General features: G+C 45.1%; 2 protein-coding genes across 4 annotated transcripts in view; one reads left to right on the top strand and one right to left on the bottom strand.

The window, feature by feature from the left end:
• Positions 1-5479, top strand: part of LOC308486351 (perilipin-3-like) — a 6385-nt gene extending 906 nt beyond the window's left edge. Inside the window, exons 2-7 of the mRNA XM_081023133.1 lie at positions 36-231; positions 2055-2137; positions 2377-2575; positions 3332-3519; positions 4537-4599; positions 4836-5479. Coding sequence (XP_080879259.1) covers positions 36-231; positions 2055-2137; positions 2377-2575; positions 3332-3519; positions 4537-4599; positions 4836-5234 — 1128 coding nt within the window. The 3' untranslated portion in view covers positions 5235-5479. The remainder of the gene's footprint in view (positions 1-35; positions 232-2054; positions 2138-2376; positions 2576-3331; positions 3520-4536; positions 4600-4835) is intronic.
• Positions 5480-39584: 34105 nt separating this feature from the next.
• Positions 39585-127621, bottom strand: RERG (RAS like estrogen regulated growth inhibitor). Of its 3 annotated transcripts, none has more exons than XM_081023278.1 (5): positions 127352-127616; positions 116913-117091; positions 48641-48697; positions 42280-42353; positions 39585-40274 (listed from the first exon to the last, which is right to left on the bottom strand). In XM_081023278.1, exons 2-5 carry the CDS (start codon positions 116971-116973, stop codon positions 39867-39869), a joined length of 600 nt encoding a protein of 199 aa, XP_080879404.1. In that variant the 5' UTR covers positions 116974-117091; positions 127352-127616; the 3' UTR covers positions 39585-39866. The 3 variants fall into 3 exon arrangements, with proteins under 3 accessions (XP_080879404.1, XP_080879405.1, XP_080879406.1); XM_081023279.1 differs by lacking the exon at positions 127352-127616 and adding an exon at positions 127211-127320; XM_081023280.1 differs by lacking the exon at positions 48641-48697 and having other exon boundaries at positions 127352-127621.
• Between the last annotated feature and the right edge of the window lie 16558 nt (positions 127622-144179).

Raw genomic sequence — 144179 nt, 5'->3', positions numbered from 1 at the left:
GATACTTTACTGATGTTCTCTTATCACACCTCTAGGATGTCCTCAAGAGAGCTACCAGTCTGCCTCTGGTAAGCTCCACCTATGATTTGGCTGCCTCTGCTTATGCCTCAACCAAAGAGAACCATCCCTATGTGAAAGTTGTTCTGGATTTGGCTGAGAAAGGTGTGAAGCATGTCTCTGATATTGCTGTGAGCGGTGCCCAGCCTCTTCTCAGTAAGCTTGAACCACAGGGTAAGTAGGCTGCACTGGAAATGTTCTGATCTTTTTCTTTTTAAATACCTTATTCCACCATATGTACGAAATTAAACACAAATGAAAACCAGTGTAAAAAAGCATAAAAATATCAGAGATGACAAAGGGACCCATTTATCCATTCTTTGTCAAGAAAATTGGAGGCACCTATTACTAGAAACAGTAAAATGTCTATTTTCCCCACACTGGCAGTGCCAAAGAGCCCTGGAGGTTAGTTGTGTTGGTATAAATGATAAATGTCCCACCACACAATATAATAATGTTCTGGATCTTCTAAGCTTCTGGAAATTTATATAGTGTGGGTTATCTTTCCTGTGATTGTAAAGTTCCATACATTTTTATACCACAGATAAATTATTCCATTTTTGTGTGCCATGCATAGCCTAGCTGCTGCCAGCAGCCATAGTACAAATTCTTTAGTACAAATAGTACAAATAGTGCAATAGTACAAATTCGCAATCTTTGAAGATGACCATCCCATATATATGTGATGCCACCTATGTGAAATACTCTGTTCTCTTTTTTTTTATAAGATATTTATTGAAAATTTTCAAAATGTTACAATATAAAAAATGAAAAAGAAAAAGAAAATAGAAAATAAAAATGATTAAAAACCACTCATTTTTTCCATTACTTATTTTTACTTAGCTTGTTTCCCGGACCTCCTCATACCTCCCTTTTTTGTATTCCAGTTCAATTTGTTGGTTCAGCAAATCCTTACCCTCTTTGTTTATCCTAATCTTTGATCTTAAAATAATAACGTTAGATTTTTACCTATTAATAACCCATTTTTCATATTCCCTTATAGCATTACAGCTGGAAACCACTTAATTTCTATCCAACATCTTTCTAACATTCATTAATTTTACAATATTTCTGTAGATAGTCTTTGAATTTCTTCCAGTCTTCTTCCACCGACTCTTCTTCCTGGTCTCGGATTCTGCCAGTCATTTCTGCCAGTTCCATATAGTCCATCACCTTCATCTGCCATTCTTCCAAAGTGGGTAGATCTTGTGTCTTCCAATACTTTGCAATGAGTATTCTTGCTGCTGTTGTAGCATACATAAAAAAAGTTCTGTCCTTCTTTGGCACCAATTGGCCGACAATGCCCAGGAGAAAGGCCTCTGGTTTCTTCAGGAAGGTATATTTAAATACCTTTTTCATTTCATTATAGATCATTTCCCAGAATGCCTTAATCCTTGGGCGTGTCCACCAAAGGTGAAAGAATGTACCTTCAGTTTCTTTACATTTCCAACATTTATTATCGGGCAAATGATAGATTTTTGCAAGCTTGACTGGGGTCATGTACCACCTGTATATCATTTTCATAATATTCTCTCTTAGGGCATTGCATGCCGTAAACTTCATACCTGTGGTCCATAACTGTTCCCAGTCAGCCATCATTATGTTATGTCCAACATCTTGTGCCCATTTAATCATAACAGATTTCACTGTTTCATCCTGAGTGTTCCATTTCAACAGCAAGTTATACATCTCTGACAAAATCTTAGTTTTGGGTTCTAACAGTTCTATTTCTAATTTTGATTTTTCCACCTGGAAGCCAATTTTCTTGTCCAAATTATATGCCTCCATTATCTGGTAATAATGAAGCCAGTCTCGCACTTTGTTTTTTAGTTTCTCAAAACTCTGCAATTTCAGTCTATCTCCATCTGAAATACTCTGTTCTCAATGTCCTCATTAGTATGTGGTGCTAGATCAAACAATGACAAGTGTGTAGACTACAATAATTTCCTCTTCCACAATTCATGTGTGCACCGCAACTGAAGGAATCCTCTCTGTAGTTGCAGCAGCAAGCCACTATGCCTCCAAGGGCTTGGACAAGCTAGAGGAGAAGCTCCCCATCCTTCATCAGACAGCTGACCAGGTAGATTGCAACCTGCTCACTATCTTTTCTTATGTCCCAAGCATTTATTTAATTCTACTGTTGGAATATTGCTCTTCATGCTTTCCTGAACTTTGGGGAACAAATTCACAGCAACTTGGATAAGAGGTTGCTTGCCTAGTCACAACAATTCTGGTGGGTGGAGAGTGGTCATGGCAGTAAAATGTAATGCGTGGTAGGGGGTGATGAATAAAGCTGCTTGTTTGATGATCTGGCTTTAGGTTATTTCTGATACGCAAGAACTGGTGTCATCGAAAGTAGCAGATGCAAAAGAAGCAGTAGCCAAGGCTGTGCAGGATGGCAAAGAGATGGTGGTAGAAACGAGAATGGGCAAGATGGCCCTCAGTGGAGCAGAAGCAGTGCTGGAGAAATCTGAAGAGCTGCTGGACCACTACCTTCCAATGACTGAAGAAGAACTGGGTAAGCAAAGAATAGCAACCTGATCTATTGTGATCCATGTTATCAGGGCTGTCTTTAGCATATGCGGCATCGGGGTGCAAAGATCCACCCGGCACCCCCCCGGTTGCCCAGTCCCAGGCGCACAGGAGGGCGGAGTCGGCCGGCTGCCTCAGCGTCTCGCTGGCTTGGTTGCCCCCGAACTCGCGGTGCAGAGCTGCCCGCAGGAAAGCTGCAGTGCTCCAACCACTGGGCGGGCTCTTCCCCGAACTCAACTCTCAGGCCTCAGACTCTCGACTTGGCGCCCCTGAGAGCCCGGTGCCCAGGTGCCCCACACCCCTAGCGCCTATGGGTAAAACGGCCTTGCATGCTATGCTCACAGCTTCTTTGGTGTCTACTTTATCCTTAAGATCATGAGCCTACTGGGAAACAAACATACCTTTGTTTGAACTGCAGGACAACCATGTTTATTTGGATAGTCTTCAGGACTCTACTCCAGGTGTGAGCACCTTCTGAAACTTAAGCAGGTAGCGACTAGACATGAGAGGCTGCCCTGAGAGTAGTGCCTGATTTTTGTCGCATTCATCCTAGATGGGTGCAACATATTTCAAAGGCCTTGCTTTGAGTAAAAAACTACTTCATACTTCATGAATCTTCCTTCTGATTATGGGATTTTGAAAGTTGGTATGCTGTGATCTTTCCTGGGGTGTGGGTGGGTGTTTGAAGTTAGCTAGAGTAGAAACCTTTTAAAAAGTAACAATATTTAAATGTGCTCTTTAGCAAAAGTTGCAGAAACTACACCAGAAGGAGTGGGCACACCCCTTGAGACTCAGGGGTACTTTGTGCGTCTTGGTTCTCTGTCAACCAAGATCCAACATCGTGCTTATCAGCATGCTGTAGCCAGGATGAAAGCTGCCAGAGAGAACATCAGAGAGACTTTCATTCAGCTGCGTCAAGCCATTGGGCAGGTAGGGTCTTCACTTCTGCGGTGTGTACTCTTTGTTAACCACAGGGAAAAGATGCCTGCTTCCTTTTTAAGCTACTGTAAATATCTGCGTTCCTTGTTAACCAGTTATGACTGGCAACTGAAAAAACGTGATGGCATGGGAATCTAAGCATTTGGTCTCCATAGGCTGTTTTGAGTGGGGGGCATGGGGTGGGACGGGGGGCTTAGGATCATGACGCAAATTTGCATATGGAGATTTGTGCCATGGGCCTTTCCCCGTCCCCTTGCCCCAACACCTCAGGCAGTCAACACTGTAACTGAAAAGACTCCTGCCCCAACACTGCATAAACGTTATACACAGAATGTGCCCCAGAATCTTCTGGAAATTTTCAGGGTTTTCTGGGCAGACAAATATAGTGGTCTTTGCTCATTGGGAAAACTGGAAAACCTGGAGATGGAGCATGATTTGCATAATTTCAAGATGTTGAACTGTTGAGGATATAGCAATGGCTGGTGGCAATTGATCCTCGAGTCACAGGATGCTTTGATCTCTGGACCCACACAGCAGCAAGATGCGAAACTGCAGTATAGCAAATACTCCGCTTTAAGAGCGAGATGACCCTGATTCATAAGAAGTGTGTAAAAGTGTCACATTTAGACAGTCAAAGCAAATTGCTGGCACTAGTTAAACACTGATGGTTGCTTATGAGCACCAGTGGAAAACTAAGAGTGTAATTGTATGGTCGTGTAAAATCAGATATCAGTGTGTGAGGATGAACAATGTTGATACCAACATGGCAAGCTACGAGAGAGGGAAATCTTATTTGCACAAGAAGCTCAACATCTGCATGTGCTTGCTTATGAAAACTTGTATCTAATTGAGCGAGATCTTGCCCATCTCTGTCAATGCACTGGGGCCTCAAAGAGGTTAGTAGTTATCTGACAGGTATGGTAACAAAATGTGTAGCAATTGCAAGGTTTGTCTTGGCTTTAGTTTATTCCAAGCTGCTCTGTTGATTTTTGTTTGTTTCCTCTCTAGATAGAGGATACAAAGGAAAGTGTTCAGCAGAAACTCCAGGAAAGCCAGGAGAGGCTTCGTCAGGTATGGTTATACTACTGATTTAATGGTGATAGAATCAGAGTTGGGAAGGACCCCATGGATTATCTAGTCCACACCCCTGCAGTGCAGGAATATGCACCCAGACAAACCCGTGACTTTGGCATTATCAGCACCATGTTCTAACCAACGGAGCTAACCGTTGGTGGCTTGACATGGCTTGACCCATGCATGTAGAACCCTGGTTGAGGGATCTGTTGACTTCTTCCTTCTAATTGCAGCTAGAATCTCAGACCTTGGCCATGTCCCACCACATCACCCAGCAGTTGCAAGCAGCCTACAAGAACCTGATTGCCAGCATCCAAGGCCTGCCAGCTAACTTCCAGCAGAACATCCAGCTGGCCTACCGCAACATAGAAGAGCTTCACACCTACTTCACCAGTGCTCACTCTTTCAAAGACCTCCCCATCAGCATTCTAAGCCAAAGCCAAGAGAAGGCCCTCAAAGCCCAGGAGTATGTGGATGACATCTTGGACTATGTCTTACATAATGCTCCAATGTCTTGGCTGGTGGGTCCATTCTCCCCTTCACCTCGGAAACCCAGTGATGTGAAGCCCACGAAGCCTGATGATCAGAACAAGGGAGACCTGAAAGCGGCAGTGCCAAAGGAGAGTTTGTGACCTGTAGCTCATTCTAGAGGCTGGAATTCTGTGTCTTTGGGCACTTGATGGAGCTTGAAAGAGCACTTGAGCCTGCTGTTGAATTTGTTGGAAGAGCTGAAATGAATGTGACTAAGCTAACATGACAGAACTATGGCCCTGGAACTTTTGGTAGAATGGGAGACTTGACCATTATTGGAAAAATCAGTTGCTAACTCCCAGGGGCTTCAGACTCTACAAGTAAAACAAAAACAAAAAACCTGACTTGTATTTATTCATTGGCTGTGAATGAATGTATGCAGCTGATAATCTCTGCAACCTGGCTTTGAAATATGATTGGAATAAATTGTTGCACTCGGTTACTTGTCTGTGTGAAGTCTTAAGCAGTAACTCGGCCTAAGCATGTTTCAGCTGATAGTGGAAGCACTCCATGATACCAGGGAAAAGCCTTTCCCAGAACAAACTAGCATAATTTATGGTGTTAAAAGGTTGCCTAGATGATGGGTTCACCATGCTGGGAAGCAGAGTTGCAGCATAAAGTGATGAGGAAAAAAGGCTGTAGTGTGGAACTCAAACTCTGCATGCAAAAGGTTCCATGTTTCCCCTGGCAAGGTCCTAGGTTCAATCTTTGGCTTTGGTAATGTACCACCCAGTCGATTGGCCTTTGGACTGACCCAGCAGGGTTTTGACCACTCCAGCATCAGAAGCAGTCTTTCTGAATACCAGCTGTTGGGGTGCTATTGTGCTCCATCTTGCTTGGGGGCTTTCCAGAGGCAGCTGACTGCTGAGGACAAAATGCTGGAGACCAACCTTTGGTCTCATCGAACAGAATGCCTGCCGCAAAACAAAGCACACTACCATGGGGTAGTGGGCCTTCTTAAAATGACTAATGACCTAATTATAAAGTTGGAGGGAAAATTAAAAAACCCAACCAAAAAGCGTCACCCCTATAGCTGTGCAAGGTTCTTAACCATAAAGAAACAAGGTGAGAATTGCAGAAGGAACTTGAGTGAAGGCCAGTCATGGTAGATGTACTGAGTTTGGGTAATGGAAAGTCTTAATCTGACCATCTAACATGAGCTCTAGTTGCTGCATCTTGGCCTCAGTAGTCTTTACCTAGCCTGCTTATGAGGCAAGACCTTCAAGTTGGTGAGGCCTTTTCAAACTGAGGTGTACATCAATGACAAGATTTCATTAGGACCCTCCCTATGAAGAAGACAGAGATCCATTCTGAACCAAATTGGAGAGCATATGAAATGCTTCAGATTCCAATTCTGGATCCTGTTTTGGGGAAATCAAGCTTCATGTCCCTCATGTCTGGAATCTTGGAAGAGCGATAACAAAGGCTTTTGGTGACCCGTTTCCTGTCAAGGTGGGAAGTGATGACCCAGACTAAGCCTGGCAGGGCAGTTTACTCTCTGGTGTAACACCTTCATGCACTAATCGGATTCATATTTGCAGAATATTATTTCTCTGGATGTGAGTGACATTAAATAGGCCCATTTGTGTGTACACGCTGGGCACTATTCAAATTTGATGTCCCCCCACCCTTTCCCTCAAAGGATGAAATTTTCAGGCAAGGTATAGCCCCTTCTGAGAGAATGAGAATTTCTGGACATAAGCTGCAGAGGGTTTTTTCCTGCAAGGAAATCCTTTACAGTTGTGTGTGTGTGTGTTGAAAAGGATTTACTTAATCTGTTTTATATGCAATGTGAATGAATATTGCATGTATAAGAGACCTGTCAAATTGCAGCAAATATGCCTTGGGGCCTTTGTGCTAAGTGACTTTTACATTGACCTTTTTGCAGGAGGGGATGAAAATGGGATTTTATTCCTTCACGGTGGTTTTTTTGGGTGACTATTCTACAAATGGCATACAGCCATATATAATAGAAGTGCCCCTAGCAAGGTAACCTGCAAAATTTCAGAAGGCTGGAGATACAGGATATGTGTGTCATTTGTTTAAAGGGTTTTTGCTGCCTGCAGATCCAGTATAATGATCTATCAGGACGTGAAGTTCAATGACAGGTCTATGTCCCCCAGTGCTTACTTTTCCTGTACTCTCCCCACCTTATCCACAGAGCCATCTCTTGAGAGTAGCATGCATCTCATGCAAGAAAATTATTCACAATTAGAAACAGCATGCTAAAAAGACATCTGGCCTCAGACGCATCCGCCCCCAGGATGGTTACGACAGACAAAAGGCATAGATAGAGAAGATGGGGGAAATGTGAGTCACACTGTCAGACAAATTATAATGAGCTGAGAAAACTGTTCTCACATAATACTATAGCTGGTCACAATGTTTTCTGTAGTAAGTTCCCAGGCTGTTTTGGAGAAGCTTCGGGATCTTCAGAAGGTGGTCAGTGTTTCTAACAGAGAAGTTTTATTTATACTGATATTATATTATATTATATTATATCATATTATATTATAATTTAACTAATATAATATAATATACTGATATTTATACTGATATATGATTTATACCTTTCTTACAAGGAGTTCCTTGGTTCTTCTCCTGTCGCCTCCAACAGTCTTGTGAGATAGACCAGGACGAGAGTGAGTGGCTGGCCCAAGGCCACCCAAGTGAACTTAATGCCTGGGTTGCCTTAGTTGTAGTCCAATAGTCAAATATAGTCAATATTACGAATGGTAACTAAGCTTTCTTGAAAGAGTGCCTGATACCAGGTGAGTCCAATGGCCTGGCTTATGTATGATTGGTAGCCTGATACCTGGTGTTGCTTGGAATTCTAAAAAACAAGAACATCCGTTTTGAAAGGTAGTCTGCCATCTTGATTCAAAATGGTGGCCAGCTGGGGCCAAACCTAGAGGAAAACCTCTTCCTTGATATTGGGAACCTCTTCATTACACAAATGTATATATTAGGAGAAACTAGCATTAAAGTGCTGACAAATTTCCCCGAGGACTTCGCTTGCCATTAAAAACATGTGGAACGGTGGAGAGCAGAACTTAAGAATGGAAAAATGTGACACCCAAACTGACAGATTTACTCATCCGCAGGCACACATAGTTCTGTTAGCCAACAGAGGGAAGCTTGTCTGTTGGGCCTCAGGGAGAGCAACTGTAGGGGCTACATCTTCTCCCTGAGGTGACTGTCTCACTAAGACTAATGGTCAGCTCTCCTTGCAGCAGCCTTTCAGTTGCTCACTTTGCACCAGGATTTGGGGCCAGTGGGGAGAGATGGAGAAGAGGGGCTGCTGTGGGGCAAAGGAGTGGAACCCTCACACCTTAGATGGCTCAGGTCTCCCCTGGAGGCAGTACCCTTCCATGGCAGCTGGTCATGGTTTGGTAGTCCAACCATCAGAATAAGGCCTTGGTAGCCACCCACACTGTCCCTGTTTTTGACCTTTGCAAGCTAGGCAATGCAGGCAGAAATTCAATAGGTGAGTGTCATGAAACTGCCTCCACAAGGAAAGTTATCTTTGCCGCTTTTGTCTGGAAAGTCACTGGGGGTCTTTGACAGGTGACAAATCTATCTACACTCTTCCCCAAAGAGTCTCCCTGAAGATCACGGAAATCTTGTTTATTTCCTCAAGATGCAGTTCTGGATGTTCTGAACTTGCTTATTAGAAGAACCTTTCCCTAACCGCACGAAAGCTAAACAGATTTGAGGAAATGTAACCCAGCCAGCTGTGGGTTGCTGCTGCTTATCCAATAGTAAATGAAATAGCTTTCAAAATACATCTACATCTTGATATTGGAAACGGCACTTTCTTGGCAAGAAGAGCTGCTCCGGGGAGGCAGTGTGACAGAAATGTCTCTCCCAATGTGCTTATGTCAGCAATTTGCCAAACTGTGTGCCAGTTCGCAATAGTAGGCCGCAGCCTAACTATTAGTAGACCATAAGAAATCATTAAATGTTCCTGTGAGCCTAAAGCACCTACTCGCAGAGGGGCCTTGCCTGCTGGGCTGCTCTGTGTGATGATGGATGGCTCTGTTCTGTTTCTCTGCCCATAAATGTAATAAATCAGGAACTGTGTTGCACAAGGTGTGATTGTGATGGAGAAACAACGTTCTTGTTTTCATTTAGCACCTCAGTGTATATTGCAGGGATGGGGAATTTGTGGCCCACCAAATGACTCCAGCTTCCATCAACCCCAGCCAGTGTGGACAATGGACCACAGTTTCCCTGCTTCTTACAGAATTCCATAAGCAAAGGATTGGGGTCTTTGCCCTGAGGTGCTTACAGTCCAAATTTTGACTGGAAAAAGGAAGGCAAGAGAAATAAGGGGGTGGGTATTATCAAATGCAGCTGCATTGGTGTCAGCTGGGGATGAGGGTTGAGGGCTTCCATTCAGGAGAAACATTGGGGAAGGAAAAATGGCATACGTCAGGAGAGATGTCTCTTTCCACCAGCTCCCTGTGTTCTGAAATATTTCTGAAATGAATTCTGACAACACCAGAACTGGAAGAAGTAAAAATGTGAGACAGAGCCTGCCATTTCAAGACAAAATAGAAACAATCCCAACAACTGAGCACAATATATTAGATATTGTGGATCTCTCTGGATCTTCTACTGCTAGTGTTTGTCTGTAGCAAAATACTTTAAGTTGTCACTATGATTTGATGAACAACATATCCTTATGGTCAAGCTATCAATTCCAATAATTGTTTTGTGAATATTTGGTGGCTGTTTTCTTCACTTTCCTCCTTTTTTTGGGGGGGGGGTAAGGAGGAAAAATTCTCTTGCAATTCCTTGTTGGTCTGTGAAAAAAAATCATCTGTATTTTTCATCTGCTGGTTTGCAAAACTTGTTGATTTTTATTATTATTTTTTTGAGGGAAGGAAGGGGAGGGGAAGCCAGCCAAGCTGAATATCTTACTATATTATACGGAGTATAAGCCTGGTGCCCCAGGCTGCCAAAAATTTTGAGCTGGCACCTTTCTGAAATAACAAACTGTTAATATCAGACGGTTTGCTCTCAAAGTGTCTGCACTCTAGGAGAACCGCAAACTGTTACCATATGTATGCCTATTGTCACAAAATCCTGCCAAACAGTGCAATCATTGCAAACACACACACACACACACACACACACACACACACACACACACCTCCCTTCTTAGGCCCTGTGTAGCTGTGCTGCTTGTTTGCCATGGCAAAGAAACACTGATACAGGCTTTGTCCTTTGCAGTTCAAAGACTCATAAGCCAGATTCGGAACTTATTACATTTATATCCCACCTTTTCTCTGAGGGGCTCAAGACAGAATACGTGAACCTGCCTCTTTTATCCTCACAAAAACCCCGTGAGCTGGGTCAGGCAGCAAAATGTTCCAAGGTCACCAAGTGAGGGACATGGCTGTGTGGGAATTTGATCCTGGATTTCTTCAGCACTAGTGTGATGCTTTTTAGCATCTTAAAAAGCAGAGACATCATCTCGCCAACAAAGGTCCGTATAGTTAAAGCTATGGTTTTCCCAGTAGTGATGTGTGGAAGTGAGAGCTGGACCATAAAGAAGGCTGATCGCCGAAGAATTGATGCTTTTGAGTTATGGTGCTGGAGGAGACTCTTGAGAGTCCCATGGACTGCAGGAAGATCAAACCTATCCATTCTGAAGGAAATCAGCCCTGAGTGCTCACTGGAAGGACAGATCCTGAAGCTGAGACTCCAATACTTTGGCCACCTCATGAGAAGAGAAGACTCCTTGGAAAAGACCCTGATGTTGGAAAAGATGGAGGGCACAAGGAGAAGAGGACGACAGAGGATGAGATGGTTGGACAGTGCTCTCGAAGCTACGAGCATGAGTTTGACCAAACTGTGGGAGGCAGTGGAAGACAGGAGTGCCTGGCGTGCTCTGGTCCATGGGGTCACGAAGAGTCGGACACAACTAAACGACTAAACAACAAAGTGTGATGCTTTTAAGTGCTGTACTACGCTGGCTACCATTCTTACAACAGGATGTTGTGTGCACAGAAACCCTGTATGAGCAAAATTTCCTCATTCATTGCAAAGGAAGGTGACAGATTCTTAAGAACACAATAAGAACCTGTTGGATCAGGCCTATGGCTGATCCTTTTCTCACAGTAGTCAAACAGATGCCTGTGGGAAGCCCACAAGCAGAATTTGAGTGCAAGAGCACTCTCCCCACCTGTGGTTTCCATTCAGAAGATGCCTGGAACTGTGGAGGCAAAGAACAACCCTCATGGCTAGTGGCCATTGATAGCCCTCTCCTCCAGCAATCCCTAGCAGACAATAGGAAACCCTTAAACTGGCCAAGCCTGGTATAAATTCTAGGAGTAGGGTGGACACATGTTCTTGTGAGGAAAAATATGAGGGAAGATTTAGATGTAAAAACACTGTTCTGTTGCATAAACTGTTTGGTGTGTAAATAATTAATAAGGGAGAAAAGGCCTAGGAATTGTCCACACTTCCTAGAAAGCATGAGTCTGAGAGGTTTTCCCCTTGTCTAGGCATGGTTCCGAACAGTTTTGTGTTTGACTGGCAGCTTTCTCCTGGAAAACACACAATTTACTGCTGAATCGGGAAAAATAGCAATCTGCAGAAAACGCGCTTGCTATTTGTTTTGATTCAGTGCTTAAATGCAGGTTTTCCCGGCCGAAAGCAGCGGGGCAAACAGAAGTGTAGATGAGCCCAAACTGATTCAGGAAGGCACAATGTATGAGGGTTTTTGAGTTGGCAGTTTGCGAAGAAGCAGCTAGGCCGAAGCAGTTGCTAAACCGTGAGCTTTTAGGTTTTCCGTTATGGCAGTTGACAGCAGAATGTGGCTTTTATAAGCATTGGTGTAATCCTAAAGCTGCGATAGGTCCTTTAGTGAGCATTCCGTTTGAACTCATTGGTCCTTAGAAATAGTCCAATGGGCCACAGGATTTTCAGGGGGAACTTTGTGATTGGTTACAGGACTCTGGCTGAAGAGAATAAAAGGGCAGGTGCAGGCATTGTCGGGTAACTGCAGGCAGCAGTTCCATCAGGGCAGGACTTTTGGGATGAAATCCAGAGCCCCCCTCAACAGAATGAGCAGGGTGTCCCTCCCCGAAGCGCAACAGGGCTAGCTTACCACTTTTAAAAAAATAGCTAAAGTAACACACGTTACCCTCCAGAGTACTCCCCCCACAGCTGTGACATCATTAGGTCCAGAGTCTAAAATTTCCTTATCACTGAATATATGGGGGTCAAAACCAGTCAGGGTTTCCGTTCTGCACACTGATAGGCTTTCTAAACGCTACTGGCCGCCGTGGGATTATAGCAGCCTCCAGGCCTGTGGGATTTACTTGAAATTAAAACTCAAAAGAATGCCCCGTGCACCATATTTCAAACCTTGTTTCCCCATTCCAGAATAATAGTGGGCAAGAGATTGATGGCAGTTTGCTTGATCAATATTACCTCCCACGTTGCCAGCTCTCCCTCTGAGATTTTTTAAGTGGAAGCAAGTTTGACTACCCTTCTTGTTGAATTTAACAGGCCAGCGGTGAAACGAAACCACAATCAATGTGCTGCGTGGGAAGGTATCAAGAGGATATGAATCCTGCTCAAGCAAAGCAATATTTGCAGAATAATGTTGAGGATTTCTTATCAGCTGTCAAAGCTTGTTGGGAAATGCACTTGAGTCAACAGCAAATAACAAATATGAATTATTCTTCCTGTTACACACAAACATATAAACACACCTTTCAATGAACTGCATTATTACATTACAGGCAATTCTCAACTTGGTGTCTTGCCAAGGGAAATGTTTGAAACTTCTGTACCTGGTCTGTGGATTGTTACCTGCAAACACCCAATCCTTCTGGTGCATGGTGGGGCAGGCTATGTAACTGGAACATTAAAGCCTCTCCCAAAGGCAGATTCTCAACCGCTGCCTAATAGATCAAAAACTTAATGTTCAGTGCAGGCTGCTTTAAAAGGAAGCCTCTGATCATCAAATCAAAATGAGAACGGGAACATGCATGGCAGGGGGAGGGAAGAATTGGGTACATGCCACACACACAGGCTTCAAGGGGAGAATTGTCCTGCCAAGTCTCAGAATTAAAGATTCGCCAGAGATGGGGAAAAGTTTGGCATTGAGAGAATCCCCAAATACTTTCCAGATTCTCTTCTTATTGCATATAGTCTAGGACAGGAGGTCGGGCAGCAGAGAGTTGGGGGGAGGGGGAGGAGGAGGAGGAGGAGGAGGAGGAGGAGAAGAAGAAGAAGAAGAAGAAGAAGAAGAAGAAGAAGAGGAGGAGGAGAGTTGCTTTTATATAAATGCAAAGTGCTCTCCTTGGAATATGTTGGATGTCAGTTACCTTGTTCAGTACCTCTGTAAATAATCGAAAACAAAATATTGCACGTAAAATAAATTGAATTGTGAGAGTGCGGCTCACGTGCAAATAAATGCAAATGACCCATTGAATTTGAACAAGAGCTGGATATCATGCAGAGTTTCAGGGGGGTTGTTGTCAGTCTTAATCTGCAAAGCAGCAGAAGGGTTTGTTTGTTTGTTTTTTTAGCATTTGCAGCAGAAAGAACAACTAAGGAATGAACTGGCATCAGTTTGCACATAATAGGCAAGTTATATTGTTTGTATGTGTGTCTCCTACCAGTTTTTTCCCCCTTCAAGAAAATGTTGGGCTCAATCCTGCTAAAGTGAGGCAATTTTAAATGCCAGGAATTTCAAAGGAAGGGAGCAGTAAGCTGTTGACTAACCCCTTGTGACTTAAAAACACATGCTTAATTTTGGACGGACCATAGCCTGTAAAAGCAGTGATGGCTGGCAAAAAAAAAAGCATAATAGAAAAGTGATAAAACACAGGGCAGAGTTACAGCACAATCTTCACCAGATCTATTCAGAAGTAAGTCCATTTGAATTCAGTAGGGTTTACTCCCAGCCAGGTAAGTGGGGTTAGAACTGCTGTCTTAGGTGTTTTCAAATCCTATGGATTTCAAGAAGCAAAAGTTAGGCATGAATTTAGTTCTCTTACAAAGGAATCAGCAGGGCGTCAAAGTGCTTAACTTTGGCTGGATAATTTTGTTTATTTGTTGAGCAGATGCATTGCCCTTTTATAGACAAAAGATCCAGCTTTTCTCATCTCATTGTGGTGGGCGGGGGTGTGATATCCTTTGAAAAGATTGTTCTTTTATTTTTGTATCAGTGGTAGCCCCAAATGATCTTCATTTCCTTACAGTCAGTCCTTAAAAGGTCAAATAAGGCTGCAGTCCTCTGTACATTTACACGGGAGTAAATGCCATTCAATTCAATGGGGCATTGTACCACATTCCAATTATTGCATAAATACAACACTGGGAACTTTGGCTGACAATTCACAGAGTTCTCCAAGAAGAGAGATTGATTGTTAAACCACTCTGGGAATTGTAGTTTTGTGAAGGGGATAGGGGTCTCCTAACAACTCTCGGTACCTTTAACAAACTACAGGTAAATTCCCCACCACACCTACTATTTTGTACTATATTAGGGGAAATGGCTTGTAAAAATATGACTATTAGACAAAATGTGTATGGAATTTTCTTTTTTAATCACAAAGTGATCTTAAGACTGGGGAAAGTGAGAAACTGAAATCGAGAGATTTCATCCACCCCTACCAGTGTTGCATTTCTCAGTTCCTACCACGAGGGGAAAGCGAGCATGAAAGAATATTTTTGAAGTGGGGTGGGTTTGTATCAGGTTGCTGCAAAAGCCGGTCTTTTCAGGCTGAAGAGTTTTATTCCGAAAGCATAACCCCTTTTCGATTCTTGTTCTGTTCTAGTCTCAATAGGTAACTCATTAGACAGCTTGTCTACAGAAATCAGAAATGTGTCCATGCTCATTAAACCCCAGTGGGGACCTTCACTGCTGAGTTACACTCACGGCAACATCTTTGGCTTCTGTGATGCCACAGCTTCACTGCAATTTGAGCATTTGCTTACATAAAAAAGCACACCGCTGGCTTCCTACCCTTTCCTCTCTTATGAATGCTAATGACAACAACCTTGAAGCTGTTTCCTATGGAGAACAGAATCCATCTACTATGTGCTTTGCATTCTATATGCCAGGAATGACTAATGGTCAGAGATTTGTGTGTGTGTGTGTGTGTGTGTGAGAGAGAGAGAGAGAGAGATGGAGACTGAGAGTTCTGTTGCAGTAGCCACTCCTATAACTACCTACCATCTGGGAAGAGAGAGCGTAGGAACCAAAGTGGAACCTTTGCAGATCAAACCAAAGGTCCATCTAACCCTGCTTCCCACTTCTGGTCTTCCATTCCAGTCAGCAAGCATCCAGTGTCCAGTAAGCATGCTTATTCCTTACTGGGCTGTGTTTGTGACCCCCCCCCCATCCCTTTTAAAGACGTCTTGGGGTTTCCCCAAGACTGCTGATATTCCAACTTTGTGTGGGTGGTGCCGTTTTAGCTCCACAAGAATGTCCCTATTTCCATCGGAGAAATGTTGGATGGTTTGCAAAAGTGACAGCTCTCTCCCCTGGAGATTGGAAATAAAGGGAATGGTTTTTAAAACTGCTGTTTTGTGCCGCATCGTTTTCCCTGTAATTTTGGTGGGATTGATGATCTGTGACTTTAGAAATAATGAGGCATCGGGGTTCCCTTTTAACCAAGCACATAACAAATGATAATTGTGGGAAGCTGGGTAGAGCACGCAGCGTCTCTCGTGTTGGTTTTATTTGGAACATTTCTGAAGGCCCTTTTTTGTACAGAATCCCATCCGTAAACAAGAGCACCAGCCAGCACTAACAAAACCAGCCTATTTTAAGAATGTGGAAATTGTACTTGGTAAATCACGGTGGGGTGACTTGCAGTCTAATCAAGCAGGTAGGAGAACTAATTGGTCCAGGAGCTGAAGGTGCCACAACATCGAGGCAAAGAATGTGTGCTGCCGAAATGTGAATATCTTAGTTCACATTTTGCTCTAGGCAGGCTGCTATTTTCTCAGCCTGATACGGAGTTAACTATTTTTGCCTACCTCACAGGGCTATAGTAAGGATTGTGAAAAGATATTTGAACACACAAAAGGGTCTGCAGAAATGCTCAGTACATAAAAACTAAGCCTGGGGCAGCCCCATTCTGACATCCACACTTGGGTCCTTGCACACAGGTTGGATCCTTGGCATGGTCCCATTCCCTCCTCCTCACAATTCTTAAACTCTTATGCGGCCTAGGATCCACGTACCTATGGGACCGCCTCTCCTGGTATGCCCCGTGGAAGAAGAAGAAGAGTTTGGATTTGATATCCCGCCTTTCACTCCCTTTAAGGAGTCTCAAAGCGGCTAACATTCTCCTTTCCCTTCCTCCTCCACAACAAACACTCTGTGAGATGAGTGGGGCTGAGAGACTTCAGAGAAGTGTGACTAGCCCAAGGTCACCCAGCAGCTGCATGTGGAGGAGTGGAGACGCGAACCTGGTTCCCCAGATTACGAGTCTACCGCTCTTAACCACTACACCACACTGGCGCTCTCAGTGGAAGACCTTAAGGTCCACAAATAACAACACTTTGGAGGTCCTGAGCCTCAAGGAGGTTAGATTGGTTTCAACTAGGGCCAGGGCCTTTTCAGCACAGGCTCCGACTTGGTGGAATGCTCTGTCACAAGAGACTAGGGCCCTGTGGGATTTGGCATCTTTCTGCAGGGCCTACAAGACAGAGCTGTTCTGCCTAGCCCTGAGCCCGGCTCTGGCTGGGGAGGGTGGGGTATAAATATTATTATTATTATTATTATTATTATTATTATTATTAGTTGCAGAAGTGCCACCTTCTTTTGAACCTGCCCATGCAACTGCTGTCCCATGTCTTCGACTGCTGCTGCCATATGATATGGCTGCTGCTTGATAACTACAGGACAGTGATGCAATAGGGTCCTTCCTTCCATCTGTCAAGTGTCTGAGCTTGAGCTTTACCCAAGTTCTCCAGTAAGACGTGTGGTTTAGCTGGAATTCAATAGCACATCTCCTGGGTCTTAGCCTGCATGCTTTATCTGCTGGTGTTAAAATGTTTTTGTTTTTTTTGTTGGCTGTGGTGGGGAGGAGATCCTGCTGCTGTTGGGTGACACAATGTACCAGTACAGAAACTTGGCCTGGACAGCCAGGCTGACACACTTTCCTTGCAAAATGGGTGTAATAAATTCAAAAGTGACAAGCCGGCATGAAAAGTACCCTGTGCTTCATCTTTTGCAAGAGAGAGAAAAATTACAAATAAGAGAGGTACAAAACAGGTCGAGGGAGACAATTTGTTATGTTAACTACCCGTTGTGCAAAGGCCGTGTGCCCGTTGTCAGTGGAAGGGAGCGTGGGATGAACACAGAAATGCAGCCGGCCTTAGGAAACAGCTTGTTTAAAAACGTTCCAAAGCCATTCATCTCTAATCGCTTGCACAACGGGTAGTTAACATATAGAAGCACTATTTCTGGGTTAGCGGATTCTGTAACCTGAAGCGTATGTAACCTGAAGCGTATGTAACCTGAGGTACCACTGTATCAGGAACTGTCTCAAGCAATAGCATTATAAAGAGTTGCCAACTCTTGAACCAGACCATGTAGTCATCCCTTCAACATCATTTGGATCTCCAGCAATTAGTGGCTGGGGATGTTTAGATACCTGCAAGGAGAAGCTTAAGTTGCCTGATTTCTCTTTAACAAGCCTCTGTTAAAGGCAGTGGCGAAGCTGCATGCTCCGGTACTGGGGGCGAAGAGCAGGCAGGGGCATGGTGTCTGGCGCGGTGAGGGGTGTGTGGCGCGTGTCTGGGGGCGGCCATGATGTTACCCCCCCCCCGATGGTGCTGGGGCCAGTTCGCTGCCCCCACCCCTCCCTTCCTCCGCCAGTAGTTAAAGGCAGTGGAGCAGAGCAGCCTCTATTTGTGGGGTTGGGGTGGCGGATGTTGTTTTTTATGGAACCATGTTGCAGAAGGAAATGGTTAACCCCCTCTAGTGCTGGTCCTGTTTATATATTTACAGTGGTACCTCGGGTTACATATGCTTCAGGTTACATACGCTTCAGGTTACAGACTCCGCTAACCCAGAAATAGTGCTTCGGGTTAAGAACTTTGCTTCAGGATGAGAACAGAAATTGTGCCCTGGCGGCGCGGCGGCAGCGGGAGGCCCCATTAGCTAAAGTGGCGCTTCAGATTAAGAACAGTTTCAGGTTAAGAATGGACCTCCGGAATGAATTAAGTACTTAACCTGAGGTACCACTGTATTTATATTTCACAACATTTATTATACAGTGGAACCTTGGTTCTTGAACGGCTTAGTTGTCGAACAAATCGGCTCCTGAATGCCACAAACTCAGACGTGAGTGTTCCGGTTTGCGAACGTTTTTCAGAAGCTGAACATCCAACGGGGCTTCCACGGCTTCTGCTGGAGTGCAGGAAGCTCCTGCAGCCAATCGGAAGCCGCGCCTTGGTTTTTGAATGGTTTTGAGATTCGAACGGACTCCCGGAATGGATTACGTTTGACAACCAAGGTACCACTGTATACCATCTGACTGCAAATAAAACCCAAAGCGATTTGCAGGAAGAATTGAATGATGACCGTTATCAGGGGTTTTTTTAATTAAAAAAAGGGAGAGTTAATAACGAGTATTTAAAATGTTCCAAAAATAATAATCTAAATCAACAACCGGCTGAAACTAGATTAAAACACATGACGGTGTTTACATGCCCTGTTTACCCTGTCTCCTGTAGCTGCTATTATTAATGGGAAATGACGCATTAAGTGCAGTCCCATTTAATGCCATGCCTGTTATGGTCCTTTATTCCTCTCATCTGCTGTCAGGATCTATTACTTATAATGCATCTTCCCTCCCCCTCCCCCGCATATTCTCATGATTGTTAATGTGGGAATGCGCTCATTGACCTTGGGGTTGTGATGGCTCACAGTGAATTAATGCTTGCGCAACAGACAGCTTCAAAGTTCTGGGCTCTCACTTAACCTTTCTACATGTAAACCACGATGTGCTCTTTGAGGGCATTTTGAAAATTTCTAAACTTTTTGTGCATATGGTCTTCCAATTCTAAGCCTTAAATGCTTCTCAAACAGCAAGGTTGAAACAACGCCCCCCCCCCCCCATATCTCTCAGCTGCCTCTGGAGCAAATGAGACCCAGCAGTGTGGAACTGACTTGGCTAACTAGGATGTGCTATGTACCAGTGCTTGGAATGAACTAGTTTTGTTCAACAATGTTCACTGAATTAGTTCAAAACTTTATGAACTGCACCTGAAAGTAGTTCCCATAACTGCTAGGTGAACTAAGTTCATTTCAGGATAAAACTTTGATTTCCACTTCAAATTCATACTCTTGTTGGGTTTGTTTTCCCCCTCCTCCTGTTTATTTATTTTGTTGAGGATCATTTGGATGAACTTGAACTGAACGTGAACCATACTAGTTCATTTTATAAAGGGACAAATGTGAACTAGAATTGGTTCCTTTCGGGACATGTTGAACTAGAATGTAAAGCTAGCTTCGTTTAAAACTGAATTTTCCAAGACTTATACTATATGATTTATTTTTTGTTAAAAAAATATTCCTTGCAAAATATTAACACAAAAAATGATATTAATGATCATGAGCATTTCTGTTTGTCATTCATATCGACTGTAGCATTTCCCTGCTCCTCAGAGCTTTGCCACACAGAGAACAACCTTGTCTATTGTGCCAAACTATTATTGAACAACGCATTCTCCACTCCCGTAGAGACCACACATTGATCTCATTTCTTTTCTAGAACCAGGTGACATTTACAGCCAATGGGGACTCTTCTAATCATCATTCTTCTGTCACCCACACATGTTTGGAGAGCAGTTCCTATGGTGATGCATTTTGCATATCTTCCCCTTTTTGCTTTATGCAATCCACGTTTGGAGCTAATGGTTATAATACTGTAAGTTTGTGTTTTTGTAGCATCCATCTTCATTCCAAATTCATGGGGAAAGCTGGAACCCTTCCTTATTCTCAATTATCAGCAAATTGCTTTCCCAGCTTGCTTTGATGAGCACTATCTCTTATGAGGCATCACCCACATTGTAATATAATAAGAGCCCAATGAAGCAATGTTTGGGATGACAGCATGTACCAGTGGAGCATGTACAAGAACACAGAATGAAATTGAATCCGGGTAAGACAGAGACTCTGTGGGTGGGTGGATCCAAGGTCTGGGAGCTGGGGTATTTACTTTTATTTACCTTGTACTCCCTCTGAAGGAACAGGTATGTAACTTGGGGATGCTCCTAGAACAGGGGTCAGCAAACTTTTTCAGCAGGGGGCTGGTCCACTGTCCCTCACACCTTGTGGGGGGCTGGACTACATATTGTTGTTGTTTAGTCATTTAGTCGTGTCCGACTCTTTGTGACCCCCTGGACCAGAGCACGCCAGGCACTCCTGTCTTCCACTGCCTCCCGCAGTTTGGTCAAAGTCATGTTGGTAGCTGCGAGAACTCTGTCCAACCATCTCGTCCTCTGTCGTCCCCTTCTCCTTGTGCCCTCCATCTTTCCCAACATCAGGGTCTTTTCCAGGGAGTCTTCTCTTTTCGTGAGGTGGCGAAAATACTGGAGTCTCAGCTTCAGGATCTGTCCTTCCAGTGAGCACTCAGGGCTGATTTCCTTCAGAATGGATAGGTTTGATCTTCTTGCAGTGCATGGGAATATATATATATATATATATATATATATATATATATATATGATCACCACGAGGCCTGGTGGCTGCTTACCTGTGTCTTGTGAGCGGCAGGGGCTGGCAGCGGCGGCGGCAGTGGGACGATGAGTGGCACGCGAAACAGCTCCGGAGAGGAGCTGCTTAAAATGGCGTCCACTCAAGCGCTGCTGCTGCTGGCACCAACAAAGCCCAGCCCCCTTCCTCCTCTAGGCAGGGTGGGGTGAAGCCAGGAGGGAGGAGGTGCCGGTGCTGCCATGTGAGGGAGAGGGAAAGGGAATTGGGCCTGATCTGGCCCATGGACCTTAGTTTGCCAACCCATGTCCTAGAACTTCCTTTGTCCTTAGAAGCTCAAGGAACTTCCATGGATAGGAAAGTCTACTGCCAACTTCAGCTGGTACACTGGCTACACCCTTCACTGAATATGGATAAATTTATCGATTATATATATATAATATATACATATACACACACCATTCTATACCCAGAGGTCTCAGGGCAGTTCACAGAATAAAATCAAAATATAAAACCACAAAATACACCATCAAAATAAAAACAACAGCCTAATAACCCCCTCCCCACCCCCACCCCCCGCATTTTAAAAGGGCATAGGATTAATAGAAGTGCAAGTCTCAAAGGATGGCTGTGTTTTGGTCTGTGCATTGTTTCAGGGTAAATCAGCTAAGTTTGCTTTTAAATGAGAATTGAATTGAATTCATCTCCCGTGCCTGAGGAGACTGCAGAGGAGCTTCTTAAAACAGTGATGGAATTTGAAGAGCACATCCCCCTTTTGTACTGCTTCTCGCTCTTCCTCACCCCCCCATTCTTTCCATTCTTTCTTATCAATGTTATTATACCACTAGCATTTTGCTTATTAACTTCAGAATCCGCCTGACTCCATAATAACCACAGGAGAGCGATTGTTGTTTAAAACGAAAGCGCATGGTGGATCTTGTCAGGCGACATCCGCTGTGATTATTTCAAATATTAGAAAAATGAAAAGGAAGAGGAAGGCGCATGTCTCGCTATTAAGGAACCTCATATATATGTTAATATTGGCAGAACGCCTGCATCCGCCAATTTACTCAGTCCCATTCAAGGAACCTCGTCTCCTTGGTGTTTCCAGAGTTGGGGGAGGGAAGAAATGGCATGGTGTAAAACTGTACTCATCTCATATTGATCAAAACATCTGCTGCTTTCAGATTTCAGCCTTGGAATGCTGCTGTGCACGAACACTTCAGGGCACACCTGCTGCCACTCTAAGGAGGAATGGAAGGGCTTGAAGGGAAGCTCATTACACCTTCAAAATGGGAAACAAACGCAGAGCTTCCTCTTCCCCTGGCTGAGCAGTGCTGTCCTGAATTGATCCTAGGCCTGCAGACACATTCTAGGACATGAATGTGGCTCTCAAGGCTCCTCCATCCGGCCCTCGGGTCTCTCTCCACCAAGCCACACCCCCTCTCTGTAGGCCACTCTTCTCACTGTGCAAAGGTTATATTTACTTTCATCACTCTGCCCACTTTTGCCTTATGCCCCCCCCAACGCTGGTATGTGGCCCCCAGAAAGTTGCCCAGAAGGAATACGGCCCTTGGAGTGGCAAATGTTCTCCATCCCTGTTCTATAGCTTGGCTTTGACTTATTCTTGTTGTGATGATATTGATAAAGGTAAAGGTGAAGGTATCCCTGACCATTAGGTCCAGTTGCGGACAACTCTATAGGCCGAGGTAGCCAATGTTTGTCTGCAGACAGTTTTTCTGGGTCATGTGGCCAGCATGACTAAGCCGCTTCTGGCGAACCAGAGCAGCACATGAAAACACTGTTTACCTTCCCGCTGGAGTGGTACCTACCGGTATTTATCTACTTGCACTTTGACGTACTTTTGAACTGTTAGGTTAGCAGGAGCAGGGACTGAGCAACAGGAGCTCACTCCATCGTGGGGATTCGAACCGCCGACCTTCTGATTGGCAAGTCCTAGGCTCTGTGGTTTAGACCACAGCGCCACCCATGTCCCGTGATGATATAGATAAGGCACGCCAACTCTAGGGGGAAGAGGCGTCATCAGCACCCTCAGTGTTCCTTAGCAGGGGGCTCAGCCCCCCAATATTGAGGGGGCGGAGCATCAAAGCCAGGCTCTTCCTGATGGTGAGAGAGGAGGAGCAGCGGCCATTGAAGCTGGGCAAGGCTTTCTCCCAACAATGACATATTTTGAAGAGCAAAAAAGAGGACCCGTTTGCCGACTTAAACGTCTAACTATGGATCGCTGTGACGACTCCACCCAAGAAAAAGAGGATGTGTGCTGGAAAAAGAGGACACATGGCAACCCTAATTGTAACATATGACTTGTTAACTGATTGGGACACTTTCAGAGGGCCCTGTGAAGAGGGAGTGGTTGTTAAACCACTCTGGGAATTGTAGGGCCATGAACAGAATGGAGGTCTCCTAACAACTCTGAACAACCTTAATAAACCACAGTTCCTTGTATTTTTTTGGGGGGGGAGGAGCCATAACTCTGACAACTCTGAGCAACCCTAATAAACCACAGTTCCTTGTATTTTGGGGGGAGGGGAGCCATGACTGTTTAACGTGGTATCGTGCTTTAAATATATGGTGTGAATGTGACCCTACTCTTCTTTCATCCAGTTCTTCTTCTTTAACTTTAAACCTGACTCAGGCCTGACAGCCCTTAATATAGAGATAGCCTCCTAGTTTAGATTGGACATCAAATGCTACTTTAGCCTGAGAGAACTTCTGCTTTGGGCTGGTCTTGGAATAGTGTTTGGTCCTAAGAGTAAAACCAAGTATTCCTTACATGAGCAAAGCTGTCTACCGTGTGAATTGTAAGTCCATGTAATTCAGTTTTAGAAAAAATTATCAGCTACAAACAATGTTGAGTTATAACCCTGGGAATCTGCCCAGAAAATCAATTAAAAGAGAAAACTAAACCACAAAGCCATCAAGCCACGGGATATGCAAATATTATTGCTAAGGCTAGTCACACGGGGTTGAGATTTGTAATTCAAAACCTGGTTGATGGTGTCCAAGTCTGGATTTCAGTAGGGCATTTAATTTATTGACTATTTAGTCTCCCAAGATTAGTTTCCAGTACATCATGAAGTGTTGTCATCTAAGCAATCGTCAAGGCTGTAATGGCAACTGGCTTATCCTAATGCCATATCATGCTTAATTAGTTCTCTGTGTCTAACAGGGGTTACGACAGAGGAATGGTATGCAACTTGCCCTACAAACTTAAGGATTTAGTCGAGCTAGACACATATATCGCAGATGACACTGTGCATTATGCTTTGGACCAAAACGAGGTTTCTTGGGCTTGAAAGCTCTGTGATGCTAATGCAAAAGTTTTCTCTCTCTTTGGGAAGAAACATTCAGCCCATTCTGCAGCTTCTCCCAGGCTGACTCTGCTGCACATCTCACATATTGCATTTTAAGGCCTCTGGCAATGGAACCCCAATGTCCGATGGTTGCAGCACCCTGCTAGACCCAGCAGAAGAAAAAGTGTTTGCACTCCACGTGTCTTTTCTCTCTGTAACCCTCTGAATGCTTTTGGCCCCTACCCTGAAAACCATCCATTTTGCAAATGTGGGTGGTAGTTCATCCAGTCCTAGGTACATGGAATAAAATATAGCAACAGGAATTAAGAAATTACCCCAGTCCTGATGGTGCCAGACCACTGTTGTCCCGATGCGAGCATTGATAAAACACTCCAAGAAAGCAACCTCAATGTGATTGTAACCTGTGGCCTTGTGGTGGCTTAAGATAGAGATGGCTGTGTGGTGCTTTACCTACTGATCAAGAGTGCATGCATGCAGTCATTGAAACATTTCACAAAAGGAATCTTGCTGCAACGGCACGTAATGTCGAGATTGCTGTTTTGCAGTGTTTAATCAATGCACGTATGGGCATCGGCGGGAACTCCTGACTGGGGCACCCCTCTCATTCCATCTTCTCAGTCTGACTGGGGCACCCTCTCATTCCATCTTCTCAGTCTGACTGGGGCACCCCTCTCATTCCATCTTCTCAGTCTGAGCATCTTTTAAATCAGGCACAGATTGAGCTGCCTGCTCCCGCCCCTGGGCAATGATCTTAAATCCGGCTTAATTGGAAGACACAAGAATTGGAAGACACAAGAACTTCCCACGCTGGAGGAATGGCAGATGAAACTTATGGACTATATGGAATTGGCGGAAATGACTGGCAGAATCCGTGACCAGGGAGAAGAGTCGATGGAGGAAGACTGGAAGAAATTCAAAGACTATCTTCAGAAACACTGCAAAATTAAGGAATGTTAGAGTGATGTTGGATCGAAAATAAGTGGTTTCCAGCTGTACAGGTTAAAGATAAGGATAGATTAAGATTAAAGATTAAGATTAAAGATGTTTAAAGAAATGGAAATTTGATAATAAAAGGGAAAAATTTAAAGCTATATGACATTAAGAGTAAGGATTAGGTTTAAAAAAGTTGAAGTTATATATTTTAACATTTTATTAAATTAAAGATTGGGATTAAAAAAGTGGAAAAGAAACTGCTGGATAAATAATGTGGATTGGAATACAAAAGAGGGAGGTATGAGGAAGTCCAGAAAATAAGTAATTTAAAATTGGAAATGGAAAAGAGAGTTTGTTTTTAATTGTTATGTTTTGTGTTTTTATTGTTGAGTTTTGTATTGTTTTTGTGTGTGTTGTTTTTCTTTTTTCTTTGTTTAAAACCTTAATAAAAAATTATTAAAAAAATAAAAATAAATAAATAAATAAATCCGGCTTCTACCTATATGGTAACAGCACTGGAAGACTCCACTTGGAGTCTGCTTTACAGATTGCATGGCTTCCAGAATGCAGCTGTATTGGACAATCCAGGACCATTAGGGCAAGCATGGGTGTGATGGGACGATGAGCTGCTTGTGTGTAAAATCCTAGTCCCTCAGAGTTTGGTCAAGTTTGCAAACCTCTGTCTGTAACGGAGCCCCTTAAACATGGCTCCGTCAGTCGCTGGCAGATTCCGACAGTGGTTGCTTTCGGAATCGCTTCCAACATAAAAGCTCCTTAACGGAAACACGTCTTCTGGACTCTCTGCGTGACAGTTTCCGGCGAGGAGTGGGTGTCCCTACAGGAGGTCCTGAAACCTCCCCACTGTTTTCGCTGGAAGTGTCTCTGAGCCATCCCTCCAGCTCCCTTTCCCTCAGCTCAGCTCCTCTCCCCCTACTGGTTCCCTCTTCAGCTGCTGAGTCTCTCCCAACCTGTGTGAGCCCTTTCACTTCCCTTCCTTCCGATGGCAGTTCCCTGACATCCACCTCCCCTCCAGGGCCCCCTTCATCCCCTCTCGCCCCCTCCTCTACGGGCGGTGAGGAGGCAAAACCCCGGAATGAACTTCCTTCATCTTCCAATGTCCCGAACACTTCTCTCCACCTGTTGCGGTTCCTGGTCTCGAAGTACTCCTCCTCCTCAGAGTCCATCTCCCCTTCCCCTTCCGATTCCGAGAATCCTTCCAACTCCTCCTCCTCATCGGTGGTCCCAAAGTATTCCCTCCAGAACCTCTCCACAGGCTGAGGTTTCCTTGGGAACCTTTGATGGAACGTTTCTATCAATACCTCGTCATTGATATCTTCTGCCATTACCCAAGTGTTTTCTGACTCCGGTTCTCCTTCCCACGCTACCAAATACTCCACCTGATCCCCCTTCCATCTGGCGTCGAGGATTTCTGCCACATGGCTGCTGCATTCCCTTTCTTCTATGACCGGTCCCCGAGTGGCCATCCCTTCTCGTCCCCCCTCATACGGTGACAGTAACGACCTGTGAAATACTGGGTGCAGTTTCATGTGGTTGGGTAACCGGAGCCTGAAAGCCACTGGGTTGACCTGTTGAATGACCTCAAAGGGACCCAATCTCCTGGGTCTTAATTTCTTACAACCTCCTTTGAACGGCAACCCTTGGGTTGACAGCCACACCCTATCTCCCACCCTTATGGTTTCACCTTCCCTTCGGTTCTTGTCTGCCTGCCTCTTGTATTCTTCCTTCGCCCTTTCTAAGTTGAGTTGGAGCTGACGATGGATTGCTTCCATTTCTTCTACAAAATGCTCGGCTGCCGGGACACCCCATCTCTCCCCTTCTCCCCCTGGGAAAGCCCTGGGATGACACCCATAATTAGCCAAGAAGGGGCTCATCCCTGTGGACACATTCTCGGCATTGTTGTAGGCAAATTCCGCCAGCGCCAACTTTTCTACCCAGTCATTCTCTCTGTCATTGACATAACACCTCAGGTATTGCTGGAGGACCCCGTTTGCTCTTTCCGCCTGCCCGTTGGTTTCAGGGTGCCGGGCAGTCGAAAAGTTGACCTCCACCTGCAGTAAGCTCATGAGCTTCCTCCAGAACCTGGAAGTAAATTGTTTTCCTCGGTCTGAGACCACCCTCAATGGCACCCCGTGCAACCTAAAAATGTGTTCTACAAATAACTTCGCTGTCTCTTCCGCCGTGACTGCATGCGAGCAGGCTACAAAGTGGCACATCTTTGTTAGTAGGTCTACCACCACCATGATGGCTGTTTTCCCCTTGGACTTCGGCAGATCAGTCATAAAATCTATCGACACTGCCTCCCAAGGTCGTTCTGGGGTTGGTAAGGGTTCTAATAGCCCCGCCGGTGCCCGCCTCTCCCCTTTGGCTCGCTGGCATTGCTCACACCCTCTTACATACTCCCGTACATCTTCCCTCACCTTAGGCCACCAAAATTCCCTGGTGACCAACCACATGGTTTTGTGTTGTCCAAAATGCCCCGCCGTGGGGCTGTCGTGCAACTGCTTGAGTACCCTCCCCCTTAAGTCTCCTTCAGGGATATACAGTGCCCCTTTGTAATACAAAGCTCCATTTCTTTCCTCGAAACCCCCTGGTTCCTCTCCCTCACCCCTAAGACCTCTGAGCTTATTCTGGGCGTATTCATCATTCTCTGTTTCCTCTACCAGTTCTCTTTGTCCCACCAATGCCGCCCCACACACCCAGCGGTCCTCTGGAATGACATGTCTCTCTTCGGGTGCTCCCTCCCCCTCCAAATATTCAGGTTTGCGTGAGAGAGCGTCCGCCCTAATGTTCTCTGGGCCTGGCACGTAACAAATCTCAAAGTTAAATTTGGAGAACTCCTGGGCCCATCTCACTTGCCGTTGGTTGAGCACTCGTGCCATCCTCCAATACTCTAGGTTCTTGTGGTCAGTGCACACTTGCACCTTATGTTGTGCGCCAATTAGCAGGTGCCTCCATCTCCGGAACGCCTCATGAATGGCTAGTAGTTCTCGGTCATACACCGTGTAGTTCCTCTCGGATTTGTTCAGCTTTCGCGAAAAAAAGGCACACGGTCTCCACTCTGACTCCTCCTTCCCTGGCTGCAGAAGCACCGCCCCAATAGCTCTGTCTGATGCGTCAGTTTCCACTCTCATCGGTTTTTGTAAATCCACATGCAGGAGTTGTTGTTCCGAGGCGAAGGCCCTTTTTAGTTCCTCAAATGCTCGCTCCGCCTCCTCAGTCCAAACGAACTTCTTCTTACTGCTGAGACAGTCCATAATGGGCGCCGTCAGGTGGGCAAAGTTTCGGATGAACTTACGATAGAAGTTCCCAAATCCTAGGAACCTCTGCACATCCTTCCTTGTTTTGGGTTTTTTCCATTCCAGCACCGCCTGGACCTTGCCGGGATCCATGGCCAATCCCTTGTCTGACAGGCGATACCCCAGGAATTCCACCTCCTTGGTATGAAACTGACACTTCTCCAGTTTCACCCACAGCTGGTTGGCTTGCAGCCTGCTCAACACTTCTCTGACGTCTCTCACATGCTGCTCCTCATTCTCAGAATACACCAACACGTCGTCTAAGAAGGCCACACAATTCTTGTAAAGCAAAGGCCCCAGGACGTGGTTCATAAACGATTGAAAGCACGCGGAGCCTCCTTGTAGGCCGAAGGGCATAACTAAATATTCAAATGCCCCCAAAGGGGTGAACATGGTGGTTTTCCATTCATCCCCCTTCCTTATTCGTATCAGGTTGTACGCCCCCCTTAGGTCCAGTTTAGTAAAAATCTTTCCCTTCCTGACCCTTGTCAAAATGTCGTCAATCCTGGGCATAGGGAAAGCCACTGGTTCTGACACTGCATTTAAGGCCCTGAAGTCACACACAAGCCTCGGCTTGTTCGTGTTTTTTTTATCCACAAAAAACACTGGGCTGCCCCCCACCGCCCTGGACTCTCTGATGAACCCTCTCTTCAGGTTCTTGTCAATGAACTCTCTTAGCTCCTGCATCTCTCTGTCTGACATGGCGTACAGCTTGCCTACAGGGAGCTGTGCCCCAGGGAGTAAATTGATTTGACAGTCAAAGGGTCTATGCGGGGGTAGTTGGTCAGCTTCCCTTTCGCTGAAGACGTCGCGGAGATCTGCGTATTGTCGTGGTACCTTCACGTTCTCCGTTACTTCAGTCCCTGCTAGGGTGGCTTGGGCCCCTGCCAAACCCTTTCCCTCTTTGCAGTGTTCTAAGCAATGTGCTGAACCAAAAGAAACCACTCTCTGATGCCAGCCCACCAGCGGATCATGTAACGCTAGCCAGCTCATCCCCAATATAATGGGAGCTCCTCCCAAGGTGGCCACATTAAACGCTATCAGTTCGGTGTGCCTTGCCACCTTCATTATCATTGGGACGGTCTGCAAGCTGACTTCTCCTCCCAACAGCTCCCTGCCATCGATCGTGGTCACCTGCAGGGGGTTGCTTAAAGGGATCGTCTGTATCTGGTGTTCAGCTGCAAACTCTTTGCTCATGAAATTGCAGGAGCTGCCTGAGTCCAACAGCGCCTTTATCTTTAGAGGGTGTCCGTTTGGCAGCTCTAGCGCCACTTCTATCACTAGGGCGGGTTTAGGAGGTTCTGGCGTGGGCACTTTCACTGCTCTTTGGCCTGGCTGCTGTGCCCCGACGGTGGCAGCCAGGCGTTGGCTTTTACTTGCTTCGGTATTTCTTCCTCTCTTCCCTCCACAGCTCCTACCATCCCTTGCCATTCCTTCCTCTGGGGGCAGACTCTGGCAAAGTGACCTGGCTGTTGGCAGAGATAGCATTTCCGGGCGCCTTTTCCCTCCTTCTTTCCCCCCTCACTGGGCTTTGAAACTGCGCGCGCGCGCGCTGTTCCGATTTCCATCGGCTCTGCCGGCGGGAAAGTTGGCTCTGGAATGTCTGGAATGCGGAACTCCTTCCAACGTTCCCCCTTCCCTTCCCGCCTCTCCAATGCTCTCGCCTCCTGGCGCGCTCCTATGGTCAGCGCTGATTTGGTCAGCTGGTCCATAGACTCCGCCCTGGGCGCCCGGGAAAGTTCGTCTTTCACAGCCGAAGAAAGCCCTTCTTCAAAGAGCATTTGAATGGGTTCCGCCGATAGATCCCACCCCAATTTATGGATCAACATGGTGAACTCAGTCCAGTACTCACGGACAGATCGGCTCCCCTGTTTGCAAGCCATTAACTGTCTGCGGACCACTCCCTGTTCAATATCGCTGGAAAACATCAGATCCATGGCGCGAAAGAACTTCATCGTGTCCTTTAGGACGTCACTATTCGCTGCCATCAGGGGTCTAACCCAGTCTCTCGCCCCCTTTTCAAGATGCCCAATCACGAAAGCCACTCGTGATTCCTCGTCAGGGAATTCATCAAACTGCAGATTGAGGGCATATTGCATCTCTGTCCGAAAGCCATGATAGTCTTTGGGCTCCCCCCCAAACTTCTGCACCAATCCTGGTACCTTTCTGACGAGCTGGGTGTCTTTCCCCTTTTTGTCTGCATCCTGAGCCCTCCTCTCCTCAAGCCTCGCCGTCTGCAGCGCTAGCTGGACCTCCAACACCCGGTACCTTTCTTCCAGGCTTGGACCCGCTCCAGCTCCTGCTTCTCCGGTTCCGGCTGGGTTGCTCATGATGCCTTCTCCTGCACAAGCTGCTCACGAAGACTGTCGGAATGCTGTGATGGGACGATGAGCTGCTTGTGTGTAAAATCCTAGTCCCTCAGAGTTTGGTCAAGTTTGCAAACCTCTGTCTGTAACGGAGCCCCTTAAACATGGCTCCGTCAGTCGCTGGCAGATTCCGACAGTGGTTGCTTTCGGAATCGCTTCCAACATAAAAGCTCCTTAACGGAAACACGTCTTCTGGACTCTCTGCGTGACAGTTTCCGGCGAGGAGTGGGTGTCCCTACAGGAGGTCCTGAAACCTCCCCACTGTTTTCGCTGGAAGTGTCTCTGAGCCATCCCTCCAGCTCCCTTTCCCTCAGCTCAGCTCCTCTCCCCCTACTGGTTCCCTCTTCAGCTGCTGAGTCTCTCCCAACCTGTGTGAGCCCTTTCACTTCCCTTCCTTCCGATGGCAGTTCCCTGACAATGGGGAACCTCAGTTCTGGGACCCAACTATGACCCTCCTGGTCTATCTAGCTCTTCAAACTTTCTGCAGGCCACATCCTTCATCAGCTTTGCTTTGCACCCCCACCTCTGAGCGCTTTTCAAGGAATGTGTCCTTGAATTCTGATTGTGCTTTCGCTCGCCTAGATAGAGGACAGAGAGATGTGTGAATGTCTAGAGGTTTCCAGACAGTATACAAAGGTAAAGTTTATATTTGTTGCTCTGTCCTCATTTGCCTCTGACCTTACTCAGCTCTGCCATATGGCCTCCAGAAAGTTGCCATGACGGGAATGTGGCCCTCTGTCAGAAAAACCAAGGAGTGTTTAGACTGTGATTCCAGTGGGAAGTAGATAAACACTACGAGGATGCGGGTGGTGCTGTGGGTTAAACCACAGAGCCTAGGACTTGCCAATCAGAAGGTCAGCGGTTCGAATCCCTGCAACTGGGTGAGCTCCCGTTGTTCGGTCCCTGCTCCTGCCAACCTAGCAGTTCAAAAGCACACAGTGCAAGTAGATAAATAGGTCGAGAAGGTAAACGGTGTTTCCGTGCGCTGCTCTGGTTCGCCAGAAGCAGCTTAGTCATGCTGGCCACATGACCCGGAAGCTGTACGCCAGCTCCCTCGGCCAATAAAGCAAGATGAGCTCCACAACCCCAGAGTCGGTCACTACTGGACCTAATGGTCAGGGGTCCCTTTACTTTACTAGATAAACACTGCTTGTTTGTACTCTTCAGCCCGAGTTGAAGATCATCCCAAGAGCTCATGGCAGGCTGGCAATGACCTTCTGTCTCCTTTCCTGTAGATCTTGTACTTTAGTGGAAATTGTCTGGAACAGTGATGATGCATCTTCCATGCTCTACGAATGGAGTTGTGACTAGGATGTGAAAGGAGGCTGGGGAGAATTCCCCCACAGCCGTTATGCAAGCTCGATCTGTCTTTGTCTCCACCAATGTACTTTGTGTTAATGGGTTCATTTAAATGAGCCAGACTGAAATGCGGGGGAAGAATTGCTACCAGAGGGAGGCTGATTCATGAAGTGATGCTCTCGAAACTATTTCAGGTCCCCACAGGACAAGCCTGCTGCATCAGGCCAATGGCCCACTGAGTCCAGCATCCTGTTCTCACAACAGCCAACCAGATATCTTTTGGGAAGCTTGCAAGCAGGACATGGATGCAGCAACACTCTGCCCACCTGAGATCCCCAGCATCCTTTGGTGGTGCCCCTGCTGGTGTCAGCCCACAGCCTGTTCATGCTGACCCTCAGCACAAGCTTGACCAAGGAGGGATAAGGGAGAAACAGGCTGACCTCATGCCGCAGTGATTGGTAGGTACTACTCCCAAACTAAAGGGATGTGGGTGGCGCTGTGGTCTAAACCACAGAGCCTAGGCCTTGCTGATCAGAAGGTCAGCAGTTTGAATCCCTGCGACGGGGTGAGCTCCCATTGTTTGGTCCCAGCTCCTGCCAACCTAGCAGTTCGAAAGTGTTATGTACTGAAGTTCTCACCCTGGGTCAGCAGGGGTATACTGTAGATAGTTTTCACTCAGGTCCACATATGCAAATAAGGGTTCAGTGATTGGATAGTTACAGAAAGTGGTTACTGTTGCGTTGTAGTGGAGCTCTATATAAGCAGGCTGGATGAACCCTCCTGTTCTGTTCTGGCCTGTGAATAAACAAGAGCTGTTTGAAGAATCACTGTGTCGTCTGATATGTTCACCCACAACTTAACAGAAAGCATGTCGAGTGCAAGTAGATAAATAGGTATCACTCCGATGGGAAGGTAAACGGCGTTTTCATGCGCTGCTCTGGTTCGCCAGAAGTGGCTTAGTCATGCTGGCCACATGACCCGGAAGCTGTCTGTGGACAAACGCCTGGCTCCCTTGGTCAGTAAAGCGAGATGAGCGCCGCAACCCCAGAGTCATCCGCGACTGGACCTAACGGTCAGGAGTACCTTTACCTTTACCTTTTACTCCCAAACTAAGCCACAGCTCTTTGGATTTATTTCCACTCAGGTACTAGGGTAAATTGAGAGATGGTGGCAGCAGTAAGTGAGAAGTGTCACAGGTTAGTGTTGTCTTAAGACCACTGGCTTCATAGTGTGAATATCCAAGGTGAGGGTTCACTTTATTTAGGTGTGTGGTGGTAGGCCTCAATTCTGCTGCAGGTGGTCATGACAAAGTCCCAAGTAGATAAGTCATTATACTAAGTTCCAAGTCTTAGTCAGGGCCAGCCCTAGAATTAGGCAGTATGAAATGGCTTCCTCAGGCACTCATGCTGGGGAACGGCAGGCAGCAGGATGTTGGAGGGCAGGGTGTCTGTGCACCACACAGCTTGCCCTCAGGTGACAGGAAACTGTCAGCAGCCAGTCTGGTCAAGCTGGGTATATGGAATAGTAGGGGGTGCTATTTTGGAATGGAATGAGGGACACTATCTTGTCCTTCATCTCAGTCAGCATAATGTCTTGGGGTGGTCTTAGTCTTGGGCTGCTTACACATTACAAATTTAAAGCACATAACTTCCTGCAAATCATCCCAAGAATTGCATCTTACCCCTCACTCGGCTACAATTCCCAGCTTCCTTAACAAAGGAGTTCCCAAACTGAAGTTCCCAGGATTCTTTGGAGGAAGTTATGTGCTTTAAATGTACGGCGCATACACAGCCATCCTCACAGTTAACTGTTGGGCCTATAATCTTCCATCTCCGTCATCACGGAACAAGATGACTGAAATGTTACATTTAACTTCTGGCACAGAAGGTGGAAACAGCATCCAAAAGCCGAAAGCTTTTAAAATGACACTTTTATTATAGATTAATGTTTTCAAGGAAAATAAAGTCAGCTATGCCAAATAGCCAAGAAATATTGTTCAGTTAAAGCCTCTATATTTCACAAAAGCCTCTATATTTCGTTTCCTTTCTGAAAAGATATGCGAATACCTCAAGCCATTAAAAACAAAATAATTGAGGTTGGGGACAAAAACCAGCCAAACTCAATGTCCATCTGGCAAAAATCACTTAGGTCCCTTCTCCTCCAGTACAAAGTATTACAGAAAATGCATGTTGAAATGATGCCCACCCCGCCGTCAAATCAAGAAAAGAAAAGATTGGAGTTGAGGCTAACCATTGATAGAACAAAATATGAATAATAGGGGTTTCAAAGACATTTCCTTTCTGGCTGCCTTCCACAAGTTTTGTGTAATGCCAAACCGTTGAAAATATGACCGATTGTGTATTGACTTGGAACAGAACCAAATGGTGAGCAGAGCACAAGGTACCATCTGCACCACTTCAAATAAATTTCTGCCTGCAGTTTGCTTGTTTGAAAAAGCCCTCATGCCACTATTAGTTACAAAGTCAGCACATCATGTTGCAGGCAGGCCCAGGAACCTCCCTGAAGTGCTGGTTTGGGAATCTGAGTACAAAGGGTACATTCAGACCTGGAATGTTCCCGCCTGGAAAAAGTGAGATGATACACTCCTGTCTCCCTCCTGCAACATCTCCATCAGCATGGCCTCCAACAGGTCCAGGCCAAAAACCAGGACACACGTCGGAAGCAGTCTTCTACCAATTTAGACCATTCATCTGTGTTAAGACGGGGACTTTCCCAGAGCTACCTGGAGATACTTGGGGTCGAATCTGGGACTTTTTCCACGTAGATGCTCTATTACACAGCTACAGCTACTACACATAAGAGGGTCTCAAAATACGGCATGCAGACCTCTAGCAGTCCGCTACCTCCATTCAGATTCAGCTGGTCTGCAGAAATGTTGCAGAACACTTGAGAACATCTGTGCTTGGCCCTGCACTTTTTCTTGTTGGTAATGATGTTTTTTCTCTCTTCCAACCAAGGCCAAGTAATCAAACAGGGTCACAACAACTGGGCCTGTGGTTTTCTTAATACAGTATTGTACTGGTGCAGTCTACCAAATTCTCCCAAAAACAATTACCAGTTTAAGGGGATCTTCCCAAGGCACCTAGGCTAGAGCCCACGATTAACATAATACAATGCTGGCTCTTGCGATGCTGCCACTGGAGGAAAGATGTTATTAAAATATGAGTTATGCCTGTGCTGTGAAAGTTCTTTAAGTGGTCTGCTGAGGCCGCCAGTCATTTTCAAGCGGTCTGTGAACAAACGTTGAGAATCGCTGCCTTAGCCGGGCAACCTCCTTAACCTGCTCTGGGTTGTACCTCCTGGATTCAAGAACCAGACTTTTTTAAACTTCAAGATTTGGCACCCATTTATAAATAAATGTGCGTAAGATCGAGCTGTTGCTGCTGCATATCCTTCCCATTAGCTAATGCAACCCTGGCAGAACTCCAGACCCTCCAGGTGTCTCTATTTTCCAGGAACAGTCCCAGATTTACAGAAGCCATCCCAGTTTCTGGTTTCACACCACTTTTCATTAGGACATCACTATTTTCATTCAAGAAACATTGGAGGGTATGGAGTTATCTGACCCCTGAGCCACCTGAAAGCAGCATCGTATAGGGAAATTTTTCAATGTTTAATGTTTAGTTATGTTGGAAGCCACCCAGGATGGCTGGGGCAACCTAGTCAGATGGGTGGAGTATAATAATAATAATAATAATAATAATAATAATAGCCCTATTTTCATTGAAGATATGTTGGAGAGCATGGAACTCTGTGTTTAATGGAATCCACGTTCCCTGACTTGACAACCTCTCACCAATTTTAGCCAAACAATGCCCACTGTAGGCCTCTGTACAACTCAACCACAGATGCTACTACACTCACTGCCTCCACTTAGTGCAGCAAAACATGCATATGTCAATCAGATGGCTAATATGGTAAACGGCATCAGCTTTGGATTTTGAGGGGCTCTGTGCAAGCTGCCCTCAGTCCCCTCTCAGGACTGACTGGGACCCCAGTAGTGGTGGTTCTTCAGCCTTTAGCATGCTCACCACCTCCACCACATGCTTCTGAGCTCAACTAGCTCCATGTTTGCTCGTGGACTTACCTGGCGGTGGTCCTTTCATGGGCCAGGAGCCATTCAGCATACGGAAGCTGTTAGATAAGCAGCAGTAGGTTGTTGGGAGTAGCTGTCAGCCTTCCTTTTGCACGTGCAAGCGGGCTTACATTATTTTATATACCACTGATATTTTTTAAAATAGTTCACGGCAGTGAATGGCATAAAATCAACAATAAAATTATGTCAGTGGAACAAGCTCATTGTTGCCAGGTAAGCACGCTTGACCCACATGACCCGGAAGCTGTACGCCACCTCCCTCAGCCAATAAAGCGAGATGAGCGCCGCAACCCCAGAGTCGGATATGACTGGACCTAATGGTCAGGGGTCCCTTTACCTTTAAGGATGCTTGAAAACAGGGTGGGAAGGTGGTGGCAGCACAACCACCAGGGGGCAGCAGGTGAGGGGGCACAGAGGTGAGTCAGCCAGGCAAGGGGTCAGCCCAGGATGTTGGGTGCAGGCTCCAGGCCTGAAACTAAGGGCTGTCCCAGCAGAATATGGCAGAAAGCATGAGAGCAAAGCTGGGGAATTGGAGCAGTGGTGATGGAAGAAAGAACTCAATATAAGGGAAGTAATAGGGGCTATTTCAACCCTGCTACTTTCTGCTGCTGGAAACCCAGTTGAAAGCGGGTCATGTTACATTGGCTCCTTTTAACACAGCTGCCAAAACTGAAAGACTTCTGGAAGCAAAGCTTTAATATACTTCAACACTTTTCGAAAGCGGTACTCTGGGCTCTAGGCAGGAGCACATTGCAATAAAAGAGTCGGCTGTAACACTTTTGACAACTGAATCGCCAGGCTAAAGGGAACAAAACCCATCTTTTCAGATTATTATTATTTTAATAGCACAGTGGGAAATAACCTCCTGAAATCTTGACCATTTATGATAGCAATAGCCAGACTTGTTGGGGAGCTCAAGTGTGCCGATTCCTATAGAGGCCTCTGTGTTGGTCACACCATAAACTTCTTGGGTACCTAATAAACTTGGGAGAGATACAGGGTGGGGGGGGGGGATCAGAGCTTTCAGAACTTCCTCTACATCACAGACAGGGAGCTTTTTTAATGTAAAGGACTTTATCCCCCCTTTTCTCTTGCTGACACCCCTTTCTCTCTTCCCCCCGCCCCGCCCTCATGCAGCTGATCTGAACTGTTTGCTTGGAGACAGCTTTTCCCTGCTCCTTCTCCCTTCACTACATCAACTTCTGCTTTTCCCCACTGAAGGTGGGTGCAAAGCCAGGCTGGTAAGAGGGGCAGCTGGAAAGGGTGTGCGTGACCTTGTGAGAACCCCAAGGGCCAGATGAAGGGGCCTGAAGGGCCACATTTGACCTCCAGGCCTGAGATTCCCCATATCTGAGGCAGTTGCCTCAAGGCAGCTGATTTGGGGTGCCCCACGAAAGGACAGCATACTTTTATTCATTTAATTGGTTATTGTTGTGCTTTTATTGTCAGGGACAGGGACAGGCACTTGGGATATTTTCTGCCTCAGGCACCAAAGCAACTTGACCACCCTTGGGTACTTGGTGCCTCGACTAGCCAGCAGAAAAATGTATTGGAACCGTTCTAGAAGGAAATTCAGATGCTCGTATATGCACAAATCAAGCTCCACCCAATCTGGAATCAGCTCCAGTACCAAGCTCATATTGTAGACAAATACAGCTTTTGATCAGCACAAATGGGGCTTGTCAATAAGTAATAATAAGTAATAAGTAGGAGCTAAGGTGCGCCACTATCAGTTGTGACCTGCCAAAGAGATTTCTTTATAGCCCGTTCCAATTAAAGTAGAAATGGATCCACCAGTTAGGAAGCAGAACAAGAAAAAAGCCAAACCTTTGTGAAAGAAATGAGTATTATTTCCTGTCTAACTCTGCAGGGCTTACAAACATAGATACACAGCCAAGCGTATAGTGTGTCATTTTCATACAATCTCTTGGTAACTGATATTTTATTTTTTGCATTTTCACTTTTCTGTACTACTTTGGGGAGGCTTTAGGAACCGAAAAGCGGCATAAAAATAAACTTTTAACATAACGTAACAAATCCAGTTGAGCCTACCAACTCGTTGAAGAGTTTCCACTAGCTGAGTTTACAAAGATATCCTACTAAAATGTAGGCATTATAAAGGTTCAGGAAAAGTGACACAAGGAAAGAGGCAGTTTTGTTCTTAAGAAAAATTGACCATGCATTAATATAGTGCCGTGAAACATGTGAAATCCATCTCAGACCCTCCATAGGTTGACAGCCAGATACATAGTGTTCGCCTAACCCAGAGACTGCCTTCTGTGTTATGTAGGCCACTTTGCCCACAGGCCACTTTGCCCACAGGCCACTTTGCCCACAATGAGCAAGTTAGACCACCTTCTCCAACCAGGTACTGTTTGGGGCTGCTGAGAGTTGTGATCCAAAACATCCTGATGGTGGGAAGGCTGATGCAGTCACTTGCTAAGCTGCCCACTTGCAATAGGCCAGTAAGTACACGGAGGAATTAGGTGACAATTCCTCTGCTTTCTTAGATTATGGATGGGGTTTAGACATCTGGCAGAAAGGGTGGATGTTCTTGATCAATGCTATATGAATCAGCAACATGCAGATTAACTCTGTGTACACACTAACCAGGCCTGGCCCACCCATGAGATGAGGTGAAGTCCTACCGTCTCTGCCCCTGGTGGAGAAGCTCTGGCCTCAATGCCAATTTCCAGCAAGGTATTGCGAGACCTGATCAAAATCTCATGAGATCTTGCCAGACTTCAGCAAGATCTTGCTGGAAATCAGCATTGATGTTGTCTCCACTTCTCATTCTTGCTCATCCTCAATATGCTCAAATTCTCGCTCATTCTCAACATGCCTTCAAACTAGACTGATTCTAGAGCCTGCTGTCCACAAGAGTGGGTGTGGTTACTCAGTACAGATTTGAAAAACCCTCCCTTCGATTAGGTTAGCCACACCTTTTCCTCCCTGCACATCCACCAAGGTGAATGAAGGAGGAAGGGATGATTCCCTTCTCATTATACATCCTTCATCAAAGCCATTGAGTAGGTGTGGATGCAACCCCCACTGTTGGGACCACCTACATCTGCTTTCAAATGGGGGCAATGCAGAATCAACTTGCAAGGAGCTTTTATTTTCTGAATGAAACAGTTTCTCAAGAAGCACTTTTGAGGGGCCATAAAATAAATAAAAATGCACTAGATCTAGCCTGTGTGTGTGGACTACGTAGGAAAAAAACCAAATACTGCATTCATACTCCTTTGATTCTAGAATAAAATGTTGTGTGTACACAGCCTAAGTTGCCAGTGGTAAAAGACCCAATAAAAGAATATATCACCCAGTAAAACTGGACTGGAGACTCATTTACCTATTGGTCAGTGATAAGTCATCAAATAATAGTGAGAGGTGAACATGCTGTATTGTAGGGGAAGCAGTAACCGATCTGGTACATTCTCTAAGTGACCCTGTGAATTTATTATTTAAAAAAATATTCAATTTGGTAATTGCTCCAACTCCAGAAACCTGCTTTGCGTCTCTTAATTTCAGGAAGAGTAATGTGATGGTTTGGGGGGTTTAGGGAAGAGCAAAGCTTTCACCATATTGTTGATTGCCTACAATCCGGCCTTCTCACCCCACCTCAGTTGAGATGTTCTATATTAACGAAACAAGCGAAATATTTTAGCTGCTGATTTTGGTGAGCATCTTGTTGATTGCTTGCTTGACGTGAGTGGTGGAGCTCCGTCTCCGGGTCTTGCCCTGGACCATCTTACGACGCCGCACTTCCCGGCAAAGCTCATAAAAGGCCTCCATGATGTTGCCTTCCCCTGTACAAGCAGAGCACTCGTAAAATGCACAGGCTAGATCGGTGGCCAGCTTTTCCCCTTCTTCGGTGCTGACCTGCCTCGAGTGGTCCAGGTCTGCTTTGTTTCCAACTAGGATCAAGGTAACATTCTTGGGTTTCTTAACTTCGTCTAGCAAGTTCTTAAGTGGCAGGACTTCTTCAAAGCTCCCTCTGTCGGTGATGTCATAGACCAGCACAAAGCCCTCGCCCCATCGCACATGGCCTTCCTTCTGAATGGCATCCTCCTGTTTTGAAAGAAAGAGGCAGGAGGAACGGGTATGGTCAAAAGACACAAATAGGTATCAAGGGGGTGTCCGTATTTTCGACCGCAGAGGACTCTGTTCTGATTTAGTGTTGCTGTGCTATGGCTTTTGTTTACGATCTATAAAAAGTGTCCATTCTCCAGGGCCAGGCACGAAATGTGCAAGCACTAGCGCAGCAACACTAGCAGAAAGCATTATTACCCTGCATTCCTTCAGTGGTTTTATGGTACCTTGATGCTACGTTCAAATGGACAAGGCAGCATGAAAAATAGGAGCAGTAGTAAAACAGGGACTTCTAACCCTGTGTGTCCAGATTTCTGGTCCATTTGGATCACTCTAAATGCCCTGTTATGCAATGGGGACCTTTCTTTAAGCTTTAGTATGATGACATTGAGGGGACACGAGTGGCGCTGTGGTCTAAACCACTAAGTCTCTTGGGCTTCCCGATCAGGAGGGTGGCGATTCAAATCCCCACGATGGGGTGAGCTCCCGTTGCCCGGTCCCAGCTCCTGTCAACCTAGCAATTTGAAAGCACCCCAAAAAGTGCAAGTAGATAAATAGGTACCGCTCTGGCCGGAAGGTAAACAACATTTCCGTGCGCTGCTCTGGTTTACCAGAAGTGGCTTAGTCATGCTGGTCACATGACCCGGAAAAACTGTGGAGCAGACAAACGCCAGCTCCCTTGGCCAGTAAAGCGAGATGAGCACCGCAACTCCAGAGTCGTTCGCGACTGGACTCAACTTCAGGGGTCCTTTACCTTTACCTTATGATTGCATTGATCTCAGATGATGCTAAGGAGAACCAGTGTGGCAAAGACACACAGATTCAACTCACCAACCCAGCCATAAAGCTCACAGGGTATTCTTGGGCCAATTGCTGTCTCTCAGCCTAACCTACATCACAAGGTCATTGTGGACAAAATGGGGAGCAGGAGAGCCATGTCTGCCACCTTGTACAGACTGGAGGAAAAGTGGGATATAAATGTAACAACCATAGGCACCAGGAACATAAACCTCGCCCGCCCCTTTGTAACCAAGGTGCTTGGTTCAGCTAGGACTCTGCGCATGCCTCAAAACTCATGGACTCTGTTAGCTTTGTTCAGCAAGTTGCTGTGTAATAAGCACAGGTTTTTTTCTTCTTTGTTTGATAGAGGAAAATAAGTTATGTTGGGTGTTGTAGGAACGAGATGCTCTTGGGTAGAGAGAAAAAGGGAGAGAAGGATGGGGGGGGGGTTCTCCACTACAAAAGAAGCCAGGGGTGCAGATGAGAAGAGGGGCTTGGATTGCAAAAGGTTCTGACCTCTTCTGACCAAAACAACAACAACAACAACAACACACCCAGTGAAATATGAACTGTGCTGGATGCTGCGATCATCAGCTGTGGCCCTTCTTCATGTGCCTCCTCCAGGAGAGGTACAGAGGGTGGTAAGACAAGAATGGACCTTTTCTGTGGTGGTTCCCTGTTTGTGGAATGCTCTCCCCATTGAGACTCACCAGGCACCTTCATTACATATCTTTAGGCACCAGGCAAAAACATTTCTCTTCAACCAGGCCTTTTTGTCTGATGAATGTTCTACGTCCTTTAAATATGTTTGTGGGAGTAGGGTTATTGGTTTGTTCTTGTTTTTATTATGTATTTTGTGTTTTCATTTTGCAATTTTATGTTGTGAACTGCCCTGTGATCATCAGAGGAAGGGCAGTATACAAATTTAATAATAATAATAATAATAATAATAATAATAATAATAAATAATAATAATAATAAAATAATAATAATAATAATAATAATACAATTACAGGCAAGGAAAATAAGATGTCACCTCCCTACCCATTTGGCCCACTGTCTTTTGGCATGTCCCCTTTTGCCTCTTGAATGCTTTTAACGTCTATCGTTCAGCTTAGCAATGCTTCACAACCTTCCTCTGAAGTTACTTACAGTTCTCTGGCATTTGGTTTCTATTGTAGGGATCTGTAGAGTTCTGACTCACCTGCCCAGCTGTGTCTAGTATTTCCATAGAAACAACTTCATCGTCAATTGTGGCCTGATGACGGTAAGTGGACTCTTAAAAGAAACATGAGAGAGAGAGAGAATGAAAATTAAATTAAAACTCAAAAGGCAAACAGTTTTGGGTGCAGCCGCTCACAACACATCTCTATATATCTGTTTGGGCCTCAGGACCCCTCCTCCCCCTCTCTATTCCAACAGAACATGTGCTATGATCCTAACCAGTGTGAGACAGTGTGGTGTACTGGCTAGATTGTTGAAGTAAGAATGGTCACCTTCTCTCAGCCTAATCTACCTTGTGAGGATAACATGAGGAGGGGAGAACCATATATGCCCCTTTTTGCTCCTTGGAGGAAAGGTGAACTAGAGATCTAATAATAACTACGAAAGCTGGATCAAGAAGTCATGGATGCTCTGAACCCAGACTCTGGCTCTAAACCTGAGCTGGAGTCTGTCGGTCGAATCCCCTTGAGCCAGAGACCCCCAAACTGGGTTTCAGAAGACGGCAACCCTCCCCTCCCCCCGAGTCAGGTTCTCCTGACAAACCATCCTGCTTTATACCAGGGGTCTCACTGCTCCCAACATCTGTTCACCAACACAGGCAATGCATAAAGTGGGGAGCTGATGGGGTGTTATGCTCCAGGCAACTGGTCTACCCCTTTAAGAGTCTCCACTCTTCAGAAAGAGGGTGGAGCTTGGGAGGGATGGCCTGGCTCAAGAAGGATAAAAGGTCTCAGCTGAGTACCAGACCTTTCCACCATTTTGAGAATTCAGATCTGTCAGGAAACTGCCATCAGCTCAGAGGTGAGAGCTGGAAGGGCAGTTGTGTTACAGGGAGCCTCCGAAGATCTTGCGAAGTAGTTCTTCCTCTGGCGAGGAGGGAAGCCACACCTCCAGTGGGGAGGGGGTGCAAGGATCAGAAGATGCTAGGGAGAGCCTCAACACTGAGCCTGAGCAAAGCGGAGGGGAGGCAAGTCCCCCTTTGCCAGCGCCCACTCTGCGCAGTAGGTTTGGGCGCAGAGAGGGGAGGAGAAGGATGGGGGTCACACGACTGTTATGCTGGGGGAGGTATAAGGACCGCCCACTCCCAGATTCTGCTAGCGACTGAGCAGACATGGATTTGTGACGCTCTGCACTGTAAATAGTTTGTACAGATAATAAAGCCTGGAAAATACAGGTTGGAGTCTTGCCTGTTTGCTCCCGAGCAACCACATTGGCACCTGACAAGATCCTTCACACGATTGGAGGAGGAGAGCAGAGGACCAGCACGCTAGCTCTGTCTTTTGTCTCCCTGCCCTCATGGCTCCTCCGTGAGCTGGGAGACTGAATGTCTGCCATGTTTAAGAGCAACAGACTTAAGGCTAGGGCAACCCATATTTTAAGTCCACACTCAGCCATGAGAAGTTCACCAGGTAACTTCGGTCCAGGTACAATCTCTTCATGTAACCTCCCTCACAGGGATGTTGTAAGGTTAAAAGGAAGGAGCAAGAGGAATGTAACATCACCCAATGCCTGGGAGAAAGGGCAGAATATAGATGTAAAAATTCATAGCCACAAAACATGATGTTAATCCATTTTACATGCTACTGGCATAACCTTGGATCCTTTCCCACCGTCATTAATCCGATGGCTGGTTTGTTATTTGGCTCTCCCTCCTGTCATGTTCTGTTCCCTGACCGGATCGAAAGCCAAGATTTTGAGATATGTAAAACTCACGCTTTAAATATTTAGATCCATGCCTGAGATATTAGTTTGGTTCAGCTTTCATTTAAAAACAACAACAATGGGGTCTACGGAATATTGGCAGAGCCAGGCACTTTCATTCCTTCCCACCCCACGTTGCTCAATTCAATTTACTTTTAAATTGCCAGAGACACAAAGTTCTTATAAAGGAGATGTAGCGGGAAGGAAAAAAAAGAGAAAGCAGATTGGGGGGAAAACTCCCCTGGGCTGATTTGTGCCACAGAGTTACTGAGTACGCTAGAAAACATGGAATCAGAATGTAGAGTCTCTGGTGTTAGGTGGAACTCATATACCCACTACACAAACTCCTAACTCAGGAATGGGAAAAGCTTGGGGGGCCAAAGGCTTTTCTGACTGGCCCTCAGGACTCTTCCCAGACCACACCCCTTCTCCCCAGGCCATATCCCTCACCAGCCTTGCTTTGCACCTCCCTGAGTGTTTTTATCGCACTGTGATGTGTCCTTGAACTCTGTTGGTGCCTCTTGCTTGCCTGGGTGGAGGACAGAGAGGGACGTGTGAGATGTGTGTGTAGAAACTAAGCCTACTTTTCAGAAGTAAAATTTACATACTGTCGTGGACTGGCTGGATGCAGAGGAATGCGGGGGCACCAGCTGGGGAACCCCCAAGTGAAGAAGGCTCAGGGTCCGGGAATTGGTGGTGGGATGGCGATGTGGGGTCAGAGGGAGAAAACTGGGGGGGAAGTGTCAGAAGCTGTGGAGGTAAAAGAGCTTAGCGAGCTGGGGGAGTCTGTGGGAAAGAGAAGTCCAGAATCAGAATCAGAAATCCAGAATCAGAAAGAAGGCCAAGAAGCAGAGATGAATCAGGCTGGTGAAGAAGCCATGGTTTCTCCCCCTCCTGCTGCAACAATCTCCCCTCCCCTGGATCTCCTATGACCAGGAGAGGTATGAAGAAGGAGAAGCAAAAGCAGGTGTGTCGGCTTACCCTCAGATTGCTTGGGAATGACCCAGAATAATAAGAGACTTAGGCATCTGCGGGAAGGCAGGGACCTTCAGTCTCAGCAACTGCTTCCTAAGACCAAAACCTACCACAGGACAGTTGCTTTGCTCATTAAGCCAGGGACTCTTGAGCAGACCTTGTTTCTTCTAATAAAGAGTTAACTTCACTTACCCCGTGTGATTTATTGCTGGCTCACTCCTGACACATACATTACTCTGCCCACTGTTGCCTCTGGCCCTACCCACCACTTTCATGTGGCCCCCAAAAGGTTGCCCAGGAGGAAAAGGTACACTATCCTACCTAACACTTTGGTGGTGGAGTCTCCTATGGGGGCTTGCTAGAGGTGGGCAGAGCTGTGGGAGAGAACAAGGGAGAGGGAGAAGTGGTAGTTCTGCCCACATGGGTTGTGGCTCCACCCACCATTGGCTCCGCCCCTTCACTGACTTTTCCTGAGAGTCACTGGCCCTCCCTAGGAAAGAAGTTTCCTCCACACCCCTGTAGGAAACCATGTACTGTGGACACCACTCACTGGAAATTTCAGACAAAAAAGAGCAGGAAACCCCCTGCCCCACAATAAAATTCATTTTTATTTAATTGCTTGGGGCGCAAACCATGGCTCAACATATTGCAGTGCACTGCCTTGCATTATTTAGTCCTGCATGGCACTTGGGGATATAGGATGGATGGGAAAATCTATCTGGGAGCCCAAGTTTTAGTTCTGCTGCACAAATGATGTGGAAGAAGAGCCCAAAGCCCAGTCCATCCACGTCAGTGGAGAGGAGAGAAGGGAACTGGCAACAGAAGGTGTATTAAATTTGTATGAAGTTGAGCAACTTGAATATTCCACTCTCCGTTTTGGCAACTGGAAATAATGTCTTTGCGGGGCAGGTACCTGTCAAGGTAGCCTTGAGAATGGTAACACACTATGATGCTCTTTAGCTGTGAAAATCTGGATAAGAAAACAGCTCCCCAAACAAGGCATGCCACTAATTAAACAGGGGACAGACTACAGAACTCTGATACAGAATCCAGTGCCACCTTCTCCTTGGGAGAATAGCAACGCCACCTTTCCCCCTCAAAGAGCATCAGCAAGTTTTGATGAGCTCATTTTGCACAAGGCGCTATTTTGCAGGTGGGAATCAACTGCAGACCAGCAAATGCAATTTGTGCAGTTGAAGAAGTGGATCAGGCACTCTTGCACAACAAACTTTCATTATAAAAACAATACCCCACTCCCCAAAAAACCTTGTGGACTTAGTTCAGTAAGGAAATTGAAAGGGGAAAATGCACTGGAAAGAGCAGGATAAGGATTGCTTGGGATAATATATAACCTCTCCACGAACTAATCGCAATGAAAGCTCAGTAAACAGCACCTTCCTCACAAACAGAGCTTGGGAAATGGCATTAACTGTTAAACCACTCTAGGATTTGTAGTTCTGTGAGGGGAATAGGGGTCTCCTAACAACTTTCAGCATGCTTAATGAACTACAGCTCCCAGGATTCTTTGGGGCAGGGGGGCAGGAGACATGGCTGTTTAAATTGGTATGATGCTACTTTAAACACATAGTGCGTGTAAGAGCCATTAATGTTCATGTGACCTATCTATTTTTGAAAGGTCATTGAGCTAAGCATTATGGCAAGTAACTCCATACTTACTCCATACTTACACACTGGCGTAAAAGAGTTTTGAGAACTATCCTATGTTTAAAAGCCAGACCACCTATTCCTTTCCCCTCCAGTGGTTTTTAGAAATAAAATGTCCAAGTCATCTGCGCTGGCAAGAGCCCCAAACATATTTTCCCCCCAACACCACAAGTCATACCCATTCTGTGTATCTCATTGCCTCACATAACTGCTCAAAGGCCACAAGGGAGCATTTAGAAGGTAGTAGTGGTGGGGAGAAAGATGTTCCAAAAGCACTGTTAAGAATGAACAGCTTCATTGGCAAGAGAGCCATTTATTTGATTTTGCACGGGTTTGTTTTTAGAGGACCTGGCAGCCGTCCACAGATCATTTAAATTGTCCTTGGTCTGCAGAGTATGCGACTGCAATGCCATATGCTCAAGTCGAAACGGGTTGCCAGAAAAGGGATCGCACAAATTCTGACTTTGCATGAATGCTCCACATTTGGAGCACACCACAATGGGAAGGCCAGATCACTTGGGTTTTTTTAGAATAGCTTGGAGAATTTGAATCATCAAGAAAAGACCTTTCAAGAAGCCAAGATTCTCCCCAACCCCCAAAAAACCTTGGGAATGCTTAATGGACTGGTTTTGTATCGTGCTCCAAATCTAACTTTAATTGCCTTGTTGGGGGTTGAATCAGATCCAAGTCTTATTGCCTGGTGAATTGGCAGAGAAGAGTGCTCTTAACAGCGCATGGCTTGGCTATTCTGCACAGCTATCAGAGCGGTTTTCATTACACCTTCAGCCTGAGGTACTGCTGGTGTCGTGACCTTTGGACGTTTGTATACTCTACTCTTTAGGGGGGAAATGAGCAAAACCCTGTGCCAAGCCAACTCGAAAACCACGTCAACAAATGCCGAATTCTTCACAATTTATATAAACACATCCACGTTTGCATAAACTAGGGGTGGGCTGAATCTCCCACTCCATTTTTGTAGGACCATTCTGCCACCACCTGCAAAAATAGAGAGGGAATTGCTTTTTTGGGGGGGGGGGCTGTTCAAATTCCTAAAAGAAGGCTTTTATTTATCTTTTACTTCATTTAGCGAAATATGTATATCGCTTGCTTGCAGTAGAACTTCCAAGGGGCTTGCGAGAAATATCAAAATCGTCAATAAAAACATTTTTAATTACAGTGGTACCTCGAGTTACAAACGCTTCAGGTTACCAACTCTGCTAACCTGGAAGAGTTACCTCAAGTTGAGAACTTTGCCCCAGGATGAGAACGGAAATCGTGTGCCGGCGGCGCAGCGGCAGCAAGAGGCCCCATTAGCGAAAGCAACGCCTCTAGTTAAGAACAGTTTCAGGTTAAGAATGGACCTCTGGAACAAATTAAGTTCGTAACTAGAGGTACCACTGTAATAGTGAAATGCATAGACATTGATGGGTCTGGATAAACCTGCCTAAGCAAAAATGTTTCAGGTGCTGAAAAACTTGCAGTGAAGGAACCTGCCTGATGTCAATAGGCAGAAAGTTCCAGTTCAAACTTTACCAAAAATGGTCTGACCATGACAAGGGAATGTATTGCACCCCCAAAAACTTGGCTTCAGCCCTCATATCACTAAGGGTAAAGATTACATCAAGAGTATGCCCTACCTGGTGCATTGGATCAATGACCATTGGGGGTTTTTTTGGAGGGGGGGTTATCACTGCAGTAACAATGCTAGGATTGTTCCCTTACTGATCTTGAAAGTGACTGGACGTTAGAAGGTTGTGGCGTGGGAGAGGTACTATAAATCAGTCAAGTACTATAAATCGTCTTTCCAACCGGCTCTGCGGCATTCCATAGTTACAGGCAACAGAATAGAACAGGCATAGGCAAACTCGGCCCTCCAGATGTTTGGGGACTACAACTCCCATCATCCCTAGCTTACAGGACCAGTCATCAGGGATGATGGGAGTTGTAGTCCCAAAAACATCGGGAGTGCCGAGTTTGCCCATGCCTGGAATAGAACTTACCAAGAGTAGGATCGTACTCCCATATGAACCGTTTGGTCAGAAAACGCACCACAAGAGCTATGGAGAAAGAAACAAATGAAGTTAGATTCAGAGGAGTACAAATCTTTTGTTCAGGGACATTCTCTAGGTGAAGAGCCGGCCCCTTCTGGGTGCTACTGGGCTACAACTTCCATCGTCCTTCACCACTGACAATATTTGGAAAAGGCCACAGGTTCCTCATCCATATTTGAGACAGCTGCTGTTTTTGAGGGCTGTATGGCACAATAAAAACCTTATTGACCTGGGCAGTCTCTCTTGCAAGGCAGAGCAGATTCACACAACCAAACTAGCATGTTGAGAATTTGGCATGAATGGATTCCACACTGAATTCAGCATATAAGGGGGCCTCAGTCTCTTAGCTACAACACTGCAGCTCTGTACAAGAGACTCGTAGGATGGGGACATTCAAGCAGGAATTCTTCATTATTTACTGTCATGTAACATCAGGTGCCCTAGGTACAGATAGTGCTCAAATACTGATCTTTGACTGCAGCATGTGTCTGCAGTGAGTGTAATCTGGGGAAATAAATTCAGTCATTCTGAGGGCCACATTGCATCATGGGGATCCATTCAGGGGCCGCACCCCAGTGGTGTGGTCAGAGGCAAAAGTCAGGGTTTTTTTTATACACACATACACACTTCTACTACACAACAAATCTGCATTTTTTTCCAACCACGCTCCATCAATTAATGAAAAGAGAAATGGAATACAGAAAAAAAATGTCCAAAGGGAGAAGAAAAATAAAATTAGTGATATTCTCATGGGTATGGCGCAGTGTTTTGTTGTATTAACTTTGCATTCAAGGGGGGTCAAGGGATGTGCCATTTTTTGCATTCAGCAAATCATTTCTCTGGAGGGCTGCACTCTGCAACCATCCTGGTGCTTGTCTTTCCTGAAATATGCATGTCATTCCCATCTGAGCGTTCCTGCAAGTCCAAGAAGGTGGGGAGGTTGTCTGCTGTCTGCCTAGCTGAACAGCTGTTCAGAGTTATTTATTTAAGTGAAGTCTTTAAAAAAAAAGCTTTTAAAGAAATCAGTGTAGCAATGTATTTTTTAATTCAATTAACAACCAAGAGTTTTTTTTATTTAACATGCTGCTTTTTGAGTTTTCTATGTTCACCCAAGCTTCAAAATGTTGAAAGACCAGCAACATTTGGATCCTCCTCTGCCTGTTCAGCATACAAGGAAGAACGATAGTTCATAGCCACACCTGTACCATATGTTTAAAGCACTCTTATACCACTAACAGTCATGGTTTCCCCAAAGAATCCTGGGAACTGTAGTTTGTTCAGGATGCTGAGAATTATGAGCCCCCTGTTCCCCTAACAAAGCTACAATTCCCAGAGTTATCTGGGCTGAGGGATTGCTAAAGTTTGGAAGAATCCTTAGTTATTTTCTGCAATGTATTTCCATAAAAACCAATTTGATTTACACGGTGCCATGGAGTACACATGAAAGGTTTTATGAAACAAAGGCTAACATAACTTTTTATTAGCTATTTGCAATGGTTCATCATTATCGTTGTCGTTTTTTTAAAGGCACATATTTGCTTTCTGGGCTTGGCTAGAATCAGAGGCACAACCACAAAACTCTTAAGAAAAATGTTTTTCCTTGTGGTATAAACTACCCATCCATTAGCAGGATGGGCTGTTAAATCTTGTGAGAACATCTGCTTCGCTGAATGGATCGGAAGTCTGGAGAAGTTCCGGTAAACACCCTTGACGTTATAATTCGGTGTACATCAAACCTCCCAACATGCTGTGGTTTCTGTAGCGCTCCAGCTAAACGCCATGGCAATAAGGAGATGGACAAAATGTTAAGTTTAGGATCCACATTTTATTCTGTATTGTGACCTTTCCATTCCTCTGATCTCCAAATGGGGGCACTTGGCAAGTCCTTCTCTCTCTTCCTTAATAGTGTATATGGAAGATACATTTAAAAAGCATTTTGGAAACCGGCTGCATCTAGCTGCATGCTTGGGCCATTTCCTCTTACACTTCCTTAGTTAACAGGAATATGGATGGAGGTTATATAAACATGTGCTGGACATATGGCTTTCTGAAAATGTCCTCAAAGGCATTTTTGAAGTACAGTGGTACCTCGGGTTACAGACGCTTCAGGTTACAGATGTTTCAGGTTACAGACTCCGCTAACCCAGAAATAGTACTTCAGGTTAACTTTGCTTCAGGATGAGAACAGAAATCATGTGGTGGCAGTGGGAGGCCCCATTAGTTAAAGTGGTGCTTCAGGTTAAGAACAGTTTCAGGTTAAGAACAGATCTCCAGAATGAATTAAGTTCTTAACCCGAGGTACCACTGTAGAGGCTGCCTTCTTTCTCCTCAATCGCAAGATGTAAAATGGGCCCAGGCAACTGCCTTCATAGCAGGCATCCCCAACCTTTGGCCCTCCAGATGTTTTGGGCTACAATTCCCACAATCCCTGACCACTGGTCCTGTTAGCTAGGGATCATGGGAGTTGTAGGCCAAAACATCTGGAGGGCCGCAGGTTGGGGATGCCTGCTTTAAAGCCAGGGCGGCACATCCTGTTTTGCCGCCTGAGGCGAAAGGGGAATGTGCCACCGTGCTGCCTTGCTCTCCCCGCCCCCCTGCCCTGCCCTTACCTGGGGAGCCAAAGAGGCAGTGCCCCTGTGGGTGGAAAGTGGAACCGCAGCTCTGCCAGTGGGGCAGGTGGGGTGCCAACTTTTTGGCTTCTGCCACTTGAGGTGCCTATTTAACCCCACCTCACAGGCAGGGTTACTTATAGCTAGAGATGAGAGAATATGTCAATTTTGGTTTCTCTCAGTTTCTAATCCTTTTTCTAAACTTAAGTTTAGTTCTCCGCGTTTACTCAGCAGTTTGTGATTTTTTTAAAAAAAGGAATTCACATGAAAATTCACCAGTATTTTTATGTGAATTTCTCGTAAGACATCCATGGTGCGTGCAACTTTGTCAAATATAAACCTTTTGGCAAAGCAACTTTCCCTAAAACAATGCAAGTTTGTACATTATCTTCACTAATATACACACAATTTAGTATAGTACGTATAGGCATTTTTGTACACAGTGCTTTGCTGGAGATCTGCACTGCAAAATTTTGGTTAAATGCAGATTTTAAGGATGGCTGTATTTCAGCTCATGCACTGTATCAAAACGTGTGATAAAAGTAACTTTGCCTTTGGTGCAAACTGAATCAAATTTCTCCCTCATTGCTATTTACAGTAGGTATAGCCAACACGGTGCTCTGCAGATGCTGTTGGACGCTGGCTCCCATCAGTCTCTGCTAGCATGGCGAATGGTCAGGAATGATGGGAGATTAGTCAGGGGTGGTTAGGAAGTACCCAGGAAGCCTGAGTCCCAGGTCCTTTTCGCAAGGCTCCAGATCTCCACCCACTTCCTCCCTTCTTGAACAATTTTCAAAAATGAATCTTTGCCTGTTGTTCCGCAATTTCCTAAACGTGCATACTTATTGCCTTACTACATGGGAGTCCTTTTTTGAGGCATACAAAGATAAGAAGAACCTGCTAGTCCATCTAGTTCTGCTTTTTTCTTACAGCTGCCAACTAGAGGTCCATGCAAAACCCATAAGCAGAACCTGAGTAATCATCCATCTCCGCATCTATAATTCACTGAGGTTCGCAACCTGATGAATATCTGTTGCTGTAATTCAGACAATGGGTTATATTACACAGTGCTTGGTCTCAAGTCTTGAGAAGCACATCCGCCAGGTCTGGATGTTCTGAGATAAGAGATAAGTGCTCTGGGTTACCACAGCAACACCAGCAAGGCCTATGACTTGCTGAGTTATTCCTCCTCCCACTGGTCCAGGAACGTAGAGATGGATATTGCCTTCATTAAGCCCTGCTGCAAATTCTGATGCTGCACTCTCTGTGGGACAGGGTCTGACTCTGAATCTGTGAGAATCAGGGGAAGACAGTGTCGGTTTTATGCGTTAGCTAGCATGGCGACCGTGTTAATGGACCTTTCTGTACTTATGTATCTTTAGTTCAGAGACCCTGAACATCTCTGTATTTTCTTTTAAATAATGGAGGGCATTTGAATCCCCCTTTTCTGTAAGGATGATGAAATATACTTGGAGTCAAGTGTGGATTTCATGCTCTTTATTCAGCTCATAGTAGTGAGGAGGAATGGAAGTTCCCCCAAAATGTCTGCTTTATATACATTATTTACACAATGGGCCCCACGTGATTGGCTAATTCCAGGATTCTCCTGTAGGCCAATCAAGTTGCAGATTCACTTCCACCTGGAGTTGGATTGGGTGGCTCCTGTGGACCAATCAGGCTGCTGCATTCCGGATCCTATTGTTCTAGGACCAATCAGACTGCTGCAATTTGGATCCTATTCAACTCAGTACATAACAGATGACATTACTGAAGCTGTGATGGGACAGAAGGTCAGAACAGGGAAGGTGACGAAAGCATCACAAAAGGAAGGAATAAAGCTCTAAATAGCAGTAATCATTGCTGATAAATATACTCATCAGTGCATTAGGTTAAATCCTGATAAAACTTTTTTTTTTCTAAAACAATGCACATTGTGCCTAAATCTCCCATCTTTTGCATATATGTTTACTCATGTTTATAATCAAGACATCTGTTTGTTTATCACCTAGCGTCTGAAAATCTGCTGTCTATAAAATAGCTATTTCTACAGTAAACATATTTTATTGTCACACATACACACAGAGAGCCTATTTTGCAACCCCATTAAATCACAACCCTTCAGATTAGTCCCACTGAAATAAATAAAATAAAAATCTAGAATAGATGCAACCCTGATAGGCCGACGCCAGATCTTTTTCACTAAGCAGAGTGGATGGCATTCCTAAAGGAACATGGCTTCTGGCCTTTGAAGACCACCAAGGGATACAACAGGGCTTTCCAGCTTCTCCCCATCAGCTGTTGAACACCACACTCCTTAGCGATGCTTAAAGAACACAACCAAATCCCACTTGAAATATAGTCCACAAATTTTATTACTATTTAGATATTGCCATCTGTGTACATGGTATGCTGCGGACTAACATAAGCACAGGAAAGGCTCTGCCCCCAGATGTTAATCTCCATTTAGGCCTAGTTCTCAGTGTGGTGGTAAATCTGTGTCTGGGTGATGTCAATTCAAACAGCAGGTAATGATGCGCAAAACAGAACGTTCCTTCCTAAAAACAATACACCAGAGCAAAGCACTAGCCCAGAAGTCTCCCCCTGGATATCTAGGGTGGAATTCAACTTCACACTAAGGTGATCCCTCTGTCAGCACAAGCGTTTCTGCACAAGGATGATCTCCCTTCTCCTCCTCCTGTGTGGTTCTCCCAACTCTCCTAAACAGATTTGGGGAGGACGTGGGGTATGCGGCAGAGAGTGGGGGAAAGTCCCATGGTGCTAGTGGGACTCATTTTGCCGGCTTCTGTTAGTTCAATGACTTAGTTGAATGTGGCCCCTAGTTTTCTATGTGAAGGGATATTCTTTTTGGAACGATGAAACATTCAGTCGCATGAGAACCCCTCTCTGAAGGCAGCACACCCCAGATACAGGTTGAACACCCCAATGAAGTTAAGGCTCATGCATTCAGGGAATACGTGCTAAAGGTATTCTGAACCACTCTCCACTGTGGGAGGGCCATTTGTCTGCAGGAAAAGCAGATTTTCAGCTGCTTTCAAGGGGCCATGGGTGAAGTTCATAGGAATCTTTGAGTGTGTTGGGTGGGAGGCATGGGTTATTTTCATTCGGGGTGACCAGTGTAGTGCCTTCCAGATATTGCTTAACTGCAGCTCCCATAATCCATGACCATTGGTTATACGAGCTGGGGCAGATGGAAGTTGGAATCTAGCAACCTCTGGTAGGTCCCATTATAGCAACCCCTGCCTGAATATGATGAGATGGCCAAGGTGACTTTTGTTAAATGCCACACAGTTCCTGGAAGGGGTGTGAGGCTCTCTGCAGCCTACCAGCCACATCTCCAGATCTGGAATGTAACCTGGACAAGACACTATGTAGGACTTACTTTTAAGTAATGCCTACCACCTTTAAGATGTTTTGGACTACAACTCACGTTTGTCAGGCTTCAGGGAATCAGCTTCTTCCCCCTTTGGCAGGAGATAAGCAGAACAAAGGAAAAGGAGTCTTCTTACCAGCTAGAAACTTTAATGATCACAGTGAGAGAACAAAGAATCCATTTCCTAGGAATGGCGGTGCTCCCAATTAAGGGTTCCACCCACTTCCTCCCTAGTCACCCACGTCACTACTGTGTCTTGTAACTTGATCTCGCAACCACTGTGCTTTTTGTGCTGCCACCTTATCAGCTCTTCTTGACCTTGGGCTGAGCAGATGAAGGCTTTCCAGAGACAGTGAATCTGTTAACACTCTCTCTCCCAGTGCTTCTTCTCCACCCAGTATTTCCCAGCTTCTGCCTTCTAAACTATGTCCCTCTGCAAACCACTGTTCCAAATCTATACTGTCCTCCTGCTCCTGGGAAGATTCAGGATCTTGATCGGGAGCAGGGGGAGGGGGAGGCTCCCACCTTTCCTCCTCAGTGCAGCCCTCCCTGACATCGCCAGTCCCAGGCAGAATGGTCAATGGTCAGGGGTAATGAGAGTTGTAGTCTATCAAAAAGCATGGAGGGATTACCTGAAAAACCACCAGCCTTCCACAACTGGACCCAATGGTTGAAAGAGCAAGGTTCTCAAAGTGTGTAAGTGTGGGTGGTCATATAACAGCCAATACAACTGCTTTCTTAAAAAATAAACTGCAAATACAACTGAAATAAAGTGCACACAATAAAGTTTCTGTAACATGTTATCCTATCACCAATATTCTCTTTATCCAACGTCTCAGATTTCCTTTCTATAATCTTCATACAGAGATTTCTGATTCCAGCATCAGCAGTTTACACTGTTGTTCCCTTTTCCAAATCCTATTTTGCAGGATATTGTGCATCAATATTCTTTGGCATATATCTATTTTATCACTCTCCCAGAGACAAAAGTTATTCCCCACTCCATCAATTTATTGTCACTAAAATTCCAGAAACCAATATATTCTCAAGTAAGTTTTAAATACTCAACTGGAACCGAACCAAATCGGAATCAAACATCCAATCTATAAAGGGAAAAGCACCATAAAATCTATTGGCCAAGGCAAAAGTTAGCTGGGGTGGAGAAATCTCCATTGAATTCCCTCCCTTGTTTTGTGTGCATATCGATGGGGTAAAGAAGTACAGTTTTCTCATTAGATAGCTGGCTGCCATTTTGATTGCTGCCTGATGGGTCTGAAGCCAATGCAATGAGTTCTTTTTCCCCAGCGAACTGATTTTTTGTTTTGTTTTGTTACAACTGGTGAAGCTCAGAGCATTTCTTTCTTGACCCTGGAGAGGATCAGTGGGGCAAAATTTGAAATCTACCAGCCTTGCTCTTTTTAACCCTTTTCCTGAAGTTTCTTCTCATGTACCTTGAATTCTGCTTTCATCTTGCAAGGCCAGTTAAGTGAAAGATTATTTTTTATCTAGGTGCAATATTTTGATTAATATAGCAAAATGTTGCTTGGAGGATTATTGTTTGTGTCCCTCCCCCCTCATAAATTTCAGTGCTGTTGAATAAAACCTACAGCTATACATAATGGATGTTGTAAAACCAACAGCTTATTGGGAGTTTTAGGATCAGGGAGAATTAATACAACATAAAGGTTTTTAAGCTCTTGACAGCCAAGAGGATTCTTCTATCCTGGGCCTGCACAACTTTATTTAATTTTATCTCTATCTCACTTTTTGATGTAAGAAGTTTTCCAAGTAAAACTTGTGTTAGACACTAAATTATAATTATCCCGGGGCTGGGAATGGGCAAGTCTGACAATTGTGGTTCCTCTCAGTCTTTCACTTTCCTGCTCTTAGGCTCTGTCCTCCACATTTCCACGTCAGCCGTGCTTTTCTTAGAAACTAGTCCTCATGAAAATTCATTAGTATTTTAGTGCTAATTTCTCCTTGTACACATACAGTGATACCTCAGGTTACAGACGCTTCAGGTTACAGACTCCGCTAACCTAGAAATAGTACCTCAGGTCAAGAACTTTGCTTCAGGATGAGAACAGAAATCGTGCAGCAGTGGCAGCGGGAGGCCCCATTAACTAAAGTGGTGCTTCAGGTTAAGAAGAGTTTCAGGTTAAGAACGGACCTCTGGAATGAATTAAGTACTTAACCCGAGGTACCACTGTATTTTTGTATGCAGTTTTGCTTACTATACACATTTCTGCAAACAATTTCGCCTTGTATAATGCATTTTTGTACTCTATTATTCACCAACAGATTGCTCTGTGAAATGTAAACAATTGCCAGTTGCAAAGGATGGCTGTTTTGGGATCAGAAAATGCTAAATATTGTTGCTGTGTTGCTTTTGAGCAACATACCTCTAGGAAATATACAACCTTGCACATGATTTGGTTCATAGTAAGGTATGCTATTTTGTCTTAGTTTATTATTTACTGAACGTTCAAGGTGCAAAATAAAGATCTTTAAAAAGAAAGTAGGTAGGTTCATCAATCAAGGCAATCTGGATCAAATAGCAACCCCCAGCACTAACTATGGCAGTTTTGACCCCTTCTGGTACATAACATTGCTCTGGGATCTTACTACACAAATCAACACCTTAGATAATTGTCCCATCTTTCTCTCCTAACTGCTGTGCTGCTTTTATGCTGCAAAAGAGAGAAATGAAAAGAGGGCAACTTCATGACTTCTGCCAGCTGTCTTTGGCATACCCTTAAAGAATCTAAGTGTCCTCCAATTGCAGGGTGACTTAATGATTTAAATGCAGGGTGACTTAATGACTTCTGAATTGTTTGTCAATTATCTGCTCAGGCAGAAAGTGCTCTGATGTGTATTGCACCAAGGCAACAGACACTCTGTATTCTCTAGCCTCTTTTGATCCAGTCCATCACCTATAAACACACAGGGCTGCATCCCACTCAGAATCGACCCAGTTATGGTATTCGAGATGACTAATTTAGGATTATTCATTTCAATGGGTTTACTCTGAGTCTAATGTAGTTGGGTACAACCAACCTTAAATAAAAATTACGATCTATGCAGCTTTGGGAATCAAAAGCTGCCTAGGCCATACCTGATCTAAAGACCTTATCCGAAACTGTATAGACAGACCAACCTAATCCATGGTGCAGTGCAAATTTGAGCATGATATTCGAGTTTGTAACTGAAATTAACATCTTCAGAAATGCAGCAGGTAGGCTTTTCATGGACTCGGAAAATGGAGTTCAAAATGGAAAGTTGGGGTGATTTTAATCTCTTTTAGCATTTTAACTTTTGTATGTTTGAAAGTAATTCTTTCTTGATTTTACTGTTTTATATTTTGTAATTCGCTTTGAGGTTTCTTTCCCCTTACAATCAAGCAGTGTTTAAATTTTTCTGAAACAAGCAAGCAAGAAAACAAATAGAGCAACACCTGGTGGTCCAACTGCATTCAGTGAGTGAGCTCTAGATAATATATCATATTTGAAATTTGTGGGGATTTGTCTGTGTCAGTAAAATCTGTGAAGTTATGCAGAGCCATTTATGCATTGCAAGAAGCATCTTTTCCTGCTGAGTCTGCCTCACTCTTCTCTTTTAGTGCATGCTCTTTATCTCGTCAGCCTCCTAAGAAGAATTAGCAGACATGCTGCAGGCAGAGGCTAAAGCCTGTGGCCACCAACCCCTTCCCCGTTAATAATATTTGCTGCTGTGTACAAACGTCTGGCTTCTGCCCTTCCTCAGCTTGACTTAGCCAGCAATGTGCGTGGGTGGCAGAGCAGGTTAATTGCCTGCCCTTTCTAAAGATCAACAACTCACTGCACACCACAGAAACCGTAAGAGTTGCGGGAGGCATGGAAGAAGAACCGGAGAGGCGGAGCAAAGTAAGGAGAGGTGGTCCAACTTCAGAGCTGGTTAAAAAGGACACCACTTTGTGTATGGAGTAGAGATGGGGGAGAAACTCAGCTCTGTTTACATTTAAAGGTGACTCTGCCCAGTTTGCACTATCTCAAACAAGCCTCCTTAGAAATCCCGACTCATCCGAATTTTGCAATGCAGGTCTCCATTCAAGCAACGTGCCTTAACGATGCATATGCCGAATTTAAGGTGTGCATCGTAATGCATACAGGAGCAAAAATGCATGGAAAAATGCAATACATTGGGGGAAATCGATTTGCGAAAATGTGCACATTAGGCAAAATTGCCTAGAATGAAATGATAGGATAATTTTGCATTAGGATGGGTGTGGATTCTCATCCGGCTTCTTCTTCTTTTTTTTTTTTTTAAGAATTGCAAACTGATGTGGAAATGTGGAGAACTGATCTGCAGGAAGGAAAAATGGGAAACCAAAAGAAACCCAAACTGTCCAGATTCCCCATCCCAAATATTGCATGCCAACAACCATTGGGCAGTTGCACGATCCATTTCATTCTACTTTTCCCCAGCATTTAGGGCTAGTGCAAGAAAATGGTCTGCCTGAGCTGCTGTCCTCACTCCTCTTCCTCTTATCCTGTCTCTGCTACCCCTCTCACATTATTACTCCCCCCCCCTAATTTTAGGCTCCATTAGCCACCAAAGCAAACCACAGTTGTGGTGCAGGTGCTTTCATGGCCACCCTACCCAGAATGCTTCGCTCTGAGGGCACCCTTAACTCTTGCTAGAGTGAGGCAGGCAGGGAGGAGACATAGAGCCCCTCACCCTAGGACAGTAACCCAGCAGAGGGAAGCAGCGGATCTAGCAGGGGGCAAGACCAATGTGCCACTCTCTGCCTGAGGCAGTTGCTTCAGTTTGTCTAATGGAAGCGCCGACTTGGCCAGCGTTCCATCGCTCCGATTCCACTGCTGCTCCACCAATGCTTCTGCCTCCACCAGCAGCCATGGTTCCTGCTGGGATTTGAGCAAGGGCGAAGCTCTTCCCCGTCTCTACCTGTTGCGTGGCTCCGAGATGTGACTCAGTCCTGGTTGCCATTTCCCCCAGCTTACGGTTCTGCTCAAGAGCCTGCTCCACGCTCTCCCTACCAGTCAAGGCTTTATTTATATAAACAGACTGAACTTCTTCAGCATTACAGTTCCCATATTCCCCCTTTTACAAGAAAGAAACTACAGTGAAAAGGTCTGGAAAATGCGTCAATGCTGTCAGGAAGTTCAGATACAACACAAGACCCTGAGAGAGCGGCTGTCAGTCAGAGCGGGCTGCCCTTGTGTCTGCTGGGTCAAAAGCAGACACTCTGCTTAAAAACAAGCTCCAGGAGAAAGTCAAGGGTGCTCCTGTGCTGAAATTGCCCCTCCAATTTCTTTTATGTTTTCTTCCCTTTGTGGTTTTTGTGCCTCATAGACGGGCATCTTTAGACCTTCTTTGTAATTTCAGTGTGTGCAGCGCTGAGCTGACCTCACTGCTGCTGGTGGACTGTTTTCACTTCTCTGATCTGAAGAACATTTCCGAATCTGAAAAAAGTCGCACAGGAGGAGTTGCCTCATGGTATCTTTCCTTGTACTTCAATTAAACTACAGCAGTGACCAATTTACAAGCGTCCAATTGGCGTGCACCTATGCACGTCGCTCTGAACCCAGAAGTGACTTTTAAAATAGCAAAAATGGCCCTCAAAGAGCCCAGAAAGGGCAAAAAGGTGCAAAAACAGTGCCTAGCAATCCCACAAACCTTTGCAAGCGCACTCCCATGAGCCCTTGCACCAACCATTGAGAATTGGGAGTCTGAGCAATGAGGTTTAGAGGGAGCAATGGTGGTGGAGTTTGGCATCTGCTGCTGTTTTTTAAAGGGTTTTCCAAGGGTTTCCAGAGGTTTGGAGGGTGTTTGCAGGCTTTTCCTATGGCGTTTCAAATATACATCAATTCACTGAAACGTGAGGTGCCTCGTAACGTAACGGCAGCTTAAATGGGGAGTTGCCTGTACAGATACCAGGGAGGTTGATGACATAAGGAGAGCTCTCCTGGATCAGGCCCATTTAGTTCACTATCCTGTTTTCTCAGTGGCCCATCTATGTCCTGCTACTTGTGTGTTTCACAAAGCATCTTGCGGTCACTGTTGGAAATAGGAAACTGAATAAAAAGGAACTTTAGTCTGATCCAAGAAAGGACGTTACTCTGTTTTCAACACTGGGGCAATCAACAAACAGTGCAGAAAATATTTCCGTGCTCTTCCCTCCCTCTCCCATTCTTCCCTTCTTCTCTCTTCTGTATATTAATTTTTAAAAGTCCTTTTATAATTCAGGGTATCTCTTTCCCCAGATGCTTCCTCTCCCTCTTCTTTCAAAAGAGTTGGCTACACAGGGAATTTCTCCAAGCAATCAGCAGATTTGCAGCTGTTTTGAGTTTTATAGGTTGCTGTTGTTTTTAATTAAAACACGCACGCACCCCCTCCCCAGGAAAGCCCACATGCAAAGGCAAATTTTGAGTCCATTGCCATATTTTTTCTCCTTCTGAAGCCAGAAGAAAAAGCATATTTGTTTTTCATGTGGCCTACAAAAGGTTCTGTTTCCTTCCCTATCCCATCCTGCTCTTCTGTAATTTGCAGGATGAGATGAGAAAGTGATGAATTACTAGACTAAGGATGCAGCGCAATGCACATTTTACCTGGGATTAAGTTCCGATGAACTCAGTGGGAGATAATTCTGAGCAAACAGCCAGAAGATTGCTCTGTAAACGATGCTATTAGATTCCGAGAATTCTGAGAAGCAGCTTTGTTCTTAGAACATTAAAAGTATGTCTCTGTTTTAGGGGTGGATGGCTCTTTCTATTTAGGAAGTTGCTGTATACTGAATCAAGCCATTTGGTCCATATGGTATTGCCTCACTGGCTGATATTGGCCTTACAGACAGGGGTCTTTTCCACTTCCACCCAGAAATTTCAGGGACTGCACCTTCTACATGCAAAGCAGTTTCTCTACCACTAAGCTACACCAATTTGTGAGTTTGCAATGTTCCATTCATGTTCATTCGCTCCTGTTTCCACTACAGTTTGTGAATTTTCTTTTCTATGTGTGGAACTTTGCATTATTTTAACCGCCCCCCCTCACAAAATGCACATTTTGGTATTCCATTGCACTCTTTCACAGTTACTGGGGTGAGACTTGAAATAAATGTATCATAGGCCAGCACAGCATGCTATTTTTGTTTGCAAAATTAATCACTTCTATTTTTGTCTGACAAATACTGGACTGGGTATGCTGTAGTTTAGTGTACAAATTTGCCGAAGTTCAGAGCAACCCCCCCCCTTTTGCTTGCCGCGTTCTTTTCTTGTCCTACATAACTGTCAAAAGCATAACTGTGCATAATATCCAAGCTAAAGTAAAACCAGGCGATAGAATGAAGCAAGAGGAGAAAGGAGGAGGTTCAAGAGTGCCAAAGGTTCTTACACACGGGAGGGGTGGGAACTCAGTTGGTCCAACATGGATAGATCACTCAAGCATGCAAGAGTTGACCTACATTGCTTTGAAATGGTGTGTGATGTAGTGCAGGCCTCCTGAGACTGTACCACTGTGGAATGCAGGTGGGGAACTGCATATTTGAATGCTCTCGCATTTGCACACCAAAGAACAGGTTTGGAATGATCTACTGCTGTTTAAGGTGGTTTAATGGAGAGGTACGTTTAACTATGCAATCCCTGACCTGCTGCCTGTAGTGGCTCATCTGCACACGACTGTTCCACACGTTGTTTCCAAAAGTGAAGCTTTGGCTCCAGTTCCTGCTGACCACAAAATTGTGTTGTTGTTTTTAACAATTAACCTAAGCCAGCAACAAGCAGGAAGAACTTCAAGTTGTGTCAGGACCTGTGGCCCTCCAGAGGTCATGAGATTCCAACTCCCATCACCCCTGGCCATTGGGCATGTTTGTTTGTTTGTTTACAGTGTTGATATGATATACTGCTTTCCACAAAGATGTCCCGCAAGGCAACGGAAGAAGAAAAGGCTAAGGATTAAACCCTACTCAAATCCAGAGTGGAGTCCCTAAGATGGTTGGATGGTGCTTTGTATGCCTCCTTCCAGCAACTCCTGCAGCCAAGCTGGTGCCAAACATCTTGTTCTGCTTTCCTTTGGACCACATCAGCAAGGCAGAGAGGGGGGTCTTGTTGTCTGGGCAGCTCAGGACCTCCATACCCACTGCCCAGGCTTGCACCTAGGGGAGGTCACTTCGGCGCTTCTAACACAGCAAAAACAGCCCAGGAGGCAACGGTTTTGAGTTACTGGCCTCTGTAGCCACAGCAGGTGCTGTGATTCTCCAGCAGTTTGACCATAGCTGTCAACTTTCAGATTTGAAAATAAGGGATCAGCAGCTTCACCTGTCCTGGGGACAGTCTACTGGATATCTAACAATCTGGGATAGCAGCGGGAAACGGCGCTGGAATAAGGGAATTTCCCGCAAAAAAAAAGGGAAGGTTGACAGCTATGCAGTTTGACTTCACTCCTAGAGGTGCACTTCCATTGTTTCACGAGAAAGACAGGTGCCAACAACAATACTGCTTTTCAGGCCAACCACACAGCAGTTTAGGTAAAGGTAAAGGGACCGCTGACCATTAGGTCCAGTCGTGACCAACTCTGGGGTTGCGGTGCTCACCTCGCTTTATTGGCCGAGGGAGCCGGCGTTTGTCCGCAGATAGCTTCTGGGTCATGTGGCCAGCATGACTAAGCCACTTCTGGCGAACCAGAGCAGCGCACGGAAACGCCATTTACCTTCCCGACAGAGCGGTACCTATTTATCTACTTGCACTTTGATGTGCTTTCGAACAGCTAGGTTGAAAGGAGCAGGGACCGAGCAATGGGAGCTCACCCTGTCGCAGGGATTCGAACCATTGACCTTCTGATCAGCAAGTCCTAGGCTCTGTGGTTTAACCCACAGCACCACCCGCGTCCCCACAAAGCAGTTTACATGGCATTATTTAAAAAATAAGCATCAAATTAGAAGGAAAAGGTTACAAAGGAATTGAAAAGGGCAACTTGTTCCTCTAGAAAAAGCTGCTACTGATTCTTCTCCCTTCCTCTCAGGGCAAGATGGTCCTTCAGTTCCCCCTGAGGTGGCAGCTGAGGGGAGGGCTACTATCCCTATGCTGGAGCTGTAGTCTCACAACATCTGGAGGGCCAGAACTTCCCCCATTCTTGTTTTATGAGGCAGATTTATCACCTGAATTCCCACTCCCCGCAAGTGAGAGCCTCAAGTGAGATCGATGGGTTACCAGGGAATGGTGGTTTGAAGGCTACAGGTACACAACTATCTGAAATGGAAGCAGCTGCTCTGTGACTTGTTCTCACAGCCAAAGCTGGATTGCTGAACATTTATTCTGCAAGACAACCAAACATTTTCATATTTGGTGGTGGAGTTTGCTTCTTTATTTCCTACCCACAGAGCGATGCTTATCAGTCATGCATCACCCTAGCCTGCCCGCAAGCAGCCATTCTTCTCCAATCTGTACGGCTTAAGAGTGATGCCGAATGAATGAGTCACACGTTTATTCACAAGATAACACACAGGAGAGAGTTGCACATAGCAACCAGCGTGCTTATTTTCTGTGGATTTTGTGCACTACAGAAGCATTGACTGAGAACACTGTTCCCTGCAGAAAAGTGTGTTTTTAGTGAGAGGGGGCTGGTGAGAGGGAGTTCATAAAATGTTGATGACTTTGACAATAATATTTCTGAAGGGGAACTTGGAGGGAGGGAAACCTCAGAGACAGGCTAGACATGCAGCTAGTCTGTACAATAGATTTAGTTGAGGCATTCAAGGACCTTTCTCTGTCAAATTAATTGCATCTGGCATAGGAAGCTGCAAATTTTAACTTTAGCTGTCAGGGATGACCTAAATGCAGACAAGCTAGGAACAATGATATCAGGTCAAACTATTTGCCCATTAACTGTAAACTCTGGTTGGCAACAGATTTCCAAAGTCCCACCACCTTTTTGGGGGGCTAGGGACTGAACTTGGGACCTTTAAATGTTCAATGCCACACTAATCTATGCAAAATTCTGCAAACAGAATAGAAAACGCAGGCATTTGCAACAGATTTCAGTGTGAGATTCAACCCTGAATAAATTCTCTTCCTGCTCCCTGTGGGAGTACTTGGCCCTGATGTGTGTGTTGAATTTGACTCTGGTTAAGGGATAAATTTGGAAGTTTCCAAACAGTGGAGCAAAATGATAGGTTACTGTTGCTGGTAATATTTATAACCAGTTAATAATTCTTCTTCACCAGTGACTCATCCGTCTCGCCTGACCTCGTTTGGATTAGGCAGCCAGCCAGATTGAGGGGAGCAAGAAATGGAAAGGAAGAAAAAGTGGCCATCACAACCTCCCTTTATACAAACTAAGGACAAGTCCTCCAGAGCTTGTTTCCCATTCTGGCCTTCAGAGGTTTAAAATATTTAAAGCTCCTCATAAAAGTATGATAATGGGACTAGAAGTCACACACAGAGAGAGTGTATAAAACAGAAGGAACTAAAGGAACGAAATGGAATCCAAATGAAAGCCGGCTGGTTTTATAGAAATGAGATCAGTTGATTGCTCCTTCCCAGAGCCTGGACAGATATCCAATCTATGGGGAAGGGATAGAGCCATTTCAAATGGGGAAATGTTGTAGTCCAGTAGCCAGAATGTTGAACTTGAAGGCTTAGGAACAAAACACAACGAAGCCATGAAATTCTCAACGGATGGCCGTGAGCCAGTCACTCTCAGCCTTGTCTTCCTCACAGGGTTGTTGGAAGAATAGACTGAGATTAAGCCAGTCTATCCTCATTGCCCCCTGCCCCATTTACTGGCTGAAAACGGTCCTGGCTATTTTACAGGGAAAAGAAAGATAATAATTTCACAGCCAGCTTTAACATGCACAGAACATGAATGAGCTAACATAATACTATTTTTGTTCTACAGTGGTACCTCTGGTTAAGTACTTAATTCATTCCAGAGGTCCGTACTTAACCTGAAACTGTTCTTAACCTGAAGTACCACTTTAGTTAATGGGGCCTCCTGCTGCTGCTGCGCCACCGGAACATTATTTCTGTTCTCATCCTGAAGCAAAGTTCTTAACCTGAAGCACTATTTCTGGGTTAGCGGAGTCTGTAACCTGAAGCGTATGTAACCTGAAGTGTATGTAACCCGAGGTACCACTGTATTTAGAAAATTTAGACCCTGCCTTTTGTTGTAGTGGTTGGTCAATGAGATCTTCCATTGCTACTGGTCTCCAAACTGCTATGGTACAGTTTTAATTCTTATTGGTTGTTTTATTTAAATGCATTTCTAATTGAGTTGGTTTATATGTTTGAAACAACCCAGGGATGACTTATGTGATGAAAGATGGTTGATAAAACTGATGGATGAATACATAAATAGGAAAAACAAGGATTGGAATAGAATAAAATCACATATAACAGATGCTGAATAAATGAAATTTATTCCCAGGTGAGAGCTCGGAGGGATTGCTCTTTTGTGTGTGGAATAAGCGTTAAGACATAATTAGGGTAGAAGCTCTTGTGTTTATTTCTTCTTTTTCTATGTCTTTATTTTCTTCTTTTTCCTTATTTTTGCTTCTTCCCTATTTATCTTCTTTAGATTAGTTTGGCTTTTATTGCATTTTAGGTTGAAAACTCTTAATAAGATTGATTTAAAAAGAATAAATGAAAACTAGTTTTCTATTTATAGGGTTTTCATGTATATTAATGTTTTTGAATTCTTAATCGATATACGTACTTATATTGACACATCTTGCAGTTCTGCTTCAATGACAAAAGATATTAAATATGTACGATACTATTACATTTCTTCCGAAATAAGCTATTATTTGTTCAGTCAATAAACAAAGGCAAAATGTGGCTTCTTTTTTTTTTTGTTTCAGCGCAAGGTCGCTGCAAATTCTGCTGGTGGCTGAAAGCAGCACTGAAGCAAAAACAATTGCCTTTTTGAATTGTAATCTCTTATCTGTGGCCAGTGTGTGGTCTTTATTCTATGCACAAAGTACAGGCTGGTTTTCCATAGTCAAGGGCACTGACTGTGACAAGATACTGCTGGAATGGAAACCTGCTTTAACTTGTCATTGAGCAATCTCTTTTGCCAGTGAATGCCTTGCTCACCCTCAGTCCCTCTGAAAGCTGCTGTGGTTTATTTATACAGGGCATTTATTTATTATATTTATATATCGCTCATCAACATAAGATCTCAGGGCAGTTCACAGAATAAAATACAGGACAAAAACATGAAAATAAATAAAACAAAACTGCAAAACAGACCGCAAAAACCTTCCCACAGACACAATTAGAAGGCTGTAGAATATAAATCAGCCAAAGGCTTGGTTGAAGAGCCTAAAAATATATAATGAAGGCACCAGGCGGACTTCCTTAGGAAGAGCATTCCACAAGCAGGGAGCCACTACAGAAAAGGTCTGTTCTTGTGTTGCCACTCTCTGGACCTCATGTGGTGAATGAAGAAGAGCCTCAGAAGATGATCTCAGGGTCCAGGATGGTTTACCTTCTGCCCACCAGTGCTCCACGGCTGGGGGAGGAATTCTCTCCTCCGAAAAATGTTTTCTAATGAGGTTCAAAATTGTCAACCCAATTCTAAACTCAGAAGGAGCTTGCTTATCACGAGAGATAGCACTGAGCTAGGTGGCTTGATGGCATGACTCAGTAGAAGGCAATTTCTAGAGCTGCTAATGATTCCATTTCAGACTTCCGACTTCCTTTGGCTTACTGCTCCCCCTGTGAAGCACTTTGTGGATCTGCTATACCTCCCGGAGTTAAGAGAGATCATGATTTATTTTACAGAGCCTGAGTCACCATCTCTCAGGCGTGTTCAAAAAAGCCATTAATAGTCCGACTACCATTGAATGCTTCCACTCACCACCTACTTAAGGGGTTTGTGACTCAAATATTGACTTGAATTTTTTAATACACCTTGCACAGAAATGTTCATAGATGTGTAATATTTGGAGCAGAATCCCTGGCCTTTAGTCTCGGCATATTTTGAGCTTAGGAACCTGTTCCTCTACCCACTTGCTTTTCCCCTTCTTCTTAAAAACACACTTGCTTTTATTTCTGTGGCAAAGTTGTTGGAGGTGAAAATATTAACCAGTTTATTGATCCGAAAGTTGAATTCACTAGCCACAGTGACAAACAAGCCTGTAGATTTCCCCCCTATATCTAAATGGTCCAGATATTTACTTCTTTTTTAAACAAACAGAGGTAGTTCTAAAAACCTGCAACTATTCTGGCAAGCTGTACAAAGTACCCAATCTGGCCATATATAATGAATACACAGTATGGCAAAAGCAGAGCATCTGCCTTGCACACAAAAGGTCCCAAATTTCACCCTTGGTATGTTCATTTTCCACCTCTCTATTTTGATTCTCTGGCCCCATATCTGCACAAACTTATTATCCCAAAATACAGATGTGCTTTTACACTTGCAAGACTGGATGTTTTGCCATCTGCAGTACTGGAGGGTCGATTCCAAAAGATCTCACCTGAGAAACGTCTTTGCCCCTGTGGAGATGGTAGCACCAAAACAGTGGCACACGTCCTCCTGTCCTGTACTCTCTACAAAGACCTGAGGAACGAGATCATCACCCCACTTGTACTAACCATCCCAGGGTGCTCAACCACTGCCACAATGGCCTTTCTTCTATCAGATCAAAATGAGCAGATAACAGCAAAAGTTGCTAGGCTCACAGCAGGGGCAATCAGAATAAGGGCCACTAACTGACGGCTGATTCAGGACTTTAAATTGTGCTCTTATATCAAATTCCCTTTTCTGCATATACTGTAATGTTTTACTGTTGCTTTGGCCATTAGCTAATGCAAATAAAGTTTTATCCATCTTAACCCCTGGCATCCCCAGGTATGGCTGAGATACAATCCTGCCTGAAATCCTGGGAAGCTACTGCCAAGTCAGCTGCTGAGCTAGATGGACCAAGGACCTGACTTCGCATAAGAGCTTTGCATATGTTCCTATGCTAGATCTTTTCCTTTGTTTTGCCTTCACCATTTCAAAATGGAGCAGAGACTGCAGATGTTAGATTAACAGTTGTTGCTTAGTCATTTGCCCCCCCACCCAATTTCTTCTTATTTTTTATTTTATTTAAAGAGAGGTGGCAGGCTAAAAAGAGGTCACAAGAACATAAGAAGAGCCTGCTGGATCAGGCCAATTAGTTTCTGGGCCCAAGCCAAAGTGTTGGTTTGGACCAATAAAGCCTTACATGGCTTAGGACCACAATGCCTCTAGGTGCTGGTTTTCACCTTTAAAGCCCTATGTGGCCTAGGACTCACATACCTACGGGACTGCCTCTCCTGGTATGCCCCGCGGAGGACCTTAGGGTCCACAAATGACAACACTTTGGAGGTCCCAAGTCGCAAGGTGGTTAGATTGGTCTCAACTAGGGCCAGGGCCTTTTCAGTACTGGCCCCGACTTGGTGGAACGCTCTGTCACAAGAGACTAGGGCCCTGCGGGACTTGACATCTTTCCACAGGGACTGCAAGACAGAGCTGTTCCACCTGGCCTTTGGTTTGGACTCAGTCTGACCCTTATGTTTCCCTCCCCTTATGGTCTTGATCTATGGGCTACTATTAAAATGATGTTGAATTTTAAATTGTATTTTAACCCATATTTTAAATTGGTTTTCTTTCTCCCCCCGCCCCCTATTATGTTTTTATTGTAATTTTACTGGTGTTAGCCGCCCTGAGCCTGGCTCTGTGGCCGGGGAGGGTGGGGTATAAATAAAATTATTATTATTATTATTATTAGGACTGCTTCTCCCCATATGAACCAACCTGAACCCTGTGATCACCCTCTGACACCTTTCTTCATGTGCCTCCTCCACAAGAGGTCCGGAGGGCGGCAACATGAGAGCAGGTCTTTTCTGTGGTGGCTCCCTTCTTGTAGAATGCTTTCCCCAGGAGGCTCACCTGGTGCCTTCATTATACATCTTGAGGTGAAAGCATTCCTCTTCAACCAGGCCTCAGGCTGATTAACACTCTAGGTCCTTTTAAATGTCGGTGGGCAGGTATATTTAATTTCATTCTTATTATGTATTTTTATTTTGCATTTTTTATGCTGAGAACCGCCCTGAGATCTTTGGATGAAAGGCAGTACAAAAATTTAATATATAGTAAAATTAAATAAATAAAATGACCTCTCCCCCAACCCAGCAATCTGTTCTCACAGTGGCCACTCAGATGCCTATGGGGACCCAAGAAGCCTTATCCTCCATGGCATCTTTTTTCTAACCCAAGAGGCTGATAAAACTGGCTTTAGCCACAGTGCACTTCTCCAGACACAACAGGGCAGAGAGGGAGCGCACACGCACAAAATCTAAATAAAACCTCTACCCAAATTAAGAATTCTGCTTGTAGGCTGCATAGCCTTGTCCAGCTTCCTCCAAAGATGTACCTGGTGCATAGAGTAAACCAAAGTCCCACACGTGATTATTACGCTGGGTAAACCCTGCCTGCCAACATGCTCAGAAGAAATGCCAATATGAAGTTGCTAAAGTTCATTTACATAATCACCTTACCGCACACCATATAGATATTTACAAAAACTGCCTGTGAGAAATAAAGCAGAGCAATCTATTATCTGCTGGCGCCATGCACGGATGCAAATCTTTCTTTTTACTAAATCAAATTATCTGAAACACTTTGTTCTGAACAGCGTGCTATTTAGCAGCCTAGACTGTTGGGATCTGTGCGTTTGCCGTTCCTCTGTTCCTGAAAGCAACGTTTTTCTCCTGGGCCTTGAATCTCAGGAACAGCTAGCTGCCAGCCCAATCAGTTTTGCCTAGAAAATATTTGCCATGTTTCTGCAGTCACGCTATGCCACTGCCAGCTGAAGTAAAGCACATCCCTTTCTTTTAAGCACATCCCTGACTATCTGCAAGGTGCCTATTCTCAATACACATTGGAACCAGTCAGAATGGGAAAAGGAAGTAGAGGAAGGAGGAATGTGGAAGTTTCAGGGCAAAAGATGTCTCATACTCCCACTTCCATCACTCCAAGGAATTGTGGCTGGTGAGAGAGACTGGGAGATGGGTGCAACTGACCACATAGGAAGTAAATGCAAATGGAAAGCACACTCAAAGGCGAATTGTCATTACTGAGGCCCCTTCTTTGTTTGCATGTAGTGGCGGATACTGAATGGATTTCTGAGTGCTGGATATGCAACAGAATCAGCTCTGGGTTTTGAGGGCAGGGCCTTAGGGCTAGCTGACCACAAGTCCCCCCCAGTGGTACCATGAGCCACAATTTAAAATACAATATTAAAACCAGTTTTGAAAACTTATGGTTGAAAGAAATGACATCACAAAGTAAACAGTGGGTCCTGGAAACATATCAATTGGTTGGTAATCAGGTCGCTTGCCTGCCTGCCTTAGGCACATGCCAAGCTGAGCTCCTGGCTTGTACACCTGACCTGTACTTGCTAGTGCAGATGCCAGGGACTGGTTTGATGCAGAGGAATGGTGGGAGGAACCACCGAGGGAAGAAGGCTCAGAGCCTGAGGATTGGTGGTGGGATGATGATGAGTGAGAAGAGGGGCTTAGTGAGCTAGGAGAGTCAGTGGCACAGGGAAGTCCAGAATCAGAGGCAAAAGCTGAAGCAGGAGAGTGGGATTAGGGAGGCCAAGAGGCAGAGATGAGTCAGGCTGGTGAAGAGTCACAGGTGTCTCCTCCTGCTGCTGTGACAAGCTCCCTCCCCACCCTTGTCTCCCAGAACCAGAAGAGGCATGAAAAGGGTGGAGGGGAGGTTGACTTCACAAAGGCACAGTCTCTGGTTGCTGGAGTGGAGGAAACTTAGACAGCAGTGAGGACATGGGAACTTTCATTCTCGACAACTGATCCATGGGGCATGAGCTGCTGTGCTCATTTGACCTGACACTCTGCCAAGTCTGTGCAAATCATGTTCTTGCTAAGAAAGAGTTAACTCCAACTTGCATGGTGTGATTTACTGCCGGCTCACTCCTGACAGCAGGTTTCTGAATCATGCCAGCTCCACCATTGAGTTTATGCTTACCATATGGGTCTGGTCATTCCTCCATAATCACCACCACTCAACTGAGTCATATCAGCTGTGGAGACAGTGATATTCTGGTATAATAATAATAATAACAACAATAATAAAATATTTTTATACCCGGCCCATCTGGCTGGGTTTCCCCAGCCACTCTTGGCGGCTTCCAACAGAATATTAAAATACAATAACCTATTAAGCATTAAAAGCTTCCCTAAACAGGGCTGCCTTCAGATGTCTTCTAAAAGTCTGGTCGTTATTTTTCTCTTTGACATCTGGTGGGAGGGCATTCCACAGGGCGGGTGCCACTACTGAGAAGGCCCTCTGCCTGGCTCCCTGTAACTTGGCTTCTCACAGTGAGGGAACCGCCAGAAGGCCCTCGGCACTGGACCTCAGTGTCTGGGCAGAACGATGGGGTAGTAGTGGGCATGGGTCCTTCTGGCACAATGGCCTTTTCCTGAGTATGTTGTGTGTTGTCACCATGCATGACGCACAGTCCCACTGAGACCTCACCTCTCTTGCCTTTCCTCGCTTGCTGAGTGGGACTTAGGAACCGAACAGAAGATGTGTCTGGAAGAGGTGTCTGGAACTTTGAAACTGTCTTTGTTTCTCTCTTGCCTCAGCTTATTCAAAAAACACATCTAGCTCGGGGTTGTGTCATGTGAGGTAGCTGTTTGGCATCAAGCTGCTCTTAAGATCTCCTTTTTTAAAAAAAAGACTGAAGGGAAACATTCCATTCATTTCCAAATCTCAGGGCTGGACACAGAGCAATTTGTCTCAGCAAAAGAGCTGCTCAATCAGAGTTAAGTACAGACTAGAGCGGACATTTTATTTATGGGGGAACGTCACACTGCATTAGCCAAGACGATTTGGTCACCACTCATGAAGACAAAGTGCAATGTTTTGATTACGTTTGGAAATCTGCTCATGCAGGGGAAAGTCAGAGTTCCAACGTCCTGGCTGTTTTTAGCAGCAGGGATTTTGAAAATGGCAATCAGAAGGGATTTAGCAAAGGGTTCACTGTCTCATAGCAATCATTGGAAAAGGTTGCACAATGTAGTTGACCATGTACATCTGCCACCAAATGCAGGTTTAAGATTTTGTGCAGCACCTTCAAATGGTACTTTGGGGATGTGACAGAAAACTGAACTTTCCACTCCGTTCCACAATACCTTTCTGGGAGAAAACATGCCTTTGGGGGCATCTGAAGAGCATGCTGAGAAAGCTGGACACTGAATCTAGGATTTACAATTAACAATAAACCTATTAACAGCAGCAAGAATCTGTATTACTTCTTGCTGAAAATGGTACATTTTTGAAATGGTACATGTTTATTCATATATTTATTCAAAGTACTTTTTAATCAGAAGATTCCAGGATAGTGTACAAAACAGTGAAAGCAATTCATGCAGTGTGTACATCACCATGCCGTGAAACAAGCATACACAGAGCAAACACAAAAGTAAAGCACAGGATAAAGACACAAAAGTAAAGAACAAAAACAGCACCGGTAAAAATTCTGTCCAAAATGCCCTGACATTTAGGAAAGGCTTAACCTGACACCAAAAAGATGGTACAGTCATACCACTTGTTACGTTTGCTTCAGGTTAAATCTTTTCAGGTTGCGTCCCGCGGCGACCCGGAAGTACCGGAAAGGGTTACTTCCGGGTTTCACTGCTCACGCCTGCACAGACGCTCAAAATGAAGTCACACGCATGTGCAGAAGCGGTGAATTGTGACCCATATTCAACTGCAGGATGCCAACTGGACTGGACTGACCATCGCTAACCTTCTATAACTCCTGCAAATATTGCTGGCAGGCTCCATAGGATAGGTGAAGTCAACATGGTACTCTCTAGATGTAATGGCACCATCCCTGGTCACTGGCCATGCCAGCTGGGGCTTCCAGGAACGAATAGTCTGGCAGCATTTGAAGGCCACCCCACTGGCTAACCTCCCTATAGGAGACGGAGGCTAATGTATTACAGGGCCTAGTCCACTATGCTGTTAACATCAGTGGCAATTATGGAAGTTTTTAAATTTGCCACCGGTACGGCGAGCGATTAGGAACATGCTCCTTTAAAACATGGAAATTCTCTTCTCACCACCATCAGCAAAACGGCAAAGATGAATGAATGCTGTTAGTGATATTGACTTATGGAATCCTACCAGCTTAGCTCCATGAGATCCCTATGAAGCAGGTGAAGGGAGTGTTCTCATTACTCAGAACAAATAGAAAGGATTTAGGCATTGCTGTCTTTAATGGGGTACAAAATGTCCTGATTCAAGGACAGCTAGAGTGCTGTCTTTCTCATTTGCTTTGCCACAACTAATGAAAGAGAGAATGGAAAACACAGCCATAAAGACTACAAAATGTCCTCCCTAAAAGAAGGGAGGAATTTCCACTCCCACCACCTTTCCAAGATTATACTGACACTTGGGTTTGTTTTTCTAAACCATTTGGCCTGAAATGGATGCATCCTTTGACCTATTGCAAAACTAGTGTGGTGAAGTGGTCAGAGTGTTAGATTTGACTGTGGAAGGCCTGGGTTTGAATGTATTTATTTTTATTTCTTTACCATTACATTCCTTTCTTCTGTCATAGAACACACGGCAGCACATGTGATTATCAGACAGTCTACCAACCAGGCCACAACTAGGCCAAGACCTGCGTAGCTTCAGCAAGGAAGTAGCTTTCAAGTCATACTTTGGTCTTGATTCCCTGGCCATTGTTCCTCAGCTGAACTAACATAGCAGAAATGATGAAAGGGTGATCCAGACTGGGAGGTACCAAAGAATGGAATACAGTGCACTGTCAAATCTAGTTTCCCCCTCCCAAAGTGGCCAAACACACACACTCTCCACCTCCTATCCTTTGCAGCTTACTAAAGCTACGTGGCGAGGTTTAGAATAATAGAATTGTCAAGTTGGAAGGGCTCAGGAGGGTCATCTAGTCCAATCCCCCTGAAATGCAGGAATCTTTTGCCCAATGTGGGGTGCAAACCCATGACCCTGAGATTAAGAGTCTCATGTGCTGCCAACTGAGCTATCCCAGTCAGAAGGTAAGTGGGTATGGTGAGGATATCTCTGTGTGAGCGAGAGTCCACCTTGAAGGAGGTGGTGATGTATGACTTCTGCAAAAGCAGCAACACCCCAGACCCAATGGTGTGGGTGTGCATGCGCTTTAAAGATTTTATTGAAGCAGAGCACAGACATTAATAGGAAAATAATAATAATAGCAATACAAAAAAAGCAATCCTGGAGAGACATAATAATAAGTCGGTAATGTGCTTAAGATCATTAGGAAAGGCAAATCTCACATTGTGGAGAGCGAGCCCTGTGTATTTTCATTTGTTGTTTATAAGATAAAATCCGAGTAAATAGGGTAGAATTTTTCAGGATCCTCCTGGAGTCATTTCAGTCTGGATGCTGATGGGGCTTTGGGACAGAAACAGCTTCAGTCTAAAGCCCTGAACGACACTGTAGCAGGCAATATGCCTCTGAATGCCTGGGAAATGCAAGGTGGAGAGTGCTGTTGTGCTCAGGCCCTGCCTCCCATAGGCATCTGGCTGGCTGCTGTGGGACCAGGATGCTGGTCTAGAAGGGCTTTTGGTCTGATCCAGCAGGGCAGTTCTTACTCTAGACCAGCTTTCGCCAACCTGATGCCCTCCAGATGTTGTTGGACTACAACTCGCATCAGTCCCAGGCAGCACAGTGTGAACTACAGCTGGCTAGATTTGATGGAAGCCATAGTCCAATGTCTGGAAGGCACCAGGGTAGCGAAGGCTGATCTAGACTTTTCTATTTCATCTGGGCTTTTGACAACTGAATTGTAGACAAGAGTTGATGGAATCACAGACAGAGTTGTAGACAGCCTTACTGGCTGCTACCAGGCAATGGTTGAGAGAGAAGGGCTCACAGAGCTGGTGTTTCAGCAGATCTGATGAAGCAAGTGCTTGAGTTTGTTCTGCTCTTCCTGTGCCTTCTCGCCCTTAATGACATTTGTTTTACGGTGCTCAGTTGGGCTTTTAATTGGCAGCAAGTTCATGAAGAGTAGGACGCCGTGCGTCACTCTTGACTTTAATTATAAGTTGTTTACAGACTATGCTGGCAGGAGCTATTAATCCAAACAAATAAGTAACAAAAGTCTCTGAGAAGCTTGCCATGTGGATCTGTGACGGGTACTTCCACGCCACCAACTGTCGTCCCCAGGAAACTTGGCACTGTGGAAAATGCTCCACTTTTATCAGGAAGATCCAGAGCAAACCACGCTAGAATTTACAGCTGCCAGCATGGAGAGTCCACACACTAAACCTGCCTGCCAAAAGGATATGATGACATGGAAGCTGCCCTTTACAGGCCTCTTACTATCTTGACTCAGCAAAGAACTGATGTCTATGCAATGCTTTAGGAACAGGTGTTTGCTCAGGCACTGTTGAATGCTAAGCATCCCTGCCCTCAACGAGTTGCTTAAAGACTGCATTTTCTAAATACTGCAAATGCCTGGATGGAATGAAGGTCTTTTTATGATTAACGACATATCATGCAAATATTTTGGGACAGTCTGTCAACTGGCGGACCAAACTATGCATTTAATTTACATGTCGCAAGGTGGCTGCTGTGTTTTAATACAATAATACAATAATAACAGAGCACTGGAAGCATTGTTTGTGATGGTTTAATTACACCATGATGCATCCAAAAATTATATCTATTTCCAACCTCCGGTGGATAATTGTCGGTGCTTAAATATTTAATGTCTGTGGCTGCTTTGCATACAAGACCAGACTGTTAATTCAAAACTGCACATATTGCTGTGAATTGCAACTGTTTATATGCTGGATTTTTAAAAAACGGGTTATAATGAAAACTGCTTTGATGCTTTGCTAGCAAAGATCCGGTCCATGTGATTGGGAGTGTGTGCATGAGGAAGAATTTGTATATAAGAAGACCCCCAAGTCCATGGCATCTTAGAACTGCTCAGGAATTCATCCCCCATCCCCAAACAGAATAGCACAATGAAGAGAACGGGAACATGCATACTACCCTAATCTCTTCCACTGCTCTCCAGAAGTTGGCACTGGGAGGGGAAACGTCTGTAGAAGGGAACCTACTCTACTTCCTCTGCACAATTTAGAATGTCAGAGTGCTGTGTTCAAATCATGAAGGGAGCCTTTGCAAATAGACAGGATCCCATTTCTGGGCTTACCCTTCTGACCCACAGAAGGTGATGGAGTTGAGCAAACACAACGAAGGTGGTGGAACCAACAAGCACATTCCTACTCTTTCCCCACGCCCAATTCCAATTGCGTATTTGTGTCAAGACCTGAACTGGGATGTCTGTGGCATCTGTGGAAGGAATGTTGAACAGGAGTCGTGGGGAAAGTCTTAGCTCCTTGCTACGCCCCATCTATTGCACATGTACCATTCCAGGTTCTGTTCTGTTTTGAGTCACAGCCTCTAGTACAGGAATGAAGTGTGATGAGGCTGAACAGCACCCTGGACAGCTCCATGCAGGTCTCAGGCTGGAGGTTCCATAAGAGCTGGGATGTTGTTTCAGTAGAAGTCATCCTTTAACGGGGAGATGTAGCTCTATCTCAGTAGCCGGCTCTGCCATGGGAGGAGCCTCTTCATCTGAAGATGCCCAGCCTGCTATAGTGTGATCCTAGCAGAGTTTCTGAGCAGTAGTTCTTGGGAGTCAACGGAGGGCAATGTGACATTTCCAGGGTGGAACGGAACTGATACAGTCAGGTTCCTCTCGTGCTTCTGATTTGTTATGTAGATTTGGGGATGGTCCAGAGGCCGATTCTCTCATCCACTCCAAATCCCTAGCTTGAAGAAGAGGTCACAACAGTTCCTTGCTTTCCCAGTTGAAATAATTTCAAGGAGGAGGAATGGAAAAGACCATAGTCCATGACCAGCAGGATTCATTGGAACTTGCCCTGGGCATCAGGTGGGCATCAGTGCTATGCCAGGTGCTGCAGGGTATTATGGGAAATTTACTACTACTGTCCCCAGGGAAGCCTATTGCTGGGGCAGGCTGGCACTGATAGAGAAGGGGCCTCCAGAAGGCTCCTTGGCTAGGCCTCCTCAAACTTGAAGCTGACCCTGCCTCAGCAGCAGGAGACCTTGGAGAGTCATTTGGTACAGAGAGTACTAAGCTGGATAAGTCAACTGTGTAACATATTCTGCCTTTCCTCTTAAGAAGCACAGCACAGCAGACATGGTTGTTTTCCCTGCCACCAGATTTTATCATTCTGCATTGTAGGCTAAGCTCAGGTAGACCTGTTGCTCAAGAGAAGTTCCACTGAGGCAGGATGTCCTTTCTACCCAATGGCTAGGCTGGGCAGAATCATTCTGGAAGGTTCTTCACTCAATATTTTGATGGCGGTGGGAAAAGGAATTATCTGTGGGATTGAGTGTAGGTATGTTTGAACATTATTAAGGACTGTATGAAATGTATGTTTGTATGCTTGTATATTCACAATATGTGTGTATTAATGTTGAATTATTTTAATAAGAAAAACTTTTTTTTTTTTTAAAAAAAGGAAGGTTCTTCACTGTGAAGCAGTGGTTAGCATTTCCCGTCAGCCTGAGTGGGGATTTGAATAGCTCTCTTTGTTCCTAACTCATATACTCTCTAAGCACTACAGCAGCCCATTTATTCATATTTTGTCACTCATTTATGTTGAAGGCACATATCGCCTGGCAGATTTTGGCCCTCTGGTGCTAAGCTGAGTAGCCATGGTGATATGTGTTGCCAAATTGACTTCCTGTTTTTACCTCATGCATCACTACAGGCATGGATTAGGGTACCTCAGGACATGCTTTTGCTCAGACTGCTGACTTATTATTCTCATGCTTCCCAGGTTCAAGTTGAAAGCACTCAGCCTGCCCCAACACTTCCTTATTGTCTGTAGTGCCATCAGGAATAACAACAACAACAACAACAACAACAACAACAACAACAATTTATTATTTATACCCTGCCCATCTGCCTGGGCTTCCCCAGCCACTCTGGGTGGCTTCCAACAAAATATTAAAATACCGTAATGAATTATACATTAAAAGGTTCCCTAAACAGGGCTGCCTTCAGATGTCTTCTAAAAGTCTGGTAGTTGTTGTTCTCTTTGACATCTGAAGGGAGGGCGTTCCACAGGGCAGGCGCCACTACCAAGAAGGCCCTCTGCCTGGTTTCCTGGAACTAACACCCGCTAATACGTTTCTGCCTTTGACAGTTCCTCAACAGCTGTATCAGTTTGGCTTCAAATGGGCACACAACCCCCTGCCTTAAAAAGCAATGTTCTCATCCGAAAGCTTGCTGTTTGCAACTTGCTAGGCCTCTGAAATGCTTGGAAGTTACATATTTCCTCAGTGGGACATCACCGCCAGTTTCATGCTCAAACTAAGAAGTGACAGAATGTCCGCAGCTATCATTTATCGGTCTTAATCATACTCCCTGGTTGGGGAACAGGTTGAAGAGACAGATCCTGAGTTCACCTCCTGCCCCACGGGCTGCTTTGACAGGTGGGCTGGGCCATGCACCTTTCATCCCCATGAGGACTGGTGACTTGACTTCAAAGGAAAGAATCAGGGGTGTGCTCCTGATTCTTTCCTTTCTTGCTTTGCAGGAACAGCTTTGATTGAGCCATGTCCGCAAACGAAGATGCTGAATGCCAGCCCCACTTGCGGCTGGGATGGGTTTACTTTGCAAGTACCGACTGGGCGTTCCCAAGCAGAATTGATCCCACTGCCCTTATATTCAGAGCTTCATTTAAATTCAGTGCTGAACGCAAACCCCACTTGCAGAGGAACAATCATGAGTGTAGTCTAATGTTCCTAATTGTTCCTTGCAGCCATGGGTTTACCTGCCCCACACCTGGGGCAGGTGGTTTGGCTGGGAAAAGTGGCCCATGGGGCAAATTAGCTGTGGGCCTACTTTGGCTGTGGTGCAGAGATTTCCCATGTCTGTATTATTCCTGTCTTCTTATTTCTCACTAGATCCTATTATTATTTTTGGAAAAAAATATGAATTCTTGAGGTGACTAAGAAATGATCAATCAGCAAAAAAAAACTTCATTCCAATACTATGAACAGCACAATAAGAAAACAGCATGAAAAGACAGGCTTGAAGTTTCTAAGTTTTACATTTCTTCCAGGAGGAAGGGCCATGGTCATACATGGTCGCCTGGGGGCTACCAGAGAGAAGGCTCTGCATCTTCCCAGCAAGTTTTCATGTTCTTCACTATAGAATTTCTCAACAGAGCCCAATGAAAAGACTTTTTTAAAAAGTCAGGGGGAAGAAAATTTAGAAGTATAAAAATGAACCAGCAATATATATATATATATATATATATATATATATATATATATATGGTGGTGGGGTGGGAATGGGGTGACCCTTCCGGGCTTCCATATTCAACTGCCAGTAGAAAACAACTTTCTGTGGTGCCCTCAGAAAGATAGCCAAATAGCAGAAGCTAAATGCAACCTTTGGGGATTTTTCTCTGGGCTATTTTTGACTTCCAGCTTGTTCTGCAGATTGGCAGCCTGCTGTGTATTATTTTAAGCCTTTCCCAACCACTCCCTTTCGAATAACATATCCCGACAAACAAGTCACTCTCGGGCGAGCTGAACAACCTCAGACCGTGAGCCTAGGTAGCAGTTCCAGGCAAGCTCCCACAGCTGGTTCCAGCAGAACGCCTGCGGCGGAAGGACTGAGAATGGCATTTTTCCCACGCGTGCAGAATGGCGATGGGACCCATGGTAAAGGGCTGGCAGTGAATTCCTTTCCTAGACATGTATGGTAGGAAATGCTTCGGGCAGTCCTGCTGAAATGGCCCATCATCGAGTGCTTATGAAAGTGAATGGGGAAGTTGCATGGCTGTTGTTGGTTGTTTTTGCTATAGACCTCTTTCTCTAGAAATGATTTCTTCTTCCTCTCCAGGTCTCTTTTGTTTGCTCCATTGGGGGGGAAAAGATCATTAGTGCACAGGTGCCTGTCTCTCCCCCACCCTCCCCACTGATGCCTAGAGCAGCTTCAGGAATGGGGGAAGAATCATTTAAATACCCCACGCCCTGGCCATCCAATCATCCTCTATCAGTGGCTGCTTTTAAGGACCCCTCCAGGCTAGTGTACTCTGCAACATGCCCTTGATGCAACAACTGCATTTGTGGTGGATTTATAACGGACCATCCACATATCATTCCACTTTATTAACTTTTTCTGCAATGCCCTTCCGCAAGGTCATGCGCTATTGACATCTGAATTGAAATCAAGAGACGTTATGTGTACCTTTGTTATCCATTAAAATCTTTCAGTAAAAACATTTTTTAAAAAAAAGCCTAGAAAAAGGCAAATAAAACAAAATCAATGAACACAACTAATTTAGCTCTATTAATTTCAATGGGTCTGCTCGGAATAGAATTGGATACAAGCCATAGCACCCCATACATAACAAACAGCAAAAGAAAAGAAAAAGACAAGATACGTCCACTACCACCCTATTCTCCAAGCTTGTCCTGCATCAAAGGTCAGCAGAGTTCAGCAACCCTGAAAGTGGTGGCAAATAGCTTGCTGGAGGCAGGGCTGAGTGACAAACACACAACCACCCCATTGCTCAGCCCGGACACCGGGGTCCTCCTCTGAGGGTCTTCTGCTGGTTCCCTCGCTGGGAGAAGCAAAGTTACAGGGAACCAGGCAGAGGGCCTTCTTGGCAGTGGCACCCTCCTTGTGGAACGCCCTCACTTCAGATGTCAAGGAGATAAAGAATTACACAACTTTTAGAAGACATCTGAAGGCAGCCCTGTATCAGGAGGCTTTTAACGCTTGATGTTTTATGGTTTTAAATATGCTGTAAGCCGCCCAGAGTGGCTGGGGAAACCCAGATGGGCGGGGTATAAATATTATTATTATTATTGTTATTATTATTATTATTATTATTATTATTCACCAACTGAAGCTTTGCACAATCCATTTGTGCAAATCTGTTCCCTTTAGCAGCTGCTTCTCCTGTAGCATCCCCCCCCCCCGCCCACCTGCTACCTCCAGGCAGGCAAATTGTAACTGATGAATAACAAAGGAGGAGGTGCTATTTTTAATCTCAACCCTGTAGCACTCTGGTAGTGATGATGAATTCATAGCTCCTTTTCTTTACTGACAAAGGCTTACCTTTCTAAGGGCAGGCGTGGGTGCATTTAATCCAAGGTTCAAATTGTGCTAAACAATTCTCAACAAATGTGGCATTGCCCGAGGGTGACATTTGAGATTTCAGGGAGAGGAAAGAGGAGGAGAGACTCAGCAAACCGAAAAGGTCCAACTGTGGGAGATACATATGTCCCATGACTGGGCTGCAATCAAAGACAACTTGTAACATGAATAGTAGACACATTTGCAGAGTGTGGATCCTTCTGCAGTCAAAAAGGCATCGTCCACACACAACAGGGAGGTATTGGCAGGCTTAGGCGAAAACCAATGAAACAAACTCGGAGTCCTGTAGTGATTTCATGCTCTTTATTGCAGCTTGTAAAACAGTGATTGGATTGCCCCCCAAACCTCAGGCTCTTATATACATTATTTACACAATGAGTCCCATCTGATTGGCTAATTCTGCTTCCCTCCTGGAGCCTGATTGGTCTTTTCCTGCAAGCCAATCAGTTGTGGGCTATTTGCGACGCCCTGGCACCTAAGGATAAGGCAGAACTCCAGGTCTTCTTGGGACTATTAAACTTTTACCATGCCTTCTTACCCCACACGTCAGCGGTAGCGGAGCCCCTACACAGACTGTTAGACAAGCGGGCCCTGTGGGTATGGGGGCAGTGCCAGGAGGCCGTGTTCCAAGCAGTCAAAGATCTGCTCATCTCGAACTCAGTCCTGGTGCATTTTGACGAGAGGTTGCTGGTGGTGCTGGCATGCGACGCCTCGCCCTATGGTGTTGGCGCCATACTAGGCCACCAACTTCCGGATGGAAGAGAGGTGCCGGTGGCTTACTTTCCCCAGACCCTCTCCGAGAGGAACTATTCGCAAATAGACAAAGAGGGCCTGGCAATCGTGAAGGGAGTAATGAAATTTCACGATTTCTTGTATGGGTGCCCCTTTACCGTCGTGACTGACCACAAGCCGCTGCTTAGCCTATTCGCCCCCAAGAAGCAGACCCCTCAAGTACATAACACCCAAAGTTTGCAGGAAGGGGGGGGCAAACCAAGTGGTGTAGCATGGGGGGGCACAGGGGTGGTTGCCCCGGGTGCAAAACCCTGGAGAGCCACTACCAGCCAGTGTAGACAATACAGAGCCAGGTGAACTAATGGTCTGATTTGGTATAAGGCTGTTTTCTAGTGTGCATTCACACCCACTTTCTGTCCTTCAGCTCAGTTGGCTAGAGCAAGGTGTTGATATCGCCAAGGCTGCAGGTTTGATCCCTGTATGGGGCAGCTGCATATTCCTGTACTGTGATCCTCAGGGTCTCTTCCAACTCTATGATCCTATGCACAACACAGTGGTACCTCGGGTTACAGACGCTTCAGGTTACATACGCTTCAGGTTACAGACTCCGCTAACCCAGAAATAGTACCTCGGGTTAAGAACTTTGCTTCAGGATGAGAACAGAAATCATGTGGCGGTGGCGCAGCAGCAGCAGGAGGCCCCATTAGCTAAAGTGGTGCTTCAGGTTAAGAACAGTTTCTGGTTAAGAACGGACCTCCGGAACGAATTAAGTACTTAACCCGGGGTACCACTGTATATGAACATTACACTAAAAACAAAAACAAAAAAGACGCGCGCACACAGAGCTTTACTCTCTAAGGAATTGTTATGTCAGTGTTGCATTTCTCTTTTGAGTCTGGCTTCTCCTGAACAAAACACAGGCAATTCAAAGAGAAACACACCCTGCAAAAACACAACAGTGTAGCCTATGGAAGTTTAGAAGAAGTAAGCTAAACGTTTCCCCGTGGCTCAGACTCAGACATCGCTCCCAACCCACTAGGACCCTCCCCTAGATTGTCCAGCTCCTCCCACTCTTGCTCAGGATCAAACACGCCCCTCCATGACATCACCAAGGGGCTTATGGCACAGGCCATATATCAGACCAACCTCTATCCCTGACAGCAGGCCGTGATGTTTTCAAAAGCATGAAGCAACCACAAAGAGCAAGCAAGTCTTGAACGTCATTATCCAGATGCCCTATTGGCCAGTGTATTATTATTTTTTATTAGTGTATAGACGCCAATACAGATTCTCCCCGCGAGGCTGCTTTTATTATTGAGATAGGCACTGGTGCCGTTAGTCTGCAATGAAGCAATTTACGGTGAGAGAATATTTTGTTTAAGTCTGTAAAAGAAACACTGTTGAAGCCAGAAAAGAATTCCGACAAGTGATTCGGCCAATTTATGAAGCTGAAGAGATGTCAGTCAGATGTCTGGCAGAACATGGAACCATGATCAGCTGATTCAAAATATCCATCATCATTAGGATGGCAGGCTGGTTTCTTTCCTTATCACTCTCACGCATGAGAGATAATACAGGGCCAGGGAGGGAGGAGAGAGAAAGGATTTGTTTATTTCCGAAATGCGCCATAAATCATTCCAGCCTCCACGCATTTCCTGTTGGCAACTCTGATTTGCCTAAGGGCTCATCCACCCTTCCACTCCCCCCCCCACAGAAACCCTCTGTTCACTGCTGAATCGGAGCAAACATCAATTGGCTTTTCTCCAGACTGATGTTTGTTCCAATTCAGCAGCAAAGAGCAGGTTTTCCAAGGGAAAGTGGTGGGGAGAGAGCAAAACTGCTCGGAGCCATGCCTAGAAAGCAGAAGTGTAGACAAGAACTGAGTTAGATATACATGGAAGTATAAGAATGGCAAGGAAGTGAGTAAAAAAGGTGGGGAGTGATGCCGGAGATACAAACAGCAGGTGAACTGACTCACAAAACTCCCACCACCCTTCAGCACCAGATTAACAGAGGAGCATACAAGGCAGCAATGTCTATTTGGGGGGATTCATTATTTCAGCAGCTTCACCTCATTCCAGACCCTCCAAGTGTCCCTAATTTCCAAGGACAATCCCAAATTTAAAGAAGTTTCCCCAGTTTCTGATTTGATCATGGAATGTCCCGCCTGTCTTTAGGACGTCCCCATTTTCACCTGGGATGGGGGTGGCACTGTGGGTTAAACCACAGAGCCTAGGACTTGCCGATCAGAAGGTTGGCGGTTCAAATTCCCGTGACAGGGTGAGCTCCCGTTGCTCGGTCCCTGCTCCTGCCAACCTAGCAGTTCGAAAGCACGTCAAAGTGCAAGTAGATAAATAGGTACCACTCCGGCGGGAAGGTAAACGGCGTTTCCGTGCGCTGCTCTGGTTCGCCAGAAGTGGCTTAGTCATGCTGGCAACATGACCCGGAGGCTGTACGCCGGCTCCCTCGGCCAATAAAGCGAGATGAGCGCCACAATCCCAGAGTCAGCCACGTCTGGCGGTCCCTTTACCTTTACCTTTATTTTCACCTGAGAAAATTTTGGAGTTATGTGATTCTCGAGCCGAGGAGATAAGTACCTATACAACCTTTAGAAGACATCTGCCTTGTATAGGGAAGGTTTGTTTTAATGTTTAATTTTTCACTATGTGTTTTAAATTTGTTTTTGTATGACAGACCAATATAGCTCATTTTACATCCATGTATGCTGATCGAATAAAATACTGACCTTTCCACTACTTTTAAAAGCTAGGGGAAAATAAGGAAGACACAACATGAAGCAAGGAACTCAGAGGGGACAAAAGTTTGGAACAGCTCCAGGAGATATCAGGGACGGCATAAAATGAGGTCAGGACCAGATGTGGCCCTCAGGCTGTAAGCAACAGTCCTTGGACCACTAGGCTGAAAACAGTATTCCAATGGGAAGAAATCCCAGATATCTACCTCACCTTTTTTTTTATCTCCAGGGAATAGCTTGTTCCTCAGCAAAATGCAATAAAGAAGCAATTTATCTAGCACATTAGACCTAAGTCTCAGGATGTGCTTTGGCACATTTTATGCCAAGTGGCACTCCCAGCAACTCATGTGAAGGATAATACCTCAGGAAAGTAATGGGTAGTAGGACCCTGGGGGAACATGGCTGGTGCAAATAGCAATCCAGGGAGAGGATTGTGGGAGAAACAAGTTGACCAAGGGGTACCAGGGAAGGAGATAAAAGTGGTTCTGCGATACAAGGAAAGAGCTCAAGGAGAGACGGGGATGAGTCTCTTCCCAAATATGGCTGGGATCTGTGGTTGTAGCCCACTTGCCTCCTTCATTGAAGTTGCCTTTGTTGCTGAGGCCCCCAAAGTGAAGCTCTAGCCCCCAAGGGACAGTGGAAGACCTTCACGATCAGGGATGGAAGAGAAAGTCAATATTTCTTGTATCTGACAATGAGAAACTACATGTTCCTCGCTTCTTCAACCAATGTGTGACCCAAAACAGAGCCATCCTTCAACATTTGCACTTTTTTGAAATTCCTAGGCGGTTCTCTTTACCAAAGAGTATGTAGGGAAAAAAATACATAAGTTAACAGGAAACGTACATAAAAATGCATTTTTAAGTGAGGATAATGTACAAAAATGCATTTGCAGTAAATTGCTGGTGATTTTTTATGAGATCGTTTTTGGCAGCGGCGGGAATCACAAATTGCAGCAGATACGCAAACAACTTAACTTAAGATGGGAGAAACAAGAAACTTAAGGAATGGAAATTGATAGGAATTGGACCATCTCTACTGCCTATACTCATGTCGTGGGAAGAATCTCCCTGTAATATTTCTTATTCTTCAAGAAATGCTACAGTGGTGCAATTTTAAATGTATTCAAATATGTCCTATTGCACAAGTCACTCTTGACCCAGATTCCACAACCCACCCACCCTCTAATATTTCCCATGTACACCCAATCTGGCTTCATTAACATGACAAATTGAAATATGTGGAATGGCTTTCCTGGTATAACTCGCTCTTCCTGAAACATTTATAAGGTGAGGACAGCACAGCGTCACAAACATACAAGATAAAATGAGGGCTTTGAGGGGGGAAAATATGCATAACCCCCTCTGCTTTTTAATTTCTAGCAGCTGAAAACGACTTTTCCAGAATACAAAACCCAAAACCAGAATAAAATAAATATACATGATTAATGATTAGTCGGTTAGACTAGGGATTGCAGAGGTGTGTGTATTAATTGCACGGTAGATGGTGAATGTGGTGGTTCATAAAACTCTCACAGAAAATACAAGCTCTAAAAATCAAGATCTTCCAAAGGATGTTTTGTTTGCTTATCAGCACATTTATATCCTGTTTTTCCTCCAAGGAGTTATTTTTGCTCCCTTTAATGCTACAACAACCCATTGAGGTAGGTTTGGCTGAGAGACAGTGCCTGGCCCAAAATCACCCAGTGTGCTTCTCAGAGGCTGAGTGGGGATTCAAACCTTGGTTTCCCAGGTTCTAGTCCAGCACTCTAACCACTGCACCACTATGGCTCTCTTGCCGACCCAACTTCTCCCACAGAACAAGGATGGCAACCCTTTTATTCTCTAGAATGATGACAGCCTGAAATAGTTTGCAAAATAGGCTTCATTGGCAACACAGCACACACACTTGGCTGGGTAATGAAGATCGTTTCAGAGACCAGATTGGTGGTGGTCCTTCGGATCTCCAAAATAAACACACAAAGATTATCTAATGTACACAGAGACTTATTGCTTCTTTCCCTCCCCAGTGACACCATGAGCAAATTTTAAAAACTGAATTTTGATTAGCATTCAGGGCCAGATGAAAGTTTCTCTGGCAGTTGGAACCAGTCGACTGGTTTGACATCTTTGCTCTGGAGTTATTAAAAATATCACAGATTGGATTCAGCGACTCAACAACGAGAACGCTTGTTGGGGTGCTATCCTGCAAACTGCTATGCAAGAGCTCCTGGAAGACTTCAAAATATGCAAGCTGTTGCACAAGAATGCACCCTGAGACCTTGTGAGGGAGCCAGATAGTAGAATCTACACCTTTCATAAAATTTATCAGGGTGGTTCCCCATTTCATGCACAGGAGCTGACCAGACTGGCGACTGAACCATCTTTCCCACTGGTGGCCAGATAGCACCCTTCAATGTAGCTGATAGTGGCAGCCTAGCTTACGAGTGAACATCAATCCATGTGGCATGCACAACACCTTGCCACTGTCCCCTGCCCTTCAGCATCAGTTGCCTGATGTGCTTGCCTCATCCTGTCTAAGGAAAGGGCCAGCCCCGGCAAGATCTTGCACAAGAGATTATGAAGAGGATGATAAACTGAATTTATATAGCCACTTGCCAGTAAATATTCCCCAGACAGTTTACAAACAAAGCAATGCTAAAATAAAATGCAATATATCATGATTAAAATCAACAAACAGAATAAAAGGCAGTGAAAAGAAGATTGCAACAGCGAGAAAGCATTAAACAAATGCGACATCTCCTGTACATCCCCAGATTTCAGATCCAGTTTGTCAGGCAAGAAGCTTGTGCTTAGTTGGGGAACAGTTTTCCATGAGTCAAAGGACACTTTTAGACTCAACCCCATGGCTATTAGCCATGATGGTTATAAGGAACTTGTCACTAAATACCTCCTCTCTGAAAGCCACTCTACAAACCCCAAAGGAGGGAATCCTCTGGGAATGCTTTACCATAGCAACATTAGAAATCAAGTACTGCCTATCTGGAGGTTAGGTTGCAGCTCGGAGGTAGAGCTCAGAGGTGAAACTCAAGTTTAACATGCAGAAGATCTCAGATTCCCTGTCTGAAATCTCAGAGGGCTGCCACCATTCTATACTTATGCAGTACTGAGCTGGATGGGCCAAAAGACTGACTTGGTGTAAGCAGCTTCCTAGTGCTTTGACTGAGCTAGAAGGCCGATCAGGGATCTGAAGCTAAATTCCATGCATTTAAATGCTTAAAGCAGTTGCTTTGATGCTGCATACATGAATATGCATAGTGAATATGGATATGCAGCAGTATTGAATACCAAAGACCTCCAATAATCTCATTTAATTTATTGCACTTTACACTAACACCACCTTGCACAAGGAAGTACAGTCGTACCTTGGTTCTCAAACGGAATCCGTTATGGAAGTCTGCTCGACTTTCAAAAACGTTCGAAAACCAAGGTGCAACTTCTGATTGGCTGCAGGAGCTTCCTGCACTCAATCGGAAGCTGTGGAAGCAGTGTCGGATGTTCGGGTTCCAAAGAATGTTCGCAAACCGGAACACTCACTTCCGGGATTACGGCATTCGGGAGCCAAAACGTTTGAGTCGCAAGGCGTTCGACAACCAAGGTACAACTGTATACTTTTTCTTAAAAGAAGTAGGACACCATTTAAAAAGAAACCCACTAAAGTAACAATTCTTAGTAGCAGCAATTCAGAAAAACAACACCCCTCAGTTAAATCTGAAAATAGAGAGGTAGGTTTAAGTGTCTCCAAAGGCTCACCGGAACAAAGCAGTCTTCAAATGACCTCCTGCAAAGCAATTCCAAGCCAGCTTTCTGACCCTCTCTAGGGAGGTTTATTTCGGTGGCTTAAAATATTTCCTGCATGTCACACGCACACAGAAAATGGGATGTATCGAAGTGCCTGCTTCACGCCAGCCATGACGTCCTTGCCAATTTCGGTGGGAGATTAGCAAAGGGGTGTCTGAAATTCTCTGCGTCTTTGGGCTTTGACATTTCCGTAGAATTAAACCAGATTCTGCCCCCACCCGAACTGCATCAAGTGGGCCTTAATTTACTTGCTTCTTTCAGTGTCTGGGCCCTGTTGAAACATGTTTTACGAGATAATCAAGTTTGTTTAAAGAGTAATCTGACAGATAATGTGGAAAAAATGATCTCTCCTACCCTGGTATGATATATTGCCAATAAAACCAGCTATTGTTAGATTCTGATAAAACAGACAGAAGAGAAAAACAAGGAGTCTGGCTTCTGGAACAGGTTTCTGGAACAGGAAATCTCCACCTGGCCTCTAAGGCATCCTTTGCCAGCCAGGAGTCCAGATGTTTGCGACTCCAACTCCCATCAGTTACTGTCACCAGGCTGCACTGACTGCGGCTAGATATTGCTGTGATGTCTGGTGACTGGCGGGTGGCTGGGTGGGATGTTCATCTGCCAACACAATACAAGGTATTGCAACGGGGTGGCCGACAACCAGAATTTTTTTAAAAAACAGAGAGGCCGGATGCAATGCCTTGTCAGCTTATGGAATGCCACTGAGATTGTGCGAAAGAAAGTGTGGCAATTTGAGCTTGCCACGAAACACAGTGGGTATCAAAACTCACATATTAATCCAAACCAGAGAACCATTTTCCCTTTCTCTCCCAATTACCCACCAGCTGCTGTTCTGCTGTTGGCTACCAATGGTCCCAAAGCTGAGGTTCCTTCCCTTCCCTTCTCCCTGGCACCTGGTAAGCTGGGAAATGCAGTTTCCCGATAGCGCATGGCAAAAAATTAGGAGCAAGTTTAGAAGTTTTCCCCTTGCAATTTTTCTCCACTGTTGCACAAATTTCCTGGCTCCAACATAAATCAATTCACCATCACATCAATTACAATTCCACACTTCGTGGGGGTTGGGGTGGGGGTGGGGGTGGGCGGGCAGAGTGATTTTAGGTGAAATGGTATCTCTGCCCAAGTGTAAAGGGAATCCTTGTTTTTGGCTTGGTGATTCAGTACTTGCTATTAAGGTTCTTCAGCAGAAATACTATTGCGACGGGGTAAGCTCCTGTTGCTCTGTCCCAGCTTCTGCCAACCTTGCAGTTCGAAAGCACACTAGTGCAAGTAGATAAATAGGTGGTAGGAATGTAAATGGCGTTTCTGTTCACTCTGGTTTCTATCATGGTGTTCCATTGTGCCAGAAGCGGTTTGGTCATGCTGGCCACATGACCTGGAAAACTGTCTGTGAACAAATGCCGGCTCCCTCGGCCTGAAAGCAAGATGAGCACTGCAACCCCATGGTTGCCTTTGACTGGACTTAACCATCCAGGGGTCATTTTCCTTTACTTTTTACCTTACTATTGATACCACTGAGCATAAGGAAATGGAAACACACCAGGAATGGGAGATAAATTTGATACAATTCACATCTAAATGCAAACCTACCTAATTTTTACTTTCCCAAAGAATTCACAAACTGAAACAAAGCTAACCTTTGAAATTCCCACTTCACTCTGAATTTTGCAAGGCAGTTCTCCAGCCCAGTGATGTCCCCAGAGATGCATATACAAGAGTAAACTGTGCATAATAATGCACATATCAGTGAAAATAACATTTAGAATGCAGGGAATTGCTTCTCAAGAATGTGTGTTTTTAGGTAGCAATATGACCATGTGCCTATTAGGAGACATTCAATGATGAATTTTCATGAGGACTTGGAAACAAAGAATCTGGAAACTGATGTGGAAATGCGAGGAACTGAACTGGAGATATGAAAAATGAGAAGATGAGAGAAACCAAAATTGACAGAATCTCTCATCCCTAAATCATGTTGAGTAACCTTGCTAGGTAGAGGGAGGAGGGAAATGTTCCATGGCAAAAATTCAGCTCTTGGCAGGTTAATAATATTCTGTATTTTTGTTGGGTTTTGGCTTTGAATGCCTGCCAGAGGCCTCCATCCAATAAAAATGTTATTCTGTTTCTAAGGGTTACACAACACATGAGAATATCGGGCTTCCTAGCATCTAACTAACCACCTTGTTCCCTATGTCTTCTATGGGTCATTCCACACCTTCCCCTTTGACTCAAAAGTTATGAGGGCCCCCAGTCCTTCTGACCTGGACATTTCCCCATGTTTTGCTACTGGATCTGATTTGGGGCAGGGCAAGAGGAGTGCTTCCAAGGAATGGCAAAGGAGTCAAAACCACCCCAGACACCAACAAGAGAGGAGGGCAACTCCTTCACACCCCTTCTTGCGAAATCTGCCACCAGGTAAAAAGATCAGAAAAGCCTTCTGGAGCAGGCCAGGGGCCCGTCTACTGCAGCATCCTGATCTCACAGTGGTCAACCAGATGTCTGTGGGAAATCCACCAGCAGGAACTGAGCACAAAGTATTCTCCCTTCCTGTACTTTACAGCAACATGTATTCAGAAGCATTATTGCCTCTGGTAGGCAGAGCATAGCCATCATAGATGGGAGCCACTGATAGCCCTCTTGTCCATGAATTTGTCTAATCCTCTTTCAAAGCCATTCTAGGTTGCTGGCTGTCACTGCCTCCTGTGGCAATGAGTTCCAGAGTTTAACGACGGGCTGTGTGAAAAAGTACCGTATTTCTTGCTCTATAAGACTCACTTTTCCCCTCCTAAAAAGTAAGGGGAAATGTGTGTGCGTCTTATGGAGCGAATGCTGGCTGCGCAGCTATCCCAGAAGCCAGAACAGCAAGAGGGATTGCTGCTTTCACTGCGCAGCGATCCCTCTTGCTGTTCTGGCTTCTGAGAGTCAGAATATTTTTTTTCTTGTTTTCCTCCTCCAAAAACTAGGTGTGTCTTGTGGTCTGGTGCGTCTTATAGAGCGAAAAATACGGTACTTTCTTTTATTTGTTTGTCCATGTCATCCATAATTCTATAAACATCAAATTGGAATTTTAACCTGGCATGGCCCAGTCTTAGTCCAACAGATTAGCCACTACACCACAGTGGCTCTAGGGTGTTGCGCTGCAGCATCAAACTGTGACAGAGCCTTGAAAGGCAGAAACACGGTAGCTTCTTCTAGATCTCAACGGGTGTGCAAAGCGGGATCATGTTTGTGTGGAAGGGCAAGGAAATCCTTCCCTTTCTCTGAATGCATTCATTTCTCTCTGCTGAAATGCATCATGAAGACAATCTGCTAAAAAGAAAAAAAATCCTTCCAGTAGCACCTTTAAGACCAACTAAGTTAGTTCTTGGTATGAGCTGAAGAAGTGTGCTTGCACACAAAAGCTCATACCAAGAACTAACTTAGTTGGTCTTAAAGGTGCTACTGGAAGGATTTTTTTTATTTTGACTATGGCAGACCAACACGGCTACCTATCTGTTGCTAAAAAGAAGTCTTTTTTTGTGTTTTTACAAGGGGGTGAGGGCAGGAGAAGAAACACTGTTTTCCATAGACAAAGCATAGCATCACTGCTGAGAATAACTCTTGCTGTTCTCGACAGAAGACCATCCAAGATAATGGAGCTACGTACTGGACTTGATTGCTGCCTTGAGGAGATTAGTATAAATGCCTGCTTGCACCAGCCTTCCTGATGTCAGGAACTGGAAAAAGTACATCTTGAGCTACTTGTGAATGGCAGCCAACAGAGGTCCCTGCAAATGAGTTGCCTTGACTGTTTTATCACACTGTTAGCTTACGTGTTTGCTTGGGAACAATCTTTCAGATTAGTATTCTATTTATAACGTAGGCTCCTGCAGGTTGGAAACCTTAACTCATTAGCTCATTTCAGGCACAGTTTGTGCTAATCATGGTTTACAAAACAAACCATGGCTTGAGCCCCCACATTTATAGGCCGGGGTAGCCATGACTGTGCCTCTGGGGAAGCAATAATCCTTCCCATCTTATGTTTCCAGCTTTAGGCAGTCAGCTACCCACTGCCTCTGTACTTTGAATCATAGAACCGGAAGAGATTGATGAGAACATCTCGTTCATCCCTCCCCTACAATGCAAGATGGAGCTACATTGGCTGTGCTGCCACTGCTTAAGTATCTCCTTCAAAGAGGAGCCCACCAACACCTGAGGTCATTTGCTAGGAAGTGGAAAGGCCCATTAAATCAGGGGTGGCACCTTCTACATGCCGCTGACTACAACTCCCATCATCCCTGATGACTGACCATGCAGAAGAAGCATTTTCTTTCTGTCCATCTGGAATCTTTGCAACGCTCAGCTTTACTGAGTGGCCCAAAGTTTGGGAGAAGACAACCTCCCTATCCACTGTTTCTATACCAGGTATGAGGAACCTTTGGTCCTCCAGATGTTGCTGAACTGCAATTCCCATCATCCCTGGCCACTGGCCATGCTTGCTGGGGCTGATGGGAGCTGTAGTTCTGCAGCAGCTGGAGTACCAAACGTTCCCCATCCCTGCTCTATACCATGCATAATTCTATACATCTCTATCATACCTCCTGTCTACTTGCTCACCATTTTTCTAATAAAAGAGAGCTCCAAATGTTGCTGCTTTTGCAAATGTGGGATTCTGGGTGTTGTTAGAGTACAACCCCCATCATCCCTAAACATTGGCTGGGGCTGATGCTGGAGCCAAACAGCATCTAGAGGGCTCGCCCCGGTTTTGCACTGTTCCAGAGGACCCGAGATTGAAAATGTCAGTGTAGACAGTACTGAGATGCTGGGCCAATGGCCAATAAGGCATCAAAAATGCTGGTTTTCCAACGGGAAGGGAACTTCTGATGTGGAAGAACATCCAAACATAAGTCTTCCACTTGCACTTTGACATTTATTTACTTAAGGGCTCACTTAATATTAAAGAAACCTCCCTTAGCAGTGTGCAAAACTCAGCATGTAACAACAACATATAATCATTAATCCCCACATTGTTATAACAACAGATGAAATACAAATCGGAATTTTCAACTACAGGGCTCAGTAACCAAAATTCAGCAGTCACAGGAAGTCTGGATGAATACACTGGTCTTTAAAAGCATCTTGTATGTTTGACCAAGGAACTTTGTGCCATGCCATTTATTTCCATGGACACATCAATCAATTGCTCCAGAATCAGAAAAAGGTCTGACTTTCAATCCAGTGGATCCACACAACTCCTGCCAGATCTGCCAGTGCACATTTCACAAAGGGTGAAATATTTTGCAAAGGGGGGAAATAAGTCAACTGCCTAATGACTTCACAGGAAACAATGCGGCTGAGAATCTGTGCCCAACCTTGCTGACCCAAACCGTTGAGGGAGTTCTGCCTCACATACCACATTTGTTAAGTAAGAGCAAAAAAATGATTAACTGTGGCCAGGCTGAAGAGCAACATGGTCCTATTAATAGAATGTTCCTGGGCTTACACTTCTTTGGTAAGAAAGCGTTCAGTCAGTGAACGAACTGAGCAATCATATGCTTGAGTTACACCCACTAGGATCACTCCCAGACCACCTTGCAGCGGCGGAGCAAAATGCTACGCCAATGGGGGGGGGGGGGAGAAAGAAGATGTGCTGGTTTAAGCAATATATTTGTGCCAGTGGGTGGAATCTGTGACTTGAACACAAACAGGGCAATTCTATACCATCAGCTCCAGAGCATTCAAACTAACATCAGGGAGAACTTTGACAGTAACAGCAGTTCGACAGTGGAAACGGACTGCCTTGGGAGGTTGTGGAGTCTCCTTCCTCTGAGGTTTTTAAGCAGAGGTTGGATGGCCATCTGTCATGGATGCTTTTGCTGAGATTCCTGAATTGCAGGGGGTTGGACTAGATGACCCTCAGGGTCCCTTCCAACTCTACAATTCAGAGCCAGTGTTAAGAGTCTCGTAATCTGGTGAACCGGGTTCGCTTCCCCGCTCCTCCACATGCAGCTGCTGGGTGACCTTGGGCTAGTCACACTTCTTTGAAGTCTCTCAGCCCCACTCACCTCACAGAGTGTTTGTTGTGGGGGAGGAAGGGAAAGGAGATTGTTAGCCGCTTTGAGACTCCTTAGGGTAGTGATAAAGCAGGATATCAAATCCAGATCCAAACAATTTTATGATTCTATGAAATTCAGGAAGGAGCTCCTGAGGGAGACCACTGTCAAACAGCTCTTGCCATTAGAAAGTTTTTCCTGATGTTTAGTCGGACTCTCCTTTTTTGTAATTTGCTGGCATGTGATTAAATCCCACCTGGGGTGGGGGGGAATCAGTGATTTGGGAATGCCCCAAGTTTCAGAGTTTTTGCAGCCACTCCTTCCCCCAAAGCTCACCCAGCCTTGCTGAGCAAAGCTTGAGCAGCATGTATTGATGTTCTTTCTGGCCCAGCTGGTTTTCACAGGTCTGAGGATGTCTAAATAGTGCAGAACAACAGGGGCTGACAATGAGCTTCCCCTCCCCCCCCCCACGCCAATTCATCATGCTGTAAAATGAAATGGACAAAAGGCAAGGAGTTCTCATTGATCCAAAGGCCACACTCAACAAAAACACACGCTAGCATCACTGATGATAACAGTTTTCCTGTTGGAGGAGGGAGCGGCGGAAATACCTGGGTGTTCTGTGCTGAGATAACCACTATTTCTAAGTTATTAAATTAATAGGAAGCATCTCTCTCTCTGCGAACCATCCTTGAGTTAATCACTCAGATCCAGCATATTGCAAAGAGTAGCCTGTAGGCCCCCTGCCGCTTCCCTCTGTCAATATTCCAAACGAAAATGCCACAAAAGGAGTAATCATTAACTGTGATGCATGTTAGCTGCTCCTCGGCCAACAGGATTTTGGCTCTGAAATTTTGCTCTGATATTTTGCTGCTTCCAGAAAGCAATTATGGCATTTGCTATAAGGCAGGTGCGAAAAGCAGCCGCGTGCCCCAGTGTGTAGCAAGAGGCTTTCATCTAACCTGTGTTTTCTCATTTCAGAAGCCGTCTCCCATCTAACCAGCAACTATTCCATCAGGTTATATAGGAGAGGGAGAGAGAGGAGATTGCTCTGCTGAAAAGCCAGCGACTTTGTGCTCCTCTTCTCTGTGTCATTCCATTCCAGCTGGCCATTGCAACAACTTTGTAACTAAAAATTGGTGTCTGGGCTTACTTCCCTCCACAAAACTTTTTCCTTTAACTTGGTGCCTTTTAGTCAATAAACCCAAGAAAAAGGAGTCTCTTATCACTGAGCTTGGTAAGTGACCCTGGAAACCATTTTTAGCTGAAGCGTGGGCTAAAAACACTTTTAATAAATGCAATAACGAATATTTACGCACTCTTTTAGATGAGGTTGAATCCAATAAATTTCACTAATGGGGAAACATGGTTTTGAAGGTGTATCTCTAATCAACTGTTTTTGCTGCCAGGACTAGTCTGGAAATAGGCCAAGGGGATATCATTTTCTAAAGGCTTTAGGAGTAGCTAATACAGAAGATCTGAGGGCAGTTTGCATCCAATGGAGGTTTGTAGTCATGATCACAGGACATGATGTGGATGGATCTGTCAGAAATTTGACAGGCACAATCCGCTTGGAGGTGCTACTCTGCCTGCAGATTTTATCCATTTATGTGTGTGTGTGTGGGGGGGGGTTGTTATGTATACATATTCAAATACATACATGCAACAGGAGCAAAACAGAGTTTTGGATTTAGCTGGTCAGAGTTGGATGCAAATAAAGAATTGAATTGGAATGGCACACAGAAAATCTGAACCAGATCAGTTTGCTACCAAATGCTACAAATACAGATACAAGATGAATCTTGTGATCGCAGCACTCCTCTTGTGAATACTGTTATTTGAAGGACTTTCTTGAAAATAAAATTTAAGGAACTACACAGCACATGCCATGTTCCCCTCTTGAGGCCTTTCTTTCTTTCCTTTCATTCTCTCTCCCCTTCTTTTTTGTAGACCTCCCATAAGGAGGGGATGGCCTCGGGCCCCATGAATGTGATGGAAGTGGCTTTTGCTTTCCAGTTATCTGTCAGTTTCAACGTAGTGAGGAAATATTGCTGGAAACGTCCAAGCATTGCAAGGCAGAAAAGAAGCCAAAACTAATTTTTTGGCTCCTGCCGTGAAAAGAATCTAAATGTAGATCACAAAAAGGGTTTTGTGTGTTTTTTTGTACATGTCTTGAATGTGAAAGGTACTTATTTTGGCTGTTGAAGTGATAAGAAATATCTTGTGAGCTTGACGGCTGTGCGAGACTTTGGGATTTATTTATTTTTTAAAAAGCTTTTCAACTGAATCAGCCTTTTAAAAAAACAAGCCCACAGAAGACCTCCTGTTCTTTTTGAGCTACCGAAGGCAGTCTAGAACTCGGCATTATGAGAGCAGAGGCATGGGATAGCAACTCAGAGATAACAAAGCACCTCAGGTCAAAATGCAAGCGCCCAAGACAGCTGGAGAGAAACATGGTATATAAGTGTTTATACACTAATGCTCAGAAGCTTCTAATCCAAGATGGGTGAACTGGAGCACTGGGTGTTAAGAGAACAGCATTGATGTGGTAGGTGTTACCGGAGACCTGGTGCAGGGATTCCCAAACTTGGGTCTCCAGCTGTTTTTGGACTACAACTCCCATCATCCTAGCTAGCAGGACCAGTGGTCAGGGATGATGGGAATTGTAGTCCAGCTGGAGACCCTACTTTGAGAAACCCTGACCTGGTGGATTGGAAAGAACCAGAGGGAAACAAACGCTGCAGGAAGCACGAGGAAGGGTGTACTGCAAGTGGCATTGCTCTGTAAATAATAATAATAATAATAATAATAATAATAATAATAGTTTATTTATACCCCGCCCATCTGGCTGGGCTTTCCCAGCCATTCTGGGTGGCTTCCAACAAAATATTAAAATACAGTAATGCATCAAACATTAAAAGCTTCCCTAAACAGGGCTGCCTTCAGATGTCTTCTAAAAGTCTGGTAGTTCTTGTTCTCTTTGACATCTGGTGGGAGGGCATTGAACTGAATGAGCCAGAACTCCCCAAAGAGGCAGATTCCTCCACAGAATTATTATGGGTGGTGATGCCTGGCTCCAAAAGCAATTTGAAACCGGGAATGTGCTGTTGTCCCCTGTATCAAAATGCTCAGGGAGCTCTTGAGATGGAAATGGGACCAGGGAAGCATCAAAAAGAGATGTTCTAGTTACAGGTGACTTCAACTGACCTCACACAGAGGGTTTTCCTATCACGATAAAGAGAGAAAATTTATTGATAACCCTAGACAACTGTGCCCTAAAACAGCAGGTCATACACTCAATCAGAGGGAAGGTAACCCAGGACTTACTTTTAAATGGTACCCGGGACGTAGTGTGGTTGAACCACATGGGAACAGCAGCGATAGGGCTATCAAATTCAGTATCGGCCAATCGCCAAGAAAATCCAGCATGGTCAATTTTGACTTCAAAAGAGGAAATTTCTCCCCAGTGATGGAGGGGATTGGTAAAATGGAAGTTGAAAGGCAAAGCCAAGAGAGCCAAATCGCTTCAAAACATTTGGAAGTTGTTCAAAACCACACAATGTTAGAAGCTCTGCTGCAACTAATGAAACACTCAGTAAAGTGAGTCCTATTTTGCCTCCTTTCTCTGCCTGAAGATTCAGTGTACTTCAGAGTTAACCGAACAATGCTAAGGCATACTGGGTTGCAAAGAACTTGAATGGGAACCCTAGTAAGCTGTGATACGATGGTCAGTTCCATGTTTAGTAGTATTTTTAATCCAATCCCTCTGCCTGCAGTGGTAATTCAGCAACATGGCCATTTATATCTTGTGTTGTGTGTGTGCACTTATCTTAAGAACAATGACACTATGTTTGCCTCCGGGAGTGCCAATGTTTTACAGAAACCACACCAGTTCCCCATAAAACAAGACAAAACCAAATCCTGGTAATACTGACACACCCAGAGCTAGCACATGCTCTCTCCACCATGACAGCTCTTCTTCCAAAACAGGACTCTTCCAAAGTGTGAGACAGCATGGAACAAATTAATCCAGTTTTCTTGGCGCTGTACAAGTCGACAGCCCACACCTCGTACTCAGTAATGAAGGGCGTGCATCTTCCCTTGTGGGGAATAGGCCTACTATTCCCATTTTAAGCAAAGTAATTAGAGGCCTGAGGCCACACAGAAAGCTGCGCGGCTTCCTTTGGCCGCGTTGAAAACTGACCCCAAATCTCCCATTTTCCAGCAGCAGGACTCTCTCCACTAACGCAAGCCAACCTTAGCAGAGAATCACATCTTCCTCCGTGGGTGGTTCCCAGCTGGGACAGGCATACCTGGGATGGACGGGTGTGGGGAGGCAACCCCAGGACCAACTCTACAGTCTTGTATCTTGCTTGCTTTGCTGCCCCCTCCCTCCCTAGCTCTGTAGCCAAAATGCAAATCTACTCCAAAGAATGTGAGGGAGCTGCGCACCTGCATGGAGCTCTCCTCAAATCACAGGCTAGACAAAGCTGTCTTGGGCCAGGTCAGATCACTGGTTCATCTAGCTCACGCTTCCTCAACCTCGGCCCTCCAGATGTTTTGAGACTACAATTCTCATCATCCCTGACCACTGGTCCTGCTAGCTAGGGATCATGGGAGTTGTAGGCCAAAAACATCTGGAGGGCCGAGGCTGAGGAAGCCTGATCTAGCTCCATAATGTTGACACTGACTGGTAGTGAGTCTCCAAGCTTTCCTTGGAGATGCTGAGGATTAAACCTGGAACCTTCTGCATGGAAAAGCATCTGTTCAGCTGCGGAGTTGTGGCCCTTACGAATGGGGAACGCTCTCACTTTCGGCTCAGGTTTAGCAAGCTTAGGATTAAAGGAAGATGCACAGGCACAGTAATAAGTAATAATAATAACTTATTACTTACACCCCACCCATCTGGCTAGGTTTCCCCAGCCACTCTGAGCAGCTTCCAATAGAATATTAAAAACACAATAAAACATCAAACATTAAAAACTTCCCGATACAGGGCTGCCTTCAGATGTCTTCTAAAAGTCTGATAGTTGTTTATTTCTTTGATATCTGATGGGACGGCATTCCACAGGGCGGGCGCCACTACCGAGAAGGCCCTCTGCCTGGTTCCCTGTAACCTCACTTCTTGCAGTGAGGGAACCGCCAAAAGGCCCTCAGCACTGGACCTCAGTGTCCGGGCTGAACGATGGGGGGGGGGGATGCTCCTTCAAGTGTCCCTATTTTCCAGGGACAGTCCTGTATTTACAGAAGCCATCCCAGTTTCTGATTTAATCCTGGAATGTCCCGCTTTTCCTTAGGACATCCCTATTTTCATCAGAGAGGTGTTAGAGGGTATGGAGTTATGTGACGACCGAGCCAAGGAAATAAGTAACTATACAAGCTTTAGAAGGCATATGAAGGCAGCCCAGTATAGGGAAGTTTTCTTAAAAAAAATTTTTTTTAAATGTTTTATTATGTTTTTATGTAGGTCGGAAGCTGCCCAGAGTGGCTGGGGTAACCCTGCTAGATGAATGGGGTATAAATAATATATTATTATCAATATTATTATTATAGAATAAGACGTCCCTATTTTCATTGGATAAATGTTGGTGGGTATGCAGATATTGTGGATATTCCTGGTGGATTTTGCACGACTATTTCAGCTCTACGGATGGCATCAGCTGACCTGTGCTGAATATCATTAAAAGCAGCTATCTTTCTCCTACTCCCTGGCCTCTCACCCCATGGGACAAACATTCCTATCCAGGGGGCAGGTAGCAGCGGCAGAAGCCCCATCAGTCTGTATGAAAGGATCACATAGAAAGACAAAGCCACAGAAGCTCAGGGTGCTTTAAGAAGTATAACAAAACAAAACAAAAAAACCTCACCAAACAAACTGGGTCATTGGAGGTGTCAGGAAAACCACTGATATCAAAAGACCCTTTGTTCAGAGTCTAAATGTATCATCTAAAGTGTCGAACAGACGAATCTGAAGCAGCCACAGAAGCCTCACACGCCTTTTGTCTCACATGAAAGAAAGCATTTTTCACACTGCAGGATGGTAGTGTGATGTGAAAGGATTGTGACCGAAATAAAATCCTTGGAAGTGATTGGGGCATGCGGTGATAAATATCTTAAAGCTCCCAGCTAATGGATTATAACAACTTCCTTCGGAACTGCAATATATTTTTATTTATAGATTGGATACAAAAGTTACATTCTGCGTGAGTCTATAGTAACACACACACACACACACACACACACACACACACACACAAAGTGCATTTGCTCAAAAGTCCACATGTGCTAACAGGTCTAAAAAAAAATGGTGGGCCCTTTTTATGTATTCCATAATTTCCTCCTGAGGGAGTTTATAGTCCTTCACACAATAAATATAGGTGCAATTTTTTATACCTGGTGCTATTGCAGATGGAGATGGGGAAGAAACTGGCCCAATGTTGTGTAAGATTAAAGAAAGCTTGAGCAGGGTCTGTCCAAGACATTTTGCTGTCCGAGGCATAGGACAGGATAACACCCAGCCCCAATCCAACCAGAAGTCAACTAGATTGGCAGTTATATCTTATTCCAACAATGACCATACTCCTCGGCACCTCAGGACAGCAAACTAGCAGGCCACATGGCACAAACCGCTCTGTCTTCCGATCACTTGCCACTGCTGTGCACTGCCAGTATCAGCCACCAGAGGCAGCTGACTCACTTTACCTAACAGTAGGGCCAACCTACCCCTGGGTTCAAATCCCTGTTCTGCTATCCAGATGATGTTGAGTCATTCACCCTCTGTCTCAGCCTAACCCACCTCACAAGGCATAAGAAGAGGTACAGAGGGGGGAAAGAACTGCGCACCATACCCCAAGTTCCTTGAAGGAAAAGCAGAACGGAAACATAACAGATTATACTTGTCAAGGACAGAGCTTTAGCATTTGCTTAATTCACATTCCGGAGACACACAAAGGCTCACCTCCCCCCAGCCGTAAGTTTCCCCCAGTTCTGCAACCGCAAACCTCACATTACTATTTATTTTTTACATACATTAGAAAAAACCAAACCAAACTTTTTAAAAACATTGCATGCTAAGTAACCAGGGTCTAGTTTGTTTCCCTTTTCCCCACATTTCCATTTCTTCCAGCTGTGCTTTGCAGTCAGCGGGGCTATTTACAAGATTATATATCTCTCTCAACTGGATGCACGCTGGACTCCTGGGCTAGCTATTTTTACAAACAGTGTGTGCTCATTTGGTTGCTGTGTGTTTGTGTGTGTGTGTGTGTGTGTGTGTTTTAAAAACACCCCAAAAGGGATTATATATGAATATGAATAAGAGCTACATCTGCAGTTGCACTTAGTATGATAAAAGTCACAAGGGCACAAAATCCATGTGCTTTGAGGAATACATTTATCACCATGTGGAATTAAGATGAAATCTGTGTGTGAGAGAGAGAGAGAGGAAGAGAGAGAGGAAGGAGAGAGGAAGGAGAGAGAGAGAGAGAGAGAGAGAGAGAGAGAGAGAGAGAGAGAACACATGCTTTCCTTGACCCACAAACCACAATGCCCTGAAGGGACCTTCTACTGAAGTCAGCTTGACTCTGGCCCAGTGCATTTATTGTTTTTAAGCCAGACCATTAGCTGACGCAAACTAATTCAGGCAGCGAGAGCCGCATTCCCTTCTCGGCAGGCTTCCAGGGGCCACACGCAAATGGAGGACAGGGATGGAGGCACAATTGGGTACAGCCATGAATGCAAATGTTACCTTTGTGCAGAAGGCTAGTTTCTCCTCTCTCCATTCCATCCAGGCAAGCAGGAGGCATTAATAGAGCCCATGGACATATTCCAGCCAGGCAACCACACTCAAAGAGGATGCAGAGAACGGATGGATGTGGCTGGGGAAAGCATGTGACCTGGGTATCACCAGACAGACAGACAGAATTAAGGGGTAGTAATAATGTCTCCTACTGTGAGCAGGGCACAGTCACATATTTGAAGGTCTGTTGGTGAATAAGCCTCTTATTTCAGGGATGGGGAACCTGTGATGCTCCAGATATTGCTGGTGTACAATTCCCCTCATCTCAGACCCACTGGGAGCACTGGTTAGTTGGAACTGGAGTCCAACAACATCTGAACGGCCTGCCCCTGTTCTGTTTTAAGGACTCTTGGGTCCAGTTTGATGATAAAGATGGGAGAGAGCTGGAGTCTGGATGTGGCCCATCAACAGTTCACACCTAGAAACACACATTACCTGGCCTCAGCCTTACCTGCTATGGATGGCGAGATGTAGTTCTATTTAAATTTCAGCAAATTTCAGAAGATCATTCTGAAGTTTTCTGCTGGCTGGAGCTGATGTGAGTTGTAGTCCACAGAGAACTAGGCTGGTTAAAGCTTACCTAGCCCCCAGCCTAAAGCATCATCGGTTAGCTCAGTTGGTTAGAATGTGGTGCTGATAATGCAAAGGTCACAGGTTCAATCCCCATATGGGCCACCTGCATTGCAGGGGGTTGGACTAGATGACCCTTGGGGTCCTAATTCTAAGGCAACCTCTGCGTTCTTATGAATCCTTTTCCATGTCCCCTGCAGCCGATTTGGGGTTGGGACAGTACAAAGCCTCCTTTCAGCTTCTGGGAAGAACATTTTTCCACATTAATTCTGCCACAAGCTCCTGCTCTTTCATCTCCACCCGCTTCCTTTACAATTCCAGCATGGAAATGGAATCAGTGACCTACGAGCACTCGGGGATTTCGTACTCTGTCAAAAGGAGGCCTGATGTTTTCTGCACATTTTCGGCTTTCCCCTCCATCGGCTACCGTCTTTAACATTTCTGGGATTCCAGATGGCATCTGAGAGCGTCCTCTTGCAGAAATTCACATTTCGTATGTGTCCATATATCAGCTGCCTTCCTCTGGGCTTCATTCTTCATGTCTCGATCGCTTTTTGAGCTGCATGTCAAGAACCCTGGGTAGTGACACCAGCATGAATTATTTCCAGCTTCCTTGCTGGATTTTGTGCTCCAGCACAAATGGAGTTCAGGGTGGGAAGTTGCCCTTTGCATCTGAACCAACAAAGGAGGATCACCTCCAGACTTTCAGCATTTTGCAGGAAGGATTCAAACACACGCTGTAAATTTGGGTTGCACCTGTAAACTGCTCTTTCACCTCAGCATAACAAATACTACTTGTATTTTAAAGGACTTGTTTGCAGTTAGGAATGTGATGAAGAATGAAAGGCAGAGGAAGAACGAATGGCTAACAGGAATATGTGTGAATGCCACACGAACAAATATGATCATGGAATCACAGAATTGTAGAGTTGGATGGGAACCCTAGTCCAACCCCCTGCAATGCAGGAATATGCAGCTGTCCTATAGGGGGATCAAACCTGAAAACAATGAATGTTCATTGCTATAGCATATGTCAGTGTAAACCTGCTTTGGGGGCAATAAACCATAATTCAAACCATGTTTCAAAAGGTAATCATAATTGAAATGAAGCTTTCACTTTCATTTACCTCTCAGTCCAGGGAACCTCCGGCTTCTAGGTGAGCTGAGTATATATAGAAAGTGCCTTGAATTAGAACAGCCACTCTTGAGGAATGCTGCCTTAGGTGTGAATTCTGAATTGTTTTTAAACCTATTTTCAGGTTTGTACTGTTTAAAAGACTACTTTAGCCATTCTTATGATACAGCTAAATTGCCTTGAGACATATGCATGTAAAATGCAATTCATAAATTCATAACAGCTAGGAGAACCCAACATACTGAATCCTTAGGAAGTTGTAGGTTTGCTTTAATAAGTTGCAATTTTTATGCCATCAGACACCAGGGCCTGAAAACTCTCATTTTCCCGGCTGCATGGACACAATCCATGATGGCAGGTGGACATGACTTGGCTAAAATGGCCGGGGTGTGTGTGTGCAGAGGTTCCCATACCCTCCAACTGTCCTGGAAGTACAGAAGCCATCCCAGCTTCTGAATTGATCCCGGAATGTCCCGGGAATGAGCCAGTGCCACACACTCGTAAAAAGGTAAAAGGTAAAGGACCCCTGGATGATTAAGTCCAGTCAAAAGCGACTATGGGGTACGGTGCTCATCTCGCTTTCAGGCCAAGGGGGCTGGCATTTGTCCATAGACAGCTTTCTGGGTCATGTGGCCAGCATGACTAAACCGCTTCTGGCACAACGGAACACCATGACGGAAACCAGAGCGCATGGAAATGCCATTCACCTTCCTGCCACAGCAATACCTATTTATCTACTTGCACTAGTGTGCTTTTGAACTGCTAGGTTGGCAGGAGCTGGAACAGAGTAAATCCCCATCGTGGGGATTCAAACCGCTGACATTCTGATTGGCTAGCCCAAGAAGCTCAGTGGTTTAGACCATAGCGCAACCCGTGTCTCAGCCACACTGTCGTACGAGTCAGCTAGCTCTCACCTTCTGATTTTCATCAGGGGAATGATGGAGGGTACAGGTTCCTCCCCACTGAACTAGATTCACTGGGGGAGTGGGCCCACTGAGGGAGTCAAAGGTCAAAATCTGGAGCCAGCACTGGAAGCTCCTTACGCTTTCCTGTCCCATTTTGTGAGAGTGTGTACGTGTGCCTCTGTCTTTCTCTTCTCTTCTTCTGTGCAACTAATAATTAGACTGCAACTTCATCCATCTACACGCATACCACAGTGATGGGGAAACGAGCACTATGTCCCCATAAACTCTATTCTGTCGAGGAGCAAGCCTATAAATTGTCAGCAAAGGCTCTGGGCTGCTTTTCACAAAAGCCTATTTATTCAAAGCTTTCCCTATTAATTTCTCCCCGTTGCAAACACAGAGTTGAAAGCAATGTAAATGGATCCACTGCTGCCCTTTTAAACCAGTCTGGCAAAGCTGCCTCCTGACCTGACTAAGTGATCTATGTGTCCACACAGCCCAATCCGGTGTGCAAGCCAATGAAGGTTCTTTCTTACAAACCAGTCTGCAATCTTTGCTTCTATATCTTGAACCACTCCCTAGGGGTCTTTTGAAAACAGGGCAGAAGAAAAAGAGAAAGAATTTCCTGACCACTCAAAGGCAGAAGGCAAGACGTCGGGGCAAAACCCTGCAAATTTTACTTGAAATACCTTGTGTACAAAAGGTAACAAGAAAGGGAAGCAACTTCTTAACCTGGTAATAAAATGGAGTAAATCGCAACTTTACAGCCTTAATGCAATCATAAACACAATCCAAACAACCTGCAGAAAGAAACTGTACTCTACAAAAGGTGTTTGCAGTGGAAATGCCTCTTGGAAGATTTGAGCAAGTGACTCAAATCCCATGTGTCAGAGGAAAGAAAAACAAACTGGGGGGGGGGGGGGGCTGGAAAGGTTACCGTACTTTACTGCCCAGTTATGGAAATACCCCAGAATAAACAAGTTGTCTGTACAGTTTCAGTGCAGGGACTGTACCATTTCACACTGCAGGTGGAGGGTTTGCACCTTGGAATGTTCCTTCACATGGAGGTTCTCACATACTGTTCTCTGTTGAGAACTAGCCTATCAGTTTTCTACATTAAGAGTTGTCATGGTTTCTTTAAGACACAAAAGGAATATGCAAACATATTTAATCCTCCATTTGCGTTGTCAGATGGTACAGTCTCAATAGTCTTGTATCATGTGAGAATTCTCAGAATCTGTATGAGCAGATTAGCTCAAACTTCAGACACATTGCAAGCAATAAACAACAATTCTCAGCAATCCCTGCAGAAATATGTTGGAGGGAGATATGATGGAGGAAGTCATCATAACAGTCAGCCAAACACTCGGATTTTTGCAGAACAGATGCAGTCCTTGAAGCTTGGCATCCTTCCCTTCAGGGCCAGGTGTTAAAGACTGGCTTAGCAAAACATATACAGAAAGAAGCAGCGATGTGGGATGGAACAATTTATAGCGCTTTGTTTTTCTGTGGAAACGAATAACATTAATTCATTGTTAATGGTAGATGGATGCCAACTGCCAAAAAAAGAGAACACCAGAACAGTAGGCAAGCTTGGCAGTTTCAATGTTTTTTAGCTTTATTTCCTAAACAGAAGGAAAATAAACATGCTAAATCAGATCACTCAGGCATCAGATAATTTCCCTGTTCAAACTGGAAATGTCCCTATGCAAATTATCCTATGGTATGCTGAAATAACCCCCGGGAAAGTTTTGCATAGTAAACTTTCCCCCCAAAAGTTCCCAATCGAAAATATTCCAGAAAACCCATAGCACTGGACAGGAGACATGGAAACACAGCTTTACTAGCTGCCACCCAGCTTAGACCAGACTTGGATAGAAAAATATCTGATTTAGTGGAAATCAAAACAGCTGAACAAAATTAGCTAAGTCCAGCCTTGCAAAAGCAGTTTGTGATTCTGAAATCTCTAAACTCTGGGCAGTCAGCTGAGGAACCCTCACTTAGGAAGTTTGCCCCTGCTGCAATGACGTTAGAATACATGGTGCCTGGCTATCACAAGTGTACCGTATTTTTCGCCTTATAGGACGCACTTTTTCCCCTCCAAAAATGAAGGGGAAATCTGGGTGCGTGCTATGGGGCGAATGCAGGCTTTCGCTGAAGCTTGGAGAGCGAGAGGGGTCGGTGCGCACCGACCCCTCTCGCTCTCCAGGCTTCAGGAACACATCCGCAGCCTGCTTCCCGGAGCGTCGGGCGCCCTGTAAGCAGAGCGTCCGGCGCTTCGGGAACACATCCGCAGCCTAGGCAGCCCTGCGGGAGTTCCCACACGGTTCCCTACGCTGTGGATAGTAGCCTGCCGCCCGGCGCAAGGGGTGCCCTGAAGCAGAGCGCCCCTCGCGCCGGGCAGACTTCCGCAGCGTGTTGGAGCCCTGCGGGAGTTCCCTGCAGGGCTCCCCACGCTGCGGATAGCAGCCTGCCGCCTGGCACGAGGGGCGCCCTGAAGCAGAGCGCCCCGCCCACTGGACAGACATCGGCCAGCCCCACAAGCTCGGGGGATAGCAAGGAGGCGCAGCGCCGCCATCCCGCTGTTCCTCGACCTGGTTCGGTTTCCCCGACCTGGTTTTTTTTTGGGGGGGGGGAATAAAGGGGAAAAAATTCCCTTTATTTCCCCCCCAAAAAACTAGGTGCGTCCTATGGGACGAAAAATACGGTACTTTGCAGAGATAGTGGCCCTTCATGAGATTAATACAGTGGCAAACTGGAATGACATCTTCTGCCCAACAGACTCAGAGCATTATTTCAGCTCACTGGGATCATGATTTTTGGCTTTCTAGTCCATGAAAGACATCCATCTGCCTTCAGAACATTTGTAGGCAGACAGAACAAAAGAGGTGACTTTTGCAAACTTTCTCTTTCTATTTTTCTGGAAGAGGTGTTAGTGGGCAACCCCTCACTTCTTCCTTTTTATTTCCACCCAGACACAGATGTAGGTTTACCATTGTAGGAGAAAAAAATGGTGCTGGTGACAAACTTATGATGAGCGCCATGCACTCACCATATGGGCAATTGCAACAGTGGCTGCCTTGCAATCCTTTAAGCACCAGAGGTGAGAGGCAGAGGCATCACCAGCAGTAACTATGACAACCCAAAAGTCTGCCCATAGGGAACTTGGGCTGAACAAGGTTTCTAACTCCTCTTTCACTGCCTGTGGGGAACTTTTGCACGTCCAGATGTTGCTGAACTTCAACTCCAAACATCCCTGATCACTGACCATGCTTGCTGGCACTGATGGGAGCAACATCTGGAGGGCAAAAGGTTCGCACACAGTCTAACCTATTGCTCCAATGGCACACCAAACACCGTAGCAGCACAGTATCAGGAAGTTTTTAATGTTTGATGCTTTATTATGTTTTTATATGTGCTATAAGCTTCCTAGAGTGGCTGGGGAAACCCAGCCAGATGGGCGGAGTATAAATAAAGTTGTTGTTGTTGTTTGCAGTGCCTGAATCTGTTGTTTCCCCATTCTCTCCTCCATAACTCCTTTCTGCCAGCTTTTTGCAGGCTTCTTTCGAATGAATGGCTCTTCAGACAGAATTTTATCAGCAACGATTCCCCTTTTTTTAACCAAAGGAAATGGTCCGATGAGTAAATCAAACAAGTCTATTGTGCTACCAGCCGGTTGTTGCGCAACGTCGTGCAACAGATCGCCAAGAATGCCATTAAGGCAAGTCCGACTTAATTAAGGAAGTTCAACGAGGCCAAAGTGTTGGAACGAGCAAGTGGTCCTCAGGAGCAAGAGAGCCTGGGTTCTTCTAGATAGAAAACCCTCCATTGACCACCTTCTTGCACAAAAGGCAAAAATCTATGTAATTAAGAGATTGATTAAGAGATAGACTGTGCTTACTCGCAAAGCGACGGAAGAAATAGCACTCCTGCACCCACATAATGTAATTAGCAAATAACTAAATAAATGGTTGTTGCAGCCAGTTCTCTCCCTAGCAGTGAAGCAAATGTGTGTTTACGGAAGAATGAAACCAATTATCTCGATGCAGAAACTCAACTCGCGCTGCCTTTTGCACACTTTCCTTTTCGTTCTCTTGCTCTCCCTCCCATTAATCTCCTGGCATGCAGTTCTATGGAAATTCAACTCACTTAAAAGGCTCTTTCAGGCCAATTTGCCATTTATTATCTTTCCTACTGCATCAGCTCTGGGACCAGCTCTGAAACTCGAGATCGGCAACTGGAGGCCTTTGGGCTCACAGCATTCCTGCTCTTGGCTTTTAGTTCGGCAAGAAAAATCAGGGACAGAGTGCCATTTGCAAAAAGGAGAACAGGATGCAGACCTGTCTCATTGTCCGTTATGTTCTTTATGGGACCTGGATAGGGGTCCGAAAATCTGTCAGTGATGCTTTCTCATTTTTCCAGTTTTCAGCCTAGTTACCCACATTTCCACATCAATTTGCAATTGTTTCCAAGTCCACATGAAAAGCCATCAACCTTTTAGTGCTAATTTCTCCAATGTTTGTATGCAATTTTGCCTAATATGCACATTTTTGCAAAGCATAAGTTCTCTAATGTAACAATTTACTGTATAGAGACATCACCTTGCCAACGAAGGTCCATATAGTTAAAGCTCTGGTTTTCCCAGTAGTGATGTATGGAAGTGAGAGCTGGACCATAAAGAAGGCTGATCGCTGAAGAATTGATGCTTTTGAATTATGGTGCTGGAGGAGACTCTTGAGAGTACCATGGACTGCAAGAAGATCAAACCTATCCATTCTGAAGGAAATCAGCCCTGAGTGCTCACTGGAAGGACAGATCGTGAAGCTGAGGCTCCAGTACTTTGGCCACCTCATGAGAAGAGAAGACTCCCTGGAAAAGACCCTGATGTTGGGAAAGATGAAGGGCACAAGGCGAAGGGGACGACAGAGGACGAGATGGTTGGACAGTGTTCTCAAAGCTACAAACATGAGTCTGACCAAAGTGCGGGAGACAGTGGAAGACAGAAGCGCCTGGCGTCCTCTGGTCCATAGGGTCACGAAGAGTCGGACACGACTAAACAACAACAAATAGTCAAAACTATATGCATTTTATGCAACTTTACCCTAGCTTATACTTCTTCTCTTTTTTAAAAACACATGCGTCAGTTGGCAGGAGAAAGGCATCTTAAAATTCAGAAAAGTGTAACTCTTGAAGAATGGCTGTTTTGGTTTGTGAGTTAAGCTGTGTGGTAAGTGCGAAAAAGGGAGATTTGTATTCAAATGTGGACTGAATCAAAATTTCCCCAATCCCTACACTTGGGTAATTTACCTTCTTCTATATATTGCTTTTCACTAGGGATGATAGGACCTGTGAGTTTGAGTTATGTCAGTTTATTTTTTTCTAATCTTAAATTCAGTTCTCCACATTTTGCAGCAATTTGTGACTTTTTAAAAATTAAAAATCCTCGCTCAGTCATGACGTTCACTGGGTGATCTGGGGCTGGTCATTGTCTCTCAGAGTAACCTACCTCACAAGGTTGTTGTGAAGATGAAATGGGGACACTCAAGGTACACCACCATGAGCTCTTTGGAAGAAAAAAAGTGGCATATAAATGTGATTAAAATAAAAAAATTAAGAAAACCTCATGAAAATTCACCAGCATTTTAGTGCAGATTCTTCCTAATAGAACACATTGTTATATGCAGTCTAACCCTTGCACATTTTTGTAAACGATTTCCCCTAACACAATACATTTTTGTGTCATTTTTACTAACATATCCATCTTTATGCACACTTTCACCGTTTTTGTAAACCTTGTTTGGTCAGCGAACTGCATAGCAAAATTTGCAGAAGTGCAAATTTCAAAGGCTTGCTGTGCTTCTGTTCACATACTGTTTCAGAAAAGTGCAAATCTGACAGATTCAGCTGGGATCAATTTTCTTCCCAACCCCACTCCTCACATGCTGTCATTGCTGTCTGACTAACCCAGATCCCCAAACCTGCATGGTGTAGTGGCAACTCCTTCAGAGAATTGTCGTTTCCTGAAATAGGAAATGTGACTGCTACATCTCCCTTAGGATGGTCACTTTTCAGGAGGGTCTTCTTTACAAGAAGAGCTGCAATAAGCCACAACTCTCTGGCAAACATGCATTGCACACGGGCGCATCTTCAGACTTCTTCTACATAACAGATGCAGAAGTGGCTCAGGGGCCCATTTTGCACACGCAAAAAGAGTTGTTGCTAGTAGCAAAGGTTTACCAAGCATCTGAACAAGGCTTGCAACCTAACCAACTTTCAAACGAGTTATTTGAAAGCGCTACGGAAATTCCAGACTGACCACTTGACAGGCCCGTTTCTCTTGGTTTATCTTCTGAGGCTTCCCAGCACTAGTTTCACCAGCCTGTTTTTAGCTTTGCGAGGAAGCCTTTAATCAAGGCGCTGGAAAGGGAAAGAAAGCTTGCTGAATACACCCTAAAAAGAAATCTCTCCTTAGGATCCCTGGCCCAGAGATGCAGGAAGGACCTCCTTCAATGGCACCCATGTTTCTGGGTTAAATGTTAAAAGTGCACTGAGATTCCTCAAAGCATCCTTTCTTGGGTCACCACACCTTCAAAGAACATTTGTACCGTCACCGCTCCTGGGATTCTTTGGGGAAGTTATGTAGGGTGTGGATGTGATCTTGGGGGAGGTGGGAAGGAACAAAGGGTGATAGTCTAGTAAGTTTTACTCAGAGCAGACTTGCTGAAATTAATGGCCCAAACTTAATGTTCACTAATTTCAGTGGGTCCACTTCAAAAATTAAATAAATTAAAGATTTTCTTAGGTTATAAAAGTACGCGCCTTGTCTCTTTTTTCAGGTTTTTCTTCAGTGGGTCCACTGTGAAACTTATTGCAGTACCACCCTGAGGAATTAAACTGTTCTACTATCTTGTATTCCATATATTCATCTTTGGAAAGCCAGCATATGGCACATATTGAGATACATGCTAGAACCCAGAGGCCCTGGCAAAGCCCATTGCCACTACTGCCTGCCAGGTCCCAAACCACTCCTGCTGACACTGCCACTACTACCACTCCTGGGCTGGCAAGAAGGGCTAGGGGATAGCAGGGAACTGACCAGAGCAATCAGCCATGCGTGCAAATTCCCCATCAACACAAGCTTAATTAGGCCAACAATGATTGGGGAAGGGCTGTGGCTCAGTGACAGAGCATCTGCTTTGCATGCAGAAGGTCCCAGGTTCAATCCCCACCATATCCATATCTTTTGTCTGAAAGCCAGGAAAGCTGAGTCCAGTCATTGCGGACAATACTTAGTTAGATGAGACAAAGGCCAAAGTACAGGGCAGCTTCCTATGTTCCCTGCCATGCCTATGTTTGAGGGTGAGGCGGGTGCTATTCAAGCTGGTGGAGGCAGGGAGTTTGTGTACATAGGCTGGAGTTCTGATCTGCACCACTGCTGGGCCCCTCCTGGGTCCTTGCTACCTGAGGCTACCTGAGGGTGTGGCATTGTGCTGCTCTCAGCACTGGGTCACATGTGCAGACTACCTGGGGCCATCAGCTTAATAGTGCCAGCCTTCTTCCTGAAGGCAAGGACCCTTCAGGGTGTGGATGGCAAAAGCCAGCATCGTCAGGGAATGTGTGTGCAGTGTGATCAGCACAGCCGCCACCACCATGGGCAAGCACCGGGGACCCCCCAAGGGACAGGAGCGAGCCAGCAGGAAATCACACCAAGCAAGTTGGAGTTCACTCTTTATTAGCAAAAACACGATCTTCACAGATTTGGCTGACTGTCATGCCTAATGAGCAGAGCAACCCATCTCTGGTAGGTCTTGCCCCATGAAGCAGACACTAAAGGTCCCCACCCTCCACAGCCATCTATGTCTCCTCCTATCCAGAGGTTTTTTCCCCTAAGCAATCGGAGACTGCACCTGCATGCCTGCCTTTGCTCCTCCTGTTTCATGCCTCTCCTTGTTCTGGGAGACCAGAAGGGAAGGGAGCTTGTTGCAGCAGGATGAGGAGACACCCGTGCCTCTCCCTGACCCATCTTTGCTTCTTGGCTTCCTTCCTCTCCTGCTTCAGCTTCTGCCTTTCATTCTGGGCTTCTCTCAGCCACAGACCCTTTCTGCTCACTAAATCCTATTACCTCTTCAGGTTCCAACACCTCCTCCGCTCTGTCTGCTCCCTCTTCTCACTCTGACCACTCATCATCATCCCACCACCATTCCCCGGGCTCTAAGCCTTCTTCCCTTGGGGGTTCCCCAGCTGGTGACTTCCACCATTCCTCTGCATCCAACCAGTCCATGACCCCAAGGGCAAATGAACTGGGGACCCCAAATCTTGGAGCCAGATCTGAACTTTGGAAGACCATAAGTGTTTAAGTCTAGTGTCTGGCTGTTGGTTAGAAACTATGAGCCGCACCACTGATAGAACAACCGTCAGGGACTCCTGGCAGTCCCGGTCATCTTATTTACTGTTGCATGCACTTTTCTCTTTATAGTGGATCAAGGCCTCCTCCTCCGGGATCTTGGCTAACGTTTTTGGATTACACTGCTTGGCAAGGGCCTCCAGCTGTCTGGCCAGCCCTGTCGAGTAAAGCAGGCAGTGCAAAGAACTGCCACATAAGTCATAATGCTGGATAGACTTTCCTCCTGGCAGCTTTGCATTCAACAGCGGCCTCCCTTTGATGGTGCGAAACCCTGCAGATCTGGAGAAGGAGAAGCTCATCCATTAGGCAACTATCTACTTGAACTGAGAGTTGAGCACATCCATCAAGGCCAGGCTGCTCCAAGCAGAAAACCCAGTGGCTGTGCTAGAGTCCAGAGACTTCCCCTTTTGCAAAGCGAGCACCACACTTTGCCAAGAAAACCATCTGCAGAGCAGAAAAAGGAGGAGGGCGATGGCATGGTGTGGTGTCTGAGAAACCCCTGCTTCAGAGAGGCTGAGCTAGCATACTGTTGTGGCTAAAATGCTGGACATGCTAATAATTTTTATCAGCTTTTCAGTGATAAATGCACTGTATGAAGTCAGAAAATAGAAACTGAACGTAACAAGAAATACAAAAACAAACAACCATACCTCCCTCCCCTCTATGCCAGAAGCCAGGAAAGTGATCTTATTCATTCTAATGTATTGAATGAATTCTTAATGTATTTTTCTTATGTATTATGTATTGTTGCCTACATCCTTCATTTTCTGTGTTGCTCTTGCAGGGACCTTGCAGGGCATATCATCAGGACAATGTCACTGTTTTCATTGGCCAGAAGAGACTGATACCCAAGCACAAAGTTCAGAGCAGAAATATAATCATGGCATTCAATGCTGGAAATAAGGTATTTTGTAAACCGGTACTTCAGCATATGTAATAAACGAACACCAAATAGCACAACATACATCTGGTTTCTAAATTGTTGGCATTTGTGCAGGGTGATTTGGGTTAAAAAAATATTACCCAATCTCAGAGCTTCCTGGGTAATCTTGAACCAGTCCCTGCAGCCCTCTTTGTGCATTTCTTCTAGTGCCATGCCCCCCCAAATCATCCAGCAGTTCCTCACCTCCCCACTCAACTATCCATCAAGAAACTGCACTTGCAAATTATCAAAGGGGAGAGAAGATTTCAGTTACATTCTCATGCTTTGGGTACAGGTATTGAACCTTCCTCCTACTTTACAAATCATCACACCAGTGTTCTGCACTTTGCAGCCTCCCCAGGTGCCAGCACTTTAATTAGAGCCCAGTTGGAGCTGTCTTATACTGAGTTAGACCCTTGGTGCATCTAGCTCAGCACTGTCTCCACTGACAGTGGCATGTAGTCAATACACAGACACTGAAATTCAGGTAGAGGTCTCTGCCAGCTTGGCAGCTTGGAGATGCTGAGAATTGAACCAGGAACCACCTGCAAGCAAAGCAGACACTGAACTCAGGCTCCTCCCCCAACATTGCTCCCTGGAAATGAGGCGGGGCTGAAAATGCTAGCCAAAACAATGCTTTCAGTCGTTCATTCCCATTTATCTACAAAATTGGGATCCTCACAGCCTGCCTCTCAGGGATATTGTACTGACGATGTCTGCAAAGGGCTTGGAATGTGCTATATGCAGACTAACTATTAGCATTCAGAACCAGGCGTTGACATTTTACCATTTTCCGCAGCAGCAACTGATTTGCTTTCACACCCATCCCTTCAATACGCTTGAACCTGAACAATTCTTCCAGTCAGAGGACAAAAACTGGCAAACTGCTAATTTTTAAGTGGAGACCATAAGGGAGGGAATCGGTTAAGCAGCAGGCTGGCAGCTTTTCCCTCCACGCAGCCCCCGTTCCAAAGCACTAATGCTTTGAATGAAGTAAATTGCAGCAAAGCTGGGTCCTTCCAAAAAGTCATGCTGACCTCGTCTGATGAAACATTTCATTTGTTTACCACTGACTTTCTATGACAGGAGAGGGAGCCTTTAGCAGCTCCAGGGCCACATTCTTCCCATGGGAAACCTTCCAGGGGCCGCAGGCCAGAGGTGGTCAGGGCCAGAGGTGTACCTCTTACCCCTGTGAAGTAAAATCAGGAGGTTTCTACATACGCATCTCTTTATTCTCCATCCAGGCAGACAACAGGCATTATCACAATTCAAGAAAAAGATTGCTCAAGGAGGACACAGTGCAGGGCCACTGAGGGGGTGTGGCCTAGGGCAGGGGGAGTGGCTTCAGGAGGGGTGTGGCCTGGGAAGAGTCCTAAAGACCAGACCAAGACAGGCCTGGCCGGCTGCTTCTACACCTGTGACCTGAGGTTTTTTCACCTATCTTCCAGGAAAGGCTAGTCAACCAAGCTACCCTACACAGGTTTGTCCTAGTGGCCAAATTTTTATTCCACAGAAGGGTGAAGACAGTCCACGGACCCTGAAGGTGCCTGAGACCCTCTCCTGTTGGCCCTATATGCTATTCCAGAAGACTCAGTGAGACCATGGTGGGTGGTCGGGTTTGGTCACCAACACAATCACAGTGCGACGCCTGTTTTAAAAGAAACTCCCACATCTTGGCTCAGGTCAATTCTTGTGACCTTTTCGGTGTGCAGCAACAGCTTCGGAGTTTATTTAATGCACCTAAAGTGGCTTAAATGTTCCAACCTTTTAAAAAATAACACAGAATTACGGGTGTGAGAGGCCTTAGCTGGATCAGAACTCTGCTGTGTGTGTGTTTGTGTGCAAAAATACATCTTGAAAACACAAGAAAACAAAGCCGAATAAGGAGCAATGGAAGAGAAAGCAGACATACCTGACTTTCCCACTCCAGCTCGGCCAAAGATGGCCAGTTTCACTTCTGCGCTCTTAGCCATGGCGGGGAGAAAATGGAGGATGGCGGAAACGTCGCTGGCTGAACCAAACTGGCACGAAGGATGAATGGCCAAGTCCTTTCTTCCACCTTACTGTGCCATTGTGATTTTCAAGCAGGGCCTAATGGGAAAAGACCCACCAAAGAGAAGGAATGAGCAGGTGAACAGGGGTGCTGCCAGCCACTGCCAAGGTCTCAGCAGAGGGTTGAGGTGTGTCCTGTTTCGCAAGGACCCACAGGGAGAGCTTTTCGTCAGACGCAGCCCTCAAACGATAAGCCATGAACCTAGAACCAATCTCCTTTCTAAAAGCTCAGGGGGTGGTTCTCTGTCTTCGGGCATGGGGGAAGAAGAAAAAGAGCAAAAGCTCTATTTCTTTATATTGCATATTACATTTACCTAGGCTAGGCTGAGAGAGAGTGACTAGCCTAAAGTCACCCAGTGAGTTCCATGGCATTTGACCCCTGGTCTCCCAGGTCCAAGGCTGGCACTCTAAACCACTGCATCATGATGGCTCTGTTCAGAAGAATCACATGTTACAGCCCCCTCTCTTCAGATCACAGCTGGGGCAATGGACGGACTTGACTCCCTTCCTGAATGATCCCATATATATATATATATATATATAAATATATAATAATATATACACACACACAGTGGATGCTCCGGATGCAGCGTTTGCAACCCACAGCAGTGCGTCTGTGCACGTGTGGGTTGCGATTCGGCGCTTCTGCGCATGTGTGACCGCCAAAACCCGGAAGTAACCCGGAAGTTCTGGTACTTCTGGGTTTTGGCAGTTTGCAACCCGAAAAAACGCAACCTGAAACGTCTGTAACCCAAGGTATGATTCTCTCTTTCTCTCTGTGTATACAGTGGTACCTCGGGTTAAGTACTTAATTCGTTCCAGAGGTCCGTTCTTAACCTGAAACTGTTCTCAACCTGAAGCACTACTTTAGCTAATGGGGCCTCCTGTTGCCACTGCACCGACGGAGCACGATTTCTGTTCTCATCCTGAAGCAAAGTTCTTAACCTGAGGTACTATTTCTGGGTTAGCGGAATCTGTAACCTGAAGCGTATGTAACCCGAGGTACCACTGTGTCTGTCTGTGTGTGTGTGTGTGTGTGTGTGTGTGTGTATATATATATATATATATAAGCTTGCATACAAAAGATGTGCAAATCATGTGGAAATCTTGGCAAGAACCCTATTCCCTGAGATGCTACCTTTCCACGTAACTTCATGATAAGAGCTTTGCTGGATCAGGCCAAAGGCCCATCTATCCCAGCATCTCGTTCTCACACTAGCCAACCAGATACCTGGTGGAAGTCCAAAAGCAGGATCCAAGAAAAGCCACAGCTCACTTGTGATTCCCAGCAACTGGCTGTGCTCCAAGACCCCCAAGCCACTCCCAGGAGAATGAAGACACAAGGACACAGAATTTAGGTTAATGTTAATGGGCAAAATTTAGGCCTGCGCATCAACAACACAATGCATCTGGAGTGACCTTTGCATTATTCCTGTACCCCCCCCCCCAATTTCTTTTTATAGGACTAACATACTAAATAGTACAATCTAATGTGCTGTTGCGTGAAGCAGGGAACACAGATTAAGTGCTAAGGCCCCACTGTGGCCTTAATGGATCAATCCATTTTGCATCTGCACCACAACCAACTCAAGCCTTGGTGCAACAGCAGAAGCCATTGGTACTACAACACATGCATCTTCTGCCAGTTCCTGTGCAGATGAGTTTCAGGGAAAAAAAGTTGTGCAGCAAAGCAGATGGAGGAGTGCAGCTTCCAGCAACCCATGGTATGGACAACCAGTCCCTCCATTTGGTCCTTGTAGGTTCTTGTTTCAGCCCCCTCCCTCCAAGCATCACCCACAAACCCAAGACCTCACCTCCCTTCTGCTCTTCAATCACATTTGAGGACAACTCAGTCAAAGCTATCTTTAGCAATTCCTCCTGTGTGGGGGCATCACAGCTTGAGCAGAGCCCATGCCTCATTACGCACAATGGCTGGTCACTTCAAAAAAACAAAAGCACAAAACAGTTTGCCTTAAAAACATGCTTTAAAGGGCATAATCAGAAAATTACTCTGCACAAACTTCTATTACAATTGGGAGGAAAGGGTTAAGCAGCCCGTTACTAGCTGTCAACAATTAATCATTTCAAAGTATGGCCCTTGTTTAAAAAATGATCTGCCAATCCAGATTCAGACTGTTTTTGAGGGTGCAACTCTGTGCTTTCCTGTTTTTAGGGGAGCTTTAATGTGGGGCTTTTCTGTCTTGCTTGCATAACAGAGAATGTCAACGTCATGTTTGGCAAAATTACCTAACAGTTAATAGATACCATAGGACACACAACCGCTGAATAAAGTCTTGACATTCTTCAATATAATAGGCTCAAAATACTGAAAAAGTCCCATTTCCACCCCAGCCAAGATAGCTGCAATTATTATTGCCAGCAGTTGGCCTTGACAACTAACTTCCAATACAGGTTTTTACGTTTCTGAATGTACGAAAAACCCATTAACGCCGTTGCGGAGTCAGCTCCCCACAGCCTACTGTAACTCCCTTTATTGGTCCTCAGGAATTGCTATAAAAGCCACACCAGTTGGGAAAGGTATGCTTCTCAACATTTCCCCCTAAACAAACCCCTGTGCTTTTAAGTGCTCAGAAGCCCTTTGTGCATTCTGCATCAGGGGCAGAGTTCAGGGTTAGGCAAGGCTTAAAAGGTGTTTTATTATAGGGCTCGGAAAAGCTTTCCCCACCCTGCCCCATCTCATCTCACTCATCAGCTTGATGGAGGAGTTCTCTGTGAGAAATGCTAAGAGGTGGAGTGGACCAACACTGACCCCCTCACCCTTCTCAGTTGCCCACCCCAGAAAAGCATGAGACAACTGACAACTGTGAGGAAAAGTGTGGCCGTTTTTGGAAGAGGGTGTGAGTAATCTTCAACTACGCAGAGATGCTTTGCCCAAAATCAAGGGTCCCTCCAGATGTCCTTATTATTGTGCACCCACAATAATTTGTGCTCATGATAATATTGGGGCAGTTATAAGTAATCAATGACGCAGGCTCCCAGTATGTTTCGGAGCACAATCCAAAATGTTGATGCTGACTTTTAAAGCCCTAAATGGCTTCGACCCTGAATACCTGAAGGAGTGTCTTCACTCCCATTGTTCAGCCTGAGGTCCAGCTCTGAGGGCCTTCCGGCAGTTCCCTCACTGCGAGAAGGGAAGTTACAGGGAACCAAGCAGAGGGCCTTCTCAGTAGTGGCCTCCCATCAAATGTCAAACAGATAAATAACTATATGACTTTTAGAAGACATCTGAAGGCTGCCCTGTATAAGGAAGTTTTAAATGTTTGGTGTTTTATTGCGCTTTTAATACTTTGTTGGAAAATGGCCAGAGTGGACGGGGTACAAATAAAAAAGTTGTTGTTGTTGTTGTGTTACAGAACATATCTGCAGACACGGAGCAATGTATCCAAACTACAAGAAAGAAGATTCCACCTAAACATTAGGAAGAACTTCCTGACAGTAAGAGCTATTCGACAGTGGAATTTGCTGCCAAGGAGTGTGGTGGAGTCTCCTTCTTTGGAGGTCTTTAAGCAGAGGCTTGACAACCATATGTCAGGAGTGCTCTGATGGTGTTTCCTGCTTGGCAGGGGGTTGGACTCGATGGCCCTTGTGGTCTCTTCCAACTCTATGATTCTATGATTCTAAAAAGACTCTGGCCTGGAGTGTCATTTAAAGCCATCGTAACAAGACTTATTATTATTTTGCTATGCTAACAATTGACAAGCAACTGTAGAGAGTATTCTTCATCAGCCTCTATTTTCACAGGGTGGCTACAAATGACATCAGTTATGTGGGAAAACACAGAAACAAACGTATGTAGAGTTGGACCCCCTGATCCATCTAGTCTCTAAACTGACTGGCATCAGCTTTCCAGGGTACCAAACAGTTATCTCTTCCACTGCCCAGTCTTCTGGGAGACGCTAGAGACCAAATCTGAGACCTTCTGGCATGCAAAGCAGATGTTTTACCCACTGAGATACAGCTGTTGGGTAGCTATTGCTACAGGAACATGCCACATGCTCAGAGATACTGCATCTGCATTTATACTAAGGGGGCAAAAGTGTGTGTGTGTGTGTGTGTGTGAGAGAGAGAGAGAGAGAGAGAGAGAGAGAGAGAGGAGGGGAACCTTAGTTTCCTCATTGTTTCCACATCTGTTCTAATTTACATTTTAAAAATGTGATTTCTATTCAGAGTCATTGAGAGCTGGTGACTACCCAGTTGGCTTCATGGCTGACTGGGGATTTGAAGCCTGATCTCTCAGATCCTGGACCAGCACTCTAACCACTAAACCACACTGGCTCTTTTCTTATTTTTGCAGCTGCATCACACTGTTAATGATCAACTACAGCCCTGAGATCCTTTTCACCCATACTATGGCCAAGCAACCATTATTTGACTTGAGGACTGACAGCTGGGCATGTGAAGTGATTCCACTGGGGTTTTTTTTGAGAGGTAATTGAATGTTCTTGCACAAATGCATACTTTAGTGCTCGGTGCCAAGTTATTTCACTAAACACTGACTTATTTCACTTTAAGTAAGTTTCTAACACTGCTCTTGCCTGATTTATTGGGCTGGCAATAAGTAAATAAATCCAACTTTGCTTGGAACAGAATTTAGAATTCATTTTTTTATGTGTAAGAAGCACATAGTTGGGCTCTCCAAGCTTAGCACTCTGAGGGGATACCTCAGTCTGTAGAACATGAGATTCTTAATCTCAGGGGTCGAGGGTTTGAGCCCCATGTTGGGTAAAAGGTTCCTGCAATGCAAAGAGGTTTCGACTGAACCTCATAGTCCATTCCACCTCTATGAATCCAGGATCCAGGACTTTGCAGTCAGACAACACGGTGACCACCATCCAATAAATTCAGCTCACTGAAATAATTTGGTTTAAACATGTTTAATTCTGTTCTGGATTGCAGCTGATGCCTTTGGAGCTCTTTTTCATCATAACTTTGTTCCCAGAGCTATCTTGTTGGCTCAGGGGTGTTTATAATACTGGCAAAAAATAATAATCTACCGAAGGCCTCAGTAGGCCAAAAGGCCGGTGAGAAAGATACAAGTAAAAACAAACCAACACTCTACTCTCCGAAAACGTCTCCCCAAAGTGTAAAAGCTGTGAAAAAGGAAACTTCTATGTCATGGGTCATAACGAAAGGGATTGAAAATAAAGCTGCCAATTATCATAATTCCTTTGTGCAAATCTGTGGCACGGCCACACTTGCTATGTCATGAACAGCTCTGTATCCTCACCTCAAAAAAGGTGAGGTAGAGCTGCAAAAAGGTTTAGAAAAGAGCAAGCCAAATAATCAAGGAGACAGCGCAACTCCCCTGTGAGGAAAGATTACAACACTTGGAGCTTTTTGGGGTAGAAAAACGGTGAGCAAGGGAGAATGCAACAGAGGAATACAAAGTGTACACAGTGGGGAGGGGAAAAGTTGGTAGGCTTCTCTCAAAATACTGGAACTCAGGGTCATCTAATGAAGCTGAATGGACAGAGGGGAAATTATATTTCTGCACTTGGCACATGGGCTCATCCATACTTTTGCTTCTCCTAGGCCTAGAAACTGAGGTTTTCTGCTTGTCCTGTACTTTCTAGGCATGGGTCTGAGAGACTTTTTGTTGGACCCACCACTTTCCCCAGGAAAACCTGCCGTTTATCGCTCAATTGGAACAAACGTCAATCCGCTTTTACGCTTGTTCCGATTTGGCAGCAAATAACAAGTTTTCTGGGGGAAAGTGGCGGAAGTGTGGACGAGCCCATAGTTAAAGCGATGACCTTCACTACCATAAGATGTGATAATAGCTTTTGTTTTCAGTTGATTTGGTTAACCCCTTTTAAAGCCATCCAAGTTGCTGGCTATCAATGGTTAATAGAGAGCGATCAGTGTTACCTTAAGTAACAGAGACAGCATGCCTCTGAAGACCAGTTTTGGGGAATCAGAATAGAGGTAAGGGCTGTTATACCCTCCTTGTGGGCTTCCCGCAGGAATCTGGTTGTTTCATTGTGGGGACAGGATGCTAGGCTACATAGCCCTTTGGTCTGATCTAGCAAAGCTCTCCTTATGCCTATTGCATGTTGCAGAGATCCACCACAAAGAACACATATTATATTCCACACCTGCCCCACCTCTGAAACTGGTCAGTCTCCAGCTCAAGAAGATGTCCAAAGCTGGAAGACAGCCATCCCGTACAGAAGATTGCCTCTCTATTATTCATTGCATCTTGTGGATTTCTAAAAGGAGCATCTCCACCCCCATTGTTCTACCCGGACACTGAGATCGAGCACCAAGGGCCTTCTGGCGGTTCCCTCACTGCAAGAAGCCAAGTTACAGGGAACCAGGCAGAGGGCCTTCTTGGTAGTGGCACCCGCTCTGTGGAACGCCCTCCCACCAGATGTCAAAGAGAACAACAACTACCAGACTTTTAGAAGACATCTGAAGGCAGCCCTGTTTAGGGAAGCTTTTAATGTTTGATGTATTACGGTATTTTAATATTTTGTTGGAAGCCACTCAGAGTGGCTGGGGAGGCCCAGCCAGATGGGTGGGGTATGAATAATAAATTATTATTATTATTAAAACCTTTTGTGTGCCTGAACAAGAGTCAAAGACACTTGAACACTGATAATATTTGCAAGGAGATGGGGGGGGGAAGGAGGCAGAGAAGTTGGTAAGGTGACGTTAGCAAAAAGAATGAAGGAAATGTTCTTGAGCTTTGCAAAAGTAACAGAAAAAAATCTGACAAGGAGCTCTGTGAAAGTCAAAAGCTGGCAGCTCTTCCGATGTATTGGAACTGTTCTAGTAAGAGATAATACTGTGGTACATCTTTTAGGTTTAGAGTAGAGTATCCTATTCCAGAGACTAACATTTTCATGCTAAATTAAACAAAGCAGGAGCTTTCATTCATCCTTGCAAAGCTATTTTTAAAAGCCACACGTAAACAAAGCAGGCATATGCATCTATTTCCTGTCTTGGCTACTGTGCAGCCTTGTTTCTTGGAGACAGTCAGTATGCCAGAGAAACGCAGCATTGACAAGGTGTCCTGATGAAAGTGCTTCTGATCATCCAGAAAGTAAGAGTCAACAACTGGCAACCCTGGGTATAAATCTGCCCCACCAATTGCTAACCTCAGAGGCAAAAGAAAAGCACAGATGAACAACTCATGGAACCTGATAGGGAGACTATTAAAAAAGCAGCAGGTGTAAAACTAAAAAGTGCTGCTGCTGTTCAGGGCTTATTTTGGAACAAAAACTTTGCCTAAAAGGTGGGCATGATATACTATTTTCAAAAACTGTACTGCGATTCTTGCCCCTCTTGAGTTCCGTTTTTGAAAATAAGGCAGGACAGATTTTCCCCCTAAAAAACAACATGCTGCTCCATTTACTTTATTTTGATAACAAACAAGTTTTTTTTTAAAAAAAGGAAAAGAAATGAAAGAAAAGTTAATTTTTAAAAAGGGAAAGTTGTCACAATTGCCAGCAAACAAAAGTATAGGATACAGTTTTGTGATTTACCAAGTCCATAATAAGGCATACCAAGAGGGAAGGGATGTTTGGTCTATAATTACAAAGCGTCTTATGGTCTAAATCAAAACAATTACAAGTTTTTATTTAAAAAAAGAAGACGACAAAAAGTAACCTTCAGCTGTACCAAACTGACACACTAGCATAGCTCTTTGGTAGCTCCTGAGCTACCAAATGATCTCAAGCATTTTGGCCCCCGGACACTTTTAGCTTATGTAAGGTTCCCCCCCTCCCCAGAAGGGAGATTTGCCAAAGCCTGGAATACTGTACTGGTAGTTCAGATTATTGAGCTTGAAATAGAACAAGTTTTCTGTGCCACTAAGATCACCCTGAAAATACATGAATTAAGGATGGAGGTCCGTGCCCTCCAAGCATGTGCAAGAGACCTTTCTCAGAGCATTGAGATAGCCACAGCTGATCCCCAAATATCTACATTTGGCCTAGGCATGCAGTGAGAGTGCAGGACTTCTGAGCAGCCATGCTCCCAGGCAAGGTAAATTAAACTCTGGCCTAGATTTTGGTGGTGGAAACATATACAGTGGTACCTCGGGTTACATACACTTCAGGTTACATACACTTCAGGTTACCGACTCCGCTAACCCAGAAATAGTGCTTCAAGTTAAGAACTTTGCTTCAGGATGAGAACAGAAATCGTGCACCAGCAGCGCGGCAGCAGCAGGAGACCCCATTAGCTAAAGTGGTGCTTCAGGTTAAGAACAGTTTCAGGTTAAGAACGGACCTCTGGAACGAATTAAGTACTTAACCCGAGGTACCACTGTAACGTGAACTTCTTTTAAGAAAAAGAAAAGAAAACTGTACCTCTGAACACATGCAGAGTACCTTCACCATTCATTTATAACCCACCCTTCTTCCAAAGAGTTCAGGGCAGCATAGCTAGTTCTCCCTCCTTTTAACATCACAACAACCCTGCAGTGTAGGTGGTATGTTAAGAGGGGGGGGAGGGGGACTAGTTTAAAGTCACCCAGTGACTTATGGAGCTGCAGAAGTGGAACTGAACCTCAGGGCCCTTCCAAGATACCCTTTTTATTGTGCATCCATGCTGATTTGAACTCATGGTATCAGGCTGGTCATGTGCAAACCCACCATCAATATTGTTTGCACCTGCAAAAGTTTTGGGGCGGACATACTGTTTCATTCCCAAATCAGTGCACGTCCCGTAACTTCCTGCAGAATTTCCACAACTTTTAAAGACCATAAACGTTCCTTTGGTTTTTGTCCGGCTTTTGTTAACACTTTCGTTGCCTCTATAGCAATAATGACATGACATCGGAGAAGCATCTCAGAAGAACAGATAAAACCGACTGAAGTTTGGATGGTCCAGTTGGTGCTCTGATTGCTGGATCAGGACCTGGGAGACCAGGATTCGAATCCACACTCAGCCACGAAGCTTACTGGGTGACCTTGAGCCAGTCCCAGTCTCTCAACCCCGAACCTACCTTGCAGGTTGTTGTGATGATAAAATGGAGAGTAAGGAGAACCACATTGGAGGTTCCTTGGAGGAAACGCTGGTATATAAATGCAATTCAAAAAGAAAATAAGTACCAAAATCCACCACTATCATTGCATCATCCCCCCCCCCCACAAAAACACAGTCTGGAGGGGCTCCCAGTCTCTCCAGTCCTAGCAGCCCAACATTGCCTTGGCGGGTGGAAAAAGTTCCTAAGATTGAGAAGCCAGGATTCCTAAACAGCCCAGGAGGCTCTGCTTTGCGAATGAGCCACGCAGGTAACAGATGAGGGAGATCCGTTGCTGAATCCCAGATTTGTGGGTGTGCGGCTGGGGAGAATACCGAGCCATTTTATAGTCCAACAGAAGCACCAGCTTTGGTGGACGTCTGCCCACTTCCTGAGAGCCTCGAAAGCTTCTACCCCCATAAATCTAACAGCCTTTAAAGGTGCCAGGAGATGCTTTCGACGAAAGAGCAGAAGACGCCAACCTCTCTGCAACTAACTCCCTCAACCTCTTCTACACTGGAGAGGAGCAAAAAGCTTCAAAATATACACCCACCCACCACACCTTCCTGCACCTGCCTCCTCAGCGGCTGCGATCCTGTCCCAGTGAACGTACTTCTGAGCAGACATAATAGTGAGCGTTCCTGACCAGGACCTGGGAGACCAGTGTTCGAATCCTCGCTCAGCCATGAAGCTTGCCGGGTCACCTTGGGCCAGCTGCTGTCTCTCAAACTAACCTACCTCGCAGGATTGCTGTGCAGATTAAATGAGGAGCAGGAGGAAAAAGGTGGGGCATAAATGCAACCGATAAAAATAATAAGCAAGATATGTAAGCTTGCAGTTTTGTGGTGTTGTTGCTGCAAAGAGGTCCCTCACACGCAAAAGGAGGACCCCCTTCCAGGAAGTGCGTCTCCTTTTTCACTCTTTCTCTCGCTGTCCTTTTCTGCCTGACAATCATAGAACCGTAGAGTGGCAAGGCACCCCAACGGTCATCTAGTCCAACCCCCTGCAATGCAGGAATCTTTCGCCCAAAGCGGCACTCGAACCCACCACCCTGAGATTAAGAGTCTCATGCTCTGGCTTTTAAACCTGGGAGACTTCCCTCCGCTCATCCTTGGGAAGGACGAAACAAAACTCTTCCTTTCCGGCACATTTTACATGCAAATTACCCGCCCACGATCCCGGAGATCTGCAAGCTTGTGGCGGCGGCACTTTTCTCCTCGTGCTTTTGCCGCAGCGATGGAGGGGGGGGGGTCACCCTTCCAAACGCGCAGCGACCCTCGGTCTCCTATCCGGCGAAACCGACTCACCTCGCTCAGCCTGCGCTCCGGGAGGCGGCCCCTCGAGGTCAGGTCTTTCCCCGCCCGCCTCCAGCCCGGCAACTCTGCGGCGCTGCAGCAACGAAGGGACCCGGCGTCCGGATCAGAGGCGCCGCCGAGCCATGGACAGCCTCCCGGATTCTTCGGCTAGCGGCAGAGACTGCGGCGTTAAAAAAGGCGGCGCGGCGCGCAACACTCCAAAGCAGCCCGACGCGTCTCCCTCGCTTGCCGGCAAAGCTGTGGGAGCAACGAATCACGCCGCCGGTTTTTTCAATAGGGGGAAAAGGAAGCTCTAGGGCGCCACCGGCAGGCCGCCGGGCTTCAAGGCGGCTCGGGGGACCGCATACCAAAAAATGGCAGCCGGGAGAGGTGGGGAGGCAGAGTTTATTTTCTAGGGCGCGCGTAATTGCGCAGCGAGAAGAACGCACGACCCCAAAAGTTGGAACAGTTCCCCGATGAGGAAAGGTGGCCGCACTGGTTTTTTGTTTAGTTTGGGTAAAAGGCGAGTAAAAGGGAAGCGTGGAGTACAAAATAATGCGTACGGAATGATAAAAGTGGCCAGAGCAGCAGTTCTCAATTTTCCCCTCTCTGGGCCACACTTTCAGCATAAAAATTTGCTCACCGAATTTTTTTCTCTATTAGAAATACATTGGAAAACAAAAAGAAACAACCCCTAGCGGTGCTTGATGAATAACATAGAACACAGCTGCTTTATAATATAATCAGGGGACATCCAGTAAGTATAAAACAATGCAACTACCGAAGAACACGAATCATTCCCAAAATATAATTATAAACGGCAACTGGGATTGTCCTCAGCTTCACTGGATGCTCTTCCTCTCCTTCTGAAAAGATATCTATCCATATTCTGCAAATAAATAAATTGTGGTAGTATACTATATTACACAGAAATGTCGAAACGTTTACTGGAATGTCCTTGAATGTCCTTCTCATCCTCTTCTGCCAGACCTGTGTGGTGCACCATGCCCTTTGAGAACCACTGGGATAAATAAAACTTTTCCTGCTCTCCTAATACTGAATGTTGGCTAAAGCGGAATGTTGGAAGGTTCAGGGCAGGCGAAAAGAAAATGCTTTCCCCCCATGGTGCATGTAGTTAAACTGTGGAACTCCCTGCCACAAGAGGCAGCGATGGCTACCAACTTGGATGGCTTTAAAAGAGAATTAGAGAAGTTTGTGGAAGGCTGTCAGTGTATGCCCCACTTCTACTGTCAGCTTGGGTTCATTCTTAATATCAGCCTGGTGCCCTTCAGATTTTTTTGGACTGAAACGATGATCATCCCTGACCTTTGGCCATTCTGGCTGGTGCTGATGGGAGTTGTTCAACACATCTGCTTGGGAACAGATGCTGTCTAGCCTTGGCCCCTTTTCAATACCACTTCGAATTATGAACTTACGGGATGCGCTTTCGAGTGAAGTAGCCTCTGGAGCAATTTGTGACCAAATTCCACGTCCATATATATTTGCTTTATTCTCAGTGAACATTTTTCTTTAAGAGCCCTTTAACAAGATATAACAGGGTGCTTTGGGGAGCCAGCTTGTTTCTTCACTTTGAAAAGAAGCACGTTTCCAATCAGTTGTTACTGCTCAGAGGTTATTTTTAATTCAAGGTACTCTCTTAGAAATGAGACGAGGCTTGCAAGAAGGGGAGAAAGAATCAATACCGGTCCATAGAGGTTTTCCGGCAAATTGTCTTTGCAACCCACATGAGGTCTGCTTCAATGCAGGCCTGGAAATTGGCGATGAGTCAAACCCCGATAGGACTAGAATCTCTGTTATTCTTTTTCCATAATGGCTCTTAGGCATTGAGCTAGAGGCTTGTGTAACTACCATCCCCCCCTCCCAAAATATGCCACTCCCTGAAAAGCCAGCGCCTTAGGTACATGCTCCCCCGCTTTGAAATAATATATATTTATTAACAGCAGAAAGATGAAGAAAAGATCTGGCAGGTTACGTGCTAGAATTCAGGTCTCAGCCCATTCATATGGTCCTTCTGTCTTTGGGCCTTGTTCAAGATTTACCTCCATCTCCCACCTGCTTAATTGGTCTCTTAATCAATTGCTTTCAATTCCCCTCCTCAGAAGCATGCCTGAAGGTCCACCTTTTGAAAGAAAGTAAGGCATTGATATCCCCCCCCCCTCCAAAGCAAGCAACCCACCCTCCCATTCTTCAGAAAGTACATGCCCCTTAGTGAAGCAGGCAGCAGAGGCATTAGTGTGCTATGTTGACACCTATTGTGGCATTTTATTTTATTTTTTTTAAAAAAGCAAAACTCACCCAAGTGGAATGTTAAAGTTCGAAAGCTACATAGCAGGGGGGGGGGGGGGGAGAAATAATGCTTCTTCCATGAGATCATTGGTGCCAACTGCCTGGTGCAAACGCAGTTTGATAGCACCACCTACAGGCCACATTTGTGCTCACAAAAGGCTGGATTAAAACGCTCCCATCAGCAATCTATCCTATCGCTGTGGGAACCCGTGAAACTTTGTGACTTCTATTAATTTTCAGTATCTATTTGAGGTATGCAAATCAACCTCGCACCATGAAACTTAAAAAGAGACACCTGATTGCAAATGGCTTCAGTATATTTTTCTCTATAGTGTTGTTGTTTAGTCGTGTCCGACTCTTCGTGACCCCATGGACCAGAGCACGCCAGGCACTCCTGTCTTCCACTGCCTCCTGCAGTTTGGTCCAACTCATGTTAGTAGCTTTGAGACCACTGTCCAGCCATCTTGTCCTCTCACTGTCCCCTTCTCCTTGTTCCCCCAATCTTTCCCAACATCAGGGTCTTTTCCAGGGAGTCTTCTCTTCTCATGAGGTGGCCAAAGTATTGGAGCCTCAGCTTCAGCACCTGTCCTTCCAGTGAGCACTCAGGGCTGATTTCCTTCAGAATGGATAGGTTTGATCTTCTTGCAGTCCATGGGACTCTCAAGAGTCTCCTCCAGCACCATAATTCAAAAGCATCAATTCTTCGGCGATCAACCTTCTTTAAGGTCCAGCTCTCACTTCCATACATCACTACTGGGAAAACCAGAGCTTTAACTATACGGACCTTTGTTGGCAAGGTGATGTCTCTGCTTTTTAAGATGCTGTCTAGGTTTGTCATATAGTAAGCTGGCTATAAATCAACTAAATAAAGGAAAGAAGGTCTTCACACTGTGTTGGAATGCCCAGCAAGCCGTAAGCAAGATGAACTTCCCTACATAAGGAATTACAAAGTCTGGGTACAGTGGCATATCCAGGATGCTCCCATTCACGTGAATCGAAGGGGACAGCTGAGCACCCTCAAAGGGATGCGTGTGAAGAGAATCAATGCCAGTGGAGGGTGCTCCATGCATTTCACAGAATCGTAGAGTTGAAAGGGATGATGAGGGTCATCTAGTCCAGCCCCCTGCAATGCAGGAATCTTTTGGCCGACACGGGGCTCGAACCCATGACCCTGGGATCAAGAGCCTCATGCTCTACTGACTGAGCTATCCCAGCACTGGAGCCCCAGGGTCTACAGCAAGATGGTTGATTGGGGTGACTTGAGAGGAAGGTAGGTGCAGTTGTTGGCTATCTCAAAAGACAAGAGTGCACCTCAAACTGTTGGAGAGTTACAACACCTTCTGTGGCTGCAGAGACCGATATGGGAGAGACATATTTTATTGCAAGAGGGGCAGATGAAGGCATCCCGCTTTGCTGGTACAGGTGCACCATGGCGTTTCAAAGAACCTCACTTCCTATCACTGCCCTATTCACACATGCATTAAGCAATCTCAGTGCAGTGCTGCCAGCCAGTGTTTCATATTTAACAGAATATGGATCTCTGTATATTTGAGGTTTGCTTGCAGGGGGATGAAATCCCTTGTCCAAAACATTGTGAATCAATTGGTCTAAACATGAATGGTTCTGAAGCTAAGCAGCGATCAGCCAGCAGTGAGTCTTCATCTGTGAATCAATCCTGCCCCCCCCCCATGCCTTAGTGTTGCTAGACCAAAAGGACTGGCCCACAGATTGGCTTGTTGACCAGCCCCCCTTTTCCTTTTCCTTTTTTGAATGAACAAAAAGGGAAGCTGATGGAAATGTTTACCGGCTCCGTTGCCTGGATACCTAAAGACAATTTGTCGGCTGCAGTCAATGGAGTGCCATGAAGCATTTGGATGAAAGGCCACGTTCTTTGTTAGCAAATGGTCTGAAGAAGGCCAACTAAAGATTTCGCTGCATAATCCACTTAACGTGAGATATGAAAAAAATCTACGTGGGTGGCACAATGGGTAGTAAGGCCATTGTACTGACTGATATGGCTACCTATAGTGTCAGGCAGTTCTTTGTTTGCTTGTTTGTTTGATCCTTCCTTCCTTCCTTCCTTCCTTCCTTCCTTCTTTCCTTCCTTCCTTCCTTCCTGCCTTCTCTTTCTTTGGATACAAATTGCTGTATCCTATTAGAAAGGTAGGGACGCGGGTGGCGCTGTGGTCTAAACCACAGAGCCTAGGACTTGCCGATCAGAAGGTCAGCAATTCAAATCCCCGCGACGGGGTGAACTCCTGTTGCTCGGTCCCAGCTACTGCCAACCTTGCATGTCAAAGTGCAAGTAGATAAATAGGTACCACTCCGGCGGGAAGGTAAACGGCGTTTCCGTGCGCTGCTCTGGTTCGCCAGAAGCGGCTTAGTCATGCTGGCCACATGACTCGGAAGCTGTACGCCGGCTCCCTCAGCCAGTAAAGTGAGATGAGCGTCACAACCCCAGAGTCGGTCACGACTGGACGTAATGGTCAGGGGCCCCTTTACCTTTACCTTTTATTAGAAAGGTATGCAGCTGTGAGTGGACGTGGCTATGACTATAGGGAAGAGATATAGCACTGGTGAATTTACCACTACCCTACTGCTGCTGGGCTTTCCAGGTTTACCTGATCACTTCGGAGTTGCAGTTTCCCTTCCTGCCATTCTCAAGGCAGGGGCACTGTGGAGCAGCAATTCCTCTCCTCGTATGCCAGGTTGCTTGGTTCAAAGCTTGAGCCTGCTGCCTCCACGCGTCTCGTTTGGCCTTGGTGGAGCAACTTCAAGGGGCCACTGAGTGGCTGCTATTTTGTGCATATGGCCCGGAGCGTAGACAAGTTTAGTTTCTGTAATCGTCAACTCTCTGTCCAGAGCCAGACTGATTACCGTTTCTGAGAGACAGAAAAGGTGGCCAGATGGCATCTGTTTCATGGAGAAATCTTTCTAAGAGGATTAATTTTAACACAAACTCTACACAGTAACGGGCAACCAGTCTAGGTTAAGCTGGATGTTTCCACAAGTCGGTGCAATTAAAATGGATTTGCGCAAGTTTTCGAAGATCTCATGAGGCTCCAGAGAAATCCATCACAATCAGAGAATTTCAGCAGTGGAAACAACCACTTCCAAATGTGGAAATCAGCGTGGCCGACGTATTCTAGGCTCCTGAACATTTGCCCTGCTTTGCTTGCACAAAGCTTACGAGGAGGTTAGATCCTATCTGGTCTTTATTGAGTGTCCGTTCTGGTTTGCTTGTGAGTAGGTTATTCAGGCAATGAGCATTCATCCTGATTTGACTACAAGGTGTTTAGATGTCTTCCTGCAAATCATCATTCCCCCCACGCTTTTCAATGTATACCCACGCCACTTTCCTAACTGCAAAAATTAGTTTCCTTTTAAAAGTGGATTTGTTGTGCTAGGGTATATGCTTCAGGAACATCCAGATGTCCATTTTATTGTGCCTTAGGGGCAATCCTAGACAAGCATAGAACCATAGAGTGGGATGGAACCGCAAGGGTAATCTAGTCCGACCCCCTGCAATGCAGGAATCTTTTGCCCAACGCGGGACTCAAAGCCACAACCCTGAGATTCAGTCTCAGCTATAAAAGATCACACTTTCAATGCCATTTGCTTCTGCTAAATGCCTATAGCTTTTTGTTCCGGATTTTTGTTGCCGTTTTGCTTTCGTTGCACTGCAGTGCAGTAGCGCCCCTCCAGATGGCACTAATGTGGAAGCATTGGGGTAGCCTTATGGAACGACTAATAAAGTGTGCAGTGGTGTGTGGACAGTCCAGTATAAATCCACCATGAATGCAGTATTAATGCATCAATGGCATGTTGCAGGACACACCTGCAAAAACACACAAACTCCACACGCTGGTCTACGACCGTAATAATAATTATTGTTAAACACAAATCCCACAACCCCAGCAATCTGCATGGGCACTTTAATGGCACAAAGCTAAATTTCCCAGTTTGTGCTTAGATCCGTTCTTCAAATTGTTGTCCGTATGGAGGTACCCTGAAACACTGAGCAGCAGCGCTGCAACATTTTGTTGTAGATCCCACTTACCATCTACATTCATCTTTGGGGGAAATGTCACCCAGGCCTTTTTATTTGCCAGACTGTCTTCCTGTCTCGGGAAACAATTGTTTTAAGCTGCAAAGCCTTCAGAGGAGATCTCGGTCAGGCTTCGCTTTGGCTGATTGAATGAAACCATATTTTGCCTGTCCGAGGGGCTTTCCTTAAGCTGATTGAAATGCAGGCTACAATGGGCTTGTTTACTCGTTTGATAGGAAAGGCTAGGAGCTGATTTTACAGCCTCTTCTCCTATCGAGCAGCAGGTAGACATGACTTCTGGGTGGGTCAGTCAGCAAGAGTGGAAGGCAGTAGTTTCAAGGCAAATAAAAAGGAATGAAGTACAGTATTAATAGGTGGAAGGGACGCGGGTGGCGCTGTGGATTAAACAGAGCCTAGGGCTTGCCGATCAGAAGGTTGGCGGTTCGAATCCCCACGACGGGTTGAGCTCCCATTGTTCGGTCCCTGCTCCTGCCAATCTAGTAGTTCGAAAGCACACAGTGCAAGTAGATAAATAGGTATCGCTCCAGCGGGAAGGTAAACGGCATTTCCGTGCGCTGCTCTGGGTTTGCCAGAAGCGGCTTAGTCATGCTGGCCACATGACCCGGAAGCTGTACGCCGGCTCCCTTGGCCAATAAAGTGAGATGAGCGCTGCAACCCCAGAGTCGTCCGCGACTGGACCTAATGGTCAGGGGTACCTTTACCTTTATTAATAGGTGGAACTCAGTGACTCAATATGTAGTGCATGGACCCGTCTCTGTGTGCCTCCCCACAAGCGAAGTGACACCAGAATGGGCCTTTTCGGTGGTGGCTCCCTGTCCCTGGAGGAATTCTGTTCCCAGAGAGGTACACTTGGTACCATCACTATCTGCTTTTAGGCACCAGGCAAAAACACTTTTATATCCATGCAGACCTTTGGACCTTAGTTTTCTGCATATTTTGAAGTAGGGCTGAACTGGATCTGTTCATTTATGCACAGTTGCTTTTAGTCTTGTTTTTAATATTTATTTTGATGTTTGTTTGTGTAATCGTGGCTGTTTCATAACCACGGGGGGAAACCATGCAATTGGCCCTCATCCACATCAGGATCAAAAGTTATTGATTTGCTGTTACAAAGCTTACTGTATTGGCCTGAATATAAGCCTCACCTTTTTGCCCCAAATTCTGACCGTGAAAAGTTAAAGTGCGGCTTCAATTCACAACCTTACAAAAACGGGCTTTTATGATATCGCTGCTGAAACAGACCCATGGCAAAATGGAACAGATGTGAGTGCCTACAGAATTTTAAGGGAGTGGCTTATATTTGGGTATTGTCTCCCCCCCAATTTTTTTTTAAAGGTGCGGCTTATATTCGTGTGTGGCTTATATTCGGGCCAATACGGTGTATACCGCTTACTAAAACGAAAGATCTCTAAGCAGTTTTTAAGGCCAAATAAAAGACCAAATAAAATAAAAAACATTAAAAGCAAGCTATGTTGAAACAAAAGATAAAGTAAAACCAGTAACTTTTAGGAACACTTATCAGTCTCTACAGCCACAACAGGTGCTGTAACTCTCCAACAGTTTGATTTCAGTCCTGAAGTCACACTCTTTCATTGTTTCCCGAGACAAACAGGTGCCAGCAACAACAACCTACCTAGTAAAATCATTTGTCAAAATTATAGGCCTGGGGAACTTGCTGGAACAAAAGGGTTTTGGCAGGCACCCAAAATAATCTCAATGGGCAGGGAGTTCCAAAGTTCCAAATCTGTTGCCATACTGTTCTGCCTAGGAGCTCCGAAACATCACCACCATGTTCTGCTCATGACATTTCACAACTGTGTAGTTTATGTGATTAAATATGGAAATGGGATATTGAGCTAAATGGACCTTCCAGAAAGGCAATTGTTTTGTGTGCAGCCAGAGAGATACGGTTGGACCCAAATTTGGGCTGCAACCTACCTAGGAGCAAGCTCCATTGAATTCAGTAGGTCTTACTTCTGAGTAGACATGATTATGATTGCACTGAAAGTCACGCTCAGGGTAGATCCAATGGGAAACTTTGACTAAGTGAAGGGAAGGCTTGGTAATGTCACTGTGCTTATTTTAAAGGTAACTAAGTCTGGATCTATATCAGATTCTGATAATCAAACAAGAGGTAGAAGTGTTTCTAAGTTTTATTCCAAATATCCTGTTTTGACTGTCGGTTTTCCAGGTGGCGACCCCGTGTCTGGCTACACCATTTCAGACTCAGAGTTGAGACATATATTTGAATGGTCCTAGATAAAAAGAAAGAATGGCAATAATAATCCCCACACACAGAAAGCTAGCAAGTCAGGGCTAAACTGGATTCTAGTTGCAGCTTGGCAAGTTTTTTAAGAATACACACCCATCTTTCAGTCTCTCTGTCCCCTCTTCAAAATTCAGCGAAGCATCGCCAGGATGGTGAGTTAATAAAGAGATCTCGCTGAATGAGTGGTTTTAATTGTAAATGTCACCCAAGTGTGCACAAGCATTCTTTAATTTCTCTTAGTTGCTAATGACATTCCTATTCCTAGGGGCACGATACATTCATTGCAGGGTTTCCCACCCACCCTGTCTTTCTCGCAGAAGAATACTAAGCAGTTGATATATTTTTAATGCCAATTTAATTAATTCTACTGTGACGGCGCTAATTTATTCAGAAAAGCAAACCACAAATTAAATGTGCAGGATACTGTATGGAATAGAATGTCTTTGGTAATCTGGGGTTGATCTAATTTAATGTGGCGCATTAATATTGATTTTTTTCTATGCCACATTCCGTTCCCCCTCCTTTGCAGATGATGTCCTTGGAATAATTAAAGGATGGTTTCTGAACATCTTTGTTGTTCATAAACATTGATGGATAGACGGGGAACCTGCAGCCACAGATGCACTTGGAGATTTGGAGCTGGTGTATAGGGATGAGTGAATCTTTCCATTACAGCTTTTGGGGTCAGTTTCTCATTTTTCCAGTCTCAAGTTCAGTTCTCACATTTCCACATCAGTTGGAGATCTTTTTTTTTTTTTTATCTTGCAAAAAAGTTATTGTGAAAATTCACCAGCATTTTCTTGCGAATTTCTTCTAATATAAGCATTTTTTTGCATGCAATTCTGCCTAATATACACATTTTTGCAAAACATTTTCCTGTAATGTGATGCATTTTGGGGGGGGTATGTCATTTTCACTAATATATGCACTAGTATATACCTGGTTTGAGAACTGTGCCGCATTGTATTGGAGAAACGCAGATTTCAATTGATGGCTGTGTTTTGCTCTGCGTTTTGAATTGGAAAGTGCGAATTAAGTAGGCTTGCCTTTAAATATAAAAGCAAACCTAAAAGCTATGTGTGATGTAACTGTTAAAAATCACAAGCAGTCCAATAAGAACAGCAGCAAAAGCAAAAAGAGACAGCGCCACGGATCAATTTGCTTAGTAGTAACAGAATCAGAAAAAGCATGTTTAAAATGGAAAGTTTTCAGTTGTTGGCGGAACACGAATAAAAGCAAAGCTAAACTAATCTCTTGGGGCAAGAAGTTCCACTTATTGAGTGCCACCACAGAAAAAGCTGGATGACCTGAAAGGGACACAGCATCTGAGGACTTGGGTTCATTGATAAAACACTGTACAAAAGACACCTTGATGCAATTATTAATTTGTTACAGTGTTTTATCAAATGCCCTTGGGTAATGTAGAGTTGAAAAATATGCCAGACAAGTGCAAGGGACTCTTAAGCTATAGCAAAATGTTCAGGCTGGAGTTCAGGAGTAAATTTTAGAAATATTCCCAATTCAATCTGTGTTCAGGAATGTGGAAAGCAGGCAGAGGGAATCCGTGGAACAAGAAAGTAACAGAATGGGAAAATCCGCTCACCCGTGCTTGAATATTCATCTAAATAATCCCTTCTCGGGAGGGAACATGTCACTCTATGACCAAATGCCAACAGAGGCAAGGAATGTTTTTGATGAAACCATGCGGATAGCTTAAATAATGAGCAAAGCTGAATACTGAAGGGGGGGGGGGGAGAAACGCAAGCTTTCTGACACCATTTATGTCGATCTGTCAAACCCTGAACATCAGTCAAAATCCATCTGCCAAGCCAACAGAAGAGGGAAAGAACAATCTTTGCCCTCTGGAGGAAGACCACTGCCTGACATGCTGACCTTATAGCTCAGGCGGTAAAGCATGAGACTCTTAATCTCAAGGTCATGGGTTCAAGCCCCACTTTGGGTGAAAAATCCCTTATTGCAGGAGGTCAGACTAGATGATGCTTGTGGTCCCTTCCAACTCTACAATTTTGTGATTCTAACATCGGAAGAGCCACAGTCCTTCCCACCTCCTATTTCTTCTTCTTCTTTGGCGAGATTGTCTTCCATAAACACGGTTTTAACAATGAGTCCATAAGTGACTGTGGAGGCCAATTCTGGATCCACACGTCCTTCTACAGTGGGGACATAGGTTTCCGGGCAGGAGTTGATCATGGTGAGGATTTGCCGAGCATGCCTTCCTCTTAGCATGTTTCTCCCTTGCGTCCTGAGTTCGAGTGTCTTCAAAGCCCCTGACACCTTTAGTAAAGGCTGTTCTCCAACTGGAGCACCCGCAGGCCAGTGTTTCCCAGTTATCAGTGTTTATACTACATTTTTTTAGATTTGCCTTGAGACAGTCTTTAAACCTCTTTTGTTGACCACCAGCATTACGCTTTCCATTTTAAAGTTCGGAATAGAGTAGTCCATTATAGAAAGGATCAGATGGCAGATTTTGATTGGATGGGTGGCACATTACAGATACAGATTTAGATATTTAAAGCTATACAAGGAAGGTGCCCAATGCACTTCTGAAGTATAGAGATAATTCTATCATTAAGAACTACTCTCTAAGTTCATCCAAACTGAGGATGCAAATACTGATAAATGTGTACAGTGAGGTGAGTATTCACTCTTGATTGGTCGGCATCCGTCTGTCTCAGGAGACAAGGAAGGAGTGTGCCTTTGGGGATGAGGTCAAGCTGTTGGATGGTTGCATCTACTGCTGTGGCTATAGAGACTGACATGGGAGAGACATGTTTTGTTGCAGCCGAGGCAGATGAAGTCATCCAGTTGTGCTGCTGCAGATGCACCATGGCATTTCTTCTCTCTGCGCTCCTCCCAGTAGTACTCTTAGCTACTTACAATTTCCAGTGCAAGGAACCCTTGCTCTTCAATATTTCATAACTGCAAATTTCCCACTATTGGGGAAATGTCAATGGACAGTTTGCTCCGACAGGCACTGGTAGTTCACAAACAGATTTGCATTCAATTATTGCAGCTTAAACATGCACTGTTTGTTTCTTCTGAGGCTTCCCTCATGTCATTGTGACATGTACTGTAAACAGTATTGATTAATTGGCTGCCTGGCGTGAGTTGCATGCTGCTGATTGGGTGGGTGCATCAGAGCATCCTCATCCATCCAAAAGCTTCAGATTGTTCTGACAATTTCAGAACACCTTCGATTCTGGGCTGCTGTTTGGAGAAACACACTTCAACAGCCTCGTAGGCATCTCTGTAACACATAGAACATTCATACTTGGGACTGGTCCTATTCTGCTATATGAAAATGGAAAATGGGAGACAATTTCATGCTATGCTAAGCTCTTTGAATTTATTTATTTTTAATTAGACCAGACATGGAACTGGGGGGAGGGGGGAGTTTTGTGTTGTGTTATTGATGCACTTTTCAAATGAGAGATTTCCGAGCACAATTCAAAGTGTTGGTGCTGACCTTTAAAGCCCTAAACAGCCTCGGTCCAGTATACCTGAAGCAGCGTCTCCACCCCCATCATTCTACCCGGACACTGAGGTCCAGCGCCGAGGGCCTTCTGGTGATTCCCTCACTGTGAGAAGCCAAGTTACAGGGAACCAGGCAGAGGGCCTTCTCGGTAGTGGCACCCATCCTGTGGAACACCCTCCCACCAGATGTCAAAGAGAACAACAACTACCAGACTTTTAGAAGACATCTGAAGGCAGCCCTATTTAGGGAAGCTTTTAATGTTTGATGCATTACTGTATTTTAATATTTTGTTGGAAGCCACCCAGAGTGGCTGTGGAAGGCCAGCCAGATGGGTGGGGTATAAATAATAAATTGTTGTTATTTCATAGCTGCGTAATTCATTTGGCACTTCTTTGATTTGCAGGTCAGCAGGCAGTCTGAAAAGGTAAACCGTGTGTTTGCTATGTGTTGATGATTTTGGCAAAAGCAGAAACCTGTTGCTGGTCCCTGACAGATTTGATGATGCTGTGCTGTTTTTCTGTAACAAGCCAAACAGGACAGTCAAAGCCCTGGCTGGGCAGTGGTAGGTTGTAATGTAGTGGCAGCTCATTCCTGCATCCACAGCCTCACTGCTCATGTCAACTAGGGCAGAAGGGAGCTTCAGCACCACTGTTCAAGCCTGGAACAGGCCGGGATAGGACCTAATGCTATCAAGTGATGGCAGGAGGGTCACCTCAGACCCTTGCTGCCCCTGGAATGCCCCTTGGGGCTTCTGCATGCTATCACCGGTGGAGATTCCTCTGGTGGTATTTTGGTCAGCCAGCCAGCCTTGATTACTAGCCATGATTGCTAGTAATGATTGGTCATTATGGATGCCTGATGATCGTCTTCCAAAGCAACTACTCTATTCCAAACTTAGAAACTGAAAGCGTAATGCTGGTGGTCAACAAAAGAGGTTTAAAGACTGTCTCAGGGCAAATCTTTAAAAATGTAGTATAAACACTGACAACTGGGAAACACTGGCCTGCGAGCGCTCCAGTTGGAGAACAGCCTTTACCAAAGGTGTCATGGGCTTTGAAGACACTTGAACTCAGGACGCAAGGGAGAAATGTGCTAAGAGGAAGACACGCTTGGCAAATCCACACCGTGATCAACTCCTGCCCAGAAACCAATGTCCCCATTGTGGAAGGATGTGTGGGTCTAGAATTGGCCTCCACAGTCACTTACGGACTCATTGTTAAAACCATGTTTATGGAAGACAATCTGACTTGGCTATGAGTGATCACCAAAGAAGAAGAAGAAAAAGAAGAAGAAGAAGAAGAAGAAGAAGAAGAAGAAGAAGAAGAAGAAGAAGAAGAAGTGTCTCAACTGTTAGAGGCAGTAATGCTTCTGAATACTTTTGTTGTCATTGGCATCTGTCTTGTCTCGAGAGACAATGGAGTACACCTTAGTGGTGGAGTCAAACAGCTTCATTAGCAGCACCCAAGTGACCTCCCTGGGGCATAAGCCTGGGCAGTGTGCATGAAGGTCCTGGGCTGCCCAGATGACAAGAAGACCACCCCCCTCTTGGCCTCACTCATGTGGTCCAAAGGAAAGCAGAGCAAGACATTTGGTACCAGCTCGCCTGCAGGAGTTGCTGGAAAGAGGCGTACAAGGTGCCACCCAACCATCTTAGGGACCCCACTCTGGATTTGTTTAGGGTTTATTCCTTAGCCTATTCTTCTCCTGAAGATATCCCACAAGGCAGCAGAGGTTGAGGACCAGAGTTTTCCTTCTCCTAGGTGGGCTACCTTCCCAGGTTGGTCAACCCCTCACTTCTCTCTACAGCAGGTGCAGAAACCCAAACGCGACTTGCCAAGTAGACCTAATGATTTCATGTAACAACTGTAGCAGCTGTATTTGCAGAAGGTGAAAGGGGGTGGGGGCTGACGATGAAAGACCTCAGCAGTCTTCCATCGACCGCACACATAGCCTTGAATGATACAAATAGAGAGCAGGGAGAGATAAATAGCTGGTACAAGGTAATCCAGAGAGTTGAAGAGAGGGTCAATGCCTCAGCAGAATAGAAAATCACCTACCCCATTTGCCTGCTTCTTCTTGCTTGATTGTGGCTAGATTTTGATCAGAAACTGAAGTGGCAGCTGACAAAAGTAATTGACAAGGGTGGGGGTTTTTTTTGGTGGGGTGTAAGCAGCACCAAAGTGGGATGCAGGTGGCACTGTGGGTTAAACCACAGAGCCTAGGACTTGCCAATCAGAAGGTCAGCGGTTCGAATCCCTGCGATGGGGTGAGCTCCTGCTGCTCGGTCCCTGCTCCTGCCAACTTAGCAGTTCGAAAGCACGTCAAAGTGCAAGTAGATAAATAGGTACCACTCCAGCGGGAAGGTAAACAGCGTTTCCGTGCGCTGCTCTGGTTTGCCAGAAGTGGCTTAGTCATGCTGGCCACATGACCCGGAAGCTGTACGCCGGCTCCCTCGGCCAATAAAGCGAGATGAGCGCCACAACCCCAGAGTCGGACATGACTGTACCTAATGGTCAGGGGTCCCTTTACCTTAAGCAGCAAAAAGTCATACGGCATTTAAGTGTTTAGACACATTACCGATGTACGGAGAGACCCCACCATTCCTTGCAGTTCCAGTGTGATTGAGAATCTTTCAAGCTGCAAACTCATTGCATGCCTCATGTTACGACACATATGAGTGGGAAGAAAACTGCTTGCCACACTAAACAAACACACTGCACCCCCTAGTGCTGGTTCTAGATTATAGACGGCCCATGGCAAGATGCCCCCAGTGGGACTACCGCCTTCCTACAAGGAAGGCCCATCTCTCAGTAGCCGAGCACAGGGCCTACATGCTACTCTTACTTCTTATTATAAGACTGAAATAAAAAGATATAAATAAATAAAACACAATAATGTATTTATAAATAAATAAATATATAAAGATAATGAAGGTTTTGTTTTTTTTAAGGGGAGGGAGGGATGGATTAAGGAAGGACCGACTTTGGATGGAACGAAGACAAAAGGTGTTAATTTTTCTACTTTGCTCATGTTGGTGCATGAGTCAATGTGGCCCATGCCCATCGTTCAACCCGGATGCTGAGGTCCAGCGCTGAGGCCCTTCTGGTGGTTCCCTCCCTGCAAGAAGTGAGGTTACAGGGAACCAGGCAGAAAGCCTTCTCAGTAGCGGCGCCCGCCCTGTGGAATGCCCTCCCATCAGATGTCAAGGAAATAAACAACTATCTTATACAGAAGACATCTGTATTGGGAAGTTTTTAATGTTTGATGCTTTATCGTGTTTTTAATATTCTGTTGGGAGCCGCCCAGAGTGTTTGGGGAAACCCAGCCAGATGGGTGGTGTATAAATAATAAATTTATTGTTACTGTTACTGTTAATGTTAGCCAGCCCTGGTCTAGAGCTACCCTCTGCTAAGTAACTAGTTATTTACAGTTTCCTCCCAATTCCTTGTTTTGTTCCATATTAGCTTCAATACGAATAACTATTTATGATTATATTTGTTCTTGAACTGTACTCAGAATTTCTTTCACCATCACAATTTGTCCTTTATAGGGCTACGGCGCAGGTTCCTGGGTTCTTGTTTCTTTCTGTGTGTGTTTTACCTAAAACTAAATAAAAATATATAATATTTTTTTTAAAAAAAAAGAAAGAAAGGAAAATAAATCAGCAGCAGAACTCTGGCTGATTTCATTGGGCCAAGATTGCAGCTACTGCAGTCATCAGCCTAAAAAGGGATATGTGAGAGTGGGAGGGATTGCTAGGAAAACAGAGTCCAAAAGGTCAGAAGGAAGAACACTGAAAATGTGCGCTTCTGAATTCTTGAGAAAGCCAACAGACCCCGCCCTGTATTTTGATGCTTTCCCAGACATGATAAGAATAATATGAACACCACCGCTCAACGGGCCATCCACTTGAGAGCTGCCAATCATCTTCCTTATGAAAAGTGAACGGATATAAAGAGCTGTCAAACGTACCTGTTATGGGATGTAAAATACAAATGTCTTGGGGAAAACCAGACAGCCTCTTGTTACCAATCCCTCTGCCCATTACCCGTTTTCGAAAATAAAGCCTATCTAAGTATGCTACCAGTAAATACACAGACTGCCTCTTCTGTAACAACAGTCCTCCCACATTTAACAGGCTATAGTTTATTTAATGGCCAAGAAGTAGAGAGGAATATTTTCACCTGGTGCCTAAAGATCTGTAATGATGGCGAGCCTCAAAGGGGAGAGCATTCCACAGGCGGGGAGCCACCACAGAAAAGGCCCTTTCTTGTGTTGCAACCCTCTGACTCTTTAGGGCCTCATAAGGGCCACACAGAGAAGGGCCTCCGATGATAAGCATAGGGCCCAGTTTGGTTCAAATGGGGGGAGGCGGTCTTAATTTACAGGGGCAACACACCCAATGCAACAAAAATGCATTAAAATGATTTTTGTGTTGATCCTCAAAAATCATGGGAGGCCATAGCCCAGTGACATACAAAAGGTGAAGCATAATAATTTTCAGTTTTGTCCCTTCTCACCTAGGATGCCTGATTTATCCCTTTGTAGAAGTGGTAAAAGACACACTGAGTCATTAATTTCACCCAAACCCAATTAATTTAATTAAATATCCCACCTCTCCTTCCAAGCTCAAGGTGGTGTCCTCTCCCTTTCTCCCTTCCTAATATATGCTGGCTTTACTCCCCTCCTCAGGCATCGT

This window comes from Podarcis pityusensis, assembly GCF_964106645.2.
Source record: "Podarcis pityusensis genome assembly, chromosome: 10".
NCBI lineage: Eukaryota > Metazoa > Chordata > Lepidosauria > Squamata > Lacertidae > Podarcis > Podarcis pityusensis.
The sequence above is the reverse complement of the archived record's forward strand: the minus strand, read 5'-3'. Positions and strand labels throughout refer to the sequence as shown.

Bases quoted from the DNA above. Each gene is read 5' to 3' on its own strand.
- RERG (XM_081023278.1), bottom strand. From the start codon at position 116,973: ATGGCTAAGAGCGCAGAAGTGAAACTGGCCATCTTTGGCCGAGCTGGA. The intron at 48,698-116,912 runs GTATGTCTGCTT...CTTTCTCCATAG, and splicing joins AGCTGGAGTGGGAAAGTCAG to CTCTTGTGGTGCGTTTTCTG. The intron at 40,275-42,279 runs GTGAGTCAGAAC...CTTTCAAAACAG, and splicing joins TACTAGACACAGCTGGGCAG to GAGGATGCCATTCAGAAGGA.